Here is a 144,179-nt window from a genome sequence, read left to right as displayed (position 1 = left end):
ACCTATACTGTCAACTATTTAAATTATGGTTGCATGGTTTTATTTTGGTCTTTACACTAAATTTAACTGAGAGGGAACCATTGATGTTGAAAATTCAGCTCAGTATATAACAGTATGATATTCTTCACTGCCTCATGTAAGTTGCCATGAATGTTCTGACTTTTTAGGAAAGTTTTGTGTTTCAGCTGGATTCAAATTGAGGGTTTTGAACAGGTTAGTTAGGATCTCACAATGTCTTCTTTGCTGATGACAGAGTTTCCCTAAGCTTTTGGAATAGGAATTTCCTATTAGTTTTGGGCTATTAGTGGAAACTCAATTCTTGCTGTATTCTTTTTAAGTATTATTAATAAGACTAAAATATTAAGTTTGTCTTTTAACCTTTTATATGTTCTTGTAAATCCAAAATTCAGTTCACTTACTGTATATTCAGTTTCTTTTTCATGTAATACCATTTATAGTAGATTTTTCTAACAGTATTGTACAGAATGTCAAGTATAAGGCCAAAAAAGCACTAGTATTAAAGAAAGAATAACTAAATTAGCTTCATGAAATAATTGGCCTCATCTATTTTTATTACTTGGGAGCTCCGCCCCCTGCTTGCTTCACTCACCAACCCCCAGGTTTGGTTAACCGGATATACAATTTAAAGAGATTGTTATTTTCATGGGAATTGTTACATATGCATTATTTTCACTTTTACTTTAAAACTTCAGTAAAAACAATATTTGGAATTAACTTTTCTTCAAGATCGCATTGAATTTTGATCCCGTGTTTGGACTTACATCATGACAACGCAATGTATAACTGCCCGTGAGTGAATATCGTTTCTTTCTCTCTAATAAATAAACCTACTTTTTGTAATGTTTGCCCCTGTGATTTGTTAATTGTCATAGCAAAAGCTATTCTCACGGGAAATTATTAACGTTTTAATACAAATGGCATATCAAGATCTCCTTGCTTTTGGATATACATGAATATCAAATTTGTCTTTGATATCTCCGTCTTTCGAAACTATTATCGCTGACAATTCGTCATATGTTGGTGTATGGTAAATGCGACCGTGATCTTTCATATAGAAATCCAAGAAAATTTCTTTCTCTGTGTTTTGCAGATAAATTTTGTGTAAAGTGCGATACTTTTTGACGTATGGATTTGTATCCATTATTGGCTGTATAATTTCTAATACGTCCAATTGTTGAACTCTTTCAATTCTATGTTGCATTGCTTCTCCGTGATCATAAATATACACCTGACCGAATTGTGGTTTCTTCGAAATTAAACTTGTCATAGCTTTAATTGTTGCATGACCACAGATTCTCATAGCATATGGTCCATTATTGTGTAAATCTACGTTTTGAGCATTGAATGATGTGAATGCAAACAGATTATTGTAGATTTGGATATTTTGCCAGTAGTGTTTGTGGATTTCACTTTCACCAAACAACAAATCTTTTAATTCCCACAGATACGCCACTTCATTGGGAAGAAACACTACTTTTCCCTGATGGCAGCACGAATTAGACGATCTACAAGTCTCTGACTTAAACTTTAAAGCCTTAGGCCTACAATATCTACATACTTCTGACATATCACCTATGTCCATATATTCGATCTCTTTTTGCTGTTCTGTTATTTCACCTTATAATAATTTCCATTTGTTAGCACTAATGCGATCTTTACTATCAGTTTTTTGATACTTTCTAATTTTACTACTTGCATTATCTCTGACCTGCTCTGCATGTGTATCGCACCAACATTTTTGAACCTCTTTACGACGTTCTACTTTGTCTTCTACTCTTTGTCTTTTATTTCTGACCCCGCTTGGACCCGCTAGGTTTTCAATTACACCTGGTCCGGAATGATTATTACTTTCCCTTATTTCACCGAGTAATAATTTCCGTTTATTATCGCAAATGTGATCTTTACTATCATTTTTTTGATACTTTCGAATTTTGCTACTTTTATAATCTTTAACTTGCTCTGCATGTGTATCTTGCCAATGTTTTTTTTTTGAGCCTTTCGAATTCCACTGCTTTCATAATCTCTTTTACTCTTGTCTTTTACTCTTTGTCTTTTATTTCTGACCCCGATTGAACATATAAAATTAGATTAGAATGTATAAAATTCTTGTCCTGATAAAATTGATGAGAGCTGAAAGTGCGGGAAGTGTGTCTGCCAAAAGCATTCACACAACTGAAAGGTTAGATGACTGTGGTCTTTTTTGAAAATTGTTGTAAGTAGGGCATGACTTGAAAGAATCTCATGTTAACAGTCTCCGTCTCGCGGGACTTCATTCCAAAAAAGTCTCTTCAAAAAGACTTGTCCCATGATTTTTTTATTATAATAGAGAGAAATATTTGTTGATATTTTATTATAAAAGCATTTTTAAAAGTCAGTGTATTGCTGAAGGATGTCCATTGTCATTCCACTTCTTAAATTTACTGTGTGTCATGGCTAAATGGAATAACTTATCTAAAAATGAATTGGACACCTATGAAGCCAGGATACAGGTAAAAAATGGAAAGATAAGCAATTAGTAGTATTCATTTGCTGTAAGTGAAACATGTACTTTTAATTTGTTTTTGTTATTAACTTTCTTCTTTAAGTTGATGCTTTTTGTCAAGAGTGACATAATATCTTCAAGTGTTTGACAACAAATGTGGCCATGTTTCTTAATTGTAAACTTTATGAAGCACCCTTCTTTTTGCAATACTTTTTGCTTAGGCACCTATGCAACTGTATAATTTATTGGGAAAACGAGACAAATAGTGTTTGAATAAGTTTATGAAAGGGATTGACACTCCACACAGTCTGAGTGTTTTTTCCTGCACCATTTGTTTTAAGGTGCATGCATTTGTTGCTCCGTTAGAATTAGGCTTTGGAAAAAAGAACTTACTTTTTAGTGAACAATTATCCCTTACAAAATGGTGGTTCAGTAACTTACTTAATACAGTACATTAAGTCAGTTGTGGTAATGCAACCCTTGGCCTGTACAGAACATTTCCAGAATATATGACCTAGCGACCAAACAATGCAGACACTTGATAGCATCACTCACAGGTTGGATCTTGCCCTGGGTGTATTTCAGACAATGTTTGTCAAGATATGTCTGAACAATTAACAATATTTATAGTTTAATTAGGTTGTGTTTGGCACCTGTTTACCTAGAGTGTATTGTATGAACGGCACAAAGCACTCCTTTTTGAAAATTTAATTGGGAGATCTCTTTTCCAGGCTGAGCACTTAAGATCATTCAGAGTAAGGGTAGGGGAATGTGATTATATTACAGTGTGTTATATTTCTTGTGTGGTAAAGTGTTAAGAAAGATTATAAACATTTTTTATGGTAAAACTATACTAAAATAGTAAGTTCTTTTCCTTTCTTTGAACCTTTAAACTCTGAAAAAGAAACAACTTTTAAACACAGAAAGTGTTAGTTGTTACAGAAAGCAGTTTTACAGAGGGGGGATTTTTTTGTAGTCATAAATGATTACAGACACCTCTTGCAGGCAAGTAAGATTTAGAGAAAGGTCAAAACATTAAACAGCAAAAATTTTTTTCAAGAAGGGTCAAGTTCTAATAGTTATTTTTCTGAACTTTCCATATATGTAAATGTGAAGCCCTCTAACCATTGGTTATCTTTGTGCATGTTCACCTCATGAACAATTGCTAACATGGTCTTTTGAAATGACACTGGCCAGAGAGGGGCTAGGGGTGTTCATCTTGGCCATGACAAGCTTTAGAAATTCAGCATCTTAAGCTGAGGTAATTGGAGAGACAGAACCAGAAAGGAGCAGAAGAAGGAAGAATACAGCCACCAAGAAGATCTATGCAGTGAGATACAGCAATGTAACCTTAGGAGAATGAATGCCACACACATACTGGGTGTGTCAGCTAGCATGGTTTGTGACAGCTCCTTATATATCCAGGTTGTATCACTAATTTTGCCATTTTCATTTACCTTTTTATTTGCTTTCATTTTTGGCACATTAAGATTATTTAAGAACATTGAAGACTATAATGTCCGAATAGAAGTTTTTTGCCTACCCCTCTTGCTTGCCTTGCTGCTTCATCTTGCCATCTGGGGTATAGAGAAAAGATGAGACATTCTCTAATAGGAGAAGTGAAGCACAGTAGCAGTCAGTCTTAGGTGAAGTTGGAATCCGAAGTCCCAGCTGCAAGTGCATTTCATCTGTGGGCTGTGTCTCCTTCCAGGTCAGGTGAGTGCAAGGATAAGAGAACAAGAGTTGAAGTTGAGGACATATGTGTGGGTCTACATAACAAAAAATCTGGGCATGGGAATGAAAGAACCCAAGGGCTATCCCAAAACCTTTTCACAATAAAACTGTAAGGATCTTATAATCTTTTGATATGCTTTGGAGGTACTGTCTGAATCTTCATCCACACAGTACAGTATCACCACAGTGATAGATATAGAAGAAACATATGAGAAGTTGACCAGGTTGTTTTAAACAAAGTTTCCAATTGGTTGGTGAAACTACTGTATGTATAGTAAGAGTCACTACTGCAGGAATCATTAGCTATAAAACCATTCTTATATATTAGGCATGATCTCTCACTCTCTCCTATCCCGAAGTTATCTCATGGGAGAGGTTCTGAGAAAGTGTGGGCATAGTCACAAGCATCTGACTATGCACATGGTGTTTGTGTCATGGAGAAAAGAGTTGACTTATTGCAGTTTACATTGGCAGATACACAATTAAAGTTTGGCTATGTTTCTGTATGTGCATCTAAAAACTATTAAACTGCTCAACTTTCTTTCTATTGAAGCCCTTTTAAAAATATGTGCTTATGGCTCTAGAAATGGTAACATCTACAGATTTTATAGTCCTACTGTGAGATTTTAGTGCTACTCTGGGAAATGACAGAGACATCTGGATCAGAGCACTACAGGAGATAACTTGCCTGATTTTCACCCAGGGAATTTTTATTGGATCTTTTTGCTTGCAATGGATTTCCATATAATGTAATTATAAGTGTATCTCTTAACCAGCGCACCTATGAGAAAAATCAATGATGAGATTTGTACTGATTATAGTGTATGTTTAATTAACTGATATTCTAGGTAAAAAATAATGGTAAATTGTATCTGCTGATCTTAACTTATACTGATTGTTAAAAGGAATTTTAAGGAATTCACAAACATCAGTGCTTCTGAACTGCCTCCTTGTGCAATAAATGGTAGGATGCCAAAAAATTTCACATAGATATCCCAGCACTATCTAATAGGGTAGTAGAAATAGCATGACTTGCTTTATGGCTCAGTTTTCATCTACATTATGCTGTACACAAAACCCTGTCATGTTTGTAAGACATTGACTATGCAACATGAGACTGCCGCCTCTTAGCAGAAATTCTCTCTAAGCAGATGCCAAAGACTTTTCTTCCATGTCCTAAAACACACTAATGCAGTTTACCTGGTTCATGAATGTCTTTGGTTCAGGCCACCAACCTTCTCTGGTCTAAGACATACTCACTGCTCTGATGGCACTCCTAGTTCCAGGCCAGTTATGCTCCTTTTAGTTTTCCAGGCTGAATATGCTTCTTTGTTTTGGAGATATAAGCTTCTTCTTCATCATTAATAAATATCTACATAGTAGGTTCTGGTGATGCACATTATATAGTCTATCTTGTGACAATACACTCATGCAGTTTTTAATTCATCTCTACACTAGATGAATTACAGTAAAGAAGACAACCAAGATACTTGTCTTTAATGTGGCTGACCACAGGCAAATTCTATTGACATTGTGTTTTATGAACAATGGTTGTTCACCAAGAATCTTCTAAAATGTCTCTTTCAGCACCGCAAATAATTTGCTTTCCCATTTCTGGTATTTTTGCCACACCCCTTTCCCACCGTAAATTATTATTTCGATACACCTCCCCACTGTACCGTACTATATTAAAAATAGCTGTATAGGATAATGCTTTTCATTTTATGAATGGTATTATGAGTGATATTATGGCTTTTACCCATTGTTATCCCAACCACTCCACAACAGAAAACATCCATCCATCCATTATCTGACCCGCTATATCCTAACTACAGGGTCATGGGGGTCTGCTGGAGCAAATCCCAGCCAACACAAGGCAGGAAACAAACCCCGGGCAGGGCGCCAGCCCACTGCACACACACCAAGCACACACTAGGGACAATTTAGAATCGCCAATGCACCTAACCTGCATGTCTTTGGACTGTGGGAGGAAACCGGAGGAAACCCAGACGAAACCCACGCAGAAACGGGGAGTACATGCAAACTCCACGCAGGGAGAACCCGGGAAGCGAACCCGGGTCTTCTAACTGCGAGGGAGCAGCGCTACCCACTGTGCCACCGTGCCGCTCAATAGAAAACATAAAGTTTCAAATTTCCAGTGGCATCCCAGTGAATAACCCCCCATTATCACACAGTAAAAAGTGTGGCTATTTCGATGAGCTGCCAATTATTTAACCCTTAAAGAACTTTGAGAAGCATAGACTAGTGCAGGGGTCGCCAACTCCAATCCTCGAGGACCACAGTGGCTGCAGGTTTTCATTTTAACCCTTTTTTTAATGAGTGCCCTGTTTGTGCTGCTAATTACCTTCTTGTGAATTAATTTTAATTGACTTCTCTTTTAAGATTTGTTTCCCTTGATTTCTTCATCGTTCCTCTGAATTGCTTCATTTCTTTCCTTAAATGGCACCCAAAGAGAAATGAAATGTGAAGTGAGTGAGCCAATAGTAGATCAACTAAGTCAGGGCCTCAAACTCCAACCAACTTCACTCCAACCAGCTGCTTAATGAGGTGCCGATTCTTGTTGTTAATTAAACTCGTTCTTTAATTTCGTGGCTTTGTTGCTGCTCTCGTGGTGCATTAGCAGACATTTACGAAACTGTTGATTTTCTCTTTTCTAGTACTGATAAAATGTTTTGTGGACCTGAGCAGATCGACATTCCTGAGACCTTCACCTTTCTTTATTTCCAGATATTGTGTGATGGACACAGTTGTTTTGGCGCATTTTGTATCTCATTATTGTTTGGCTGCTAATTAAGGAAAAGGAAACAATTAAGGGGTCTGAGTCTTCAAGAGCAAGTCAATTAAAATTAGTTCAAAAGAAGTGAATTACCAGGAATGGAGTTGGCGACCCCTGGACTAGTGCATGGTTTGTCTCAGTACATCTCATTAATATTAAATTGAACTGTTTTATTCTGGTTTTAAATTACATCTTACAATGATGTTGAATCAAAACAACTCAAACTAAACAGATAAAATTATTAAGTTATACCTAAAATACAAAGTTAATTTATCTGTATGAGATTAACAACAACATTTAAATGTACTAACGTATAAAAATCATCAACAGTTATATTACTCATTGGATATGTCCATTGTTATAAAAAATGCAATTCATCCAGTGGAGAACGAAACATTGCTATTGTAATATTGTGCTACAGTTACACCAGTATATTGAAAATAATTCAATATAAATCAGTTTACATAACCACAAAAAACATTCAGAACATACTGGAAAATTGTTTTGCTAGCCATCATTAAATTTTTGTTTCTCACAGTAGAAAAATATGTGAGTTATGAGGAAGAATCTGAAGGGGTGTTCCTTATAACAAATGTATTAACTTTAAGTAAATTAAGAATTCTTCACCATGAAGAGTTTATGGCAATGCAACAATTATTCATAAAATAGCCTTGCACATTAAAATAATTGATTGATATTGAAAGATGAACCACTGCTTAAGTGTAAATTTACCAAATTTATCTGTTTAATATGATTATTTTAAATATTCATTACAGTAAAGTTTTATACAGAGAAAATATATGGTTAATATAATGTATTTTACTGGATTTTTTTTTACAGTGGTAGGTGTTTTTGCTGTGCCTATAAGGAAGAAGAAGAAACAATAGGCTGGCAGCAAATTTAATCCAATGGTCTAAGTGTGTCTACTATGTGGAATACTGGCATGATAGACCTACAATCACCCTGTTGTTAAAATAACTGGGATTTAATCACCTTGCCTTAATATGACCTGTCTTTACATAGAATATAGGCTACCCCTCTTTTGCCTTCTGCCATCTGTGAGATATGTAACTTACATTATAAGAGATCTTCATATACATGTCAGTAGGTAAGCATTTGACATTGCATCCCTTGAAAAAGTACTTCTCTGGACGTGTTTCCCCACTACAGAATGCAAGAAGTTATCTAACTAGAGGCCAAAGAGAAGGTTTTAATAAGGTAACCATTTCTTGAATACAAGAAAGGAGGTACTTGGGATTTCATTGTGTCTTCTGAATTTCAATCTTAATTATTATTATTATCATTTTGTTCATTTAGCCCCTTGTAGACAAAGAAACTACTTTCAAACACATACAATTAACTGCCTATATGATTCCTGATTTATCTATTTAAAATGGTGGCTGTGCTTTGGAATCTGCAAATGGGATCATATGAGAATGTTATCGAAGAATATAAGACACTGAGCATTGTCCTTTAGATATAAACCCCTCATGTTCTAGCTGACACAAATGAACCTTTTACATTGTAGCCATCCATGCTGGATGTATAGCCAGGTTTACTCCGTTGAAGGCAATTACTGGCATTGCTTGAGTAGTAAAATCATTAATTTCATCAATCAACGCAACACTCATACAACATCAATGAGCTTCAGACTGGATGTTCAACACAATAGCAAAGATGTGGTGCCAAGCCACTGATGTAACCTTTTGTGGCTCAGGATGGAAGCCTATTATATCTTTGAATTTTTAATTTAAGTCAAGTTAAACCAGCTTGATAAATTTTAAGGTAAAATATGTCCCTCATTCTCTTTCCTTTATACTGGCCATCAGACTACTATTTCTGCAAAAGAAATTGATAACTTTTAGGAAACTGTCAGATGTCAGTGTTTGATGCTAGTAAATGGGTGAAATGTCAGAATTCACAAGTTATTTCATTTAAACACATGCTGGTACGTAGTTCTCCTTCCTTTGCATTCCTGATCTCTACATACAATAACTTCAAATAATTTGGTAGCCCAGAAAACTTCGGAGTGGCCTATACTACAAATGTCATGCAGGACCTTGGTACCTCTTCTCAAAACTTTCAAGCTGCAAACCAGAAAGAGTACAGTTAAGTCCTGGAAAGACAGTTCTGCCTATGCCATCACACCTCTTTGTGTTGAATCCTCCTAGATAAAGATGTTTGTGAAGCCCTTTTTCTTTTTTGATGCAGGTTCAGCCCTTTCAGGCTCTCTTGTAACTTTGCATTCCTCTGTTAACCCTCTCCTAGCGTTTTATGCAGCATCTAATCAGGCTACCAGTTAATAATGGATTACCACAATTTAGCTCTTATGCATGCAAACCTTTCCTTTATCTGTCTCAACGCACATCATGAAGAAAGACAGTTGTGTGCCTTCTGGTGACTCCTCAGATCCTATGTCAGATACTAGCCTGAGTACAAATTAACATCATGCTGCTGCTTTCACTCTTGCTCTTATTGTAAACAGAGACCCCTGTCACTGGAATAGTATACCCTATGGCACTAAAATAAAGTAAAATGAAATTCTAATAAGCTTGTGTATACAAAACAAAGAAGGAAGGAAATGTGGCCTAGTGAGTAAGATATTGAACTATAAGATCCAGAGCTCCCACCTCTTACTTCCTTTGTGACACCTAGCAAACCACTTAACTTTACACAGCTCCAATAATTACAAATAAGTAAGTAAGTAAGTAAGTAAGTAAGTAAGTAAGTAAGTAAGTAAGTAAGTAAACAAAAAAAAAAAAAAAAAAAAAAAAATATAAACAAATGTACTGCTGTATTATTGTGCTATTGTACTTTTTTGAACTTATAAAGCACTTATAATTATATTTACTATAGAAAGACACTCTATAAAACACATATTTTTGTTTCTTTTTTAATATGACTGTCTAATGAAAGCTCTTCTACCGTTTGTTATTAGCTATGGGATGGGATAATATTTTCACACTTACCACATTAAACGATATGTTGATCTCTTTCCACTTTACTATCTTAAGCTTTATGTATTTATAGAGAAAAAGTGATAGGCTGAAACTCTTTATGAAATATACCTCTTATAAATATAATTGTTGTATATTTTATGCTGTCTTCTACTATACATGAACATTCTAAAATATTGCAAACACATTATATTATAGCATAAATTAATTGTTGACTCAATTTTTTCTGAGAACCACGGATGAGATCTGATATCATAAATCTTAATGATGCAAGAAAATACAAAGACATTAAGTGATATATTTAAGATTATGAAGTCTACCACTAACTTTCTCTGAAATATGAGAATCAGATGTAGAAGACAGAGGAAAAAGTAAAACAAAGCAACTTATTTAAACTTTTTTGCCAAATAATGACAACTAAAATTATACACTCTTTAGTAAATATTCATCCGTTTATATATGGATTATGATAAATGACCTGTTCTTGCTACTACTGTGCAATACTGTAAAATGAATTTCCAAAAAGTATATTTATCTGCTCTTCATTTTTAAAAATAATGTATTTTTGATATATTATTTATTAATGCTCAATGAAAAGGAAATATAACAGCTTAATGCTGTATTCAGAAATGAAAGATCTCTCCCAAAGAAAGTTATTCAGTCCATCAGAGATCATCAATGTCCTGTTTATTAAAAGACAAACTTGAAATCTGAGATATTCCATCATGTCAGCTCTTTTCACTTATATATTGGTTCAGTTCCATTCCATTTAACATAATTTCTCAAAATACACTGTAGTTCCATGACTGTTTTACTTTAGGAAGATATGTGAAATCAACTATGATTATTTTTCAGAGATCTCTTTTCGGTTCTTTCATCAGTCTCTATTAATGTACCTTCATGTTTAATGTAATGACCATTGAATATCCTTGATTCTGTGAAACATTCTTTTAAAGAGAAACAGTGATTTAAGTTAGCGTTCTGGCCAACCAGGAAATGAATGCATAGTCAAATAAATAGGCAGGGCTTAAGCTTGAACATCATTAATACCAAAATATCAAAGAACAATAAGTAATTGAAATCATAGCCAAAGTTTAGTAAAGCAATAGTCAAAAAAAACAAAAAAACAAAACAGGTATTTACACGTCCATAGGAATGAAAACTCAAACAGAGTTCTCCTTAAAATCTTTTTGGTTTCTCCTTGACAACAATGAGGTCAGAAAGGAATCAAATGGAGACAGTGTCTTTTGTCTCATGCTTCTCATATTGTTCTCCTAAGAAAAAAATACCCCAGTATTCTCACAAGGGTCTCCTCTTGAGTTTCAGTGGAGATCTCAGCAATGTCACACAATGGGCTCAGATCTTCTAAGTAATGTCTTGTAATTTCAAAGTATTTGCATTGTTTGTTCAGTAATATATGGTGAACTGTTTGAATGGTAGCAATAAAACAATACTATGATTACAAAGCTGTAGTCCTTACTTCTGAAACATACCATTAGTTGCTCTAATTTAAATTGATGTGCTCCAATTAGATTAGACTCATTCTGGAAGAGCAGGCAAGCAGTGTGGTATAGTGGTTAAGACTTTGGGCTTCAAATCCCACTACTGACAACACTGTGCAACCATGAACAAGTCACTTCACCTATCTGTGCTCCAATTAGCAAACTAAATGTAATCAGTCATATCTGAAATATTATAAGTCACCTGGATAAAGGCATCAGTTCAGTAATAAATAAAAATATGAATTCCTGACAGAGATTAAAACAAGACTAGAAAGAGATCTCACAAAACATGCTTTTCAAACTAAATTCTCAATTTTGACTCCTTTTACCTCAGTTGTACCTCATGTCTCCTTTTTGTCTAAAGCGAAGGAAATTTAGGAGACACATCTGCAACAAAGTTGATTCTTAAATGAAACATAATTGAGAATCTCTTTTAAGTTTCATGAGCAATCAAAGATCAACCTTTGAGCATAAAAAATATCCTATGGGCCCTAACTGAGTTGAAATGTATTTTGAGATTTTGTAAGTGGCCAAAGATTAGCTCTTGTTTCCTAAAATATGTAGATTACAAATTCCTAGCATTTGCCTTTTTTAGTATGTGTTTTTTTTTTTGTATTCCAAAAACCAGAATACCAAGTATCATGCCATCATTGAATGTCTGATGTTAGAAAATCAAAGCTTATTATGTCCAGCCCTGTTCATACAATACAACTAAAAAATAGGTTGCAGAATTCCTTTGAGGCAAAACATCTCTCAAAGATAACAAAACATCTGGCGCAAAGAGCGATGGTGCATGAGACAGGAGACACTGAAAGGATTAGTTAAATGGTGAATCCATCCTTAATAGACAATTAAATATGAACAACCTCTGTGCACATTGGGTGCCTAGAATGTCATCACTAGAAATGGAAGGCTGGAAGAAATTTACTTCGTATTTCCTTAACATGGGTAGAAACCTGAGAACATCACTATGACCCAGTGTCCAAACAATATTTGAAACAATGGTGGCATTGCAATATTCCAACACCAAACAAACGAAAAGTCCAAGCCAGTGCCAACAAGATTAGGTGCACAATATTGGATAATGCAGAGTGTGTATTAGGTTTGGATTACATGACACAAAAGCCCCATATAACAAGTCAGTATTATGCTGATTTACTTTAACAATGTTCCGGTTTTTAGTGCTTGAATTGGATTGCAAAAATGAATTCAAATACTGTAGATGCCACTTGCTCCCTATTTTCCAGACCTGGCCTGTGTGACAGCCATCTTTTCCCCAATCTGAAAAGCCACCTTTACAGGATACACTATGTTAACAATGAGACATCCATCCATCCATCCATCCATCCATTATCCAACCCGCTGAATCCGAACACAGGGTCACAGGGGTCTGCTGGAGCCAATCCCAGCCAACACAGGACACAAGGCAGGAACCAATCCCGGGCAGGGTGCCAACCCACCGCAGGACACACACAAACACACCCACACACCAATCACACACTAGGGCCAATTTAGAATCGCCAATCCACCTAATCTGCATGTCTTTGGACTGTGGGAGGAAACTGGAGCGCCCGGAGGAAACCCACGCAGACACAGGGAGAACATGCAAACTCCACGCAGGGAGGACCCGGGAAGCGAACCCAGGTCTCCTAACTGCGAGGCAGCAGCGCTACCACTGCGCCACCGTGCCGCCCACAATGAAGACATGAAGTTGTTATTGAACAGTGGTTGCAGAAACAAAACAGAACATCTCATTTGAGTGACATTTTAGTATTCATAAGGATTATGGTGAAAAACAAACTTTATTGGGCTTTACTAGCATTTCTATTAATATTTCAGATTCAATGCTATATTATTACCCCTTGTTGATATTATGGTACAGTACACACAATCAATGCTATATCCCACAAGACCTTTGAACATAGCTGGATTGATCAAATGAGATTAGAAGAGGCACATGACAACTCCAAATACTTCAGTGTTGGGTTGGAAATTATTCACCTTGCCTTGGAGTTTCTCACATTTTTGTGGAGTTTTGCTTCTCTTAGATGGAGATTTGTAACTGAATGGCAACTTCCTGGCTCTATGTGCTCTTAAATATCAAATTAAGTGGAAGAGGTAGGACTTCTGAACCTGAGGAGAAAGTGACATCAGAGGTTTTCTGGACTATTGCCTTCTGTTCGACAAGTTAATAACCACACCACATCATGCTCTGGAGTCTGTGTCTCTGACCTGTATATATAAATATATATATATATCTTGTGGAATATGGCTGGCCGTTCATCCCGGCCAATACCCCCAAGCCGCCAGGTAGAGCCCTGCCTGCAACATAGAGGTGCCCCGAGTTCCAGCAGGGCATCATGGACAGTGGAGTTTTTCATCACAGCCCTGCTGGATACCATGGGAACCTCCAGGGGACGTTGCAGGAAGGCCCAGAGACTTTTGTTTCACCTATAACCCGGAAGTGCGTCTTAGTCACGGCGACAGAGCGAATGACACACTTCCGGGTTGAAGAAAAGGAGAAGTTTTTACCTGACCCGGAAGTGATAGAAAGTCACATGGACTAAGGGACAAAACCACTTCCGGGTCAAGGACTATAAAAGGATTGTGGGAAATCCCAGACGTTGAGCTGAGCTGGGTGGAAGGGTGGCAATGCATCTGGGAGTGGAGGATTGATTATTGTATTGGTTATTATAGGATTTATTGTGTAGTGATTGTGTATTATATGAGTATAGTGGAGTGTAGAGTGGTTGGTGCACATTATTATTTTAAAATAAAGTCATATTGGACTTTTACCTGGGGTCTGACGTCTGGTCTGAGGGTTCAAGGGGTCGACAGTGCCTCTACCTGTTACAATATATATATATATATATATATATATATATATATATATATATATATATAGTGATGGAAACCAGGGCATCAGTGAGGCCCAAACCCCCAAACATGAACACACAGTGAGTCCCGGGTTCAAATAAAGGTTGGCTTATTCACCTTAATTCTTCCAACAAGTAACAAAACCACAAAAACAGGTTTTCTTTGTCCACAATTCACACCACTACAATTTCTCTCACCACTGCACTGTCCTCCTCCAGTCAAGTGTTGCCTCTGTACCTCCCAGCTCTGAATCGCCTATATAAGGGAGTGCAGTCCCTTTTATTATAGACCCGGGAGTACTTCTGGTGCCAGGGTGATTGTCCGATGGAAGCACTTCCAGGTCACATGGAAGTCCATTATAACAGGGAGCATGTCTTGCTGCAGCACCCTCTCGCAGCACCCAGTGACCCCAGCAGGATAGCCCTGCTAGAATACATTTCCCGGCATGCCCTGCTGGCTTCTCACTGGGCATGTCCGTCCATCTCTTCCGTTCCTTCCTTCTGAGTCTGATCCCTTTCTCCTTCCCTGCCAAGATGCCCTTCTACCTGTTAGGTTCCTCCTGTCCAGGTAAGGAACCATCCCTTCTTCTGGCAGGCATGCCTGTCCAGCCCCTGTGGCATCTACTATATATATATATATATATTTATATATATATATATATATATATATATATATATATGGAAGCGAAGGTTTGTGATACTATCCATCCATCCATTATCCAACCTGCTATATCCTAACTACAGGGTCACTTTGCATATTTGTAGTTGGAGATCCACAAAGGAAGAGAATAAATCACATATCATAAAGTAGTTTTTATTCCTGAGTTTTCAGCTCCTGCCAGGAGCCATCATCAGAGGATAATGATTAGACGTACAAGAATCAAAGGCAATATATAGAAAAATTAGGTAGTGGGGGGGGCGGCACGGTGGCGCAGTGGTAGCGCTGCTGCCTCGCAGTTAGGAGACCCGGGTTCGCTTCCCGGGTCCACCCTGCGTGGAGTTTGCATGTTCTCCCCGTGTCTGCGTGGGTTTCCTCCGGGCACTCCGGTTTCCTCCCACAGTCCAAAGACATGCTGGTTAGGTGGATTGGTGATTCTAAATTGGCCCTAGTGTGTGCTTGGTGTGTGGGTGTGTTTGTGTGTGTCCTGCGGTGGGTTGGCACCCTGCCCGGGATTGGTTCCCTGCCTTGTGCCCTGTGTTGGCTGGGATTGGCTCCAGCAGACCCCCGTGACCCTGTGTTCGGATTCAGCGGGTTGGAAAATGGATGGATGGATGGAGGTAGTGGGGGGGGGGTCATTAGGAGGGTGTTGGTACAGTTTTATTTGTTATAAGGATGTTCTTCTTCTTAAGTTTGCATATGCTGGGTTCATGTCCAAATGTCTGTTAATGGTGTTTTCGTTTGATAGCCAAGATTCAGCCAGCTCTCTGGCACATTTAGTAAGATTTAAGGCCAGTACAGTCCTCCTCTGTCTCTGGGATGACATGACGGTTTGGGTCTCCCTATATATCCTGTCCCGTCTGCGTCCCTGTAGAGCGACGTAAGACAGAAGCTGGCTCAGTGCATGGGGCCCTTGGACACCCGGCACACATCAGCTGGTGCCCTGACTGTCCTCTCGCTCTTTCCATCTTCACCACGCACTTGGCTCTCAAGCCGCATCAACTATCAGATCCCCCACTATTTGAATCCGATCGCCTATGTCATGGTTCTTATCACTGGGGCCTCCCTTTTCCTTTACGGTGCTGGTGTTACTCACCCACACTGCTGTGCTGCTCCGGCCGAAGATTCCAGCGTTGCACCATTCCACCCACTGTCTCAGCGTCTTCACAAATGCGACCGCTTTCCCCTCCAGCTTCTTCAATCCATTACGGAGAGTGTGAATCCTGGACCTTGAATCCATATTGCATTCAGTTAAACAGAAAGAAGTTACAGCCAAAATGACGCAGCCCTGGAGAGCAGTTGTGTTTAAAAATGACAAGTTTATGAAAACTCAGTATGGTTTATTAAAGATGAAGTATATCATTCACAAATTAAAGCCCATTTTAACATACAGCCTGTGTTCATAACAGAAACAATATTCTTACTAAATTGAAATCGAAAAGAAAATCAGCAAGATATGCTTTAGACAGCAAAAATCATGTTTTTTTTTTATAAATAAAATATTGTCCTGGCACCACGGAGTCAGCAGGTAGACCTTTTCTCTGAGAGCTGTCTCTTCAGTGTTGTTGATTAAACCTATGACATTGGTGTCATCAGCAGATTTAATGATGGGAGTTGAGGCTGTGTGTGTGTGTGTGTGTGTGTGGACAGTGTATAGGACTGGCTATTTTGTCTCATCTCTAACCAGAAATTGGACCTCAACATCAACCTAATAAGGCCAAAAAGGAAACAGAATGCAACTTTGCTTGATTATTAGATATTCTACCCAAAGCAAGGAAAGAGCAGGGAAAATAATGCCTCCCCATTCATGATTACATGTCTGAAAGGATGTGCAATACTATCCTATTGGTGCCCAGTTATTTAACATACCAGAGCAACTGGAGGAACTCCATATGTAACCATTTCCTTTGCAATATAGACAGCTTTTACATAGCCTCATAGTTAGTTCATTTGCAAAAAAGGTATCTGTCAGTAGACAATGTTATTATCAAGAGACATGGCCCACATTTACTGGAGAAGCCCCAAAGGCTCCACCTGTTTGATTTCCATGTTCATTTTATAATATACAATACCAAAAGGGATGGATCTTTCATGCTCCATTAACATGTATAATTTTACACAGCCAAGGTTTATTTCAGCAAGATGACAGAAAGTGTCTGAATTGTAATTAGAGTGACCAATGAACTATTGTAAACCATTTCGGAGGAATTTGTGGTTCAAACATGAAATGCCAAGGTCCCCTCAACCGGCAACATCTATGAATAAAGAAAAGTGGCTGACTACTTTTTCTCATGCACTTTATCAAAGCAGAAGTGATATTCATACATTGATCTCTGCTTATTCAAAAGAAAGGTGTTATAATGAAAGGACACTGGAAAGATTCCTGCTTAACCTGTATGTATGATTGTGACTAAAAGAATACGAAACAATCATATTGATTCGTTGTCAATGAAACCTATGATAAGAAGGATAGATCACTTTTCTAAGGTCTAACAAGAATGGACATGAACAATTATTTAATTCAAACAAAATCTTGCCATTGTTTCTACCCTGCAGTCTGCATCACCTGTATGTAATGCAGAATCTCTTACTCCCTTGAAGTAAATTCTAAAGATAGCAGCCTGGCAATGGATATTTAATTAACTGAGGTTGCTCAGGAGGGTTATAAGCTACTGGAAGGACTCATATTGGCAGTGGAGTATTGACAGGATCAACATGGAAGCAGTACTCTATGGAAACTTAAAATTTTTAGAAAGTCTTTTAACCAAAAATTTGTTTTCATGCATATGATCTACCCTAGGAACTAAAGGTAGCACATTATTGGTTGTACAGTAAAGAGATGAGTTGGAGTAGTGACTGGAACAAGACATTATCACCTGGAAAGGCAGGAAACCTGTAAACTATGCAGAAAGACATAGATTATCTCCGTTGCCTAACTTGTTCATTTTATAAAGTGTCTGCTTAGTTAAACTTGTTAGACTCTGCGTTTGTGTGTGCATGCAGTTATAATTCATGTGTATATAACCTGAAAGAATTCTGCATAATATATAGAACTCACTACATATGTACAGCTAAGTTTAAAAGGAAAACATGTTCAAGAAATGAAATGCATTCATTACATAACACACGCCTACACATAAACAAAATGCACTTGCGTAAAACTGAGGCACATTATTTCAGCTTTAATGCATCAGTTTGTCAAAACTATGTTGGCTTTAACTGTATTCTGCTTCTAAGGAATCTCAGCATCTTAGGATTTTAGCTATTTGAGGGTTCATTTTTAAAATGTAGTACACACAAACACACACACACATTCTAGTGTTCAAAAGTTTTGTATCACCTGAAAAGGTTAATAATTTTGATACTATCTTATTAAGGTATTATTATGTTCATTTAAAAATACAGCAAAGATATTTGTTGCAAAGGACTGATTTACAATTTATAATAATTATATCATTTCACATATGACAGCAAAGCCCCCAATTCAGCAGCCATTACTCTAGTGTCCCAATGGTAAATTCTCTTAGCTCATCCTTATTTAATAAAATGAAATGTTTAAATGCTAATATGTAATAGAGAATTCTTTGTAAGTTTGATAGTGCAGCAGAAACATGTTATTCTGTTCAATAAAGCAAAAATTTCCTTGTTGGCAAGGTACTGGCATTTGTAAAGTTCAATGACTACAGAAAATGGGGATTTTTCGGTCATGTGAATAATAAATAAAAACCAGTCATTTCAAGCAGCATTTAAAATTTGTAACATTAGTAATGTCTATATTTTATATTATTCTAAATGGCAATATTTTAAATAATTTTAATGATACCTTAACAAAAAAAGTATTAATTTCTATCACAAACAATAAAATGCCTGAGTAATTTGAAACTTTTAAACACTGGTCTCTGTGTATGTGCGTGTGTGTAAATATACAGTACATTGTACTGTGCAGACTAGCCATGATTTGATCAAGATAGATAGATAGATAGATAGATAGATAGATAGATAGATAGATAGATAGATAGATAGATAGAAATTAATGTATTCAGGTCACACTGTTGTTTCTAAAGTCTCATCATGGAATTTATTTTCAAATTACTTTTAATACTACTATTCAATACATATAATAAATAGTGATTATAAAATTGCATGAAGCCATATTCAACTTCAATTTATTTGCGTATAGCCCCAAATCAATTAGCTTTAATATTCCCTATTTAAATGACAGCTCCCCACCCTAGACTCTAAGAAGACAAGCTATTTTACAAACCCATGAGCAATTAATTATACTGTAGATCCCCACGATAAAACCGAGCCATTATGGATTGTCTGAATTATATGAATCCACTGAAAAAGCTATTAATGCTTTTTGAAAAGTACATTGTTTTAATTTGACTCGCACGGAAGATATTTTAGATATTTTTGCATGTTACATTAGAGGGTGAATGACAAATTAGTGTAAATCAATCCTACTAGAGCGTATAGACTGCTTCATCAAATGTATTAAAATCGCTACCAATGAAACATGAACACAATTATCACTACAGAAATGTAAAGTCATTCTTCAGTATGTGTTGCTCATTATGAAACACGCAAAGATTCTAAACTATCTCTATAAAACAGACACTCAATTAGGTGCGATTTTCCTTAATGCGATTGAACAGTACCTCGCAAATGTCTTAAGATTATTATTAATGACGTTTTCTTTTTTCTCTTTTTTCAATAACGAATCACGCCCATAACAAAGGAGCATAGAACTGTTGTATACAATGGCTTAATTAATATTGAAATAAACTTTATTGACTTAGATGAAAGCATTAAGAGTGATTATTATCATTAACTGTGGACAAATCATATGCAGGAGCAGCATACACATTGCGTTAAACGTAGAGAGAGGAAACCGCGTCTTTGTCTCCCATCGCAATGCTGTTTGGGGGTATCAGCGCTGAGCATCATAATCCTTCTGCCTCTAACAAAAAAGCTCTCGTAAAGAGAGGCAACGGCGGAGAGATAGCGACGCCTCTGCCCCGTTCTACGGCTGCAGCTCAATGGGATTATTTCGTCTCTTTATACGTTAATACACCGGGCACAGAAATCGCCGACATTACATCACTGGGTTTCCGTTCCAGGCGTGCAAGGAGACGCGGTTTAATATTTAACAAGCGAGATCAAAACAGCCAGGCAGAGGGCAGCGCAAGGAAGATCATGGGATCCAGCACAGGAGACCGTACATAAACAACCATAAAGAAACTGTGATTGTATGCGAATCGCAAGGTCTTTTTCCGAGGACCAAAACATGTCATGGCAGGGGCGAACACCAGCACTGTGGAAGCTGCGGAAGCAGCCCCTTACGAGGAATACGAATGCAAGATTTGCTACAATTACTTTGACCTGGATCGCCGCGCTCCAAAGATCCTGGAGTGTCTGCACACCTTCTGCGAGGAGTGCCTGACCACCCTGCACCACCGGGAGGAGCGGCCATGGCGCATCGGCTGTCCGATCTGCCGACACCGAACCCCCGTTCCTGAATACCGGATCCACAATCTGCCCAACAACACTAAGGTGACTGAGGCTTTCCCTTCGTACATAGAAGCGGACCCATTACCCCAAGACCCTCCCCACCCGCGCCACCCGGCTTCCCCAGCGTTGCCAGAGGAGGCGTCGGCGGCCACCCCAGCGCACATCAGCGGGGGAGGTGGCAACAACAGTACTGGAGGAGGTGGCGGCGGTGGCAGCGGCAACAGTAGCAGCAGGGCACATTCGACGCGCTACGAGAGCTGCCAGAACTGCAAGCGAGCCGCTCTGACAGCGGCCTGCGTCTGCGTCATTTTCTCCTTCCTCTCCATGATCGTGTTGCTCTTCACTGGCCTGATCTTTGTGCACAACTACAACAACCCCCCGTCACCCGTGGGACCAGTCTGCTTGTCTGTAGCCAGCATTTTAGCCATGTTTTCCGTGGTCGTCACGTGGGTCATTTGCTGGCTCAAGTACCGACCGGACGGCGGCAGAGCGGCCGCGTCCGCAAACAGGAGGGGCACTTGAGCTTAATATGGAATGACTGACAGACAGACCGAGCGGGGCATTCTATCTACCCGCCTTGCCTCTGCAGGGTTCATTTCTTTTTTCCTGATTTTACCAATCCCGTTGTTTAAATTGTTTACAATCTTTACACAGTTTTAAATATCAATAGTGTTAGGTTTGCTTAGGTGGTATTTGCTTAAAAACGAAGAAGGCATATGAACGCAGAGTGCCACTAAAATTAGGGTAACCTATTGTTACCAACAACCTAGGCGAAAGCAATCACTTTGGACTGCTGACATGCGTCATTTTAACTCAGTTATTTACAGCACGTCAAAGCGCTTGGGGACAAAAACAATTTTCAGAGATCGGTTTAACATTGCCGCAGTTTATTGGAAAAGCGAGAATCGTTCTGTTAGACATTTTCACGGCATTTGGCGTCTTATGAGATTTCCTGCATGCGAATCTGCATTTTACCTTTAAAAACTGCATTCAACAGAATCACACTATAGGCACAGTCGATGTCCATATATTGTGTGTACATAAAAGAAGTCAATGGCATTTTGTGCCTGCGAGTAACATTACGTTTTTTACTTGAAAACATACGTTGTGATGGCGACTGCATTCACTTTGGACTCTTTTCAGTACTTAATATGTTTGCACTTAAAAGAGCTCTTGGTCGATTTTTTTCCAAGATGTGAATACAAACATTTATTATTGCAACTATTATATATTGGTTTTGATGGTGACTGTCGATGCGGCAGTTTCTATAAGACGCCTGAAAAGATTTTTGCTGACATGTTTTTTTTACCATTTACTGCATATCTTATGTATAGACAATTGTTTTTTTTTCTCCGATTGAATACTAGTAAAGCGTCTACAGAATGAGCCATATGTTGCGCTTGGTGTAACCGATTCAATAGCCCGTACTCCCATATGACGTCATTTACACATTTATGCAAAGCACCTGCGCGTTTCACAATGAAAGACTGAAGGAAAAGTAACTGAGCACCTCTGTCTAGTATCGCTGCGCTTTTGAAATCTTCCCCTCAATGGTTTGGCGTGTAAACAGTGATGTGTAACTGCTGTCTTACTGTAGTTGTGTTACATGACAAAGAGTAGAAACAGTCAGGCACAAATGTGAAATGTATAGTGCTAGTATTTTGAGATTAACTACAAAAATCATGTGAAATTGTGGAAAGCGCCCTTATTACTCCGTGTTATTTTATGTCTCTATGGCAACCTGCTACCATAAACAGAGAGGACCCATCAAAATTTCTCTAACGTGTCTTCCCTGCATATGCAAACTATCCATCAATATTTGAGTTTGATTTTCTAGAAAAATGACTGTAGAATATGACACCAGGCAATGCTGCATCTCAAGAAAACTTTGCAGCTGTTCACCTCACATTGTTGGGTGCAATGCAGTCAGCTCAGAGCTATGCTGGTGCTTTGTCTTTTACAAAGACTTAAATGCTCACCATTTCTTCAACTCCTCCACACTGTCAAGGATTTGGAATTATGCAGCTACTGAAAAGGCAGATTTAAATTTCATGATCTCCTGGCTAAAATTTCTCATATGAAAAAGCCTTAAAGTGTCCCATATGGATTACAAAAAAAAAAGGGCTCAAAATGGTAAAGTAGTCATTTTAAATTCAAGCCTGGCCATAGACTCACCGCTTGACCTTAAATGAGCAAATCACTTTGCGTCTTGTGCTCTCCTCCTCCACATGGGATTGAAAGCCCAGGTTCTGATGTACTAAAGGTGAAAATAGTAGCAGGATTCAACATAAATTTCAACCCCATGCCTCTGCACTTGCATAAATGTGAATATTTTTTTAATCATACATTCTTCAGTTCTCACATTTTCTGTATTTGCAGTTGTGAATGTGGTTTTCTTGCCTGTGATCCTGTTCTGTGTTAGGTAAACTGCACCCTGCACATTTTCACTAATAAAACATTCATTTTTATAATGGTAAAATGCTTAAGCCTTAGATTACCTGCAGGTCCTTAGACTACCAGTAAGATTCAGTTTTAAAGTTGTTTGATATTTTTAGGTTTTGTTTTTTAATATGTAGAGTAAATTGATGACTGCATATAATAAAGATAAAAGAGGACAGAGAATCAGATTCTGCCCATTTTCTCCCTCTGTATTATTTTAAGAGTGCTGCTGATTTTTCAAATGTTAGTAATCAATAACTTTTTGATTATGAAATGATTTCACTTTTTGGGACCTTTTGGCTTATTTATTTATTTATTTATTTATTTAACGATGTTTGTATGTAATAATTTATTTGTTTATACAGTTATAAAACTCTTTTTATCATTAGTTTAGTCTCTGATTCTTATCCCAATGTCGTTTTTTTATTATTATACAGAGTAAGTGAATGCTGATGTTAAGATTCAGTGCTTGGAAATCAAAAAAAGGAGAAAAATGCCTATCCTGTGCCCAATCATTAAATAACATGACATTATCAAATCGACTTGATCCAAGTCAAGGTTGTTTTGGGGGGGTTGGGGGGCAGAGCCTATCGCAGTACCACTGCCTGCAAAACAGGGAACATCCCTAGACAAGGCGCCACCCCATCATACGCACCCAATCTCACACAGAGCTAATGCCGAACAGCCAGTCACTCTAACCAGTATGTCTCTGGGAATGTCGGAGGACCACCAGAGGACCTGGAGACAAACAACACAGACACATTTTACATTAACAATGACTGGGTGCTGGATTCAGACTCTGGAGATTGAGTCTGTGAGGCCACTCTGCAGCAAGAAATGGCTGGGATACAATATTCAGTTAATGTATTGTGGATCAGTGGTTCTCAATCTAACCTCATTGCAAACAATGGGGTGCACTCGCAGAGGTTAACTCTGCTATCCCATGGTTTCAGTAAAACTGGGTTTAGGTTTCCAGACTGGTAAACTGTCTGTGTGGAGTTTGCATATTCTTACCATACCTGCTTGGTCCTCCTCTGTTCTCTAGTTTCTCCCAGAGATGCACATGTTAGCTTTATTGACAACTTCAATTGGCTCAGAGTGAATAAGCATGCCTGTTGCCTTGAAGCTGCTGCTTCCAGCTGTGGTGTTTCAGGAATCTGTGCATGAAAAAGTAGGTCCGGAAAATAGACATTCAGACAAAAAAAAAAGCAATCTGTCCAGTGTAATTCAATTTCTTATTTTATTTTCATAGCTTAATGGAAATTTTCACTAACTGTAATTCAATTTCTTATTTTACTTTCATAGCTTAATGGAAACTTTCACTAACAGCTTGCTCATTTTTTATTTATTGTTGTTTGTTGTGAGGTAATTCAATACATTTATAGCCGCAGGATTGGCATATGGGTTCTTTCAGGATAAGACAAGCTCAGTTTTCTCTGAGTGCAGCTCCCAATGGTGAAACAAATATATTAGGTCTGCTGTTTTTATTTCACTTGTGAATCTGAGCATTTTGGTTTTCTGCATGGGATTTTCAAATTTTTAAAAATTTTGCTTAAATGTATTTTTATTATTCTGAAACAGTCAACAGTTTTGGGATACCATGTAATGTGAAAAAAATGAAGAAATGCTTGTGTTTAGCCAACTGGTCTTTGTAATTCCTTTTGCACAATATTCTGCATTAAATGGCAGAGGCATGTTGCACAGAGTGCAAAGTCTTTTCTGGGTGGTTTACCCTGAGCGTTTGTTTTGAGAGTTCATCATGTTCAACACAGATTTTATCACAAAACACACTGAACCTTTCCACACATGGACAAAAAACAGCAATAACAACAAAAACATCTGATGAAGTTGGTCACTCTGTTCTTTCCGTTAACATCCCAAAAGTATTAAAGTTAAGTTTATCACAAGCTAAATAAAAAAAAGCTCTCAAAAGTATTATCATTTTACAAATGGCCATAGTGGTATTGTCCGATAAGAGTTTTGTGCTAAGGAAAATGTAACTGGACTATTACATTTGTGAAGCACATACTGTCGAATGCCAAGACTTATTTAAAAGAATTAACAGCAACATTTTTGTAAAGCTTCTTCTTCAAATACAATGTTTTAACATTGTCATTCGTATTTAAACCCACTTCTTTCTTATGCTGATATTGTTATGATTATGGTGGAATGGTGGTGCAGCATATAACACTGCTATCTCTGATCACATGAACTGTGCTTCAGTTCCTATCTGATGTGCATTCTATGTGGAGTCTGCATGTTCTCCAGGTCAGTTACAGTTAGTGCCACCTCTTTTATTATTAAACTTCTAAACTTAAGGTGTTCATCTATTGAATCCCAAAGTGTCCAAAAACTGTTCACTGTATATCGTGTGCCATTTGATGTTGGGACACATCATAACTCCAGGCAACAATAAACATGGTATAATATGCATAGAAAATTAATTAATTAATATAATAATACTATTTATGGAAAGCTGATAATGTTCAGGAAAAAAATGGTTTCCCTTAGCATTATGTTGTTGTTCACATATATCACAGAGAGCAGTTCATTATACATGGGCCCCTCAAAATGAATGTCTGCAATATTTTATGAAAATCTATGTATTGTTTTGCATTGCTTCTAGTATAGTTAGTATACCCAAAAAAGTATTTTCTTCAAATTAACTTTCACTATCAGTTTACCACAGGGCAAAAGATCCCTCTCAGCCTGAACTTACATTGAGATGGGAAGATACTGTCAAGTCCTAGTGTATATAGATCCCATCACAATAAATTCCATCATAATCAACTTTACAAATCAAGTATGTAAACTATGTTATATTATATAAATTCTGTCTATTTCCTAACCCACTTTTTCTTGAGAGGGGTTGCAGGATCCTATCCCAGCCAGCAGAAGCCACAAGGCAGGAGCAATCCCTGGACAGGGCAGTAGTCCATTGTAGGGTGAACACATAGAAACCAAGGCCAATGTAACAATGCCAGTCTATCTAACCTGCTTGTCTGTGGACTGTGGAAGGAAACCCGGAGGAAACCCAAGTAGACATGGGGAGAACATGCAAGCTTCACACTGGGAGTGTCTCAGCCAACTCCAGCCAACTTGTTGTGAGGCAGCAGCACTACTACTGTGTTAGCTTATATTATATTATCCATCCATCCATCCATTATCCAACACGCTATATCCTAACTACAGGATCACGGGGGGTCTGCTGGAGCCAATCCCAGCCAGCACAGGGCGCAAGGCAGGAAACAAACCCTGGGCAGGGCGCCAGCCCACTGCAGGGCACACACACACACCAAGCACACACTAGGGACAATTTAGAATCGGCAATGCATCTAACCTGCATGTCTTTAGACTGTGGGAGGAAACCCACGCAGACATGGGGAGAACATGCAAACTCTATGCAGGGAGGACCCGGGAAGCAAACCCGGGTCTCCTAATTGCGAGGCAGCAGTGCTACCCACTGCGCCACCATGCCGCCCTATATTATATTATATTATATTATATTATATTATATTATATTATATTATATTATATTATATTATATTATACGGTTACCTGTCGAAGGCAAGTAATGGAATAATTTAAAAATATTTACAAATATTTGTCATTTGTTGTCCTACATGTACTTTCCGCACCCTTCCTCTGTATTCACATGTGTCTGCAGCTCAGTCTGCTGGCACTCCCTTTCTTGAGCACGTTCCAGTGAAGCCTGTTTCTTAGACTCCGCCATTATTTTCAAGGTGCCTTTTTCACGTCCTATCCAGTTTTATACTTTCCATCTTTGAAGGCGACTCTCTCAGTGTGTGGCTTTACTCTTCCTCGTGCTTCTCCCACTTGCATTTCCTCTTTCATTGCATCACCAAAACCAAACTGACCAATCAGATTGCTCTGAAGGACTTAGCATTTTGTGATAAATGATAGAATACACATTTTTAATTTTAATGAGCAATTATACATTCTCTGTGTTCTGCTCTGTAATGCTTTATTGTCGTGAACCTTTCTGACAAGCTTCTGGACTTACTGACTTGAGTGAAATTTTGAAGTAATAGTGCATGCAAAAGCCGGTATGCTAATACAGTGCTACTACATTAGAGTCATGCTAGCATGACTAATGAGAGGGGCTATCAACTTTGCTACAGGGCATGAATCAAAGATGAACTGAGTGCTGCTCACAGAAAAACGCAGAGCAACAGTGTGAACAACTTTCACATTTTTTAAGTGTTTACATCCATATCCTTTATGGCCTCTTCTATTTGTCACAGATGGACATAAAGCAACAACAAAATGAAACAGAGGTTTATTAGTTGTGAGTACAATAGAGAACACTGTCATCATTAACATTTTAATGATATGTTCATGTGTTTGAAAGAGAAAAGAGAAATCATTGACTAACAGAAAAGAAAAAGAGAACTTTATAAGAGATACTATGCTACATATAATGATGTCAGCAGGTGAATGATGTAGTGCTGACATGTAGGTTTTCACAAAGGCAAAGAATGAGATGTAGTAAAAGTTTATACACATTATACTGTAATTAAAGCTAAATGGTACTAAATAACACACATCTGTGCATAAGTAGCTCTAACAGGTATTTGCATTGCTAGCACTCTGTTTCGTATGCCAGTACAGGTGGCTCCTGAACGACTTTACTTAAATTTAAAGTTCAATGGACCATTAAAGAGATAATTATTTTACAGATGAACAGGACTGTTTTCAGGTTAAACCGTCACGTAGTAAATAGGCAATCTGATCATGAGCTGCCCTAAACTGGATTTTGTCACTACTGCATTCTAAGTACAATCTAACATTCTCAAACCCATTTAATTCAATTCTGGGCAGCACCAAGTGTAGTAAATTAACATTTACTCCAATATAAAATCAATACCTTGTTAGCACTATTTTCATCAGACATTCCATTCAGGAAATGGATAGTTGGATGGATGGCAACTTTAATTTAGTCCCGTTTGTAAGTATTGCTGCATGCCTTGCAAGAGATTAGGATCATCTTCAGGTCTGACTAATCCATACTTTGTGTCTACTGCTGTCTGGACAGTCTCAAGCACATCAGGCTCCTATAATGAAAAGAGTAATTAATTTCCTGATATGGCTGAAATGGACTTCAGATGAATCTAAAATACCAATCCATTGATACAACTGCAAAGTTTAAACTGTAATGGTCATTACACATTGTGTTTTTAACAGCCTTGAATTAATTGTAATTCACGGACCAGTTCACGACATTTGGATCTTGTTTCCTGACCAAAGATCTTTTTGAGCACAAGTTGCATTTATTTGCTCGTCGTGTTCACATTATTTTACTTCAAGGATTATAATTTCTGTTCCTATGCCAAAGACGCATTGTTCGGCTCATAAATGGTTCTTTGCGTATCTGTGCCCAGAGTTACAGTGGCTTCCCTTCTCGGGTTGGTCCCAAACCATAATTTGTGAAATCAGAATGTGTTACGTATAATACACCAAAACTACTCCAGCAGTTGTCTCAACTTTTGTTTATTTAGTATATAAATGGTCAGGGATCTGTCGTTTTCAAATCAGTTTCATACTGTTCAGATTTGCTGGAATTTGTCACCTAATGTGCGGTTCCCGTTGAAGCATTCTTGATTTTTAGTTGTATTGTCTATTACTACGATTTTGTTCACAACATTGAAATAACAATGATTTAAAATACTGGATTTCAGAGCAACAGAGTGGCGTAGTGACTAGCACAGCTGCTTCATTGCAGAGACTACCGTCGAATTACGACCCTGATAACTTGCGCAATGCTTTCTTATCACAAGACGAGGATGACGAGCGTGACTGTTAGGGTCATTTGAGTCCCAGATGTGTGGGCGTGAGGACCTTACTAAGAACAGACGCACTCCGCCTTGACTCCAGGGGCGTCCACGATGCAGCTGGTAGAATGGTTTACGTAGGGTTCGGTAAATTACTGGGTTAACGGTACTTACAGATTTGGGTCTGAGTTGACGGTCCTTGCAGATCTGGGGCGATCGCTCAGCTGGAGTCATATAACGCCAATACCTCTATGGCAATCAGTGTTTATATAAAAAAAGGTAAATCGGTTATAATTGATTAAAGCATCAGCACCGGACAACACCTTCTGCGATCTCCAAACACACGCATAAGTACCATATTACAGTTTGAGTGTGTAATTCATTTGCCCGTGCGTTTCAGTCTGGAGTGAGGGGGTTCAAACTGATGGAAGGGCAGCAAAAAATGCGTGCAGTTTAACCCGGGAACAAGTATTTGTTTCTTTCTAAACAGCATAGAATCATGGGCGTTACACTAGTCAAACAGAAAAAAAGCCGCCAGACCCCGAATCGCAGTGCTACCCCTACTTTGAGACCGTCAGCAGGAGGTGAGTAGCGCTTAGGGCACAACTCAAATATGTGACCATCAAGCTAAGATTATTGCATCTGGCGCTGAAAAAGGCTGCAACAACCGTAGCAACGACATGAACGGCTTCCTCCCGAAAAACAGAGTGAAACAGCGGGAGGTTGCCACGAATGTGCCTTTTAGTCACATCTAACGGTATGCCAGTTCAAGTATGTACTCAATTCATTTCCGTACACGTACTCATAATGCAATAAACAGGATTGTTGTAAACAAAGAAAATCGGTAAATACAATTATATGCACGATGTCTTCAGTCGTTTTGACGATGTCAAATTACGTCATCGCTCGTTAAGCAGAGAATGTAGTACTCGTGCTGCCATCACCCATCCACTTTCATTGGGAACACAAAGTGCCATAGAGGAGATGAATCTGATATCCTCGAGAATATAGTGTATGTGTTAAGAAATCTTTCCGTCCATTAAACTTTAAACAGGACTTCAGTAACAAATTGGTTTAGCAGTATGAAATACTTTAAATTGCATAATAATAAATCTATTTTGATATCGGTAACATTATCTAACAGCTTTATAAAATATTTCGTAGTACAAGGAGAAGAAATGTATTATCTGCAGATAAACCCTTGAATGTAAAACGTTTTACGACATGAACTTTCGGCAATTTAAAAACCAACTCTTTGTGGTGCTACAAAATGAGGTGTATCATTGTTAGTTATTCATCCATCCATCCATTTTTCAACCCGCTGAATCCGAACACAGGGTCACGGGGGTCTTCTGGAGCCAATCCCAGCCAACACAGGGCACAAGGCAGGGAACCAATCCCGGGCAGGGTGCCAACCCAGCGCAGGACACACACAAACACACCCACACACCAAGCATTTTTTATTATTTTTTTTCAGGACCTGCTGTTTCTGTACAGAACTGTACGGAGTTGGAAACACTATTCAGGATACTAAAGATTTAGCATTATCATGCAAGATGGATGGACTGTTTTTAATGAGAACCTTTTAAGAGAACTTGACTATACTGTATACAGTATAAAGAACTAATCTAGTTTGTATATATCAGTGAATTTATCTATTTTATTTACTCCGCTTCGTAGTGAGAACTTTCAGAAAGTGCTTCATAGAAGAATTAATATACTGTATCAGGAAAAAAATAAAGATTGCATGTTCATAATAGCCTATAAACCACACAATGTTTTTATTAGACTCTACAATAATTCATATTCAAGAAAAAGGTTATTTTTAGCTACACTAGCGTTCCAGTTTTAATATTTAACTTAATGACACTGGTTTCCAAAATAAAAAAATTGAGATATTTTTTGGGGGAAAGATGAATTGTAGGGTAGTCACAATATAATAGATGTGTGCAAATCCAAAGTAAGCCAAGAGTCTTCAAAAGAAACTGAATCAGGCATTGTTCAGGTCGTCAGATACAGTAATGTCATTTAGTCCCAAATGTTTTGGGATTTTTCCTCAGGGCCAGACATTCTAAAAATTTTAAAACAAATACTATACTAATATATAAAGGGATATTTACAATGTATATTCATAATATTTTACTTACAAAAAATGTAATGTTTGAAAAACCAAAGACAAGTGATTTAAATTGTTTTAACAGGGTCATTCATGGAGAGCCTAAAAAGTTTATAAGCTTACATTTTTTGAGAAAGAACATGCCTCAACAATTTTTTAGAATCAGATATACAGTGTCTTATGTGTATTTTAAGTAGGTGATTGTGAAAAAATGTTGTAAACATGCTTTTGTTGTAGATTCAATATCATTATTTTGTAATATCATTTGATTGATTCATAATATATCTACTTCAGGCATTTTTGTACGATAGATAGATAGATAGATAGATAGATAGATAGATAGATAGATAGATAGATAGATAGATAGATAGATAGATAGGATCTGAACACACACCATAATGACTGAAGGAGGCATTTTGCAGGCATATTGCTGTTTGTATAAAGGAGCCCCTTGTAGCTTTTCCTGATACAGTTCTGCTGAATAATTTGATGTCCGAAAGTCCTCAGTATTAGTGTGTCAGTGAGAGGATGTCCAACATTCTTCATAATGGCACTCGATTTTATTTCAATTCTAGCTTGTTTTAGGAATATTGAATGTTTCATGAGTTCTGAGAGAAAACCACTTCCAAATGTAGGCATTCGAGAGAAACTTTAAAACAAGCTATTGCAGGAGGCCAAGCACAAAATCTTCTACACAACAAATAATTTGCATTATTATTCAGGTTATATATATGGAATATAATATATATTCAGGTTCAGGAGTATATATGGAAATGTACCTTTAATTGCATTATTGTGAATAATATTCATGTTCTATGAATAAGATGACAATAAAGCACAGTTGTCTCACCCATCTGCTTCCTTGCTTGCTTGGTTGTTAGTTGTGTGCCTATTACACCTGAGAGGTGTCTTGTTCCGATTTATCAAGTCATCCAGCAGAATCATCCATTCTGCTTATGGGCTGCTGTGCATTTTTAGCTGTTTGTTTTAAGAACAGCATTAAAAGTCAAGCTAAGCTCTATTTTTCTTTAATGTTCAAGTATTTTAATAAGATAATTTGTGTGTTTTTTAATGCTAGTAGGAGCTGGTGAGATAAAAAGATGGGTTCTGTGTAAAATACAGAAGGCATATTCAAAAGGTATGATAGTCATGGTCTTCATTGAGTACAAGCTTGAGGAGCATGCTCAGATTTAGTTATTATATGATAGCAACAAAAGTACATAGCTATGGAGTATTTAGATATGTAAGCAGATGTCAGTTTAAGTAAAGAAAAAGATAGACATCAGTATTGTTAGTTAAACTTTAAACCTGCTCATGCCAACATAAGTTCCAGTTAACAAAAAACATGGCCAGTTGAGGAGGAGAGGAAAAGAAATACTCCATTTAATAGCATATCAAGAGAAAAACAGGCAAGGTCATAATTCTGGTGAACTAGGCCAGCTTGCTGCCATACCCCTTCTGGGAGTCATCCAGTATAAGACAAGGTGAAGTTGTACAAGCTATAAGATATGGTGTTTTGGTCCTGTGTCAGTAACCACTGCTGCCTAAGGTCACTGTGGACAGGAACAGCAGCTTAGTTTTAATTAGCGGACTAACAACATCAAACAGCAGGAAGTCAAGACTAAGAAGAATGGAATATAAATGTGTCAGCAACAGCAATGATTAGAAAACTTATATTTTTCTTATATTATAAAATATTTGTTGAAATTGTTACTTCTTTGTATCCTTTCATTTCTTGATAACCTTGCTTACCTTCCAGGCGATGCTACTGCTGACATCCCACAAAACAGTGCATATTGATCTGCAATTCATTTTATCACCAGGGTTAACTTTAAAGTATCCTTATAATTTTAGAAGACCTGCATTCAGAGATTGTTGTGTATGATGTAAAATATATGCGTTAATAAGATCTGTTAAGTAAATGGAGCTGAAACTGTTTAAAGCTACTTTCCATATACCAAAGACATTCAGGTTAGTTTAATTGGCAGCTCTAAATTGTCTCTGTATGACTTATAACAAAATATATTTGTTCTTGTACCTTGTGATGGATTGGAGTCATGTCCAGGGATGGTTTCCAATTTGCCCCTAAACTGCATAGGATAGTTACTAAGTGAATGCAAGGAAACTTGAAGATTAGAAGGAGGACTTTGAAATTGCCCCAAGATTTCTCAGGAAATCAGTATTGAGACTTAATAACATGAGCTGTATAGTTATGCTTATTTCTATTTCTGTAGATAGTTGTGGCAGCATTTAGAATTAACTAAGGCATTAGAAATAAAATAAACTTAAGCAGAGTGTGAATAAAGCATTTCAATAGTCAATTATACTTAAATTAAATGTGTGATTCAACTTTCCTGTATCCTCCATGTGACAAAACACCATATACTTCAATATGTATTAATTGCATGAGTGGTTCTTCATCTTGTATGAGGCAGTAGTCCACCCATCTCATAAACCAGTTCGGGACTGGAGAAGGCAGAGCCTATCCTGGAAAAACAGAACAGGATCAACCTTAAAATGAAGAAAGAGCAGTCCAGTTTTGGGCACATTCCTGCATACATTTACACTGGGCTAATTTAGTACGCTCATTTACATATCACACATATCTTTGCGATGTGGAAGCCAAACTGGGGTATCTGAAGAAAAATCCACACAGATGTGGGAAGAACATGCAAACACCACAAACACAATGTTACAAGCCTGGTTCAAATTTGGCGTCCTGAAACTGTGAAGCAGAAGTGCAACCAATAGTGAATTTAAGTTAGTGCTAAGGCGGAGATTAATGGCAGAGAAAATGCCTGATTCAGAGGAGCTAATATTCTGGGCTACACCCATACACTTTAGTAAAACGTTTTGGGGAGCAACATTTACAAAGCTAAATGAACATAACCTTTAAATGTACTATAGAAATTGACTATGGCTACAGAAACACCTCAGTAAAGGAACCTACTATTCTACAAGTGTTTTAACACATACAGCATTTAAAACGTGCCAGGCTTTTCCTGCCGTCTCAATTGTAATCTTTTAACTGTGAGATACAGAAGGTGTGCTTTCATTAAGCGCCCTCTACTGGCCAAAGCTGCGGCGTTTAGTTGCTTCAGTTTCTTCTGCCGCTTTCTGCTTGCTGATTTGTATTTTGAACATTCTAATCATACGTAGTCAGTTTCAAGTGCAGAGGATGTCACGGCATGTCTTAAACGAATAAAAAAGTTTTATTAATCAGTTAATTTTATTTGCTAACTTCATTTGCTTATAGTAACTTTTTTCAGTTTTGAGGTATTCATTTCCTGAACGAACAATTCAGTGTATTAAAAAGGTTAAGAGAACAAAATTAAAAAAAAAAGAATATACAAGTTGCATCACTGGGAAAATACACTGGGAGGAGAGCCTAGTAAAGTGTAAACGATCATTTAAATAAAATCATTGGAATATAATTACATTAAGGATCAAAATATTAGGTAAAATAGGAAAAATATATTGAATATAGACAGAGTCCTTTTAAAATGCAAGAAAGAAAGGATGGGTTTTCTAGTACAGTTTGAAAGTTAATTTTATTGAAACCTGACAGGGACTCTAGGGAAGAATTTGAGACAACAGAAGTCACAAAGCTAAATGCCGATTTTTGAGCATTGCACAACGGGGCTTTGGAATAGGGAAAAGGCCAGTAATAAAAAAAAGTCATTCCTCAGCTTGACAGGTTGACTTGAGAAACGTGTCGATGACAAGGAGTTTGAGACATTGTCATCTACAGTGTGTATCAGAAATCGAAGGATAATATGATACTGATCTAGAAGGCCAGTATACTCAAACTGAGCCAGGTGATCAATGTGTTTATTTTTTCTGAATTAGAACCTAGGAAATATAATTTTAAATTGTTGTAATCTTTTAAAACTAGGCCGGAAAAAACATTAAAAAAAGAATTCCAATAATATGAAGAGGTAATGATGCTATGGCTATTTTTTCTGAATTGGTGAGGAAGCATATGATGATATTTGACAAGTGATCTAACAACTATACTGTAAAGAGGTGACATTTCAAGTGTAGTGTGCTGTTAGCTACAACAACAGAGAACAACTGGAAATATTTGCAGAACAGAGCTATACAGAGAGGCAGCAATACTTGCTCAGGAAAGCTGGAAGTGCCACAAGAAGTGTACTGCTGTAGGAGGTTGGAAGATATCTAGTGATGTGACTGAGATGGGCAGTGACCTACTTTATGGCCAGTGTGCCTTCAGTAGTGATCTTCATATAGAACTATGTATCATCAACATAAAACTGGAACATGAAGTCATGCTGATGAATCAAACATTTCAGTAGCAATACATACATAGATGCTAGACATACTGTAAGTATGCTGTTTTTTCTAAGACACCATAGGAGAGAGGGCATAGAGGTTTTCCACTGAAGACAATGGACTCCATGTGACTAAAATGGTAATCATCAGTGCCAGGAAGGTCAGAAGAAGGTTTGTTTTTCCCCTCATCTATATCGATAGCCGACATCAATGTGTTTGTGAATGACCATTCACCGTGTGCATCATCATTAAGTTTATATGCATATTTTATTTACATATTACTCATTACTGAAATTTTATGTTTTATTTCATCATGGTGTGTGTGCTTTACTCTAATTATAAATTTATATGCATGGCACTTTGAGTTTGTAAATTTCTAATAGACACTATAGGAATGTGAATAATTAAGAATAAACTAAGCAATGCAGAGGGACATTAAGGGTTATTTTTTAGTGCAAGAGTACCTATCCAAAGTGGCATGCAGCATTAAGAGAGCCCTAGCAAAAAATTCTAATTATGAGAATGGTGAACAAAGTACAGTAAGACATGAAAAGGTTATTAGGTCCTGGAAAAGCAAAAGACGGGTGAGAGGCAAGGCAGGTTTGGAAGGGATGAGCCATGGAAAAGAATGGAGCTGTAGTGCTGAAGACAGAAAAACCAGATGTCTTTTTGAACAGAGTTTTTGTTCCAGTTCTGCAACCATAAGTCTTGAGCTTTCACAATTCATCTTTGTAATATGAGCAATAACAATTCCACAGACATAGTCTAGTCATGACTTGTACAATCAAATTTGTGATATATCAGAGCATAGTTGTAAAGGTGGACAATACCCTATGACCTATTTGGAAAAGACACAAAGAGTAAAGTAAAAACATCATTTGAAAATCTAAAGTGTGACCAGCAGTGGATGTAGGAGAGTGAACTGAATATGAAGACCTAAAACAGTGCTAAAAGTGTTAAATTTTGTAGTTAGATTAGTGGATCGGCAATGTACCTGCCTGTTGTTTGGTGCTTTGCAGAATGCTGGATGTGGAACTTGACTGTCACCTTCATTGTCATTTGCATGCTTTCTCTACCAAGTTAAAATGAAAGTATTTATACATATGCACATATGCACCAAGCAAAGGTATATACGCTCACTCACAAACACATACACACACGCACACTTATACAGTATACCTATGTATACTATATATACTACATACTGTACATATTATACAAACACAGCATACCTTCAGTGCTACATATACTATATATATATATATATATATATATATATATATATATATATATATATATAGTATATAAACTGTATATAGAATGTGCAGTGTTTGTGTGTGTATACACCTGTGTATACACCTGTGCTTGGGGCATGGCATACACATTTTGCTTTCAATATTATGTTTTTAGTGCCTTTGTTGTGTGTTATTTTGTGTTTTACTTTACTTACAGTGGGTGCAACAGTAGTAGTAGTAGGAGTAGTAATGGTAGAGTGAAAATCATACTCCAATATCTAAACAACATACAACAGTGCTGCTCCCTCCCCGTTACAGGAGACTGCATTTTGAACTCTAGGCTGGTTGTTGTCTGTGTAGAGTCTGCATATTGTACTTATTTCTGTAAAATATATTTTTTTCTGCATCCAGTAATTTTATTTTCATATCCCAAAGATAGCTCTAAACTGACACAAAGTGAGCAAGTGTGGATATCTGTATTATTGCATCTGGGAATGGATAGGCACACTGTTTAGTAATGGTTCCTCTCTATTGCCCAGTGCTGATGGGTAAATCCCCACAGCATAGAATTGGACAAAACAGATACACAGATACACAAAATGGATCCATGGATGAGACGATTCTCAGACTTATGCATGCAGACAGTAACTGTAAAATGAGTACAACATACTTCCATGAGACATTTATTCCATAAGTGGAAGATTTATCAATACCATATGTAAAAAATCCTAATCAAAGAAAATATTACAGCACTCCACATAACACATACTTAGTATATGAAATTTCTTCTTAGGCTAAATCACCCAATGAAATACTAACTGAAGTTATTATATTTAAGTGTTCATGGGATAAGTAAAGACTTAAAGGATTTTATGATCATATTTGAACATTACTTTTTTCCAATGATTTCTTGGAAATAAAGTACAGCTTAAGTATATTTACAGTAAATGACTGCACTTTGGGGGACAAAATTCAATGCACCCTGGGAGGTGTAACTTTTATCTGAAACTAATGAGTCCCACCAACTATATCAAAAAGGTAACTTTCTTTCTTTCTTTCTTTCTTTCTTTCTTTCTTTCTTTCTTTCTTTCTTTCTTTCTTTCTTTCTTTCTTTCTTTCTTTCTTTCTTTCTTTCTTTCTTTCTTACCACCGTTGAATCTGATTTGACTATTTTCCCAAATCACACTTGTATTAAATTGATGTAACTTAAACTGAATAATATTTCACCCCAGATGTACACTTGAGGAAAAATGAGATTTGTGTGGGTTGCCATTTGTAGGATTATGCAATTTTGTTAGGTCTTTTTCTATACTATCTGGTGTATCTTGTGTATACTTTCATAAAGATGGAAATACCCCTTTGAGTAAAAGTGCAGGTTTGATCTGTGGAAAAGAAATTTAAAGATAGTTTACAAACTTATTTTTTCCCAGAGTGCTACAGTTTTTGTGTGGCTATATGTTGAGTTGTTCTTGATAAAATGGCAACTCTTTCTCACACTCTACACCCAACTTCTCTACAAGTGAATAAATAAATGACTGTACTCTTGTTGTAAAATAAGCTTACAATGTATTTTTATATTAATATACAATATATGTATATATTTATATATAGCAAAAACTGATTTTTGCTGATGCATTATCAATGTCATAATTAGAAGAGAGCTGGATGCAACATACAGCATGACAGAAATCTGGAGGTAATCAGGGACAGATCTCTATTCAGCCTTTTAAGACAATGCAAAGGTTTTAAAGTGATGCCACCACTTTGACTAGTAGGGGAGGGAAGGAATGGTCTAACTTGTTAGTCTAGCCAGCTTCTGCATTTTATGCAATCTAAAATGACATGTAGACACAACCTGGAGGTGCGTCCTGAAAAAATAGCAATAGTCTGATAAAAAAACATGATTAGCTTGTGGAATTTGAGCTTCTTCGTGAATAGGGTCATGTATGAGTAAACCCTCTGGATATTACAGAGGAAGAAATCTTATTAGGTTGCTGATGCTGTATATTTAGAAGAAGAAAGGCTTTTTTTTCTGTAGGAGAGCCCCCAGATTTTTTACAGTCTTCAATGAGAAGTAAAGCAAAATGACATCTTCTATTGGCTAACTGAACAGATTACACCCTGCAAGCTTTCGAGGCAGCTAAGGCCCCTTCTTGATTAGACTGGAGAGGTCTGTTAATTTTTGACACTGAAGATGACCCACAAAGGTTTTGTTTCTTTCCTATTGTATATATAAAACACAGGGAACTCCAGTTTCTCTACGAAATGTTGCCTAAAAAAGAGGCCTGAGCTGCCTCGAAAGCTTGCATATTGTAATCAGTTAGCCAATAAAAGGTGTCATTTTGCTTCACTTCTCATCGGTACAGCAACCTATTACAGTCTTAGTAACTCACTGGCATATTTTGGATGGAATTTGGAGCATCTCTGTCTTGGAGATAACAAACTGCAAGTTATTTTCAAACATACATGAAAAGACGACTGTCAGATATCCAAGAGGAGATCTGTGGAACTGGGACAGAGAAAGGTCTGGACAGAACACTCATAAAAGGGTAAGAATGATGTGGACAGAATCAGTACTGAAGAAGGTCTACCCAAATTTCAGGCCTTCAGCAATGAGCAGAAGAAGAGTATTGAAATAATGTATGGGTTTGAATCTGAAATGGTTAACATTTAGGACCCCAATCTGCAACACAAAAGAATAGATCTTTATGAATAGCATGTCTAGAGTTTTAGTGTTGAAAGGAAAGGGTGAAACAGGGGTATAATTGCAGAGCAAAGAACTCCATAAGGAAGTCTTTGAATAGAGCAATGGCTTAGGCCTTCATGTGAGAGGATGAGACGAAATCAGGATAGCAATGGACAAAGGGAAACTGGAGATGGACAAAAGAGTTGGAAGGGAGGAAAATAAATGCAATTAAGAATACATCAGCTGTACAGTGATAGATGGAGGCTTTTAGATATCAGCCTCAAAAGGAAGACAGTATTAATACAGTATATTGAAAGTCTTTGGAAGACTTGGGCAGAAGTAGTAGAAATTATGTTATTTCTAGTCTTAATAGGATATAAGAAATTAAAAGCAATGTTAAAATGCAATATGACAACCTGATGATTTGTCCTCTTGCTAATGCTTATATACCATTTATGTTGTTTTACATTTTATGTATGTATAGATTTTCATTCATTCATTCATTTTCCAACCCACTTAGTCCAGAACAGGGTCATGTTCTGCTTGCATAGGGCACAAGGAAGGAACAAACATTGGGCAGGGCGCCAGTTGCAGGGCAAACACAAACACACACACATCTCAGCTACACAATAAGGCCAATTTAGTATTGCCAGTCCACCTAACCTGCATGTCTTTGGACTGTGGGAGAAAACCAGAGCACCTGGAGAAAAACCACACAGACATGGGGAGAACATACAAACTTCATGCGGGGAGGACCTGAACCCTGGTCTCCTTACTGTGAGGGAGCAGCACTACCACTGTGCCCCAGTGCTGCCCCTGTAAAAATTTTTATACATCAAAATATATTTTGTGTCCTGTTTGTTTAAGGTAACTGATCCATTTTTAACAACCTAGATATGGTGTGACTTTAATTGGTGCCAGGATTCTCTTAAACAATGTTTTTTTCTACTTTTTCCATAACCATTGGGTGTAGTTGTACAAAGTACACTGGGTAGTGTACCACCGGTAATCTGGTTCCCTCAACTCAAATGAGACATATGAAAAAAGAAAACATCACTTAAATGAAGTATATGTTATTATTACATTGTGGCCTAGTGGCTAAAATGTTAGGCTATAATGTGCAAGCTTCCCATTAGAGTTCTCCCTTCTGATATTGACCCTGAGCAAGTAGCTTAACCTGCCAGTGCTCCAAAATATAAATTAAGGAACCAAGTGTACTTCTTACCAATACTTTGGTTTGGCTAAAAAAAGAATCAGCTAAATAATACTGACAGCCTTCAAGCAATCAGTAGTTTTACTTTAGCATTGTCAAAGTTGAGACTGTGCTTAAAGCATACAATTCAGCAACCAGTCAGTGGTCAACTGATTTTGACCAATCAAAAGGCATTAATTGCATTCTACTGATTTATTAACTTGTATTATCTTCATTATAATAACAAGCAAAGCAACATAAAATGATACAATGATATTGTATTGCAATCTTTATATGTATTAATATGTTTCTTTTTAAAAATAGTGATAAATAATTAAAGATTATACTGTACATTTTCTACCTAAACCTTAATGTAATCATTATCTGCTTTTATTAACTCATCATATTTAATTATTTCAGGTTTCTGATAAAACTGAAATCTGTGTTCTTATTTATTGAATATTTTCCATTAATCACTAATCTAATTTGTGGTATTTAATCCTGAGGCATTCTTCTGTGCTCTTGTTGAGTGAGGTGGATATTCTTTTACTAGCACTTGACTAGTTAATGTATGTCTTTAGCCCTTAAATAAAATGACAGCTTCTAGGGTCCTCAAATGTATTCTTTCACTACTCACACACATGCCTATCAAAGGTTATTGCGTGCTTCCAGGCTGTCCTAATGGGAGGATAATGTGAAACTAACAAAACAAACTGAAGCACTTGTGTTAAAAAAAGCTCCTTGTGATAGTATGCAACATGAAAGGTGCTATATAACTTAAAGGCTGATTCATTGATTGGAAGTGTCACTAAATTTGTTGTAGCTTTATCATTTCCGCAGTTAATTTTTTGGAAATTCTGCCTTTGAAAACGCCAATGAGGAAGTGAGTGAAAGAGGGCAGGTCACATGGCAAATTATAAACACATGGCACAGTTAGCCAGAGGAGATTATAACATCTGAAACCTCACAAGGCCTTTAAAATGCCTTTGGATGCTGTTTCAGACAGCAGTGTTGAAAAAGAGCAGCTGCAGGTGTTGTGAGGGGGATGGGGTTGTGAGTTTAAACTGAAGTAGCGAGCTTCATTGACTTCTGTCTGTGTGGAACCCCTGGTTGTCTCAAAAGATATGAAAGTTCTATTCACTATCTACATTCTTCTGGTTTTACAATGTAGGATATATGTTGTTGGCTTATTTTGAGATTTTGACAAGATGTATATAACAAGTACTTGACCTGATGAGATAAACGTTTGTATAGATCATTTTGATGATAAAGTGTCCCTGATGGGAAGTCCACTTTTTTTTATAGGGAGATTGCAAGCATAATGCAGTATGATTAAACAATCTGTTGCATAAAAGCAATTTCCTGGCATTCAGTTTCTAAAATGGCTTGCCTCAATGCCTTTCACGAGACAGTCCTATGCTTGTAATATTATTGCTTACCTTTTTAAATCCTTTATATATACATCCACAGATCTGCTTCAACACTAATTTGCATTGCACTAATATTAGACTAAGTGTGTTAAGAGTCACTATGCTGATTTTGCATTGTCTTTCTAATGTTTGTGAGCATAGTTGCCTGGCAAGCTAAAAAGGTGCTGTAGAACTTGATTCTGTCGCTACCGTTGTTCTTTCAGTTAAACAGAGTAAGTTAAAACATCAAATGATTATCACATGGTAAAAGGGGCACACACATCTTGTATCCTGTATGCCGGTAAAGAAACGAACCTAACAGTACTCCTTTTTGGTTTTGTTTAATATGTTTTTAGAATGCTGGATTGATCTGAGACAAAAAGGAGTTATTTTTTCAAACATTTCTTCCATGAGATGAGGCAAAACAGAAATGTATATATTATGAGATTCTGAAAAAAATATGCTTAAAGAAGAAAAGGAAGCTGTAATATTCAAAATAAAACAAGAATCTGAGATCTAAAAATGTTTTACAAAGTAAAAAGAAAATGATTGTCTAAATATGTATAGCTTGTCTTATATTAGTGGTTTTTGGAGCATCACTTTCAATTACTCTACAATGGGTGTATGCAACAGATTAATGGAGGCGTCTTAATGCTGTTGTTTGAAATGTCACTTTCTTTGCATTCTTGGATATCTTCCAAAAGAAAGTTGGAGGTAGAACAAAGAAATCCAAGTTAAGGATCATTTTTGACTGCAGCACCGAGGCACTTCTTTTAAGATGTTGCAAGAACAGTGGAATAAATAACCTTACTCAGTGCAGGTCATCAAATAGTCAACATAATACCAGAGCATATGTAAAGTAGAATGATCACTTTAATAGATTTCTGATCTGAACAGTTGCAAAACTTACAGGTGTGTTAACTGTATTGTTTCAAAGAATGGTGATTTAATGCGCAGGCTTACTTACAATGCTAATTTCTACCAAATCAACATTTTATGCAATTAGTGTCTGCTTATTAGACCTCCCTCTTAAGAAGTCTGGTATCTGTCACACTATCAAAAAAAAAGAGTTGGTATTATTGAAAGTTTAATTAATCACAGACAATCAGAATTACTTAATTCCTGTGACTCCATATACTGCACACTAGATGCAGTAGACATGTACAGAGTTCAAATATTCATCACTGGACCATCTCTCTCTTTCTTGTCTCTTTAGTTGACCCAAGCATTAACTCCAATGCATTCCTGGTGCTGCCGGAAGTAAGCACACTAGGTATTAAGTGGCAAGACATACCAAACAAGACTAGATTCTTTTCTGTTTAAGATAAAAACAAAATGGAAATAAAGAGCTCTTTTCAACAATTTATTAACTCATTCCAGTCCAGCTGAGATTCAGCCTCTATCCTGGAGAAGCCCTTTTGCTTTACTTCACAGCTGGGAGATGCCTGCGTCAAATGAATTTGCCCAAGGCTTCACACTAGGGAGTCAATAGCCATGCTGAGATTTGAACCCATGAATCTTCATGTACTTATATTTCCAAGGCTAATATAACAGTGAGAAATGTTTTTAAAAAGAGGAACTTAATAACAATTAAAATATAATAAAATTAATTTTGACTGAAGTACCAAGTGTTTCAGCTGGCATAAGACTCTTGTTAATACAGGCATTAATAAACAGTATACAAAAATATGTCTGTACTGTTTACATTAACATAGATTCAAAAATTCACTGTCAGAAGAATAAAAATATGTATATAGTCTTATTGTATTTATGAAGTGCTTATGTGCCAAAAATTTCAATGATGTAAAGTTTTTTCTGTATAAAGCAAATTTTTTGCAATAGCATATGTTGCAACCCTGGAAGTTTGTTGAATTTTGCCAGCAAGCAAAACACAAACAGGCACACTTGGCTTGTGAATACGCAGTTGCATCAGGGAAATCTGTTTTTCAGCTATGTGTATACGTCCAGAGTCCAATAACGTCATCTCTTTCTGTAAGAAATGCACAGAGTACAGCATTATAAAATGCCAAGAATATGCAGTACATCTTCTGGATACAGAACATTTGATTTTTGTGTATAAAATCAGTTTGTCTCTTTAATAATAAACCCGTATCATTTTTCCAAAGAAGCTTTTTCCATTTCAGTGTTGCACAGAACCAGGTACTGCTCATCAGGTGTAAGACATGATTCATCCTTGAATAGGATAACAGTCCTTCAATGTGCTTCAGTGTGCCACAAAATCTTTTGTCTGTTTACAGCAATGTTACTTCTTATGTTATTTAGGCAACAACATAAAACATTGAAAATTTACAGTATCCCTTGCCTTTGCATTGGTAGGAACCGGTAGGGAGAAAACATATTTGAATCCTTTTGGCAACGTATAAATTGGAAAATGACCTTTCATTCATTCATTCATTATCCATCCCACTATATCCTAACACAGGTTCACGGGGGTCTGCTGGAGCCAATCCCAGCCAACAGAGGGCGCAAGGCAGGAATAAACCCCGGACAGGGCACCAGCCCACTGCAGGGAAAATGACCTTGCTTAATAAAATAATACATACATGGAACCTAAATATTCACCAAATTCAATCGTCCCGTAGACAATTAGTTAAAACTCTTAGAGAGAAAATTAAATATGAAAAAGGTAAAAAATGAAATGCATCTTTTGCACGTTTTGTTACACCAGGCACTCTTTAAAATGATAGTTATGGACATTAATCACCCAAGTATTATTTCACTTAAAAAGTATTTTATATATTCTAACAGTGTAAATACTCTTCAAAAGTGAGAAAATCTGTTATTGCTTGAGAAGTGCAAAATTAAGTAAAAAAAACTTGCAGATTGGTATAAATAGACAACAGCATAACTTCATTCTAGAGAGGTGGAACACCACAACCTAAAAAATATAGAAAAATAATCGTAATTCTAAGTAATTGAATAGGGAATGCAGAAATACTATATTGGATGTTGTAATATTGTGAATAAAGAGATAAACATAGCAGAATGTAATTCTGATATTCAGAGTAGGAAGCTGTGAAAAATCAAACTATAAATTCTATGTCTGTACATAAACTTCCTCTTCTGCCCCTCCACTCATCAGAATCACCTTTGCACTTTACATGAAAAAATAATGAAAATGAAATTCTCACCAAGAACTCATGGCATCTTGAGTGTGTTTATGCAGGCTTGTATACAAAGCAGGGACAGCAGTTAAGACTGACTTCAGACTTGGCTTGAGTATTCAATTCAGTGCTAACCAAAGCAACCTTGGAAATCTTTCAGATGAGGCCTTGTTGTACAGTTATATTTTAATGCCATTCTCCCATTATTCTATTGATTATCAAACCAATTTTTCCATAGTGGGTCCATTTTGATGCTAATTAAAAAAACGATAGTGGTAAATTTCTTGTATATTATTTTTTAATATATAATCTGCTAATATTTTTAAAACCTTTACAAGGAAAAAAATGTTTTGAATTTAATATTAAGATTGTCTGTAAAATCAAGAATCTCTATGGATAATCAATAAGTTCTGCTGAAAGGCACTTTACATTACCCAAATGTAAATGCATAAACCCATAGAAAATATTCTTTTCACTGGCATCTGTCTTTCTCTTTTTACTCTCTTTGTCTTGGTGTATGTGTATGTAAACGAAGAGGAAATGCAAGATTTTCTCAAGTAGAAAATCAAACCAAATAAATGTGAGCAACTGTTCATTTTACACAAGTTTATTAGCTTGCTGCAACACTTTATATTTTTCTTTTTTGTACATATAAATATGGTATATAATGTCATAATCACAGGCGCCCTCTCCAGGTCTGGTCTTTGCCTTGAGCCCATTGCTGCCAGGATTGGCCCCGACCCCACCTTCAACCACACCCCAGCCCCCCCAAACCCCCAGATTTGCATTAAGCTTGATTGAGAATGTTTTGTTATCTTGCATCATTAACACTATGAAAGGACTTATGAAGCAATTAATAAAGTTCGCATTAAGGTTCACGTGACAGGCTAAGTAAAAGTGAAAAAAGCTTAGTCTGCAAATAATAACATAATGTATTGACTTTAACAGTAAAAAATACATCATATCTGCTCCAAGGCGTGGATGCATACACTTGTGGCTACGATGTTTAAGTTTAATATTTTGGAATGAAAAAGTGAAAACTTGAAGATGAATTTGGCAAGATAAACGTTACGTGTGGCGGTTATACTAGATAGATGTTCACTTTATTTTAAGCAATTAAAATACTCAACAGTATAAACGAACACAACCTGAGATAAATCAAAGCTCACATTTTAGGTTAAATATACTGCAATTTGTTTCTTTACAACATTTTTTTTTATTTTTTTATTTAAGTTTAGAAGTTGGAAAAGTATTTAAGAACCTTAAAGCGATGTCGGTCAGAACTTTTCTGATTTCCAAAACTCCAAAACCTGCTAAACTCTCACCAAATAGATTCCGTTGGGAAAAATACACACAATACAATAGAGCAATATATTCCCCAATTGAACGTAAAATAAGAATAGGTTATTAATTCTGTAACTTGTCATAATATTGTTAATATATATTTATTTTACTCGCATAGTTTTGTAAGTTGAGTTTTGCTGCTGCTCTCGATAAAGATTCATTTTAAGTGTCAATTTAACTCATCAGACGTCACACAAATGTATTTTGTTTTTAGACTGTTTAAATTTGAGGTATATTTTATCTTATTTTTTTTTAACTTGAAGAAGCATTCTTGTATTTAACTCATTATTTGTTTCAAATTAAAAATGGGTATTTTAACGAAATATATATAAGCAATGGATGTATCCTTTAATGGCTCATGATTCTTATTTGACGAGAAAATTGGCTTCTTTTTGAATTTTAATAATACAAGTTTTTTGTAATCCATTAAATACCTGCACACACACACACACACACGCACACGCACACGCACGCACACACACACACACAAAGAGGAAATAGAATAGATATTAAATCAAGTGTGTCGTAGTTTCCATATGATATGAGACTAATTTTCGGCTGTGAAATTCGAAATTGACGATTGTAGTTACTATTATAAGCAAGCTTTTTCTTTTCTTTTTTTTTTTGTATTTAAGAAATTGTTTACCCAAACACTGCAGAGTAAAAGTCCTGATCATTTTTGTATGAGCAACAGGTTCACTTTCAGAATTTACATAATGCCAATAATGTTTGGAAAAATCCAGGCGCTGCGTGCGTCTCTTGTTTGTTTGATAACGGGGGTCCTTCACAGATTATTAACGATTGTACCATGAAATCTCTTGTTTTAGCAGTACCAGCGGCATTTCATCTTTTTTAAAGATGAAGTGTTTGCGGCGAGGCAGTAAAATGATCAGCAAACCTGAAATGTTTGCATCGGCAAGAAATGTGATAATCTCAAAAGTTATACCAGTTGGAAAATCGCTATTCCTATTCTTATTCTTCTTATTCTTCGGTCAGAAACTACATACCGTTAAATCCATTGGCTATGCTGATCGGGTGTCACTTTTAAAATGGGAAGGCAGTGTGATAGGATTTTCAGACGTTTTTTATAAGGAGTCTAACGTTTCATGATGTGCTTTCTAAAATAATTAATCTTTCATCTATCGCCCTAGATCTCTAGATAGAAAATAAACGAGAGGTCCGTTATGACCCTTGGTTGTAGCTATTTTGAAATAACGTTCATGAATACAATTTCTTTGAAGATGGTTCTTGCATTGATACATAGCGAAGTCCTATAGTCGCGACTGGAATGGGTGAAAGTAATTTAGATACATTTTATAAAAAAAAACAAAACATTCGCGTGAAATGGTGTTTGATTTCAACAGTATACTCTTGCCACTGGAAAACACTTTGACATGGACTATAAGGAGAAAACATTACCACCATTACAGGTATTTTATTAATCTACTGACTTCTCATTGTGGAACAGGTGTGACATGATTGCTTTAGGACAGAGTAATTTCGATTCATATAAGTAATATACATATAAAATGGATAATAAAGAAGCTACTAATGATAATCTCTTAAACAGGCTATTGCAATCTAATTATGTTTTGCACTGATTATTTTGAAAAAGTTTCTAACAATCAAAACGTAACGTTTAAAGAGTCTTTTATTTTGCTGACAACTTTGCTTTCCCTTGTAAGATACCTATGAAAATGTAACATGCAGGAGTAGTGGAGTGGCCCGTCCATGCCTTCATTTCCCCATCCGTGGGGCATTATTGAATTATACGCTTATAAAACGAAAGCAAATGTTTGTACTTTTCCGTTTGTTCTACGAAGGACTTTTTTTATTATTATTTCAAAACGCACCTTCAAATCTATAAAGATGTTTTTGCACGAGCGTGCAAACGAGCACAGCGTGATAACATTTATCACAAATAATACAGATGAATCAACGTTAATCGTGTCCTTTTATGGAGACAACCTGTAGTGATAAAATATATTATAAAACGTATACGAGCAACATACCGTTCAAACTTACAAATAGGAAGAAACCTAATAGAAGTTATTATTCTTTAAATAGCTTAATTCCAGCTCAAGCTAAATAGAAGAGAACTTCATTTCTTGCTGAAAAGGCAAACTTCTCGTTTACAAGTTAAAGAACCCCTGTTATTCGAGCAGATTGTGGAGGTTTCTTTCCGACATTGTTTTTAAACACACAAAAAAAATCATTTGAAGTATTTTTTTTCTCAAATCTTCAAAAGGTAAAGTGTTAATTGATGTGTATTAAGTGTTCCTTTAAATTGTCTTAATGAAGGTGTTTGGTTGTCTTTACTCCTTTCCATCCCCGCTGTGTTTTTCTAATACGATACTAACTCAGAGAAGCTTGTATGTAAAGATTTTTGCAACCCTTAGAAGCGTTGTGTTTAACATTTCAATAAATCGTTGATATGTAGTAAATCAGCATTCTATTAGTTATGTAAACCTTAATGTGTATTAATGAGAAAATATTCGTTGAGATCGGGCTTAAATTTGAATATATTTACTTTTAAAAATTTAAATGCAATTGATAGAATATCCATCTCACGAGTAAATAATTTCAACAAACTGACGGCAGAAAAAATAGGAAATTACGCTAAAAAAACCCTGAATGATTTGTTTGATTCTATTTACTTTCTGGTAGTTACGTATTATTGCGTGATGGCTTGCTTGTGAAATATTTCTAATCCTGTTAATTCTGCACCTGATCACCGCGATTTGGATAATTAGTGAAGACTGAAGTCATTTCCAGTGGAGACCGTGAAATGCATTTTGCTCAGAGGACAATTGTTTCCTTGTGTTTATCGGGATGCCAAATTTCAAGCTACTGGATTGGTAACCGAATAATTATGAAATTGCTATTTTTTTTAGTTATTTATATATATATATATATATATATATATATATATATATATATATATATATATATATATATATATATATATATATAAATATATACTTATTTTCCTGCATTATATTTAAGTTGCATTTTGTCCGCATCTGTTTAGGACAGAAAAGACAAGAAGACCTATTGAGTTTAAAAAAAAAAAAAAAAAAAAGTACGCTTAAGGGAAAGACGCAGGCTGGAAAAGTCATTGTTTTGTTGATTTCAAAGGGGATATAGTGAGCAAACTTCATTGCTTTGATTGATTATGGTTACGAATAATTCCAACTCTCCCTTGAGTGACAGAGTTTTTGAATGGGGGGTTTCTAAATAAAGAGTGTGGTGGAAGACGAGTCTGGGATGAGTTTGCTGGCACTTACGAGGTTATAAATAACGATGCCTCACAAAGGTAGCTTCTTTTGGGACAGACAGCCTTTACAGCATTCCCGGCGTCATATCCTGCTGAGGCACTTTTCTGCAGTCTGACAGTTTGCGTCTTTTATTTTAACTTTGTATAACTTTCAGTCCAATATAAATTCCTGGGGGAGGCAAATGCATTCAGATAAATCTAGATTACAAACATGCATTTACTAAATATTATATAGAAACCTTGCTAACGCGTTAACAGTTTCGCAATTATTAAATGAAACGTGTAACTACAATAATTCTTAGAGAGCTTTCGCGTATTATTTACAATCAGTATGACTTTAGTATTTACAAGCACTCTAAACCTGACGCTGTAGCTAAAAGTGGCAAGTACTTATTACTTTTTAATATATCCTGCACGCACTTACTTTGTTCAAGTCAAGTATCTTGCGTACAGTGATGAGAGAAGAAAGTTTGTCTGACAGCCAATCGGGTTGAGCTTTCTCTAACCGGGACAATTCTTCTTCTCGCCAATCAGAGAACAGGAAGACCTGATGAAGGTCTGAGTGCAACAGCTAATAAATGTTCCACTATAGGCAAACACCCATTCACTCTCTTTAAGTGTGTCAACAACAACAGCAATTGCGTAAGAACTTTTTTTCTTCGTTGCAGATCTAACTCTGTTAGATCAACTGCAACAAAAAAACAACGTTTTTGCTTTTAAAAGGGGTCGTTTTCAATTTTTTGGTTATTCTTATTTTGCGTTTTGGGGATACTACATCATTGGGCAAAGCAAGTGAAGTGATTTTTACTTCGTAGAGGAATCGTTACAGTTTGGACTAAATTCTGATTTGACAGGAAATAAGTATATACCAGGGTTTGCATTTTAAAATGACAGCACTGGCTGGAGCAGTCCCTAGAATGATGAGACCGACTCCAGGTCAAAATTATCCTCGAAACGGATTTCCACTAGAAGGTAAACATCACATTGTTATTTATTTATTTATTTATTTATTTGTTTCTTTCTTTCTTTGTGTATTTATTTTAAAGTACATATGGATTGTTATACATTTATTCTGTATAGTTGTTTATGTGTTAATGTTTTAATGTCGTAAAATAGTTAAATATCCACTTGTGGCATTTTTGTACAAACTTGGCTGTGTTTACAATCCTTATAAAAAGTGAGACAGAAATAATAAATTGCAATAAATGTGGGCCTACGTTAAATCAATCAGTAATAACGTGCTTATATATTATATCATAAAATAACATTAACTCTTGCACACGCCTGTTAATAATGACACACTTTTATATTTAATTTATTTTTTTGTTTGTTTTTTTAAATATACCAAACAAGATTAATAAGTTCACAATTGGTACAAATAACCTATTTGTTACAGTAGCAGTATTGTTTCATTCACTTACAAGTAAAAAACCTTCATGATATGGCTCTTTATATGAATAAACATTCAAATGTGAAATAATCACACTGTAAAAGATAATGTATTTGCTAGTATTTAATACAGTTGTTGCATTGTTGTTGCAGAATATACAAATACAATATACAATACACAATGTAAGAGATGGGAAGTAAATAATATACAGTTGTAAAAAAAGTATCAGATAATTTTAATATTCAGTGAAGTTATTTGTTGGTGCGACAATAAAGCACATTTTGGAGGAATTTGGTTAAACTAAGCGTTTTGCCCATTTTTTTTAGGTTACAGTTTATAAAAGTGACTCGCTGCTTAGTTTTTAATGCATTGGTTCTCATAATTTATTTAGAGGTTTCAAAGTTTCATTTGTATTTTAAAATGTATTTTGTTTTATCACTTATAAGCAGGCAGCCTGGGTCACATGTGAATTACTGTTTGAATAAAAAATGCTCGGGACAGTCAAGCGATATTAATTTCCTGTAACTTCCTGTTAACTTTCAGTCTTTTTTTTGTAAAGTTTCTACCCCCTTAGGCCAGGGAAGGGTCAATCAGCTCGGCGGAGTTTTCATTAATGGCCGTCCTTTACCAAATCACATCAGACACAAAATTGTAGAAATGGCCCATCATGGCATCAGGCCCTGCGTGATCTCTCGCCAGCTCAGGGTGTCTCACGGTTGTGTGTCGAAGATACTGTGCAGGTACCAGGAGACGGGGTCTATCAGACCCGGAGCTATCGGAGGAAGCAAGCCCAAGGTGAGAGCTCTTAAATTTAGCTCCTGTTATCATTGCTGTTCCGTTACACACTGTAAGCCTATTCCTATAATTGCACACTTAGGATATAAAACGTGTTAGTTTGATTTTGATTCTTTTTTTAAATAAAGCTGGCAATTAACGATCAGACATATTTTTAAATCATGTGTTTTTTTGTCATGCAGCTCGTTCACATTTTTAAATGATAAATTCCACCAGGTAAAAAGAAATCTATCTTACTACTATCCTTATAACAAACATTATCTTTGACACTGTGTTCTGTAAAGCTTTGAAGTTTTAGAAATGCCTAGGTTTTATTTCACTCTTTGCACAGAAGTGAAGTTTTACATTTTGGTAAAAGTTTGTGATACATTTTATAATTATAAAATATATCATCTGGAATGGTTTATTAATTTGTGTCGTGTGTCGTGTTTGTGTGTTTGGGGAATGGTTTGTTTGGTTTGGTTAACTGTGTTTTACAGTTCGACCACATTTTTCTTAATTATTACTATAATTGGGTCAAATCGGTAATTGGAACTTTTTTATTGTATAGTTGGTACCTTAATTATAACTATTCTACTATTTTTAAAATCATTACATTTACACTTTAATAATCTTTATACAAAGTCTTCTTTTGGAGGTTGAGAACCATGACAGTTTGTCTTATTAATTTAAAGGACTTTAAAGTACAGAGTTGCATTCTCCGTTAATAGCTTCTTAAGAATACTTACTATTGGATAGTTTTCAGTTTGCTTAAATTTCAGCAATTACTTTCAAGAGGTATCTAATTTTATAAGATGGCACTTGTGATTTTTACATATAAAACATGTCCTTTTTAGAATATTCTTTTTTGTTAAAAGACTCTCTGGAACAAGCGTGTATTTGTATGAACTGCTTACATGTAACGTGGATTGTACGTCGTTAAAATTGTCTTTTGTGTATCACCATAACTGTCTATTAAAGCAGGTGACAACACCAGACGTAGAAAAGAAAATCGAGGAGTATAAACGGGATAATCCTGGAATGTTTAGCTGGGAAATCAGGGATAAATTATTGAAAGACGGAATATGTGATCGGAATTCCGTACCCTCAGGTATTTAATTACTGTTAATATTGTTCTAATTGCTGTTTGAAGATAGTTTTGGTGGAAAGCCTCTGGAATGTTATTCAATATTTAATGCTATTTAACTGTTGATTCTTATTGAAATGTATATGAATAGATGAATGTTTAAAAACTATTATCGTACAACTGGCATTTTAACGTTTTTTCGAAAAAGATCCCCCAGTATAAATTTTGTTTTCACTCTTTAAAAGGGGAAAGATTAAAACATTCAGTCACTTTCACTTTATTTTTAGATGTTTTGTTGTGGCTTGGTTATGATAATCTGATATAAACTTCACATGAACTTTGAAAGTGATTTTCGAATATTCGCAAAATCATTCTTTTTTATGATAGCAGCCAAACAAACGGAGACATTCTTGATTCTTTAAAAGAGAAAATGAAGGTTTTTCATGTGTTTGGACACAGGGCGCACTTGTATTTAAGCGCCATTTGCGACTTTATTATTTTTTTTTCTCTCTCCCTTTTGTTTAAGTGAGTTCTATTAGTCGTATTATGAGAAGTAAATTTGGAGGCAGAGGAGAGGATGAGGAGGACGATGAAGACATTGAAAGAAAAGAATTTGAAGAAAGTGAAAAAAAAGCCAAACACAGCATCGATGGGATTCTCGGAGACAGATGTGAGTTTCAAAAGAGCTTGAACTGACTTACTTTAATATGCATTTATGCTATTTGTTGTAATGTTTTTTGAAAAGCAAACGTTAGAATACAGAATAACTCATAATATTTGCAACGTAATTTATGCATGTTAAACGTTGTGTAGTTGTTCAGACTATTGGGAACAGATGCTTCTCATAATGTTACATTATTCATTCACCGGGTCGGGGGATTGACCATTTTGTTAAAGGAAGGTATTTTAATACATGACGACTTTACAGGTAAGCTATGATCGGTTAAACTGAACGTAGGGCTGCTGCATCTGAAGTCGTGAGTTCGCAGTTTACCCTCTTCGTAAAGCTTTCCTTAACTTCCATCTAGTAAGTGACGTTTACTGAACAGAACTAGTGTCGCAAAGGGTGATGTTGCTTTGTTTTGGCGGCCTCTTGGGCTTATCAGCCGGTAAAAGTTTACAGAGGTGTGAGGACAATTACCGCAATTGGAAACATATCTAGGATCAAAGAGGGCGTCTGAGAGCGCACGGCCGCTGTCTTTTCTCAACCTGTTGATAGTAAGGGATTTGGTTGCTGACAACAGTGACACACCTGGACAGAAAACTGCTTTCTACCTTAAGTTGTCTCTAAACCGTTATGATATTAAAGAGATCAGCACAGTGTTTCCTGGTTGTCAAGCGGTTACTTGCTGATATCTGAAGAGTTAATCGTCGTTACTTACTTAAATTGTAAACACATGATATATCTGTAAATGTTAACAACCTAAAGTGAAACTTTCACTTTATTTGTGTTTTTCGAGTCAAATGAAGTGTTAAACTTGAAGCTAATTACCTTTTAACTGCTCAGAAACTGCAATAGGAAGATGGCGCTGTTTCCCTTTAGCTTTTATTCGCTTTCTTTAAGTGCAGGAGTTCAGAAACTGAACGGATTTACCGTACTGACTTATTCTTGTCCTTTCATGTAACCGTTCTGTAAATTAAATTTATATATATAAGTATATTTATACTTATATATTTAAGTATATTTTATATATTTTAAGTATATTTACACATTTATGTCGCTTTGTATATTTAAGTTCATTGTGTATTTTTTAAACGGTACTTTTTTCTGTTTATTGTAAACGCTGAGAATTTAAAACACGTGAAATTAAGTATATATAAGCATTCATAAAAAAGGAAAAAAAGAAAATGTACATGCCAATATGATTGTCCTTACTTCATCAAATGTAGGAGATTTCGGTGTTGTGATTATTTTAAACTTACGTTCTTGGCACCGTTTTAGAGTTTTTATGTTAAGAAAGTTTAATGTATTTATTTTTTAAATGGGCAGTGGCCTTTAAGTACTTTGTCTGTGTAGTGCTAAGTTTTTCACATATAAAATTGTAACTGCAATAATCTAAGTAGGTGTGTTAACATAAATGATCGAAATAAAAATGTTAGATGTGTTATGTATCCAAATATTTAATGCACGTTTGTACTATACTTGCATATGTATGTGTGTAACTATGTATAGTCCAAAATGAACAATAAGAGCATTTGAGATAAAGTGTAGAATCTAATTTTTTAAGAGCGGCAGAATACTTTTAAATATATATAGTGCTCGCGTTTAGTCATTTTTGTCCGTCTTTTATGCTCGGAATGTAAATATCCATAAGCTCCTTCTTAGCTTATTTTAACTATTTCATAAGACCCACATTTTCGAATTGTGTTATTTACAACAGTGTATAAGTTTTTTTTTCTAATTCAAGGTATTACAATATAGGTCATTACTAATACATTTTAATAACGCATTTGTAAACATGATTATAAACACAATTAACTTAAGAAAATAATATTTACGGTCAAATAATAGAGTGTATAAAGGTTCGTGTTGACGTGCTTACTGTTTGCAGAAACGGTTTTCATGTGTGTACTGTAATTTCTCTCCATACGGGCCTGTATGTAGACAAAAAAGGGGGAAAAAAAACCCAAATGAGTTGGTCAAACATTTGTACAACTTTTCCATCTTTTACAAAGCCTGCCTTCAGTGCACAATCCACAACACTTGGAGATGAACTTGGAAAACAAAGGGGGGAGAGTCCATTGAAACTCACACTTCAGCTTTGCGGAGACAAAAGCCGAGCTAGCAGCAGCTTGGCCAGAACAAAAGAAGGCAACCTTTTTATAATTCGGAGAGAAAAGAAGAGAAAGCAACCTAACAAAAGACTGAGGAAAGACATTATGAGGTTTCAATGAGGGATGAATTATTCAGTGATCCCCAATAGCTGCAGCTCCTAGCAGTTTTATGGACTCTCTACCGTGGAAAAGCGGCCGTTTTCACCTACAAAATGTTTCTTTTTGAGTCTTTAGGTCGTCTAAAGATGCCGACTACCATTCAAAAGCCACAATTGAAACGGCCCTTTAAAGGCAGAAGGAGCTTCTTTTTCTTAAAACTGGACATATTGTTATTTTACTAAAATTCATATCTGCTACTGGCCCAAATCGTTTTTTTTTTATCAATGTAGTCAAGTATAAGCGGGGATTTTGGCGAATAGCATAGAAAATCCATAAATGAACAGCTTCTCGCTCGAAGAAGTTCATATTATTACTGGAAAGCATCCAAGTGACAGCAGTAAGCATGCATCCTCAGACCTGATCCAGTTTAGAGTATTTTTAATATTCGATCTTTTGATACAATGTAGTGAGCCTGGACGAAATTCACTCCAAAGTTCAATTTCCAAGTAATTATGACCGTATAAATGTTACCAGTTCAATTTGTTGTCTAGAATAATGAAACAAGCCCCGTATTCCATAACCAGAAGAGAACCAATATTAGCAAAATAACCCAGGAACTTGTCCCCTTCTCGGATTAACTCTTGTTAATTCTGTAATACCCCCTTCTGACCCTCTTTAACATTAATTGGGTCTTCTAAATGTTTCTGTTGCTGAGCTGGGTGACATTTAATGATTTGGAGAGTGTATTAAACAGTCCCCGGTTGAATAGCGCCCAGTGTTCCCCTGGAGAGTGGAATTGGCCCCGAGGAGCGGTCACAATGGAAGCGCCCAAGTCATGCGCACTGCTACAATATTCACCCATCAAACTCTCTCCCCAACTGAAAATCTCTTCAAGCAGATTAAATCGAGCCCTTTATTTATTCTCACTTTCATCTCAACCCAAACCCGCCCCTTTAGCCTGAGGCCATTACATTCGTGAAATTTCTGCACCCAGTTTAGCAACCCTAACAAAGGCGGGCAGTTCATAGCGCTATCTGCAGAAGGGGGTGATGGCTTTTCCTGTTTGTGATTTTTTAAAACATTTTTTCTTCATGCTGTAATGGTATTAAGGACAGCTGATTACTGTATTTAAGACACGCGACTCTCGAGTCCTTGCTTAAATATTTAGATGTAAAGAGTTAGTCATAGGGAGATGCTTGGAAAGGAGGTGGGGGTGGGGGTACATGGGGATTGTCATCCTCCAATATTTAAGGATATAATCCAAAAAAAAAAAAAGTTACTACCCAATAAACATTCCACCTAATTCTCAGCACTATTAAAACTTTATATGCCAAAGTACATATTGTTTGACAGTTTTCAAACGATATCTTAACGATGCAGATATTAAACAGAACTGTAACATTGAACAGTAGTTAGAAACAGCTGGCAGTCATGAAGAAAGTAGTAAAGAAGCGAAGGAAACGAGGCATAACTACAAACGGGTCTCCTGTTAATTTGGGAACAAATTGTGCATAACAGGCGTCCATAAATCAAGACCTACTGCACGTGAAGACGTTTGTTGGGTGTAACTGCTGAAGTCCCTGTTTCATAATGTTATTTTAACTAGCTGGTTATTGGTTGATTTTTAAGGCCTGTCCCTTTAATGTAAAGCTAAACAATTACACAAGAATAGATGACTTACATATCTCCCTTTCTTTAGATCAAAAGAGTAGGATAGCTACAGGTTGCCCTTAAGTTAAACATTCTACTTTACAGCAAGTCCATTCCTCCGAGATAACTCATTAAAGACTACATAGCTTTGAATTATATGACTGGCAGGATAGTAGAAGGCTGATTCCTATTGAGTTTAGAGTTTTATGTCACTAGATGCTCTACAGTTGTTTTACAACTCGGAATTAAAATCTGAAAAGGGAGTTTTCAGTATCGTTGGCCAAATATTGATTAAGTAGTTGTTTGCCAATGCTATTGTTGTGCATTGAGGGGCCAGTAGTCCTGCCCCTTGTTGTTCAGCATCTTTTGTCAAGGTCCCTTAAGTACTGAGATCAAAGCTGGATCATTTAGATTTATTTGTCTGGGAAAATCCTCCTAGTTTGGATACTTCTGAGTAGCACTGACTGTGAAACATTTAAAAGGCGTTGGGCAATTCATTTGGATAGCTGTTTTAACTCTAATTTTAATTTAATGAGCACAGCAGATACCTTTGTCTATGGTAATATATGTCAAATGTGATTTCTAATGAAATAAATAACATCAAATGAAATAAAATTAACATAGTGTCTTCAGTCCTGTTGGGTATGTGTATCACCTGGACGTTCAACAGAGTCTTGTTTTGGCTATGGATCATGTTGTGGAACACTTTTTGATTCCACATAATGCACCTAATAGCTAACAATTTAAACAAACCCCCCTGTTTTCAGTCTGGGAGAAAGTAAAGCAAATATCATTTTAAAGTATGCATAATTTATTTTTAATTGGTGAGACAAGCTTTTCAGTGTATTATTTGTATAGAGATCTTGTAAAATGTAAATGCTAATGGAATTATGAGTAACATTTTTTTTGAGAAAGCACACAGAAAAAATATTGACCCTCTTCAAATAATTAACGTTATTGAGAGTAACAGAAGAAGCAGTCTAGTCTTGGGGATTTACATTTAAACTGAACAAAAATACCTTTCAGAAATACAAACAGTCAAAGGGATAACTTTATTTTTGAAAGGAATCCTGGAAAGGCTAATTGAATAAGCCTGGATCCTTCAAATATGTCATGGTGAGCGCAGTCAACATGTCATAATTAGGTTTATTGAGGACCATTCCAACAATCTGCTTCTATTCTTACTGCTTCATTGTCCACAGCCAGGCAAATAGCCAGAGGACAAAAGGAATCAAATGCTGACAAAACATGAAAGAGGAAAAGATTTAGCTTCTTTTATCAAAGAAACTAAGAAGGACTTTGTTTGTGTAAATAAGTAAAGAACTGGCTCTGCAGCATTTAGCTGGTACCATCCTGCATAGAATTTTGTCTTAATAAACTGAACTGATGCTAGCATGCAAACACAAGCTTTTACTTTTCAACCTCTTATAAATTTGTAAATGAAAAACACGACTGAGGGAATCATTCATATTATGTTTGTTGTTTTAAGAAGTGAGGTAAACAGATGTAATGCATGATCAGCAAAGACGTCCTAATAATTTGCTTCTTTTGCTGCTCAGGAAAGTCAGACATATGACACGAAAGTCACGGAGGTCTCTCTATTTTCTAGGACAATCAGGTGAGATTATCAACATTTACCAGGCCACAAATCTATCTATCTATCTATCTATCTATCTATCTATCTATCTATCTATCTATCTATCTATCTATCTATCTATCTATCTATCTATCTATCTATCTATCTATCTATCTATCTATCTATCTATCTATCTATCTATCTATCTATCTATCTATCTATCTATCTATCACATTTTTGATTGTATATCATTTAGAATAAAAGACCGCTTTGCTTCTAAAAAAGAGAAAAGAGCTCTTAGAAAACTTGCAGCTAAAGTAACAAACACACATAACCCCATCCCAGTTGCCCAATCATCACTCTCATGTTCACATTTACAAATTGAAAATGTCTTGACTACAAAGATCAGTAGACCTACATGTTTTAAATTTTTAATAGTTCGTAGTGTCTGGTGTTTGTAGCAATTTGTAGAGCAAAGTATAATATTCAATTCTGATTGCAGTTCAAAAACTAAATTTAAGTTTTATGAGTAGAATATCTATCTATCTATCTATCTATCTATCTATCTATCTATCTATCTATCTATCTATCTATCTATCTATCTATCTATCTATCTATCTATCTATCTATCTATCTATCTATCTATCTATCTATCTATCTATCTATTCCCTCACATGACAATGCATCTCCAATAATGTGTATATAAACAATAGTTATAATATACAATTTCAATTTTGAATAGTCTGGTCTACATTTTTTGTCACTCCTCATCCTTCCTCCTCTCTTCCTCTTCCTCCTCTTTTTTTATCATGAAGCCTTCACCATGATGATCATTCAAGCATAAAAATGTGCTTATCTGCAAATGAATGGTTGCTCTATGCTTCATTAAAGCCTCTTTCTCTTCTGGCACTCGCATTGTGACCCTCTGATATTAATTCAAAGGGCAATTAATGAATGCGGTCCATCTTTGAAGTGAGGTATTCAGGGCATGGAAGGGGATGAACCTGGAGCTGTGATGGACTCTGTACATTCAACAGAGCTTCTTTAAGACAGTTTGAAGTGATTGAAAGAAAATGGGCAACTGAAGGTCAAGGAGAATGGGTTCTTTAGAAACACTCCCTATTTGTTGAAAGTATTAGCCAAGCAAAACTGCAAAAAGCAACAAAATGAAATAGTTAATTGAGCAGCCAGACAGAGGCTTGTCAATCACTTAACGTGAACAGCAGTAGACTAACAATCTGCTGTGTTATCTAATTACCCTGGGAAAACCTACCATAGAACGTAGTGGAATTTGGTTCCTGTTCGAAAAGAAAAAATAAAAAAATAAAACATAACATATGAGCCAGTTCATGTAAACTATTAAGCAGAATGTCTTCCACATCTTTTCATCTTAAACACTGATATCATGCTGCTAACAACATACCAAAACATCAAGTCCGTGACAAATTTTACAGCAGGCTGGAATTCTGTGAACAGTTACAGAAAGTTCAGTAGTTGGCACTTGAGCTGCAGTTTTAAATGGCTGTTGACATTCCTAAAGTACACTTGAATGAAAGATTATTGACTTTACAGGACATATACCTTAATGGAAACGATTCTGAAAAATTGACACACTGTATTATTAGCGAGGCCTTACATGTTGGACCCATTGATATGTTACAGTATTTATAACAACATTGAAAACTCAATGTGATCATGTTAATATGTTTTTGTGCAGCTAGAACCAAATAATAGACGTCATTGAAATGCTACAATGTGATTTTCACACCAGTTTATTGTTCTTCAACAGCATGATTAATGGAAAATAAATGTAAGTAAGTGTACAGTAGTTTACAAATACCCTTTACATAATAATTTACAAGTGAAGAGTGATTAGGGCAGTGAAACCTATGTGTGCATGTTTGAACTGACTGAGGTCAAGGAGAAGCCCTTGCAAGTAACAAGCAGGCTTTAGTGGATGTGTTAATGCCAAGCTTTCCCACAGGTCAAAGTTTATCACTGGGTCACTGTTTTGTCAAGTGATTTGACTTAAAACAAGTTTGGAGGTTAAAATTATATTTATGTTAAATAACAGTCAGTACAGATAAGTATGTAAGATAGAAATTAGGACTAACATGAGTCCATAGAATGTGTATACGTATTTGGTGGCATACCTGAGTCTTAACTGTACTAATAAGTAAACTAAGAAAGATAAAAGATATCATTTAGAAATCTGTACATTCCTTAAATCTCTAATCCCCATTCATTCAAAACTTGTGCAGTTTTTCAATACTTGTATTAGAACTTAAAAATCTTAATTTTAGAGATAAATTACTTTTAGTAGAAAACACAACAGTATCTATCTATCTGTTGGTCCTTTTATCTATTATGCAAATTTTAAGGTTAGGTAATATGTTTTGCCTAATACCTATTAATGTACTGGTAGGTTTTTAAGTACTTGCATTTTTTGTATTTCAAAATAATTAAGAGCAGTGAGATCATTTTAACTTAAGCTTTATACATTAATACTTACCAATGTTTTGCTCATTTTAGGTGGTGCTGTGGTTAGTGCTGCTGTATCACAGTTTCAGGACACTGGGTTTAAATCCCAGCCTGGTCTCTGTCTTTGTGGAGTTTACGCATTCTCCTTAGCAAAGATGAGTTAGATTACTAGGTAATTGAAAATTGGCCCCATATACACACAAGTGAGTATTATGATGGACTGACGCCTCAACAAGTGTTGATTCCTTGAACTCAAGACTGGTAATATAGACTCCAGTTCCATGCATCCCCAAATTGGATTATGCTTGGCTGAAAATTGAATGGATAATTAATTTTATTAACTCTGTTGCATTACAGACACAAAGGTAAAAGAGCAAGAAATAGACAATTTATTTGTTTTTTATTTTAAAATGAGGGAACAAGCTGTTATATTTTTCAAAAAACCTAGCTTCAGAACCCCTTCTTCAAGAAGTTACACTAAGAACTGTTGCCTGTCTTGCCTAATAGTAAAAATGTTCTCACAGTCCGTGATGATTATTTAGGAACTCTGGTAATGAATATATAATAACCATACTTGATTATCTATATGTAATTTCATATTTTAATCATTTTATTTGTTTTTAATTTAAGCTTGTATAAAAAGTAATTTTGACAGCTGAATTTATTTTAAGGCTATAAATAAGTAGATCTGACAGATATATAATACAGATTGTTCTCTTTAAACTATTAACACTGGTAATTTTGTCTGACAGATATAATCTTTATGTTTTTAAATATGTTTTATGTGTTTGGTAAAAATATGATTCAGATAGTTCATTCAAAAGCAGAAAACAATTACAGAAAACAAGTACAATTTAGTATGAGCACCCAGTGGCTTTCATTTATAATCCTGAAGTCTTGAAGCCAGGTGGATATTGAAAAGGTCAAACATATGCAGCATTTGAGTACAGTTCATGAGTTGAAGTCAGATTCTTTGTAATTAAGGGGTAGAAGCCAGTAAACATATCAGCAGTTATTTTACAGATATTTATAGTACAAACAAAAAGTATTGTAGCCAAATCTATGATGCATTAATTTCTTCTACATGTTGACTGTAGAATTGCCAGTCTTTGTCACTGGCCTTGAGGTGGTGCATTCCACTGAATGAAACGAACTGTCACTTCCACAATATGAATGAATAATAACTGTGTCAAGCTGTGCCGACATAATGTGTCAGTGTAAATGTTTATGGCTCTTTGTCATCCCAAGTATGAACTAGATTAGTTAATGATTTATTCCTTTTACACAGTATACGCAGACAGCTGTACGAGATGGCTCCTTAGCAAGTCAAGTGAGACCCTTTTAACAGAATGTTAAGCACAGATGGGCCATACGCTGTCAGTTAACTATTATTCTACTTGCATCTGCTTTGCTTCAATGTACTGTTTTATGTATTCAGGCAGTCACTTAGTCCCCTACACCCTGAAAAGCCGAACTGCTCCTTTTTCAAATAAATTGTTCATTTGTCTCTTCTTCCTTTTGTTTTGTTTTGGTAACACATGTCAGCATCTCAATTACCCAGTTCATTAACAGCTCCCAGTGGCCTGCCCCTGATAAGGACCATAATTGGAGGACATATGGTCAATAATGGACCTTCTATGAGTGGCTGTGTATAAGTCCTTGAATAAATTTTAACTTGTATTCTGGCTTGATTTCGGTCCAGTGAGCCAAATGTTTCTAATCATGAACTACCAGAAATGACCAGAACTGCAGAGAATGTTACTGTAATATTTTTAGCAGTGGAAAACATTCTGATTGCATTTAATACAAAGCGAATAAGTATTTATTCTAAATACAGGTCATATAGTTTTATAACTGATTAATTTAAAAAATGATGTTGTGTCCATATCTATCTATCTATCTATCTATCTATCTATCTATCTATCTATCTATCTATCTATCTATCTATCTATCTATCTATCTATCTATCTATCTATCTATCTATCTATCTATCTATCTATCTATCTATCTATCTCATATTTGCAGAAGTAGAAAGGCTTATACAATAAATTCATATTCTTTTTGACTTGATTTAGGTGAAATATATTGCTGAGGAAAGGATAACTTGTTAAGCCTTTTTGCAAATGTGTATACTATTTTTTTTTTTACCAGTTGGATCTCTTGAAATGACCTGAGGTTGCTGTATTACAAAAAATAATGGAAAGAAATAAGTAGTCATTGGATTTAATTTCTATTATCATTTTCAGAACAAAAGTGCAAATTAGAGTAAAACATTTTCAACTTTAAAAGTCAGCCTGTCACTGGAAAGACACATTTTTGCCATCTTAGCATACATTTGTTTTGAGAATATTCAATCATCAAAAAGAAAATATATAATTGAAAAGTACAGACTTGCAGTGTTTTACAAAAAAATTTAAACATTTTAAAATTTTAGCAAAATGTAAAGATTGTAGGTTTAACTACCTGAGACTGTTTTATGAGTGTACTGAGAGCACATGCCTCAGCCACTTGGCTCTGAAAGTCTGTTTCTTGGTATAAGCTGTCTTTGTATATAATCAGTATTCCTCGCCCACAGTAGAGAGCGCACTGGGAGTTGTATAGTGTCAGAAATTATTTATACCATTTTGGAGGCTGCAAAACTGTCAAGAGCTTATTTTCGTACCTGGTGCTTCTTGCAGAGAGGCAAAGATAAATTGGTCAAGTAGCATATTGCTATAAAAGAAGTTACAGAAATTTCTGAAGGAGATGTGAATGGATTTTGTTGTATTGTCCTAACCCAGGTATGCATGCATACATACAGTGGTTTCCAGCAACCCCTACCCTTTCAAAGTCTTTCATGTAGGAAGACTCAACTTTCACACATCTTAAATCACATATAGAGATTGTTAAATTGTCAGTAAAGGTTTACAACAAAGAACAAAAAGCAGATCTGGAAAGGGAAATGCAGCATTGGCAAGTTTTAGTTTATTTGTGGTATTCATCTGAAAATAAAGCTTACATCCTCTTAAAAATACTTTATTGCTGATTTTAAATGTATATGTAGTCTTCAAATAATATTCCTTTGGTAGGTTTCTGTCAAACATTTTCTTTCTTTCTTTGTTTCTTTCTTTCTTTGGGGCTAGCTAAAGTTCCTTTACGAAAAATAAAGTGGGGGAGTAGACAGCAAGAAGGGGGCTCTTCAGGTACTCCCAAGCTACACATCCAGGGAAGACTGGATTACCCCCTGCTGTGCTCGCATCCCCAGCCCCCAGTTCCTTAGCTCCAGCCTCCTTTGTGTCTCTTGCACCCTGCCAGGCAGGTGTCAGAGCCCTGAATACGGGCAAAGGCCTCGTTGATGGATACCACAGATGGAGCGTGGAAATTGGCAGAATAGACTCCAGCCACAGGCTGCCTCTCAGAGTGCAACAAAGACAGCCAAATAAGTCAACAAAAAAAGAAAAAATCCTAAAGATCACAAAAGTAAAGTGTCGTTTGTCATTAACTCTGTTTCCATGATGGAATATCAGAGATGCTAAACTCCTTGGCTTTCCACTGAGCAAACATGATACTGTGGTTTTATTTTTTTAATGAGTGTTAAAAAAACAAGTTACATATTTGTGACTCTGAATTATCTCAATAATTAGCATTTCACCTAGGTAGTTTGATTAATATGAAAGGGACTATGTGAAATATTTTAGATAGATAGATTTCATTAATCTATAATGTTTTATATGGTATATTTCATATCTATCTATCTATCTATCTATCTATCTATCTATCTATCTATCTATCTATCTATCTATCTATCTATCTATCTATCTATCTATCTATCTATCTATCTATCTATCTATCTATTATGGTATACAACTAATGTGTGTTTTATTTTGACTATTATGGAATGTTTTCAGAACTTATTGTAATTTAAGTGTGATGGGTAGTATATGCTGCTAGTATGGCAACTACATTTTTTCCTTGCTTGAATATCTATGAGACTGAGCCAAAGTGGAAGAACAGTACTGTACAAAAAATAAAACTGGAAAATCAACAGAAGAACTTGCACTTTTTTTTCTTAAAAGAAGGTTCATATTTTCAAACATATTTTTGCAAAATTGAAAAAAAGCAGATTTTTTAAATTTTTTTTTCTCTTTTCATGGATTCATGTATTCACTTTACTAAGCCTGCTTTGTTCAATACATGGTCATGGGAGTCTCTCCTCACACTATGCCATCAGGCACAAGTCAGGAGTGATTCCTGGATGGAGTACCAGTTTCTTTTCAGGGCATAGTTATACAGAAATGTACTGTACAATGCCTCATTCATTTACAGCAAACAATTAACTTAATCTTCATGTCTTTTATGTAATGGAAAAGTACAATACTTTGAAAATCAATCACAGAAACAGTGAAAACATTTTTTTATCATAAGTGCTTGTAAGGAGATTTGAATGTAGGACTCTGGAACAGTGAGAAAGTCATACTAATCACTGTTCCCTGTGTTCACCTTGATAGGCCTTGTAAATCTCATCTAAATTATTTTATTTATTTATTTATACAAACATACATACATACATACATACATACATACATACATACATACATACATACATACATAATGCATGCACACAGTTATAAGATAAATAAAGTATATATTACACCTCTGCCATTTGTCCATCCATTTTGTGCATCGAATTAGCCCTATTTTGGGTACTAATCTTATACTCGGCTCCAGCAGACCCCCGTGACCCTGTGTTCGGATTCAGCGGGTTGGAAAATGGATGGATGGATGGATCTTATACTCATCTACAGTCACTTACATTGAGTCAATCAACCCAATCTGTCATTCAACAATTATTACATTTCCTCTTTGAAATAGATTGCCCATATACTTATTGAAATGAAAAAATGCATATCTATATATACAAAATATACTTTATGTACTATTTTTATAATCCCTGAAAACTGGTATTTTTCATAACCTTCTTTTCTTCCAGATACAATGCAGAATTTTTTTTTATTAAATACTATTTCCATTTAACTAAAATAATAAGTTTATTTTTAAAGGGCATTTTTGATTAAAGAGATAGTTAAACATGTATATATATTTTAGTAAAGAGTTTTTAGGTAGGCAGTGTAATAGTGGCCATTAAAGCATGGACTTTTAAACCTTGAGTTTAGCAGTTCTGTTCCTGCGTGTGGCTAAACTTGCCTGAGCTCTTACTGTAAAAAATGACTGTAAACATTTGTCATGTATCCTGATTGTGTAAGTTAAATTAGAGAGACGTGTCCGCAGTATGTATAATTACAAATATATTTAAGTATATGTATAAAAATGAAAAGAGAGTTAAAGAAACATTTCTGTTTTCTTTTTCGGTACTTGCATAAGTTACCATTCATTGTGAAAAACTTTAGCAGCAAGTTTTGGAGATAAATTTTTTTTTAGCATTGTTGTGTACTCACAGAAAGCAGTGCATCCCATGATTGTTTTTAGATGCTTTTTGCCGCTTCTCAGCCCTTTAATAAGGGATTCTCAGTTAGTCCGTTTTTTAATATGTGTTTTTCCTTGTTGTAAAAATGAACTGTTGTCCTTGAGATAAGATAAAACTTAACATAAAGTTCTGAAACTTTGTAGAAGTCTTGAAGTACAGTCACACATACATACATACACACACATACACTCTTGAATTTACAGGGTGAATATGCAGGCTTTAGGGCACACACAATGAGTGCCAGTCATGTAGACTGCTGGTCTCTAATCATTTTTTAATAGACCACAGGACCCTTGCTTGAGTACCAGTTTTGAGTTCAGAGATTAGGGAGCCCAATTCATGAGCTCTTCTGCCGAATTACCTCCAAAAAGGCCTTGTTTTCTCTCCCACGTAAATCTGAGCAAACAGATTAGTATGCACCTGCGAAGAGGCTTTTTTAAGTTCACTCAGCTTGAGTGAAATTGAATTTGTAGGACGGATACAATTGTATAAAACAGTCTTTCCAGCCTGGATCGAAATTAGGCTTTTGTGCTTTCTTTGTGCTCTCGATCACATGTGAATGCCTCAGATTCATGTTCTGGGGATTATTTGAAAACAAGGAATATTCAATTACATTTCTGCTTTGTTTGCACATATGATACTTCGTATTACACCTCACAGAAGCACAAACAATGCCAGAGATGAAAATATCTTTTGTCTGATTAAAAGTGTTTATAATAGTCACAATAATGCCAGCTTCATGTAGATCTTTGTTTACATATTGGTGTATTTTTTACTGAGAATTATGAATATAACGCTGAAACAAAGAGCTTTGTAGGTAATGCAGAAAGAACAAATATTGCACTTAGCATATGATGTAACAAAAGAAATCAACTGCAATGAAAACTGTCTTGAAATATCATATTGAACTGTAAAGCCACTGAGTCGTATGTTATTTATATAGGAATTTTAGAGAAACTTTCAAGTTAACTTTTGGCTTTCAAAATGATTTTGTAGTTAAGTGTGAATTATCTGTAAAAAAAAGTAATATTAAATGTCCTGCAAGAAATATCTTTTTTGAAGATAAAATAATTTAAACAAGAAAAACTCTGGTCAATCAAGCGTAAGTGTTTTTCATTGTTACTAAAATGATTTTAAAGTGCAGTGAGCCTGAAGTATAAACTAATCCTATTATTCCATATGTTTAACTTATCTAGAATAGTCCTGAGCATTATTGAAGTTTTTAATGGGCCATAATGAATCAAAATGTATTCTAGTTTGTTCAGACAGCGTTCATTGGCTCACCCACTCTCTCACACCAGTGTCAGATAAACTGAGTAACATGTATTTGAACTGCAGTAGGAAATGAGAGTCCTGAGGGGAGGCTTATGTGAACATGGTGGAAACATGTCAGCTCTTCACAGAGAGCACCCCTGTCAATGCTAACTACTGTACTTCTGTGTTTTCTTGGTAGAGTAGCCAAGTAATAGAGTGATTATTGTCATCTCACACTCAGTCTGTATTTTTTATATACTGAATATTCTTTTATACTTATATAACAAGTTAATTTGTTAGTACAGTAGTAGTAAAATTTGGCAATTATTAATGAAAAATGGTAACCATTCAATTGATCGATTATTACTTTACATTTTCTTTTCTTTCACAGTTTCTAAACACATTCCTTATGTGCAGTAATTATGAAAAATATTTATTACTTATAACATATTTATTACATGTAAGTTAATTTTAAAGTGTTGTGTCATGTAACTGAATTATGAAGTTAAAAAAAGCAAAACAAAAAACAAGTGTTCAGTGTTAGTACTGCTAGCTCACAGCTCCAGAGTCCCGAGGTGGAATCCTGAACTGGACACTGTCTGTGTGGAGTTATCTCCCTTGTTCGTATTGTTTTTTTTTCCTGTATACCACATTTGAAACACATGTCTTTAATTACTTAGAAACTCAAAGTTGGTTTGTTATGAGAGTGTGTACCTTGTGATGAACTGGGCGCACTGATCAAGGTTGATTTAATGGTTTTGATAATAAATGAATGGATGGATAGATCTGTATTTTATAGGATGCTTTTCAAAACTTAAACAGAAGTATACATTTCAGAGCATTGTTGATACATCTTTTTCATATATTGTGCATTTATAATATTTTACTTTGCAATTAACTTTACAATTGGAAAAGATCAAGATTTTGGAGTTCTCCTTAAGCAAAGATGTTTTCAAAAAGGGGATAATAACAAATTCCTGATCAACAAACAAACACATTTCCATCATAAACCAACTGAAATCAACTGAAATGTTCATATTTTAAAACATTTTTTGGGTTCTACAGCTAGTCACTCTGATGAGGGGTCGGAGGTAGAGTCAGAGCCCGATTTACCGCTGAAGAGAAAACAACGACGCAGCCGCACAACTTTTACTGCAGAGCAACTTGAGGAGCTGGAGAGGGCTTTCGAGAGGACCCATTACCCTGATATTTACACTCGAGAAGAGTTGGCACAAAGAGCCAAGCTTACAGAAGCCCGTGTGCAGGTATGGTTAGTCAAAAGAATGCATGTATCTATAATATCATAGCAGCAGTTTACTACAGTGGTGGTTGGGGGATTAAACTGTGAAACATTGCGATATCTAAACTTTCCAGGCTTGCATAATTCATATTCAATGATGTTTATCCTTTCATTTTCTGAACAATAATATATATTTGCACTGTTGTTTGGGGCAGAATTGTAGCTGGATAGAGCAATGCAGAGTGGTGTATTAAAGGGAATAAAACAGAGGATGCTCACACAAACTTGGAGGAAACAAAGAACCACATGGGCATATCCTAAATGTTATTGATATCTAGATCTTTGCTTTGTGTAAGGACTCAATGTTACTGTTTCATTAAAGCAGAAATACAACTAAAGAAACGTGACAGAAAAAAGCACTGTAACTTATTTAAACTGAAACCAGAGATGGCACTATCACAAAAACTGTAGGTAACTGGAAGATTTTGTACATCTTAATTTTTTACACTGCACTAGCCCTTTCTAATTCCACTAGAGATTGACTTTTAGTGCAAACATTTTTTTTTTATTTCAGAATGTAGAGTTTTCCTGGCACATCTTTTAGGAGTTGAAAATATGTTAGCTAACAAAAAAGTAGCAACTTAAAATATTCAAATGCTTTGTTTTTGACAGGTCATTAGTACATTTCAGAATCTTTGTCCTGTTGATTCTTCATCAGTATCTTTCTGTAAGAAGATGGCTGTTGTTCCAGTCTTCATTTAGATTGTAACAATCGACAGGTTTCAGAAAATGTTTATGTGCTAATAAGGTGCTAATAAGGTACATAAGGTGCTAATAAGGTACATACTATATATATATATTTATATATAATAAGTGTGCTTTTTAAATAGCACCCTAATTGATTCATTCATGTGACTGCACTTAAGCCCAGCACAGGAGGAGCACAGGAGACAAGCAGCATAAAAAGTCACAATTATTATTTCCAAATTTTAAAAATTTATTATATATTTTTTATTCTGTTAGTTATACATTTTTATCATTTGTCTTTCCAGGTATTCACATATGTACCATAATCAATCATTATTTATTTAATATAGTGCTGTTCAAAGTTCCATCTGTAGTTGCTTAACAAATCTAAGAAGAACAGCACACAATAAAATATCTAGAAGGGCCAAATGAAACAATCATTTTTCATAATGTTGAATCTGCAAGAAGAGTTATCTCCCAAATTAAGAGACTAAACTTTCCAATATCCTGGTCCCAGTTAATCTTTCCCAGATAAAGCACAACACCAATTGGAAACCCTGCGGGCCATTCAATGAACATGGTTGACTGGTGATTTGAAGAGGCAAGCAGTTTCCAACTTTGCATACATGGTGCCTTACATAAAAGCATTAAGTGGTCTAGTATATTAGCTACAGTCCACTTGCAAATAAAAGTATGAAATTGAATAGCTGGAAATATTGTTTTTTCATTACCCAGATTTCCTGGTCCTTGGGCTGACCTATTTTATGCAGCTCTCCCCACCATTTAATGTCTTGACTTTTGCATAAATGACATATAATAAATACTTTTCATTAACCAAGAAATGAAATATATATATTATAAGTGTCCTAAATTGTCCCTAGTGTGTGCTTGGTGTGTGGGTGTGTGGGCTGGTGGCCTGCCTGGGGTTTGTTTCCTACCTTGCGCCCTGTGTTGGCTGGGATTGGCTCCAGCAGACCCCCGTGACCCTGTAGTTAGGCTTTAGCGGGTTGGAAAATGGATGGATGGATATTATAAGTGTCATTAGGAAAACAATTAGGTATAAAGATTTATTTGCATCAAAATTCAAAGATATAATAATTGCACACTTTCATACATTGGATATATTAAAACATAAAAATGCAATGCAGTAATTTAGATTACTATTAATTGAAGGTTATCGTAGGCAGGTAGGTAGGCATTTAGTGTCTGCACATGCTACCCAACTAGCAAGGATAAGAACCATTATTCCTTTTTTCAGACCTCACATTATTTAAGCCCTTGTCACTTCCATTGTTGCAAAGATGCATAGCATGAGGGACCATGATTGTACATGAGTGTATGCTGTGATTCCATCAAGAACTTGTTCCTGGTTTGAGTCTGGTTATCACTGGGATAATATCTGGCTAGTTGCAGTGTTGTCCAGCCAAGCCTGAAAATTTATGTGACAGGTACTTGATTTTAGATACCTATTTTTTTTTTTTGCCTCACATTGTACGTTAGTTATTTTGCATTATATTGTTAATTTAAAATGTAGTAAAAACCATATTGCCAAAAACTGATATGTTAGTAGCATGAAATGTACGTAAGTCCCCCTTGTAACACTGATTGATATTTTCAAAGAAGAATTTGTTGAGCTATGTAGTTAGTGGTCATTTCGCAAATTGTCACAGCTTCTTTACTGGCTTCTCTTTTGGAACCAGTGGTCTATTCATTTTAAAACATGACTAGAATATTGTATATTACTCTGAATTAATTTTTTACAGGATTTAGCTAATTTGATCCAAATAAAGTTATAGATCAAAGTATACTTCCATTGTACATTTCTACATTGAGCACGCTGACAGATTAAGCTGAACTGGAAACCCTTTGGTTTAGTTTAAGCCTTTGTCTTAGATAACGGGTTCCTCTATTGTATTGTCTTTAATTTCTCCTGGACTTGAGTGGATTTCATTACAGGTACACTGGCTTTTTCTAACAGCTGGGATGAGAACTGATTCAGAAACCAAGTGCTGTGAGATGACAAAATGTACCATCTTTTCAAAACTAAATTTAATAGTCAGCAAATATTCAAACTGTAATCAACAATTCCTTAAAAGTCTAATAACACCAAACTCCACAACAGTCAAATCCTTTTTTTATACAACTTAAACCTTGATTATGCATCTCTTTTCTGAAATCTCTGACCCACACAGTCAGTATAAGGAAGGCAGACCCATTAACAAAACAGCTGCTGTAATGTGGCTTTAACCCTGCGACTTGCACACATTCCTCACAGCTTCATCTGCTCCCTAGAGTCTTATCATCTCCACCAGACATCACTCTGATCTACAGCCTAGCAAATTCCCCAGAACAACTAACATATGGATATTTTACTTAGCCCAGCATGAAGCAGAGGATACCAGTCAATCAGTTGCTAAAACAGAAAGCCAGAGACTGGGAATTTAAAAGGACTGAAGAGCAGACATAATCAAGCATTTTTGTGTTTTCCCAAAAAGTGTCCATATGTGTGTACATTTTTAAGAGTTAAATTTAAAATGCGGCACTTTTTCCAGTGCAACCTCTTATTCACCCCATTTCATTTTCAAAATAAAACACAATGACTGTAAATAATGACATAATTAGGCTTATTTGAAATACTTGGATCCCAAACTTTCTAAATCAATGAAATCAGCTGAAAAGTTTCTGATATATGTCAAATTGTGTTTGGTATTCTTAATTGCAATTTTTAAAATGTGAGGAAACTATTTCAACCAAAATTTATAGTGTTTGCTTTAAGCTGTGTGAATACACCTATAGTTATTTGTTTAGTGAGTTCATTAAATTGAAGAAAGAACCGATTTATTTATTTATTATTTCCACACATTGTACATTATTTCTACATAAAGATAAATAAATGGAACCCATCCAAGCAGTTAATCATACAGTAATTATTCTACCAAGTCAGCATGCATCTAGTAATATAATTTTATTTCTCATTTTTATTTTTTATTTTACTTTCTTGATTATTTGTATGCAAGATCAGTTTTCATTTTGGCAGCAGCTGTATTGATCTCAAAGGTTTTCATTAAAGACAACTTGTTCAAATTAATTAGTCAAGTTTGGCTAAGATCAATCATTAGTTATTTTACATAGAGACTTTATAAATAAAACATAATAAATATCAGAGATTCCACATGACATTATTTTTTTGCTGGCTTATTATGAAAAGCAATATATAGTATAGAAATACTCCAAAGAGCAAAGAGTCAGGCACCTTGTAAGGACTGCCTGCTGATCCAAAGGTGACATCTCATCAATTGAACATTCATAACAGATTTCATACTAAGAGATTTTACAAAACAAAACAAAAAATAATTTAATGTAAGTTCAAATGTAAAAGACCAGTGACTACTGTCAAATGATTTAGTAGGTTACAAATACAGCAGGGTAAGAAGCCTTCTTCCTGAAGGGCTGACCAGTTTGTTGGCATATTAACTGATTGCTCAGTGATGATTGCTCACTTATGCAAATAATTTCCTTTTGTTCACTTGCAGAAGTACTCTACAATGTGAAAAAATGTTTCCTTAGGAAATATTTGCACAGATGTGTATTGTTAACTTTTTATATCACTAAGTTGTATTGTACCTTTCCCCATTTTGAAGCTGATGTTAGTATCTTTATTAAACAGAAGTAACTTGGAATTTTTCAAATTTAGTCCTGGAGAGCTACAATGGCTGCACCCTTTTGTTCCAACCCAATTTCTTAACCAGAAGCCAGTCCTTGCTGATTACAGAACTTGTTATTTAATTGTATGGCTTTCATTCTGTGCTATTCCTACATATTGTAGATATTGTATATACACACAGTATTGTATTGTATTGTATTATACATACATATTATACATATTGTATTTCATTAACGTAGCTTACATACAAAGCATTTTTTGGATGGAGAATATGGAGAAGATTAGTAATTCCCAGCTTTACGGTATTCCCCACCATTTCATTCCAAGTATTTTATTAAGACAGATACCTTATGATTAACACACCAAGACATAAATGAGACCAAGTTAGATGGCTCCATTGTCATTTGTGTCTTATTGTTAATTGGCAGCTGCTGAGGATAACAAGAAGCCATTTAAAAAATCTGTTTAAGAATACAATAAGCAATTAAGTGTTCTAAATCTTAACAAATGTGTTATCTAAAATGAAGTACAAAAATGTTGTTTGAGCAATAAATGCTCTAAATAAGAAGTTGAGTCAAAAAAACAAAAACATTCTGCCACTTTGATCCTGCAAGACTGAACTTGGAAACCCCGAAAGTTGGTCATCAGTTTCTAATGATGGGACACTGAAGCTGACATTCTGTGCACTGTTTTTCCCTTTTCTTTTTTTACAATGGCACATAAGTCCATTACAAATGTCATCATCCATATAACTTTAGCTAATATTGGAGTTTCAAATATTTGGAATATAGAAGATGAAACTGCAGACCCAGATGAAAACGTGTGTTGCTCCGGTGCTAACCACTAGATCACTTTGAGCTGCAATACTAGAATTTGGTCTTCTATGTTTAATTCTAAACTCGAAGAACTAATGCCTTGGCATTCTGATATCACATTAAAAAAATATTTTCTCCATCTATCCATTTTCCAACCTGCTGAATCCGAACACAGGGTTCTGCTGGAGCCAGTCCCAGCCAACACAGGGCACAAGGCAGGAACCAATCCCAGGCAGGGTGCCAACCCACCACAGGACACACACAAACACACCAAGCACACACTAGGGCCAATTTAGAATCGCCAATCCACCTAAATAGCATGTCTTTGGACTGTGGGAGGAAACCGGAGCGCCTGGAGGAAACCCACACAGACACGGGGAGAACATGCAAACACTACACAGGGAGGACCCGGGAAGCGAACCCAGGTCTCCCAACTGCGAGGCAGCAGCGCTACCCACTGCGCCACCGTGCCACCAAACTTTCTCTTAAGTTTAAAAGAGGAATTTTACTGTTTTCTTACATATTGATAAATTACAATGAATTTTGATGACTTTAATTGAGGGAAAAAGGACAATTAGAAAGTTGTTTTCTATCACCCATCTCAGCATTATGCAATGGATCCCAAAAATCTATATACTCTTAAAATTTTAAAAGAAAAAAAAAAGAATGATTTCTTTGGAAAGAAATAAGAAAATAAAAAACAGTCTTAGTGCCATTTTAAAAGCAAATGCCTTTGTGCATGTTTTGGAAAGTAATTGATTGAAGTTGAATGCAAATTACAAAGTCTGTTATAAAGGTGTACAGAATTATGTAAACAAAACAATGAAAGTTTGTTGTGTTTAGTTATTATTCCTAAAAATTATTTTTTTTAATTAAGTAATTTTTTAAATAAGTAATTTTGGTTACATGATCTTATTTAATTAAAGAAATGTCACACAAGATTTGTCTTGATTTCAACTTTATATCAATCTGGATGTTTCAACTATTGATTCTTTAATTTATAGGCTTTATACAGCTAAACTCTTACTATAATAACAATAATAACCAAGTTAAACCCACATTTATTCATATAAAGGAACTGTTTAAGTTTTATATCCAAAGATGAAAATGAATAAAAAGGTGGCAAAACCAGTATGCAATAATAGCTGTCAATAAACCACAAGATGCATCAAAAACTGTTTTATCTACCTGGGGTTTAGCTCTGTTTATTGTCTTCAGGCAAGATGAGAAAAAAAAAAGAATGTAGTTAGTGCGCTGGGAAACAATAGTTCTTACTGAGTATACACATTTCATGAGTTCATGTTGGTCGTGGCACTGTTTATAAGAGGTGAAGGTAAAGGGGGTTCATGGGTTGTGCCCTAGATCTGGAAGAGACTAACAGGTAAGGTGCAGTGTAAAGTTGAAATTCTTCCTTTGTGTTCACCTTAAATTGGCCCCCATAAGGACTGCACAGTAAACCTCCATCCATCCATTATCCAACCCGCTATATCCTAACTACAGGGTCACGGGGGTCTGCTGGAGCCAATCCCAGCCAACACAGGGCGCAAGGCAGGAAACAAACCCCGGGCAGGGTGCCAACCCACCACAGGGCACACACACCCACACACCAAACACACACTAGGGACAATTTAGAATCGCCATTGCACCTAACCTGCATGTCTTTGGACTGTGAGAGGAAAACCGGAGTACCCGGAGGAAACCCACGCAGACACGGGGAGAACATGCAAACGCCACGCAGGGAGGACCTGGGAAGCAACCCGGATTTCCTAACTGCGAGGCAGCAGCGCTACCCACTGCGCCACCGTGTCACCTGCGCAGTAAACAATGAAACAATATAACAGAAAAACATTTATTGAATAAACAATTACTGTGAGTAATTTTATATCAAAAGCTTAAAATATCCATTTGTCTTTTAAAAGATTCATTTCAAGGTTGCTAGGACTATAGTCAATTGCAAAAACATTATACAAAAGGCAGGACTGACACATGCACATTTACAAGTGCAAAATTTACAGTCACCACTTAGCATAAATTGCACATCTTTGGCATGGAAATTAGAGTCTGTAGATAAGAAATTATTAATAAGAACTAAACCTTGCACCCCTCTGAAGAGTCTAGAAAAGGAGAATCATGTAGCGGGTTGGATAATGGATGGATGGATGGATGTTTGAAGGATGTTCTTTTTTCTTGGTGACCACAAAAAGGCTAATATGCATTTTCACACAAAGTATTTTGGCTTTATGGAGTGATATGACAAATAATAGACATGATGAATTATACAAAGACATATTCATTGTAGATGTACTGAGGAAATACTTGCTAAAACATGTTTGTGCGTTCAGATTTCTTAGGTGGTAACTTATTTAAAATGACTGAACTGGACTGTTGACTGACACCTCTTCTAGGGTTTATTATTGTGCCTAATTCTGCAAGAACACGCTATGCCCTCCACCTACTTGACTCTGACATGGATTAACTGAGAATGAGAATGCTTTTTTATTGAATGTATTCTAAAAGTAAAAGCAATATGATTAATGTTGTAAGTACAAGTGACCTGTTTAAAAAGCTCACGAGTGTTTGAAAAGGAGAGATAAAAATGTGCTTCGTCACAGAGAGATGCATGATGAGAAAACCTGCTGTGCAGCAATAACATTGCTGTACTGAGGCCAGACGGACTTCATTTACCAGAAGTACCTGCAAAAAGCGGTTCCTGTGTTTCTTCTTAAAAATACATTTTAAGGTCTTCACTTTAGAGTATTTGCATACTGAGTTTTCTGAGAGTGTGATAAAAGTATGTTATGTTTACACCATATGTGTGATTTGAACATTAAGAAAGGAATAGGAAACACAATGAAGGACTAAACAGAATGATTTACATGATTATACTTGTTTTGTGGCTTTAATTAAATGGTGATTTTGAAGGCTATAGCTTTAATTACCTTGATGGAGTTAGCTTTGAAAGATGATGTATATGTAAAAACAGAAAACCAACAGAAGCCCAAATGATGCCTGCTTGACTGCTACATTAAAATGAGAAATCATTTAAGTTGAAGTCCAAGTGATTTTATTTCCAGTATATTTAAAAAAAAAATTGTTGTTGCTCGTCAGTTATTAGGCATAATACACCACTGAAAGAAATAACAGGAAAACATTGTAAGAGCAGCTAAAACACAATAAAAAAAGGCTTTGATAAAGCAAATAAAGTTTTGTTTCAAATAAAAATCAACATTTTTTTCAGACGTATAATTTCTAATCCATTATGAATACACTAGCGACTAGATAGAATTTTGTTTAAGAGTTATGGCTCTGTAATTAAGTAATTATTCTTTAATGGATGTCCAGTATCACGTTGAAAAGGGGTTACAGTCCTGTAATGCATATGAATGCTAATGAAACCTCACTTTGTTAAGCAGTCATCATTAAGATAGCAAGGAAGTCCCAAGTGCCTGCCACTTGAATGCTGAATTGATTGTTTTTCCTGTTAAATCAAACAAGACTTGTTGAGCAGTTAACTTTGTTTGCAGAACAGACCTATTAGTTTAGTGTGTTTACATAACAGGCAACGGGCATCCTATCTGAGAAATGCTCTCATGATCTGTGATGACCCTTAGAGTGGAGTGGGAGAAAGAAGGAGGGCAGCATGAGCTTTGTGAACATAACCTGCAAAGGTATTTTCAAACCAGATGCTCATTGATGCTTTTGGTGGTGTTGTCTGTTTTTCTTTTTAAAAGTAAAATGTGGAACAGGTGCTGAATTGTGCTGTTACACTGTTGAAGTTATCCACCTGTCCTCAGAAGTCAACTTTTGTTTTGCTTCTGAAGGAATGACAGATTAAATATATGAGAAGATGCAAAGCGAGATGTTCACTCTTTGGCTCATGCTTGGTTTAGCATGTAGGACGTACAGTATATATTTTCAGTCAGGTTTAACAACGATTTCTATGCATTGAACCAGTGAGTGCCAAGAAAATACTTTGCAAATAGTTCAATGAAATGAGGTAGACATATACTGTACAGGATAAAAATAGATACAGATAGATAAATACAAGAAACATCTATCAAGATGCAATTGGGGGCCAAGTTTAGATTTGTGCTCCTTTTTAGGCTCAGTCTCTCAAATAGGAAATTTTACTGTGGGTGTATGCTGGCAAAATAACCATACGGCACTTTTGCTAGTGCAGATTGTATATGTCTAAAGTCGAAATCCAAAGACACGGCTTAGACTGGCCTACTTCTGTTTAGGCTCCATTAAAATGTATATAAATAGCATAATTAGATTTGAAATAAATTGTAAAGTAACCTTGTGCCCAAAATGTCCTCATGTGGTCGTCAACCTCACGTAGAGATTTTAAACACAATCAGATGGTCAAAAATTTATGGATACTAAAAGCTCAAATAAATCTGCTATAGGTCTCCAATGACAGCCTACAGAAGGGCTTAAGTAAAATCCGTAATGTTTTCCAATAATGTGAAAACTCATAGAATTCAAGGGAGCTAAGAAAAACCCTAAGGAACTATTATTACCTCCAAAATGATTATTTTAAATCCTGTTTCATTTAAAGACAGTCGTATAACAGGCCAAAAAAATCTCAGAGATTCAAAAAGTCCTGTAATAACTCAAGAAACAGTACAAAATAAACATCTGAAAGAAAGAAAACATGAGCCCGATGCCCCGTCTGGAATATTCATTAAACGTGAAGGATTACAGAAAATATTTAGTAACAATAGCCCAAGAGCATGCCAAGACAATTTTTATGATTTTTTTTTTTTTTTTGCTAACATGAAGTATTGCCTGTTGACTGCTTAATTGATTGGTTCTTTTAGGACAGAATGCCCAGTCTTTTCTTAATAAAACTAAAGTGTGGTGAGCGCTAGAGATAAAATAGTAGATTCCTTTATATTCAGACTGCCCTTTTCTTTATTTTCTAATATGCCCACAACAGCTACAACAAAATAACGTATCTGTTTTGTTTATTTTTAGGTCTGGTTTAGTAATAGAAGAGCAAGATGGAGGAAACAAGCAGGAGCCAATCAGCTAATGGCCTTTAATCATCTGATCCCAGGAGGTTTTCCAGCATCTGCTATGCCAACGCTACCACCGTACCAACTTTCAGAAAGCCCTTATCCCCCAACATCTATACCACAAGGTACCTTTTTTGGCATTTATATTCCTAAGGTTAGCAGTATCACTATTGCATGTCCAATTAACAAAAGCAATATAAACCATTTTAACACAAGCAAAGTCCTTCCATAGTCGTAACTGTGTTTTCTTTAAAAACATAAATCAGTGTCATCTTATTTTGTTCAAATTATAGATTATCAGAAAACTAACCATTACTTCTTACAGGGCATTGTTTTACACTAACACTGTTAAAGTCCCTGCATTTTGTATAGGATGCCAGCCTTTGCTAATTACTTTATCAAGGTACAATATTCTGAGAAAATCTACTTCGATTAGAGCTAAATAAATTGAATTTAACAAAAGCACGTCTAAATAGTAATCAAGGCAGAGTTTAATTAACTTAATTACTACTATATGAATCAAGTCACCCAAAAATTACAGATCAAAACTCTAAATAGTGCTTTTATTGAAATGAAAACACTTTAGAAACATAAACCAATGATTGGCTACTATTATTTGCAAACCTCTTCAAAAACTGGAGAACTGGAAAGTTAAATGACTCACTTAAAATCATAGCAGACATTATTGCCCCTTTCCAACCGTTAGACATTTGTTTGATTCCTGCCTGGAGTTCCAGTTTTCTCCCTTCATGCCCTTAAGCTGATTTGTGATACAAAATTGGTATATTGTGAGTGAATGGGCTCTGTGATGAACTGGCATTTTTTTCCAGCCCGGTTTCTGCCTACTACTTGATATTGTCGGGAAGGTCTTTGCCTGTTCTCTATACCAATAAAAATATTCTCAAAAAATTGACCAAAAACATACACAAAAAAAAACTTAGAGAAAATGCTATGTGAATAAATAGTGCTTTTAAAATATCGAAAAGGTTTTCTGTCATTGCGTAATATTGCCAAATTGCTAAAACTGTTAGTAATCATTCTTTATATGTGCTGTAACCAGTTCATTAATCTTTTAATGATGGAAAGAACACATGTTCATACTGTAATTGTGGATAATAATTATACTACTAGTCCAAAGAAGATCTCCATTTTACATAGAAAAATAAGCTCTTACAGGTCAATCGGGTCTTACTGCATACACCATGCAAGAAAATTGATGTTTAATAAATGATGAAGAATATTAATTCCTTTGAGTGGATAGTCATGTTCAGTAGAACTTCATTATGAATGTACAGTAGACTAGATTGAAAGTGAGTTATTTTCTTGTTGATTCTAAAGCATCAGGCAGCCTTTGATGTGTTGCTTTCTGCTTTCATTGAGAGTTAGTGAGTTTGAAAACTGCTTTGTTCCTGTGGAGAGCCAGATGTGTCCTTAGATATGATTAAAACGTAGCTCTGACAAATGCTGGCATTTAGGCTTCCTCTGACTGTAGGGATATGTATAACAAATGATTGTTCAAAATGGAGTAAATTCTGTTCTGTTCCTGGGATTTAGCAGTATCAGACCAGAGTGGCACAGTACACAGGCCTCAACCGCTGCCTCCAACATCCGTTCACCAGACCAGCCTCAACTCAGGAGCAGAGAGTGGTTCAGCCTACTGCCTGCCTTCTAGTCGGCACAGCTTCTCAGGCTACACGGACAGCTTTGTGACTCCATCAGGACCTTCAAATCCTATGAACCCCACTATCAGCAATGGCCTTTCACCTCAGGTTAGTCAGTCTTGTTACTCTTGACAAGGTGATTCTTCTCTGAAAGCGAGAAATGCCACACTTTCCCTGTAGCAACTCACTGGGTGTATATCGCATAATGTGTTCTAAGGACATGGACTTAGCCTTTCTTTTAATCTTATTAAGCATCATATCTCCCAAAATTTAATTAAACATTTGATTCCAGGATATAATTTAAAACTGCCAGATAAATTCAGTGATTGTTACATTGACAGGGCAGTTTTTTCATAGAAAACCTAATAAGCCTAATAAACAAAGTGTTGAGTAGCGTATTACAAGCTTTTTATTTAACTAGAATAATGAAGACTCTTCTTCGTTGCAGCTATTCAGTGTATTAAAATATGAATAATGTACTTGAAGTGTCTTATTGCAATGCCAATCTTTAACTTCTTATAATTTATATTCTGCGAACATTTTTGTGCTGGTAAAACTCACTGCAGAAATGAAACAGTAAGCCGTGTTTGCATTTTTGTGTTCTAAAAAGTCTTTATTATTATGGTGCTTAGAGTTAGCTTATCACTAGTGCACCCTCCAAGATGGATGCCTACTCTATTTCTGTTGGTGTCCATCAGGATCTGTCTTCCAATTATTCTGAACAGGAAAAGATGCCAAAGAAAACTGATTTATGAACAAATTATATTCTTCAGCGCTGCCTTTTAAAATACCAAAGATCAATTTAATTTTTTGAGTAAGGAAATTAATAACATGTCTTTTCTTTTCCATAGTTTGTTATTATACAGTAGCAAATTACAGTAGCATATGGAATTACTGTATGTGTGTATATCAAATCTATGTGTGTATTTCAATGTGTGTTTGTTCATATGATATTTGTGTGTATACTGCATAGTATTTTCACGTATATAGAGAAACTAAATCCACAAATACCGAAAAAGCCTTTTCTTCTACATACTTGTTATTTTAATTAACAGTGAGTAATCAATATGATATGTATGAACAAGCTAACCTTTAGAAGCTCACTTTGACAATTAGTATCATATTTTCTTTTTTAAGTCAGTATGAGCCCTGCACAGGTGTTTTTAGAGACATCTTCAGTTTGTTTGGTGTTATGTCAAAAGGGAGCAACATCTATAATTAAAATCACAAGTAATTTTATGGTTAAGGCTAATAATACTAAGAGCTTCACTCCTTTAAAGATCTTTTTCTAGTTGAGCATACTGAAGAAGGCAGCAAATGATATAAATGAAATCTGAAAACACAATTATACTCAATTACACACTTATAATCGACTATTGCAGCTGCCTAAACAGCAAGAGGTATTTTAATAAGCAGAAAATGAGATTTTAATGGCACAAAGGGTGGCCAATATAAATGCTCATATCAGTGGACTTTTTTTTCTCACCTTCAGTTTATTTACTGCCTGTTTTATTCTTATCCCAAAGGCAATGCTTCCAGTTTCCATGCCTAAAAACCTTTTTATGTTGGTGGTGAGATAAACATGTTACTATGGGAGGTCGAAATACTATGAAACGTTAAGGAAAAAAAAAGGTTGAAAAATAATCTTTATATGAATTTCTCATGCTTATGGAAATAACTTTACTTTTTTATTTCATAAAATTACAAACTGTGTTTCAAAAAAGCAATTCACCAAACAAACACAAGCCTTTTGTGGTAATAAAAAATAAGAAAAAAAAAGGCCTATCTGAAGTGATGTAAATCACATAGAACATTTACTTTGCATTTGATTGAAAAGAAATGATTTAAATGTATGCATAATTTTTTTTGGGTGGTACATGAGGACTCACAATAAATTGTGGAATTTGGGGGGATTAAACACTGAAAAACATTCTGAGGAAATGCAGTCTGTTCATCTCATTACTGGGAAGATAACCTGTGTTTACCATTAACATGTTGACAAGGCAAAACGAATGCTTGGTAAAGTGCTGTTGCTTTTGAAGCGAGATGAAACTTATCCAAATAAACAAGCCAGAGTTAAAAAGAACAGATTTTGTATCTGATTTGTATTTATGTAATCAAGAAAGCCTCAACAGACAGCTGACATTCTTAAAAATGTATGATAATGTTGTGTGTAATTTATGCAAATGACTTATTTTTCTTCATGAATAACAGTATTGTATGTTTAATATTGGTGACTGTATATATAATATAATATAATATAATATAATATAATATAAAAAATTTGCATGGAGTTTTCCAGTGGTTTTCATGGTTTTTCTCCCATCTCACTAAAGACATATGCTTTCGATAAATGGTCCCATCTAGTTTAGGATTCCATTATAAATGTGGTATTAGCAGCATATAAACATTATATTAACAATGAAATTTTTAATTATACATTAAAAATTGAAATTTAAAATATGATACTGTCACTTTTTATTGTTTTATATCATAATCAAAAAGGATATTTTTTTGACAAGCGTAACAGTTAATAACTGCTTACAATGGACATTCAAGTGTTACCAGATTAATTGGTGTTTCTAAGTTAGCCATTTGCCAGTGTGATTGTGGATGTGTTAAACTGCCCTGCTACTGTATGTTTAGATAGCCTCTCCAAAGATCATATCTGTTTTGTGAGGAATGCTGCTGAGGTGAGCTTTGCACGTCATCAGATATGAATTAGCTTAAGCAAATCTGAGAAAATGTTAACTATATTATAATTACAAAATAGTTTTGAAGAAATATATTAACCTATTTTCCATCAAGAAAACAATACGTTTAGATCATGCACATACATGCATTTCAAATGTATAAATCAAATATTTGGTTCTACTATGATTCAAATACTAAAAAGACAAGGACAAAATTCACTTCTGTGCATAGCACAGACAGCAAAATCAAGTAATATCAAAACAATTTTCTATAACAATGTTAATTTTCATTATCTGTTCTTTACATTTTCTAGCATTAGGCAGACATGCAAAGTAGGTTTTGTTTTGTATATTGCTAGTGATTGGCTCACATGTTTGTTCTGGTTTGCATATGTTCTAGTGGATTCAACTTAATTCAAAGCACTTCATTTTTTTGTTATACAATTTACAACAATAAAATATTAAGCTAGTGTGCTTCCTGAGTAGGTAATCCTTAGACATTATTTGAAGGAGTCAGGTTCCCATATTAAGACACTTGCTATTGTCTCATATTAAAACAGTTTATATCTTTGAGATCCTTACTTTTATAATTAAACCATGGTGCCTTACACTTATTCTCCTTCCCTCTGGCTATTCCCTTATCCAGGTTCACCACAGTGGTTCTGCCTCCCTCTTTACAGGATCACATTCTGTTTCTGCCCTTCTCCTTTTTCCACCCAATCTCCTGCATATCCTTTACTACCACATCTTTTGATCTGCTTTTTAGTCACCCTTGCCTTCTTTTTCCTGGCAGCTCCGTCTCTAAATCTGCTTAATGGTTCTAATCTGCATAAATAGATGTTGAACTTATAAAATGATATATAGCAACGTATATGATGTCTACAGTAGGCCCCTTTTTATTTCGTTAATCTGTTTCACTGTAAGTAGTCTAAACATATACAGTAAAGAAAGCATATCTCATTTTTAATTTATTTTTTGCCCCTTTATTTTCAGTTCAAAAATAGATAACATTTTTGGAGATTTTAATTTAGGAAGTTATTAACTCTACTGAACCAAGCAGGGTGATACCCTGTATTTTTTAAAAGCAGAGTCTATATACTGTATAGATGGTTTTTTTTTTAATTCATATATATATGTAGAGTATGTTTTAATTTAAAATAACTAGTCCAGTGTCCATATTTTACTTCATTTTCTCTTTGTCTCTCTTATACATGCTTTAGAGCATGTTGTTGGCACTCTTATCCCGTCTCATGCTTAGGGAGTTGTAAGTAGTATATGCTCATGTTCTTCATTTTTTAAGATTAAATCATTCCCTCAACTGTGTGTTGTTCACATATATGTGTATAAAGATAGTTTTGATGAAAAAAAGAAATTATACTGTCCTTCAGAATACAATATGTATAATATACATATATTAAGCTTTCATATTGTGTTGTGCAGGTTTTTGAAGGTTTTCTATAAAGTATAGTCAAATGTTATGAAGCAAAACAAATCAGGAGCTGCTTTAACAAGCACTGTAAAAAATAAGATTGTGATAACAAACATTTTAACAAAATAGTATTCACATTTTTTTAGCCATTTGAAAATTTTAAGTACTGCTAAAGGATATTTAACCAATATATGATTGCCTTTTAGCAGACACTATATTACTTAACAACCTTTTCCGAGACTTTCACTTCCTGATGAATGAGATCAGTGACCTCCATCTGTCTCACATTTATGTGGAACATAGCTTTGCCTTCTTCATACACATTTGTCAAGTTTCAACTGACAAAGCTTCTGTAAATTATCCACAGTAACTGAGGTGAGGCTTGTTGGGAGTCCATTATATGCTATAGCAGCTGTCAGTGAAACTACACATTTGACTAAGAAATCCTCCTCTGACAGTTTTATCACTGCCCTGTGCAACAGATTGGTAAATGTTTATGTTTTATGGGTTACAATTAATCTAAGTGAATACATTTTTAATGTTCTTTGATGAATTTTAAACCTTAGACTTTATTAAAATCTAAGGGTGAAGCTATTAAAATTTTGTGAAAATATTGTTTTACTGTGATGGACTGGCACCCTGTCCAGGGTTTGTCCCTGCTTGTGCCCTATGTTAGCTGGGATAGGCTCCAGCACCCCTGCGACCCTGTTCAGGACAAAGCGGTTTGGAAAATGACTGACTGACTGACTATTGTGTTTTATATATAATTGTGCAACACTGAAATGGATTCAGCAGGTTTGAGAATGTGTATAATGTCCTATGCAGTTACTGTATTTCCATTTCTGAAATTATTGTCAATGAGAATTATAACTACTGCATATCATTATAATCATAACCATGTACAATAAGTGAACCAACAGTCTTGATGTTTGATAACTTTGAAAAGGAATTTAATAAACCATCAAACTGCAAAAAATGTAAAACATCATCAGATGTATGCACATAGTATGAAAAACAAATCTCCAATGTTGTGGTCTGCAGCTGAACATGCATGTGAATTTTATTGATACATCTCTTTGTACACATATATGAATGTATATATGTAAACTTTACATGCATAATATGTATATAAAAATAGCAAGCACTGTTGAGCTTCAATGACTTGTTCACTTAACCTACCAAGCTCTAGTTAAAAACTTCACATTAGTACACACCATTCAGTCCATCGGAGCGTATCAGTTTCTAACTACTATACAGTATGAACAGAATTATGATCTGAGATACAAAATACCCATAAATCTGCTTTCGGCAACATTGCTAGTTAGCAAGTTCAACATTGCTGCAGTTCATTCTTTAAAAACATATGGTTATTGTACTTAAAATTGATGTTTGCATTATGCACTTGTGATAGATGGAAACACACCCATGTAAATGCAGTTTATCTGTGTTCTTGTCTATATATGTACTGTACACATATAGGTGATGAACTTGTACAACATTCAGGGATAGTTCTTGCCTCACTCCAGTTGGTCATGAGTTGGCCTCTGTGTTGTGCCTGAATGGGAAAACATCTATACGACTGAATATCTGTATTTGCGAAACATTAAGAAAATAGTTTACTATTGCTTGCAGGTTAGTAACATTTACAAATGAACTCAAAACAATGCTTGATACAAAGATAAAGGGTTAACAAACATTTGAATGGATAACAGAGCTGAGTTCACCCATTTCCCTAATATGTAAGATTAACCTTTCAGTAAACTAATTACCCACAGGACTGTGTAATCTAGAAATGAACACAAACATTTATTTTACGTTGGACATACACTTTTATTATAATTCAATTTATCCATCCTTGTAATTCTTTGCGCATACTGATTCCACTTCAGAGCAGTTAGAGAGCTGGATTGTATCCTGGGCACAATATGAAGCATTTTTCAATAGTTTTTATGTCCAAATTTAAGTACTATTAAAACTACTGTACTAACAAATGTGTGATATTCTTCCTATACTGCTGACTATGGTAATGTATTATATATAATATTATTGTAGGAAAAAACCTAATATTGTTAGAACCAGTTAATCTAGTTCAGGGTTGAGTAAGTATAAATTTCTATACCTCCACTAGCAGAGTATATAAACACAGGCTGTTCATTTTTTTTTATTAATCTATCTTCATAATTCAGTGAATCAGAGAATTACAATGCTGCCTACCTGCACTTGTACTTTAGTTGAATTCCTGTCTGTTGTTTCTTCTCTTTGGATCTTGCACATACTCCATGTGTTCATCTGTTCTATCAAGAACTCTGGTGGTTAATTGACGACTCCAAAGCCCTTTGATAAGTGAAAGTGCTTTGTGACAGACTGGTGATTGGTTCCTGCCCTATGCCAGGTGCTGCTGGGATAGACTTCAACTCCTCATGATCCAGGCCAGGAAAAAGCAGGTCAAAAATTTGGCAGATGAATAAGTTTTGTCTATTGGTCTTTAATCTTTGGTAATTTTAAATGTTCACAAATCATTTGCACTGTCTGCATATAATGAGAGTGGAAAATATTGAATAATATAGTGACTAGAAAGAAACATTTTAATTCAGGCCTGTTTTGGACAATTTCTATGTGTATACTGCAAAAAAAGTATATGGAAAAACTAGGCAAAAAAATCTGCCAATGGGGTAAGCAAAACTTACTTTAAAAGATTTTTTAAAGTTAGCTAAATAATCATAAATACTATTTCTTTTGATAAGTCAATAATTCCTAAAATAAGGAAAAGGAGATTTAATGTCATGATATCAATAGTTTTCACTTGCTTAGATTTCATTTTTTGCAGTGATATAGTGGTCACACTTGCTTTAGTAGTAGTGCAAATGTTAATTAAACCAGAAAAAAAGTCTTATTCATAAATTCTAGTGGAAAAAATGATTTAAAATTAATATATAAATTTAAATTTAAACCTGTTTTATGACTGACTAAATGAAGTGCAGTATCTGTGAATCTCAATTAGGACATTTAAAATATTTTTGAGAAGAGATGACAAATTATACATTCACATTTGTAATGCCCAATTTTACTCCAGTCCTAGGTTTTATATACTGATTATTTTCTTCCATCCATTTTACAAACCTGCTATTCTCAGTACAAGTTTCAGGAAATAGCAGTATTTTTAAAATTAATATAAAAGGTATGCCAAGGTGACAGTAAATCCTGGAGGGCCAATGGTGATGATGATGGCGAAGGGATGGTTTGGCATGTATAAAAATAAACCTAACACTATGGAAATCTCAGATTATTGGTATGAAAATGTTAGTGCACCACCAAAGTTCAGCTCCTTCTTAAATCAACATAAGCCACTGTGTCCTTAGGTTGGGAAATTATTTAAGTAAAGCCATGTGTGAGTAGAAACATAGAATAATATGGCACTTATAAGTAAAAAGCAAGAGAGTTGCAAGTTCTTTGCACCTGCTTTTCATTAAGTATTAAAAGGTTAGGGTTTGCTTGGGGATTTTTATGTTTTAGAATTTTCTACTTCAACTTTTCTTTTCTAAAATAATTTGATTTTTTTAGGAAACATTACTTACAGACTGCATATACATTATCTATCCATTATTAGTCTCTCCCTATCTATCTATCTATCTATCTATCTATCTATCTATCTATCTATCTATCTATCTATCTATCTATCTATCTATCTATCTATCTATCTATCTATCTATCTATCTATCTATCTATCTATCTATCTATCTATCTGCACATCTTTTTACTTGAATATTAATTTCCCGTTTTTTTTTTCTGACTTGTATTTTTGAAAAACAGAGTCAACTTGCATTTGTTTTCAGTATGCTATGTGCCTGCAGGCTACTTTCCTGTTCCAAGTTCCGAAGAAAAATTACCCAAATTTAATTATCTTTGTACTAATCAAGTGCAGGTTGATTTTAAAATATGCATTATCAGTAGACATCCATCATAAAAAATCTGTCTATTATTTCCCAATTTACTGTGATTTTCATTGGGATTTTCTTTAATGTGATTAAACTTTAAGCAACCAGCGTGTAACTTGCCCGTCAGGTTTCACACAGTCAGTTAAGATGTATTTAGTTGTTTGAATGCTAATAGTAACATGAATTCAAACAAACACATCATTACTCAGCCGTATCATAACTTTACTACAGATCCTCTAGCTTTATAAATTACCTTTCTAGACTAATTCCAATCCAATGATCATCACATGAACAACTTATCTTATTTGTTTTCTTGACTCATTCATACCTTCCATTTGCTTGCATATTGATAATAAATTCTTCATTATTATAATTTTTTATGATTGAATGTGAAACTTTATGAAGAGAACTACTGACAATTTTGTACTATTTTTGTCTTTTGGTATCCTCATTAATTCTGACCTTTGTCAGCATTCAGGTTTTCCAATAGCTAAGGGCTTTGGCATCTTTTGCAGTATATTTTCTAAACAGGACTGATTGCTTGTTCTTGACACACAATAAACATTACCTTCATTCAAGTATCCACCTAATTATTCATCTGTTTGTTCGAGAAAGCTGCCTGGCTTAGCACAGGTTTTCAGAGCCAGATCCTAGGGAGACAGGGCAAGAACTATCCTGAACATACACTGAATGTACATTGAAGGTCTTTCTCATATAATCAAACTGAGTGCAAATTGAGTGCAGCTATCCTAACTGTATAACATCATCTCATAAACTCATAATCCAAAGGAAACACACATGGAGAGTGGAAGAAAATTTAAACTCCATACAATAGGCACCCTAACTGGAAGTCAAATTGGCCGCTATGTGCTGTGTGGTAGTAATGCTACCTACTGCACCACCTCGTCTTTGTCTTTTTATTGAGAGTGAATACTGTTAAGGGCCCCATGAAACTATAATGTCTTTATACTTGCTTGATTGCTTTTTTATATTTTGTAATATACTATTCAGACTTGATTCTCTGATGTATTCGATTCATTCACTCTTTTTACTTTCTCGTAAACAAAGTATAGGGAAAGTATTGGAATCCTTCGAAAATTCCATTTTGAGATGTTGATGAATCTCAACATTTTAGATGTCCCTGAGCCCGATAAAAAACATTTTTGGAATTATGTGTGTGTGTCTGTGTGTGTGTGTGTGTGTTTGAATGTAAACATGATAACCTGAGTATGCTTTCACTTAGGTCAACCAAATTTTGCATACAAGTATTAGGTACAAAACGTAGATTTCTATCAACCTTTGGGCATTTCTGTTAACTGGAATTGGTACTTTAACTTTTATTCAACATTACTTTTATAATAATTGTTCAATATATTATTAATTTGATTTGATTTGTTGTTGATGATTATTTAATGTACATAATATAAAAATATAATTATTGTCTTGTGGTATACTCCTCAAATATCCATCCCCATATCTGAGTACACGAGAAAGTCTATGGGAGATCACTCCCGATTTTTTAACTTATGTTAAAGGTGAAATACTCTTATATGCAATGATCTCAATCTGTTACACCTAACCATAAAAATCCTTTACGAAATCCATCCATCCATCCGTCCATTTTACGAAATCCATCCAACTTATTTTTTAAATAGTGGAAATGAATTTCAAGTGTCTCTGCATTCTGTACATTGAGACAAGGAATACTCAGTTTCAGTACATATGATTCAGCGTCCTTGTGTGATCAGTTCTTGTTTTTGTAGTAGGGCAGTGAAACAACATTTGTCATTAGAAAATTAATTATTTTAAATATTTTTGGAAGTGCAGAATTTTTGCTTCTGCCTAATTCAAAGAACCTGAACGGGATTAGACAGGTTTGAGTGTGTTGTTATGCAAAATATTGTTTTAATAATATATGTTTAATATATTCTTGGGACTATATATAAGTGCATTGCCATGAGGTAGATACAGTATATAAGGCATTCTGCAATTTTTTACATATGAGTGATTCACAAGGCAAGAAGGAACAAAAAAATCCTGATATTTGTCTTCTGTGTATTAATGATATATTATGATGAATAATGCTGCAAATCACAGATATAACCTTAATAAAACTAGGTCAGACATAACAAGACAGTACCCCTTACATGAAGAAAGCAGCATTTGGAAGAATGGTCTTGCAATAATGTTCTCAGACAGAGAGCTGAAAGCCACTCTCCAAAAAATGTAATTGGTACAAGGCGGAGATTAACATAATTTTAAATGGTAGTACTTTTTCCATTTCATGCTGTAATGCTGCTAGGATATTTATAAGATGAAATCCAAACTGGGAGAGATGCAATATGGCTTTAGTCTACTTTAGTTCCAAGTTTTTACTTTGCCTCTATCAGACATATTTTTGCTTTGCTGTCAAATGCTTTTGATGTTTCAACAGATTCCCACCAACCTGTAGTCATCTTTTAAGTTATGCCACATGTTCAGTTTTACATAGAAACAATTATTATAGCATTAGATTAGCAACTTGTTTTGTAAAACTGGATGAATCTTTCATTTGCTTCTACTTTGCAATTACGTATTTAAAAAACTGGAAAAAAATACTGTTTGCTGGAGTCAGCTTTACCAAACATGGCAACCTTTCTGGGACACAACTGTTCACTTTCAACCTGTACAACACTTAAATATGCTTATCATTTGCTCTGTATTTTCTAATATATTATTTTTAAGTACAAGGTGGAATAAATAATTACTCAGGTTGAGGAACAGCTATGCATGGAACCATTTGACATACTGTATATAATAAAAACAAAATAAAGTGTATTGTATTTTCTTTCCCCAAAATTACAAATGATAGCAACAACAAATTCTGTATATTTCTACTGGATTTGTTACATGATATTATATAGATCTTTATGTTTATTGAACTTGATATGCGTGCTTATGGATATACAGTACATGTATGGTTTTCTGTAGCTGTATTATATTTGTTAATGTGTGCATACAGTATACTCTGAAACTCCTTTCTGTGAAGAACATTATAGGTCTGAGCTAAATTTAACTGTAAATAGTACAGTTAACAAGTTGGAAATTTTATAAACAAAAGAAAACAGACAAGGCCTTCATGGTTATGGAAATGTCATTAATTGTGGATATGCCTGAAATTCTGCGTGAAGAAGTGCTTCCTGATTTTTACATTGAGCATACTTCACCTACATTTTTACTGGACTCCTTGAATATGCAGTTCACCATTTATCTGGAAGACTTTTGATGATAATCTTTTTTAGAACTTTTTAGAGGATAGTGGGCTAGGAATATCATGTAGGATCATCTGTTACAGACCAAAAAGGTTAAGTTCTTTATTCTGGTATGTGATTGTGTGAATATATGAATGAGATGGCACTTTTTAGTCTATAGCTATTGAATTTTGAATTCATTGAATTACATCGTAAGATCTATTTTGCTTTATTATTCCTTAGCCACTATTTAAGGACTATATGACTATGTTTGATTTAACAATAAGAATGTCTACAATACTCACTTGTAAAACATCTATAAAACCATTTCGTACTTCTCTTCTTCTTTCTCCTTCTGTAGGTAATGGGCCTGCTGAACCCAGGAGGTGTGCCTCACCAACCTCATAGTGACTATGCCATTTCTCCTCTAACTGGAGGACTTGAACCCAGCACTGCTGTATCTGCCAGCTGCAGTCAGAGACTGGATCACATGAAATCACTAGACAGCTTGCCCAGTTCCCAGTCCTACTGTCCACCAACTTACAGCACCTCAGGCTATAGCATGGACCCAGTGGCAAGTTACCAGTATGGACAATACGGTCAAAGTAAGTTAACAGTAATTGTACAGTGACATCATTTCATCCCTGCTTATAGGATTAAATCTGCATTTCAGTAGCACATCTGCTAAGATATCCACGGCTGGTTTAAATTTATTTTAAGTGACTTTTAAACTTTCATTGAGCATTGCATTGCAATGAGTTTCCTTAGATTTTGAATGCTTAGGCGGCTGTTGTTCCTTAATAGTACCTATGAGTGGGTTACATGGGTACCAGCACAATCACTGGCCCCTAAAGTTCAGAACGTAATGGATATACTATATTCCTTGATGGAAAAAAGCTTGTTCATTCCAGGGAGCACTCAAAAGTCCAGGATACATAATCATTGTCTAATGCACTGTCAACAACATCTTGGTTTTATTAATTGTTGAGACTTGATATTCACTTGCCATTGCTGTAGGAATGAACGTTTGTCAGAAATGAAATAGCCTCTGGCATGTCCCTATTGAAAACACGTGTTTTAACTGAAGGTCAACTCGAGAATCAGTATTGATTGTAATCCCAGATCAGAATGGTTTTGTCAAACTTGTCCTAATATTGTAAACATTAGCTTTAAATCTTTGATTTGCCACTATTAGATACGACAATATTGTAAATGTAAGATGAACGACATGACCCCTTGCTGGGAAGCTGTCAAAGCCTTACTTTTTAAGATTTTTTTTTTTTCCCCCCACAGGTGCCTTTCATTATTTGAAGCCTGATATTGCATGAAATGAAGTGTCCCAACAAGTTCACCCTCAGTTGTCTCAGGCTGACGTCCTCAAAAAGACATTTTGCTTCTCCCGATTGGTAGCCTCACCTCTCTTTGGAAATCAAAGACCAAATATCCCTGCATCTAAGTAACCTCTGATTCCCCACAATGGATCTAAAAAATAGAAAAAAAGATACAGACACATTTGAATCGAATTGTCATGGTGGGTTTGATGACAATTAGGAACAGACTTTAATATTTAAGAGACAAATATGGGGTTGATTAAAAGAGAAGAAATGAATGAAAATTTTGCTATTACAAAAAAAGCAGCCGTTCATAGAGTAATGCCAGTAGACCACCAGAACAAAGCAGCAGCTCCTTATATTTTATTATACTTGGCTGCAAACACTATTTGCATTATGTCTGAACTGGTTTTCTCAATAAAAGACCAATATGTTGCATTCCTTATCATTTCAGAGACCAATGGCAGTTGATCTTGGAAGTCTCTGCCTCACCAAATTGCAAAAAATGTCTGCTTATCCTGTAGAGCTTAAATTCATGGAAATCAAGGAAATACCCGTTATTGCAATAATTGGGACCAGTTATGGATACTTCAAAATGTATTGGGATCAAGCAGCAGTGTTGGTTGTTTCCTGGAAGCTGCCTATGTGCAATATTACGTACCTCACGATTAAAGGCAAAATCAAGATCTCTTGTGGACTAAGGTTGTTACTTTATAACAACCAAACCTGTGTAAAGATACTCACTACATGGATTGTGTTTGCTTAAACATTTACTTGAGTCAAGGATTTGGCCATGTGAGGTGACAATGGTGTGTCTCAGCTCTGTGGAACTTTAGTTTTAATCAAGCCCACAGCGGCAGAACCACAAGCAATTCCTATTTGGCAGCAAAATGTCCCAACAGTACTTTTTATACTATTAAACATGACAGTGGTTTCAGGACTGTGTTATTATTTATTCCAGCATATTCTCGAAGGATGGTAGTGCTGAGCTTGCTTGTCCTTGTTTAGCCAACTTAGATAATGTCTGTAGAAGTAGCACTCTACTGTAGAAATGTACATTTTGTCTTAATGGTGAAGGAAAATTGATTTTGTAGAGTTTTACCAATTCATTCTCTTTGTTATATGACTGCACAGAATGATTGTGATGTAAATGTATTGTGTACAAATGCAGTAATATTTACTATTTATAATAAAAGACTTAAAAGTTAAAAAAATCCTTTAACTGACAGAGACAAAACATTGTGTTTTTATTTCTTTAAGATAGTTGGCTGTAGAACACTATGCTTATCTTCCTACATTCATGATCTTTGCGGGGCAGTATTATTTGACATTTGCTAGTCTTGTTTTTTACATTTTAAGATTGTGACTAGTACTTTCTGAACTATTTGAAAATGTATACATTTTATAGGTGATTTAATCAAATTGCCTATTTTCTGAACCTACCTAGCCTATTTTATGGTTGGAGGGTTTAGAGCACTATTTGGCAGTACATTATGACAATATGCCTCATTTCCCAGTTAAGGAGATCATGAATTTTCTGTATTCATTTACTTCTGAATGATTTGCGCATTCAGTACCGTATGTGCCGATGGCTCAGAAGGGTTACAGTGACTGCTGGGTTTCATTGCAAGCAGCTGTGTAAAATGAGGCAAATGCCGATTTTAAAAGGAATTCCAAGGGAATGAACTGGCAGAAGTGTGCATCACTGTAGTGACCTTTGATACCAATTCATGAATTCAGTAAATCATTTATTTGTTTGGCTCATTGGTACTAGTGCTGAGTATGCTCAAGAGTCAGTAACAATCAACATCTACTCATCTTAATGAATCAAATAACACAAAGTTTTGTATAATTCTAAAATAATAAAACATATGTGCACAGAAATAGCCAGAAATAAAAAGAGGCTTTCTTTACATTTGCATGTTCACATCAGATGTGAATATCATGAATACAGGAGAGCCACTCATATGGTGTCAGATAGGTGTCAATAGCAGTTTTTTTATTCTTTCCTTGCTCTTGCCAACATGTGTGATATTTAAGAATAGGATCATTTTTAGTAATCTGTGTCCTCTTCACTGTATACAATATGTAATAAGTGGAGTTTTAAAATGAAGGAGCTGATTAATATAATAACTGGGATGGACTACCTACCTGTCCATGATTAGCTCATGACTTGTGCCTGTGGCTGCTGGGACAGGCTCTGAATCCCATGACCCCAAATTGAATTAAGCTTGTTTAACAACTTCATGTTACGTTGTGTTATGTTAGAATATATCCAGTTCTGATTCTTGCCTTGCACCTGGTGCTGCTGGGAGTGGCTATAAACCCCATGACCCTGAGACTCAATTGTGTGGGTTCGGAAAATAAATAGGAAGATAATATAATACATTAAGAGACTAATCCAATTCAGGGACCCAGGAAAATAAAAAAAAAATACAATACAAAATCTTTCACATCTGATTTACCAAAGAAACTGTGGTATTTAACCTCTGTTTTTTTTAATCCTGGTTATATCTGGTTAAGTATTGAATATTCTTTCTATTTCACATTAAGGTATACAATTTAAAAGTGATATGAGGGGTATGTTGGTAAGTGGATTTTTTAAAAAATTTAAGACAAGATATTTATGTAATTGGAGAAAATAAAATCATAAATATTGCTTATTATATTGGTAAATGATTTAAATTCTTTTTGATAAATGTGAAAGAAAAATTAACTCGTTTTAGAGGTTTTACACTCTATGCTGACTATATGCTTTATATGCTGTATTTTTGATTAAAAACTGTAAAGAGTTCTCCAACAACTACAGCCTAAATGCATGACTTTACAAATACAAAGTTAAAAAGTGAAACTGTTAGAAGAAATAAAGGAAGTCATATTTAAAGAATACCAAGTAACAAGGTAGCAAGAAGAGTCAGTTGACAGAAATGGTGGTAACTGAATACTTTGAAAAAGGACATGATCAGCAGTGGCTTGCATTGCTCCCTCACATTTTTTTTTCGTGGGGTATTATTGTACACCTCCAAAGATGTGTGGTACTTTAACAGATGACTCTAAATTGGTGGAGTGTATGTTCGCGTGCCCGATCATCTAGAGTGCATTTCTGCCTTCCACCCAGATCTCCTGAGTTTTCAATCCTGTGTGGAATAAGCAGATTTGTGAAAAAGGATGGATGGAGTAGAAGAAAGTTAAATCTGAAACCCACAGAATATAATAAGATCACACCTAAGTTTTCATTTATTTGAACCCAAATATTAGATTGCTCTGTCTCTTTATCCATTTTCTGATGAATGTAATTTTTTTATATGGTCATGGGAGGATGGAGCCTACCCTGACAGCACTAAAGCATAGGGCAGGTAACAGATCCTGGATGGGATGCTGGTACACCCTTACCAGGCCAGTTCAAAATGAGCAACTAATCTAAAAGGCACATGTTTGGAATGTCGAAGGAAACCCAATATATGCAAACTCCACACATACTGTGATCTCTAAAAAACATGAACCCAGGTAGTGCAAGGGAGAAACACTAAGCACTGTGCCATTTTGTGGGACTGGTAATGGGACAAGATATTTTGTGATTTCTATGAACACACTGGGTAGATATAAGCATTTACTAAACACATCCTAAAGACAGTACATCTAAGTATGATGAGAAATGCAGCTTTTGATTTTCAGAGTGTTTTTTTTAAACAAAGTGAGCACATTTAGGTGTAAAACACATTTTAAAATGCTTCATCTCTAAAGACATTCATTCAATTAAAGGCTTTATTTGAAGTTTATATGTTACCTTGTTTAAAACATAGCAACATTATATATTTTAGAAACACTATGTTCAAGAATAATATGCTGAGTGTTTCGGTAGTTTCTGACTTTTAACCTATGGAAAAAAAGAAAATCTAATAGCTATGATGGTGTAGAGGAAACCAACAACATTTAATCAAAACCAAGCCAGTTGCAGAACGTAATACAAAATCAGATAGAAACCTGAACGTTCCCATGTGTGGCTGCCACTGTGAAAAGGGGTAACCCAGAGGTGCTCCATACTTGAGGTTCCAAATTTCACGTCGGGTGAACTGAGAGACCTATTCATCAGTCAGTTTGCCGCACTGCCTCTCTAGTACTGGTTTGAAAATCAGACCCTGCAACTAAACCACATGGCTGAACGCCGTCATTCATCATTATCTTTGATTCAATTTTAACAAAAATGCTTTTCTTCAACCAAGTGTCTGACCTGCAGACAGGAAAACATGACTGTTATATATTAAGTGAAAGGGAAAAAAGTCACATTGTTGATAACTAGAATGACTACTGTAGCATTACTGAGTACATTTGAACAGATATTTTAGTAACTCAGTCAACAAGCTGTATGCTGAACCATTGCACCATGCAGCCTCAACACATTTAATATTAAAACTGTTGAAAGTGAAAACAAATCGAGAACAGACCTCACTCTTAAAATGCACTAAGAACAAATACATAATGCCATGTCTGTGCTGAGATACACTGTTGAGTCAGCAAATATGAAATTCCAACATAACTGTGAAGAGCTCTGTATCAATAACGCTTTTTAAATTATACATCTGATCCTGGGACAGAACTGTTGCTTGTTCTTTAGCTCTCATGCAGGCATAGTGCATTGGTGTCTGAGCTTCAGTAATGAGATATTCTCATCTGATTCACTTTTTTACTTTTTGGTCATATTTGTAGTTAAAGCCTAACTATTCAATCAATCTGGAAAGTCTAGTTACTATACCAGAAATAAAGAACACATAAATTTGCTCATCCACCCTTCTTCTGGATTCATTGTCCATTATGGGATTTTTAAAAGCTGTAGACCATTCCGGTAACATCAGCTGCAAAGCAGGCCTAGGGGGAACATCAGGGCAAACCTGGGCACACGCCTGGATGTACCCACATGGAGCCAGTTTAAGGTCACAAAAAAACAACACCCATGGCTAATATATAGCACCCGGAAAGGAAATCTAATCTACAGCATATGGAAAACATACACATGGACATTAACCAGGTTAGGATTCAAACCCGGGGCACTGAAACAAATAAAATACAATATTATTAATAAATGCATATGAACATAATAAATAAGTCACAAAAGGCTTATAAAAAGGTAGTGAATGTATCAGCTTAATCTGAAATAGATTTGCAAACTTTGTTAAGGACATGCAGAATCACATGAAAGGCACTATATGATAGATAGATAGATAGATAGATAGATAGATAGATAGATAGATAGATAGATAGATAGATAATAATTATAAAAGATAAAAGCATTCATCTAGATAGATAGATAGATAGATAGATAGATAGATAGATAGATAGATAGATAGATAATTATAAAAGATAAAAGCATTCATCTAGATAGATAGATAGATAGATAGATAGATAGATAGATAGATAGATAGATAGATAGATAGATAGATAGATAGATAGATAATAGTACAGTAATAATAATAATTATAAAAGATAAAAAGCATTCATCTAGATAGATAGATAGATAGATAGATAGATAGATAGATAGATAGATAGATAGATAGATAATACTAATAATTATAAAAGATAAAAGCATTCATCTAGATAGATAGATAGATAGATAGATAGATAGATAGATAGATAGATAGATAGATAGATAATAGTACAGTAATAATAATAATTATAAAAGATAAAAGCATTCATCTAGATAGATAGATAGATAGATAATAGTACAGTAATAATAATAATTATAAAAGATAAAAAGCATTCATCTAGATAGATAGATAGATAGATAGATAGATAGATAGATAGATAGATAGATAGATAGATAGATAGATAATACTAATAATTATAAAAGATAAAAGCATTCATCTAGATAGATAGATAGATAGATAGATAGATAGATAGATAGATAGATAGATAGATAGATAGATAGATAGATAGATAATTATAAAAGATAAAAGCATTCATCTAGATAGATAGATAGATAGATAGATAGATAGATAGATAGATAGATAGATAGATAGATATGCATGTGTGTCAGAGGATCAGCCTCTCCCAGGTATGTACTTCCACCATGGACCAAGAGGGGCACTGTCACTAACTAGGTTGGCTAGGTTACCCAACAGTACTGAAAAAGCATGCAGTGATGGTAACTGACTCCACTCTTTCTGGTCCTTGTGCCATAAGAGCACAATCATCTAGAAGGAGGCATCACTGCATCACTGAGCAGCCGACAAGACAGAGCTCCTCTACCAACTGAGAGAACCACATTGCCCAGGATTTAAGGAAGTAATCTTTTGTTATAATTTTGACGCCATTGTGCACTTGTTTATTTTGATTATTTGGAAGTAAACAATGATAGTCGGGTTGGTGCCCCAACATTTATTTTTTTTACTAGCTGTCATTCCCTTGGATTACAACAATAGATACTGTAGATATATAGATAGACAGACAAGAAAAATATTCCAAAAATAATATGGCAGCAGTAATATTTATTTACAATGTGTAGCATTATTTTAAATCTTTTCTGATTGGATAGATGCATTTAGTGAAATTGGGCGACATGTATAACCCCAGTGCATAACCTTTTGAAAAGTGGAATGGCTTCATCTTACTTATTAATTACACTGCTACCAACATTTTTGGAAATTCTCAAAAAAAAAACCAAAAACACTGCTCATAATACAAAGGTCAATAAACAATCTTTAAAGGTCAGACCATATCTACAGCTAATTCCTGGTCCAGGCTTTGGTCCTATCACTTCTGGACTATCTCAGCTCTCTGTTGGCAGGATTACGGACATGTGTTACCAAGCCACTGCAGATGATTCAAAATGTAGCATGTCTGGTGTTTAACTAGCTGAGGTGGGCACATGTCATTCTTCTTTTCAGATCAAAACATTGGCTTCTTGTAGCAGCATGCTTTAAGTTCAAATCCTTGATGCTCACCTACAGGGTAGTCCCTATATATGGAGACACTTGTGAGGTCCTATGCTCCTTCTCGACCTCTCAGGTCTTCTGACAAATAGTGTCTGGTGGTAATAGATCTCAGTCCAGGCTCTTTTCATGTGTAGCTCCCTGCTGGTGGAATATGCTGCCCACCTCCATTCGGAATTCTGAGTTCCACAATATGTTCAAGAAGTGTCTGAAGACTCTCTCGTTCAGTGAGTTTCCGTCTTACTGAGCTGTTAAGTTTTGTAATCATGGATGTAATTGTTTTTCTGCTCTGAACTCAGTAACATAAACAGCAACCCCTGACTGATGTTTACTCATTTATGCTGAATACTTTCATAAACTGCTTTGGATAAAAGCTTCTGCTAAGTAAATAAATGAAAATGTATATTTGCTGCAACACTGGAGAAAGCAGAGCTACTCCCCTTTAAAAGTTTGTGTTGAGATCTTGAGAAAACCCAATGGATGGTCACACTATGGAGTGCTCTACAATTTTGCATATTCACTATTTTTAATTGGAGTTACGCAAACACTTTGGAAACTTTTTCTACTATTGACCTCACTGTGACTCAAGCAGCCTTTGCTGTTATCATGCAGGTAAAAAGTACCAAGGCCGTCTATTCACAGAGTGTTCTACAAGCAAGATTGAAATGTTTCTGCCTGAGCACCATGTCTTGTTTGCCACTGCTTTGTATTTTGTGCTCCATTATTCCTAAGAATTTCTCCTACCACAACTCTTTCTGTGGTGCAGCTCTGAATTTTCCTTCGAACAAGATGAAGCAGATATGATTCATTACAAAATAATGGGTTTAACGCAATGCAGGATGGCTGGCTTTGTGGATGTGCCATATTTGTGTCGATCACTCGGTAAAGCTAAATACAGAAGACAGCATTTCTAGTTTAATTGTATGTAACTCTCAAAAATGCTAAAGTGGCTTTGATGGGGCACCAAACCTTCAAAGTTTTGAGATTTTTAAAAGACGCACACAATGTGCACAGTGCGTTTCTTCCACAACGATACCTATTGCACAGTGAGACAAATGTTTTCCACAAGCAGATGGCTCTAAATACTTACAGACATAACAATGCTAACTCCTCAAATGAAACCTCCTTTTGTACTGACTGATCTTTAAAATTGTGTATGCAGATGTCTGGCAGGCAGCAGTGGCTGAGCGCTGGACTGTAAACCACAAGGTTTGCTCCCTGCTGTGTGACCCAGAGCAAGTCACTTAACCTGCCTGTGCTCCAGTTGTAAAACGTTTGTGCAAACATTTGTTCTCTAGCTCTGAGTGAAGGAAACTGCTCAGAATGATGTTTACTTTTGAAAGGCACTATATAAAGTAATCATTGTGCAGGACCCCTTACACCCCTCACATGGACTTTTCACACTTCTGCAATCCAAGAGAAGATACTGCAGCATCAAAGCCAGATCTGCCAGGATGCAGGATAGTTTTTACCCCCAAGCTGTCAGACTCCTTAACACCAGGCTGCCACCTGGGATCTTCCACACGGCCTCAACCACCTCTAAAAACAGAACTTTTATACATGCAAGCCACTTTCCTGCAAAGACGAGTGTGCATGTAGAGAACAACTGAAAATCTCCTACTGACCTTTAAGTATTTTGACACTCTTGATATCCTTCTGCTGTGAAACATTCTGACCTGTCATTATTTACACGTCTTATACAACTATTATTATACACTGATAATTTCTGTATTATCTATATCTATTATTTATTTATTATATTACATATCTATTAACTATATTTATGTATCTAGATGGCAAATACCATACATTACATCAATGTTCATATTGCTAACTACACGTCAATTTTGCTGCTACTTCTTTGTCTTGTCTTTGCACAATGTCTTGTCTTGTTTGTATTTTCATTTTTAATTTAAATCTTAATTTTAATTTTATTTTTAATTTATTATTTGCACTTCATGTTGTTACACTGTGGACCCTGAGCTTCACAATTTCATCTATCTGTATACTTGTATATGGTTGAGATGACAAAAAAGTTCACTTTGACTTGACTTTGACTAATCATTGCTTGTATTGTGCCAGTTAGAGTCATGTGGTATCAGTATGAACCTAGCAAAAGAGAAAAAAATCATATAAGTGAAAGCTACTAACTTAGAAACAACTTGATGTCTACACGGCTTTCCTCCGGTCACTGCATTTCCAGAAGACAGGGAGGGAGGTGAAAGAAGGGAGGGGAAGAGAAAACAAATTATGGAGGCAAATGGATGAGCAAAGGGCAAGCAAGAGGAAATCTCATCAGCAGAAAGGTGGAGAGCTCGACTCAGATTAAACAGAGACATGGTACACTGCTGTGAGACTGGGGGGGGCAACTCCCAACTTCCCCCCCCCAAACATGAGTATCAATTCTAGACCCGTTTTAAGTTACTCTGCTTCAATCCACCGCTCATCCTTACCATAATAGATTTGATCTCATTACTGTTAGCCTTCTACATTTCAAAACAACTTTCACAACTACAAAAAAAAAAATCTTTCATCTGCCAGCCATAACGACAAAAGCAGGCACGTTTCTGTGATATAAATACACCACAATTAATACCTGTGTATTAGTCACCACTGAATCAGTTCAGGGGTCATGTTAATAAAACAGTGCCAAGCTGAAAAGATATCATCTCCTTCAAGGCCCTCCACTTCAAAGTCGTATTGTTTTCTTTCGCTCACTTACGATCACGGAAAACAGCTGCTTCAGTCATTTTGCCTTGCAGCTCGAGTCCGACCAAGATAAAGTTTCACTTCTTGGTACCAGCTACTCCCTTACAAGTATGTAACCTGTACACCCCCCTCCCCCCACCAAATAAAGAGTCTTCCACTGCTGCCATAGTAACCACTTTAACATTGGGGAGATGCTGAACTCAGATCTGGTGTGACATGGAGAGTAGACAACTTAACCTTTGATCCCAGCTCTTTGAATCAGTGAGTGGCTGGGAATGACTTTGCTGTGAGCCAATCCTCCAGGTGCTTTTAAGTACAGCAGTACAAATATGGAACTTCACTCATTTGGATCACAACATCTTTTAGTCCATCCATCCATCCGTTTAGGGAACTGACTAATCTATGCCATGGTTGGGGATTAGTAGATCAACTAAATTTACCTTTCTTGAAAAAAATAAACTTAGTGAAGAGGATGCATTGCTAAAAACATTCATCAATCCATTCTGTAAAATAGCTTAATCCAATTTTAGGCATGCAGGGAGGTGCAGTCGTTCCTGGCGGGATCAAATGTAAAGACAGGTCGAGCCCTGGACTGTACTCTTAAAAATAAAAATGCTAAACTGGATCTTCAGAGTAATGCCATGTGTTTTCTCAAGAAAACCATCCATCCATCCATCCATTTTCCAACCCGCTGAATCCGAACACAGGGTCGCGGGGGTCTGCTGGAGCCAATCCCAGCCAACACAGGGCACAAGGCAGGAACCAATCCCGGGCAGGGTGCCAACCCACCGCAGGGCACACACAAACACACCCACACACCAAGCACACACTAGGGCCAATTTAGAATCGCCAATCCACCTAACCTGCATGTCTTTGGACTGTGGGAGGAAACCGGAGCGCCCGGAGGAAACCCACGCAGACACGGGGAGAACATGCAAACTCCACACAGGGAGGATCCGGGAAGCAAACCCGGGTCCCCAGGTCTCCCAACTGCGAGGCAGCAGCGCTACCCACTGCGCCACTGTGCCGCCCCAAGAAAACCATCCACATGAAAGTTCCAGAAAGGACCTTTTATTTAGGTCTGTAATGGGCTCCATAAAAAGCCATGAGCAGATGATAACAGATTTGTGAAATACCAATGGGTTTACTCATTTTAATGAACTTTGCTGTATACAACAGCACAGACTTAATACTCCTTGCAATATAAATTGAGCAAAACATTTTTGACATGTTTTAGTTCTGTCATGTTTTTAAAATGATTAGTTCACATATACAATAGAAAATAGTGTTTGTTAGGCTATGTCCTCCCACTTTCTTCACTAAAACTGTCTGACTCATACACAGGTAAGACATGAAAATGAATGGTCACCTTGTGATTTGCAGCCAGATAATTTAGTTGGTCTTTAAAGCTTCTTATTACATGGGGTCTCAAGTCTCATTCAAAAATGTGTGATTGATGTACACTTCTTCTCCATCATGGTCCAATGCTTACAAAAAGGCCTATCCAGTTTGATACTACCCTTAATCTTTGACTCTCATTGAACTTGTCATTTTTCTTTGAATGGAGCATTCTGCTACAGGATTGCTCCAAGTAAGAAATCATCACACCAACTTCTTTTTGACCTTTTTCAAATCATTGTGGCATTCTGCACTCCACATTGGTAGCACTGCTCCCTCACAATTAAGGTTCCTGTCTGCATGGAGTTTGCATGTTCTCCCCATGTCTGTGTGGGTTTCCTCCCACACTCCAAAGATGTGCAGGTTAGATGAATTACTGACATTAAACTGGTTCTAGTATGTGTGTTCACCCTGTAATGGTTGACACCCTGTTCACAGTTTGTGAGGGCCTTGCACCCTATGCTAGCTGGGATAGGTTCCAGCCCACTCACACCAGCATGTTAGAAAATGACATAATGAGTGTCTTCAAAAATACTAGCTCTTTAAGGGCATTTTACTGGGATGTGTGTTTTTTCATACAACCATTGCTTGAGAAAGAACCATGTCATTCGGAGAAGGGGTCTTTGAGAAGGTTCCTAATATGTGGACAAAACAGAAATCTTTAACGTATAGTAGACTACCTGACATGATGCTGACAGATCAAGAAAACCCGAACTCAGATGACAGCTAGAGATTCTTCACAGCGTTACCAGATCACACATAATCTTTATGCGGGACTATTTATTGGATTATTAAAATCAGACAGCCTTCCTAAACTCCGATTCCCTCTGTTCATAGAAGTAGCAAACATGGTATCTAGATAGATAGATAGATAGATAGATGAAGAGTTGCATAGTTTGGGGGAGGAATGATCTACTCAGTCTATCAGTGGAGCAGGACATTGACAGCAGTCTGTCGCTGAAGCTGCTCCTCTGTCTGGAGATGACACTGTTTAGTGGATGCAGTGGATTCTCCATGATTGACAGGAGTCTGCTCAGCGCCCGTCTGGACTTTCACTCTATGCACACCAATGTTTGTTTGATTTCTCTAGGTTCAAGACCGCCTGAGTCCTCACCTGGTCTTTCTTCTTCATTACATGAGCTATTTCTTCAGTTGCTGCTTACTCCCTCCACATTCCTGGGGCTTCATTTATGCAACTCCATCCATCCATTTTCCAACCCGCTGAATCCGAACACAGGGTCACGGGGGTCTGCTGGAGCCAATCCCAGCCAACACAGGGCACAAGGCAGGGAACCAATCGTGGGCAGGGTGCCAACCCACCGCAGCATTTATGCAACTTTGCAAGGATTCAAGCGTGAAAATATTTACACCAAAAAAAAAATCAGATTTATAAAACCAGCTTTCACACATTTCTACACAATTTACCTTTGTAAATTACAATAATCTTGTAAATAAGTGTACGTAAACACCGCCCTGAAGCATCCAAATATGGAGCATGCTAATAAATAGATTAGATAGACAGTAGATACTTTACTCATTCCCGCAGGGAAGTTCAGGTGTCCATCAGTAAAAACTGCTACAAATTATTAAAAAAAGCAAGGAGAACAAAACATAAATAAATAAATAGTAAAAAGCACAAATGGTCAATTGATACAGTGTCGGAAGGTAGAGAGGTGACCAGGTCATGAATGACTTGTTTTGACAACAGAGTTATAAAATCTCACAGCAGTAGGAACAGATGATCTTCTAATACATTTTGTTCTACAGTGCAGAGTGAGAAGACAACTGCTATGTTTACTTCTCTGACCTGCCAAAACGTTGTGGAGAGGATTACTGCTATTGTCAAGGATGGTCTGTACCTTCTTCCCCATACACCTTTCCACCACGATTACCACTAAGTCACCAGTCTTATACAGCACTGAGCTGGCCTGCCCAACACACAGTGGTAAAGAAGAGAGCATTGGCAACAGATGTCTTATAGAACGAAGACAACATTTCACTACATATACTGAAATGATCTGAGTCTTCTGCTCTGCACTTTACTGTAGAGGACATAAGTATTCACAGACCAGTCCAATCTGTCATCAAGGTGGCTGTCTAGATATTTATAAGTCTGTATCACCTCAATGTCTTCCTTTGGGATATTAACAGGTTGAAGGAGAAGCTTAGACCTTCAGAAATCCATAGTCATCTCCTTTGTCTTTGTTATGTTCAGAACAAGACAGTTCTTATTGCTTCATTTACTGAAAAATCCAATCAGGTCCCTACATTCCCCTTCCGCCCCATTCGTTATACATGCCACAATAGCTAGATCATTAAAGCACGTCTGAATAATGCAAAAGTCTGACTTATATTTAAAGTCTGCGATGTGTAATGTGAACAGGAATGGGTCCAGAACAGTCCCTCGTGGGGTCCCAAGGTTGCTTGGTGCCATCCCGGAAACACAATTCCCCAATTTGACAAACTGTAGTCGGTCAGTCAGGTAGTTATGAATTCAGGAGGTGAAGGTGGAATCCACACCCATCCTCTCCAATTTATCTTTAAGAATGAAGGGTTGGGTGGTGTTGAATGCACTTGAAAAATCAAAAAACATAATCCTCACATAACCACCCGGTTTATCCATAAAGGACTGAGTCTAGTGTAGCATGTAGAAGACTGCATCCTCAACAGAAATGTGCTCCTGGTATGCAAACTGTAGTCGATGTAGTGCATGCTGGACTTGTGGTCTGAGGCGATGCAGCTCCAGTGTCTTCATGATGTATGATGTGAGGGCCACCAGTCTGTAATTATTTATTTCAGTCATTCGACCAACTTTGGGAACCAGCACAAGACACAAACCTCATACTACTGTATATGCAATCATGATGCTGCAGATCTTCATTGGCCAATAGATGCGTCAAGACTCCACAAATTCCATTCATGAGAATCTGGCCTTGCTCTACAACTGACAGCACACAATCACACTGTATAGTGCCTCTCCTCTGTGCTCTGGGGGTTTAGGAAAGGTGTAAGACCCCATCATCTGAGCGTGTAGCCACTATCACCTGGCGTATGTAATTATGTGATTGCTGTTACATTGAACAGCACAGGTCATATGAAAAACAGAGGGTTCACCCATTTACCTTACCAACAAGCAAGCTACCAGACACCATTATGTCTGCCAAAGTAATTTTGCCTCAGAATGAATTAATCACGGTGTAGCTGTACACCAATGCTGTTAACGCAGTGCCATCTTAATGTATGGGCACTGGCCGGAAGCTGCTGGAGAAGAAGGACCCACAATGTTTCTGATGCTTATATATGATTCAGTTTTGCTATTAAAACAGGGGCGCCAGCTTTCATGTGGGTGGATCTTTTGGCAATCAAAAATGGTTCCTCTATAGCAGCACTTTGAAGAACCACTCTGGCACCTGTATTTTATATGAGCGTGCACCTAAGTGCTTGTCTCTTTTGCTACGCTGATGCTATTTTATGCGAAGGACATCAATGTTTTATTATGTTATCAGATCACTTGTGTCATGCTCCTAACGCAAAAGGTGTCAACTAACCATTCAGGTTCTTTTCTGAATGGGGATTTGGAAGAAATGTCTCACCTGTCCCACTGTCTGCGATGTACCTCATGTCTTCAACTTGGCGGGGTGCTTGCTGATTAGGACTGTCTTTTACTTTCAATCCTTTACTTCAGCCCAGTTTCGTATCAATAAAGGTGCATCCTTTTGAGTCAGTGAGGAAAAGGTCAACCGTAACTTCCTGGCTCACCTTTAGCAAGTGACAGAACCACTGATTTAAACTTTCACTTAAAAATGATATTTATTTGTATCAAATATAAGCAATACAAGGAATTATACAACCTGGGTGGGTTTATGTAGTCTCCATTTCATCCAAGATGACAATTCCCATATGGTCCAGCTGCTTAGTTCCAGATTACATTATACATCCTTGATCGAAAAATAACAAGAAAATGATTTCTTGCCAGAGACTGATTTTCTTTCCAAAAGTCCATTTTTAGTTGTATAACAGATAGAGAAAGGCTTATTTTAAAATCCACTGCTCTAGGCAATGTTGTCACTAAAACCATTTCTTTGTTGTCACTCTTGACAATAGAGTAAACAGAAATTGTACTTTGTATAAATCAAAGTTTGTCACATTTACTTGCAAAATTAATAATAATAACAATTGCCAGGTACAAGTAGATACGAAAAGAAGGTAAGAGGCGAGTAGCTTTACAGCTGTGTCAACTATAGTGAATTTCAAGTTATATAGATTTTGTTTTCATTCACAACTTTACAGTATGAAATACATTTTAAGGCTTTTAAAAATAACTAAACAGATGCAATGTGGGTCATTACACTAGTATGATCTCAAGCAATGTCCTTATCAGTTACCACAGTTATCAGTGGGCTGAATTCCTTTCTAAATGTAGCTGCCCACTATCAACACACATTGCTCTTCTTGTGCAGTGCCACACTGTGATCAAAAGGCCACCAAAGCAAGATGAATCAGACATTATTAGAAGCTGTGCTGGAAAAATGCAGCAGAAAGCTACTAAAAGAATTGGAGTATGTCAATGAAGGGAAAGACCTGGAAATGGGCAATGAAAACAGGACTTTAGCAGGGAAGAAGACCACCAACCCATATGACAATGCTCATTTTTTCATTTTGTTTGTTATGTTCTTCTATTCATTTCTTGCCCTGACAGTGTTTTTTGGGTATGTTCGCACCAAGAATGAGAAATCCAAAAAGGATCCTTATGAGGAATTCATGGAGGCAGGGCCGTCATGTAAAAAATTGAATCCAGCCTGTGGTGCAGTCAAGTTTGACTTTGAAGAAGAAAGCATTTTGTGATGTTTTGACATTCATGGAGTCAAAGGGAAAACTGCCAAATACAGGTGAAAAAGAAACTCCACCAAGACCTGCAGCTTCAGATGTGTAGTATTTAACCTGCTTGGAATTACAAATCAATACATGGGAAATAAAAATAAATTGTACAACTGAAATGGACAAACTGTAAGGATTCCAAAGAAAATGGAATGCTGTGAGTTTGATATAATTAAATCCTTTAAAATCAAAACCTGAACAAGCAAAAAATTTCAGAGATGTGCAGAGACATGGAAACACAGGATTCGTCCTTCTGATGTCCACCAGGTTTACTCACCAGCTTCAGTGAGGAGACATTTTCTTTTATATTATTGTTCTCTGAGCTTACAAATGCATAATTGCACCATATTATACTGACATTTAATATCTGTTGTAAGTTCTACAAAAGTATCTGTAGTGCACTACATGGCAAATTCTGAGCATCCACAATGATAAAGTAAGTAGCTTATGGGGGCAACACATGGAGAAAGATAATAATGATATCTACTCTGAAAGTGACACGTCTTCTTAGTGTTTACATGGAATTCAGTAATTTAATGATGTAAATGTGACACGATGTGGCATTTACATACATACAAATATACAGTAATCCACTGCAAAACAAGGGTGTCAAGGTCAAAATATTGGAAAGTGGGTGTCCTTTTTGACATTCACCTTGACTGCCTGAAAAGTGGAAGTGCAACAGGGACATGAATTGGTTATAACATTTATCATGGTGCTGCAGAGTGATGACATCTTGTATGTTGGCAGAAGATTCAAGTAAGAACTTCAGAGTACTCGGTGGTAGTAGTTGGACAATCACAAAAAGCACCTCTCCTGCTAGTGCACAGTTAGCTTTTCTTTGAAGAGATAACGGAAACTCTGTTCAAACCCTGGCTTATGGCAATGAAATCAGAGTACGTGTTGTTCATGCATTTATATGTTATTTTTGAAAACTTTATTTTTAATTAACTATATGTTTTTGTGATTCTGCATTGTATAATTGTTAAATATCAAAGGCCACAAACAATTAAAAACATTTGTTCAGAGAAACTATGGGCATGCACCTAAATGGGCCAGCATTATTATTGATATCTGAATAGACATTTCCATGTGAACAAAAAGAATATTGGATTTCAAATACTTATGAATTAATTCAATTGTGAAAATTACCTTTGCTTTTCAAATCTAAATCATTTTAAGTGAGTGTGTGTGTGAGTAGCTTGTGATGGTAACTGACCTTTCACTCTGGACTAAATGGTGCCTTGCACCACATAATGGGGCCTAGGTTTCTTCACCTAGTTTCCCTGTAAACATATGTATCTGTCTATCCATTGTCCAACTCACCTAATCCAGAACATAACAAAACCAGAGGCAACCCTGTACATCCTTACAAGGTCAGCCATGAAATAAATGAGACTGATATATTAAGGAAAAGTCTATGGCAAAATAATTACATGTAATTGCATATTGGTCCCTTGACTCCTGGATATTGTTCATCAGTACATCATGTATCTTTCAATCAGTCTCATGAATTTTATGACAGAGCATACATATTACATAGAAAATAAATAGATAAGATACACAAGATAGAGAGATAGCAGCACAAGTGTAAAACTAACATCTTTACAGACAATGTAGTAGTAATAATAATAATAATAATAATAATAATAATAATAATAATAATAATAATAATATAATGAAAGCCTGTGTTTTGTGTAATTTACAATATTTTACTTTACTATCATTAAGAGTTTATTATGAGTTTGGTAAGGAATGAAATCTAATCTAATGAAATATTAAGAAAAAGTAAAATAAGTGATTCATTTACTGCATAATCTTCCTATTTCTGTATTAGAAAATCAGGTAACACTTTACATTGTGTCCATAATTATACTGTAACTACTATGTAATTACCTGTACAAGTACAGTGTAACTAAGAGTTATTACTCCGTACTTACTGTGTAATACAAAGTAACGCTATAGTTAATTACTCAGTTGTCATTGTTATTCCACAGTTTATATAATTACAATGTAACAAATTATCACTGATCCAAAAACAAGTGTACTTACATAGATACACTGTAACCGTACTTTCAAAATGTAATAAAAACATCAAGGTATGTAACTACAACTATGTAACAGATGTTCCATGGTCTGGGCAATTGTAATGGAGAATTGCAGTGATAACTGTATAGGTTTTTGATGATATTTGAAGATCTTTTTTAAATGGTGAAAACATCTTTGCAAAATGGTTAAAGCTTTTGCCTCATGGATCCATTATCCTGAGATGGAATTCTGTCTGGAGATATGTGTATAAAATTTGTATGTTCTACCCATGTCTCTCTATATCTTCTTCATGGGATTTACTGCCACATCCCATGGACATGTAGGTTGGGTTACATGGCCATATGTGTGAGAGCGTGAATGCTGGTATGTTTGTCAGTGGGCCCTGCAATGGGATGGCTCCCCATCCTGGGCTATTTCCTGCCTTGTGCCCATTGATGCTTGGAATGGCTCTGCGATGCTGTGTACCTTGATTGAATGATGCAAGTTTGGCAGTATTATGTTAGGGATGGGTATAATAATTCAATTCAATTCTCCATTACAACTGCCTAGACCATGGAACATCTGTTACATAGTTGTAGTTACATACCCTGATGTTGAAAGTATAGATACAATGTAACTATGTAAGTACACTTGTTTTTGGATCAGTGATAAATTGTTACATTGTAATTATATAAATGGTGGCATAACAATGACAACTGAGTAATTAATTATAGCGTTACTTTGTATTACACAGTAAGTACGGAGTAATAACTCGTAGTTACACTGTACTTATACAGGTAATTACATAGTAGTTACAGTGTAATTATGGACACTGGATGTAAAGTGTTACCGAAAATCATGCTTAGAAAGAATTGTATTTCATTAAACACAAATTATAACAGTCACAGATTCAAAGTTAACAATTAAACAAAAGTTTGTAAAAATATGTACAAATATATACTGTACATTAAAACAATAGTACATGTATTTGACACTTAAATGTTCAAAAATAGCATACCAATAAAGTAATATACAGAAACGTTCTTGACAGTTGTGTTTAATTTTGTGCTGAATAAAAGAGTTTAAATAAAAGAGTCAGTTGTGACTGCTTAATAAGTGACAATGTAAATGGTGTGAGTGGATTGGTAGGCATCAATGGATTGTATGTATGTACCAGGTAGGTGAAGAGTGACACAGAGAGCTATTTATTTGGCTTGAATATACTTGGATATTGGAGACCCAGCAGTACCAGCAAGAGTCTGCCAGCAACAGCAATATAGGTTTGCTGTTGTTTTCATTAGAATTTCTTTTTCGAACTCTTTAAAAACTCTTCAGGTTTTCTTTTGTCTGTGCCTCCTGAGTCACTGGTAGGAGAAAATCCTCAAATATGACATACTGTTTGACTCATCTTGCTGTCTAGTTATGAAAGACATCAAGCTTTTTGGAATCCCACATCACTATTTTTGGCCCTCTGGGCCTTAGGTTCTTAAACTATGGGTTGCAACCTATATTGCATCTAACATTGGCTGAATTTGGTCGCACAGAGTCTTGATTTACAATTGTACTCAACAGGAAAGGGTCGCTTGCTTATTGTAGAGTGAGTCACCATGGGCAGTTTAAGAAAATGATATTGCTTATTTGCTTAAACTGTGGACCTCTGTCAGAGGGTAAAAAATGACAAAATTCTATTGTAATCCTGAATATTTAGACTTCAAACTTTTAAATTGAAGTGCACATTTGAATATTTTAAAATATTAAACTGTTCTTGTTTATTGCATATTACTACCTCATGAAGTAAATCATTAACATTTATTATGAATACCCCAAATTAGGGTGGCTTACATTAATTCAGACTTTTTACGTTTATAAACTTTGTTTTTTTTTTTTTTTTGCTTTGAAAAGCACCTTGTAGTGGCAACAGGTTTAGAAGTTGTTGTGTAAAGTACATTTTGATAGATAGGGAAGTTCATTCAAAGAAATTTAACCAATAAATATGAATAATCAGATTTTTGAGAAATTGCAAGGGAAGGGCTGAACAAAAAATATTTATGCAGATGAAATTTTACTTTACATTACAGATACATACCTCATCACTTCCATATGCACTAAATGCATTGGAGGAGTTCTATAAGATTAATTTGTGTAACGGTATGTATTTCCAGTGACTTGTCTTTCACATCAGCATAAGTCTGAATAACTTAAATCTGTCTCATAATTACACAATATTACTTAATGTGCCAAAATTTCCAGCCAGAATTTTATTCTTGCAGCTCACTTATTTACAGTTATCACATTTCTTTTGAAAGTAAAATATGTGTTAAACAATTACTGCTGGTTTACAGTATTTCTATATTTATTACACATTACTAAAAATGCAAAAATATATTCCAAATCATTCAGATTATTATTCAGATTGAGGTAACACAGTGATTAGTTGCTGCTACCCAAACAGCTCAAATAAATTGGGTTCAGATCCATGGCCATTTCCTGTGAGGAGTTTACATGTTCTTCTTTAATCCTCCCCTCATACCATAAATATACAGATTCAGCTAACTGGTGCCTCTTAATTCACAATATGTGACTGTGTGTGTGAATGTATGAATAAATGTGCCCCTTGAAGGACTTCATTATACCCTGTGCTGTTGGGGCACACTTTAAGTTCAAACTTCATCCTGTCATATAAAGCTAAAGTATGTTCTGAAATGAGGATAGTGAAGAAGAGGACCATCTGAACCATCTTGTTATGTGATATCTTTCAAGATGACCATTTAATATTGTTTTTGTATCAGTATGCTGCTGCTGGAATATGTGAATTTTATCTACTGTATCTATAAATGTATTAATTGATGCTCTCTGGACTTTACAGAATATCTGCTACTGGTCTGAGATCTTGACTCTTAAAATATATGAGAGGAGCTCTCTCTCTTTTTGTATACATTCCGTGGTTAATACTGATTTTAGAAGTATAAGTAAGCAATTTCAAGTTAAATAGTTGATATAATTTATTGGTGTAGAGTTTAAGAGGAATGTAAACCAACAAATAATAGCGTTACATTGGAGTGATAGCTGAAAAGCATTATTCATCATTTTTAAGATATGCATAGCAAAATGACGTCTTCTTCAACCAAAAAAAAAAAATCAAAATAATTAATTGAAAAGTAAATGGGACATCTGCCCAAAAAGTAATACAAACAGACATGGTAACTTGAAAGATATGTGTGTAGAAAAGCAAAAAGTGTGTTGAATTCTCTCCAGTTTCATGATATCCATTACTTCTTCCAGCCTTAGAGTGTGGTGGGGGTTGGTTACATTCCAGTTAAATAGTATGCATCGCCTTGCCAACAGTAAGAGGGAGAAAAGTGTGAAGAATCTGCCATCTGCTGAGGCATACAAGACGTGCCAGAGTTAAGAAAAGGATTGCAAGAGTTCAGTCGGTCACTGTGGCAAATTGAAGAACAATTTCAATTGCAGAGATACAAAAACAGGCCAGTTTGGGATAATAGTGATATTTTCATAATTTAAGGTGGAACACACCTATCCCCACCCCCCCTGTGATAGTCAGCCTAACGCAAACAATTCCTGGCACAAGTACAGGAAGAATGTACCCTGGAGAATATCTTCCCAAGTGCTTATGCCTGGGTTCTGTCTCATGTGTACAGCAATGTGGAACGAGAAAATCTGTGATGATAAGATGGTATTGACTGTAAGCACACAGTGGCAATGTGGCAATGTACTGTATTTGATTAGGATATTGGACAAATGCATATTGAAGGAAAAAAACACAATCATATGGAACTGTAACAATCACATGGAGAAGTGTCTGCTAAGAAATGAAAGTAAATCGGTTCATGACCTCTGTTTGTCCTACATAGCAATGTGGCTAGCAACAATACATAAACGTCCATAAAGTTCAAAATCGTGTTGTGGAAAGATGTTAAAATATTTCATATATTAAAATAGTCAGCATCCTTTAAAACCTTTAAATGTAACAAAATGACCAGGATAAAATGCTAAAGAAATAAAATCATAACAATTTGTGCTGAAGGACAAAGTAGCCTCTGGAGGAAAAAAAAAATCTTGCTAAAAAATCAACATCCACCAGAGCCAGCTCTTGCAATTTTCCTGCCCTAGGCAAAGCTGTAAATGTCGCCTCACCATTCCCATTGTTTTGAGTGTAATCACCATTGCTGGATCTGAACATAGAAACCATGGAAACAAAAGAGAAGAGCCAGGCGTGAGGAGAGTGAAATATGGAGGATCTGGATACTAAACAATGGATTTACAATTTCACAATGTCGAGGGGGACATTTGATTACTTATAGCAACATCTGCTCACAAAACTGTCTTAGAAATATACACACTTCGAGGGTTGATGTTTCAGACAACAAGCAGTAATTGGGCTTGTGAAGAAGTACAAGACTCGCATAAAGGTTTGGGGTTTCCGGCCCCGTATACTGTCAAAAACTGTAACAAAACAATGCACTGTCAAAGACATGCGTTCAACCAAAAGACATTCATCCCTTCGCAGAGGGGAACTTAAATAAGGGGGGACCGGAAACTGGTGACTGGAATGCTGGGAGGGACCGAGGAGCGTTGTGGGTAATGACGTCATCAGATCAGGCCAGAGGAAGGGACGGAAACACGGAAGTGATTACGGGTGGATCAAATGGCATCTTGAGCACCTTTATGGGGTTGTTGCATCTGGTTTTCTGCGGGAATAAAAGAAGAAAAGGTTAGTGCCCCGTCTCCAACCCCTGGCAGGCTGTACGCTGCTCATCGGGTCTTTCCGCAGCCCCCTAAGCGCGCGTGCGTGACATGACCCCCCCCTCCAGCCCAGACCCGCTGGGTCGGGCGGCCCGAACCGAGAGGTCGTGGACCCGAGAGAGAGCATCAGCATTGGCTTGCAGGTTACCCCGACGATAGGTGATGGCAAACTTGTACGGCTGTAGGTCCAAAAACCACCTGGTGACCCGGGGGTTCGTCTCCCTGTGAACAGCCATCCACTGGAGGGCGGCATGGTCCGTCACAAGGGTGAACTCCCGGCCCAACAGGTAATACCTCAGGTGCGTTACCGCCCACTTGATCGCCAGGGCTTCCCATTCCACCGCAGCGTATCTCGTCTCCCGGTCCAGCAGTTTCCGGCTCAGGTACACAATAGGGTGTTCGACACCGTCGATGCTTTGGCTCAGCACGGCGCCAAGACCTGTGTCCGAAGCATCGGTCTGGAGGACAAAAGGGAGAGAAAAGTCAGGAGTCCGCAATATTGGTGCCGAGGTTAGGGCCAACTTTAGGTCACTAAAGGCTCGGTCAGTAAGGTGGTCCCATACCACATGTAAAGGGGCCCTCTTCTTTGTCAAATTAATCAAGGGTGCGGCCCTCTCGGAGAAACGAGGCACAAACCGGCGGTAGTAGCTCGCTAACCCCAGGAAAGCTTGCACCTGCTTCTTGACTGTCGGACGGGGCCATTCAAGGATGGTCTTAATTTTGGAACATTGCGGTTTTACCAGTCCCCCGCCCACCAGGTAGCCCAAATATTTGGCCTCAGTTAACCCGAAATAACATTTGCGCGGATTAATATGGAGGCCGGCCTTCGCTAGCGTTAAGAGGACGGCGTAAACCTGCAGGATATGGTCCTCCCAGGTGCCGGAATAGATGACAATGTCATCCAGGTAGGCAGCACAATCAGGCTGATGGACTCTTAGCAGTCTGTCCACCAGACGTTGGAAGGTCGCTGGCGCACCATGCAGCCCAAATGGGAGAACCTTATACTGCCAATGCCCACTAGGGGTACTGAAGGCTGTCTTTTCTTTGGCGGATGCCGTTAAGGGAATCTGCCAGTACCCTTTTGTCATGTCAAGGGTAGTCAAATATTGAGTCGTACCCAGGCGCTCGATGAGTTCATCTACGCGAGGCATGGGGTAGGCATCAAACTTGGAGACCTGGTTCAGACGTCTAAAGTCGTTGCAGAACCTCCAGGAGCCATCGGGCTTAGAAACGAGGACGATGGGACTGGACCAAGGGCTGTGGCTTTCTTCAATCACATCCAATGCCAGCATTTTTTTAATTTCCAGCTCCACCTCAGCTCGTTTTGCTTCCGGGAGTCTATAGGGGCGTTCCCGCACTACCTTTCCCGGGTCAGTCACGATGTCGTGCTCAATCAACGAGGTGCGTCCTGGCGTCTCACTGACCACTTCCGGAATGGACAGGATAACTGATTCCAGTTCCTGTCTTTGGGGGGCAGTCAAATTGGGTCCGAGGTTGAGGTCTATCTTTTGCGAGAAAAGGGAGAGGGCGTTCCCTGGGGGGGAATTGTCCTCCCTGTCTCTCCAGGGTTTCAACAAGTTGACATGGTATACCCTCTTGCTCGATCGACGATTTGGTTGTTTCACCAGATAGTCGACGAGCCCTTTTCTCTCTTTCACCTCGTACGGGCCTAGCCAATGAGCCAATAATTTAGAATGGGAAGTGGGCACGAGCACCATTACACGATCCCCCGGCTGGAATTCCCAGAGGGTGGTGTTTCGATTATACAGACGCGCCTGCACTGCCTGAGCCTTTGACACGTTATCTTTTAATAGTGGCCGAACTTTTGCCAAACGTTCGCGCATTTGCACGACGTATTCCAAAATATTGGGGGATGAAAGTGCCTCTCCTTCCCAACCTTCTTTGAGTAAATCCAATAAACCCCGGGGTTGGCGGCCATACAATAATTCAAAAGGGGAAAACCCTGTGGAGGCTTGTGGCACCACCCGGTAAGCAAACAGAACCAGGGGTAAAAGTTGATCCCAGTCCCTACCGTCCGCGTCGACTACCTTGCGGAGCATCTGTTTCAGGGTCTGGTTAAAACATTCCACTAACCCATCCGTCTGAGGGTGATACACAGACGTTTTTAGATGCTTAATACGGAGTAACTTAGCAACCTCCCTGAACGTATCCGAAGTGAATGGTGTACCCTGGTCCGTAAGGACTTCTATGGGTATACCTACTCGGGAAAAAAGGATAACTAGTTCCCGTGCGACATTTTTTGTAGTAGCAGAGCGCAACGGAACTGCCTCCGGGTATCGGGTTGCGTAATCTACCATAACTAGTATGTATTTAAAGCCACGGCTTGAAGGCAGCAGGGGGCCAACAAGATCGACTCCGATCCTTTCAAACGGGACATCGATAAGGGGAATCGGAATGAGTGGAGCACGGTCCCTTCGGGGTATCTGCCGTAACTGACACTCGGGGCAAGACTGACAGAAATGGCAGACCTCCACATTGATTCCGGGCCAATAAAACCGGAGCTTAATTCTCCCTAGTGTTTTCTCGGCGCCGAGATGGCCGCCAAGGAGGTGGGCGTGTGCTAGCTCACAAACCTCCCGCCGGTAGGTTCGTGGCACTAACAACAGCTTCCGTACCTCGCCTTCATGATCCACCACTCGATACAACAGATCATTTTCCAAGACAAAGTAGGGCCCCGAAGGTATGGGACCACGCGGCGTGTTGCTGTTAACTGACACAATATCATTTCGGGCAACCTTTAGAGAGTCATCATTCCATTGCTCTCGTTTGAATGAGGCTGGGGTGGATTTAAACTGACTATCCACCCAGCACAACGGATCCAGGGGACTGACGCTGACCGGCTGTGCCTGAACTTCCTGTTCAGGGTCCGTCACCAAAACATTTCCCCCCCTGGAATCTACGTCATCAATGGTTGCCGTAGAGCACGGCGTGAGGGCCGCGGGGACGGCAGCCTGCCCGTCCATAATAAGACCAAATCCGGCGGTGGGAGTGACGACGGTCTTACCGCAATTGCTATCAGACCAGTCTTGTCCTAATATAACTGGAAAGGGGGGATCGGGGAGCACGGCAACCTGGAGCCGTCTTGGTTCGCCCTTCCAGGTTATATAGCAGTTGGCGGACCTATACGACTTAGTCTTGCCATGCACACACGTAACTTTCACCCACCGGGTCATCCACTGTCGCGGTAAGACAAAACGGCGAGCAACAATAGTAATGTTACTCCCGGAATCGAATAATGCCACCACCGAGTGTCCATTAATTAACACCACTCCCGTGTTAGGAACAGCCAAGGGATTAGACAGAGCACAGTACCTTTCTCCTTTAACCCAGGTGCAATCCATCGGCTCCACATTTTGAGGACAGGCAGGCAGGGTATGCCCGACTTCACCACACTTGAAACAGCGGGGCAAAGCCGGGGTTCTCTCTTTGAGCTTACCTGGAGGTTCCGCACTGCGTCGGAAAGGCTCAGGGTTGGCGACACGTCCCTGTCGGGTACCACGAGCAGACCTCTCAGCTGCCCCGCCTCGGTCCACCGCCAGCTGATGCTCCAAGACATCTAGGAGACTTTTCATGTCTGTAAACGGGTGTCGCCGGACCTGCTGGGCGAGATATTCTGGCATGCCATTAATAAAGCCCTCACAGGCTACTTGCTCGACTATATGTCGGCCTTGGTTGACGTCTGGCCGTAGCCAGTGTCCCATTTTGCTCCAGAACTCAAAGCCCTGGGCACGGCCGGGGCGATCGGGGTCATACCTCCATTGCCTCCACTCACTCGCCTGCTGGTCCGACGTAATGCCATATCGGCTTAGTATCTCGGCTTTTAGGAGGTCATACTGGGCGGCTTCCTCAATGGGTAGGTCATGATAGGCCTTCTACGCGATCCCCTTCAGATACGGCGCCAGTATGGATGCCCATTCCGCGCGCAGCCACTGGTTGCGAGTGGCAGTCCTCTCGAACGTAGAAAGGTATGCCTCGATGTCATCGGCATCTGTCAGAGGCACAATAGGAGGAGGAGGAGGCCGCGCGGGCTCCGGTCTAGCTGCTTCGGCTGCTGTGAGCCGAGATTGTGCTTCCATCAGTTCCTGCTTGGTGGTGGCTTGTTTCTGCTGCAGGGTGTGCAGCTGGGTCGCCAGGTTGGTTAGCACAGTATTCAGGTCCTGTCCTTCATTCATTTTTCGGACTTCTGTATCCTGCCGACTACGCCAGTTGTGAAGAAGTACAAGACTCGCATAAAGGTTTGGGGTTTCCGGCCCCGTATACTGTCAAAAACTGTAACAAAACAATGCACTGTCAAAGACATGCGTCCAACCAAAAGACATTCATCCCTTTGCAGAGGGGAACTTAAATAAGGGGGGACCGGAAACTGGTGACTGGAATGCTGGGAGGGACCGAGGAGCGTTGTGGGTAATGACGTCATCAGATCAGGCCAGAGGAAGGGACGGAAACACGGAAGTGATTACGGGTGGATCAAATGGCATCTTGAGCACGTTTACGGGGTTGTTGCATCTGGTTTTCTGCGGGAATAAAAGAAGAAAAGGTTAGTGCCCCGTCTCCAACCCCTGGCAGGCTGTACGCTGCTCATCGGGTCTTTCCGCGGCCCCCTAAGCGTGCGTGCGTGACAGCTATATTAGTAGCATTTATTTATTTATTGCATTTAATGTTTTTCCAAAGAAAAAAATGTTTTGCATAATTACTTGGTCACTTACGCTAAATATGTCACGTTTAGGTTTTTATTTAAACTGCCAGCCAAACATGTACCTTACAAGGATGATGGCAATCTAATTATAATCTTGCCAAGGCATCTCTATAACATATCCATTTTATTAAAATGAATAAAATACTGTAAACTGAAAAAATGGTGACATTTTATTTTAAGTACTGCAAAAACGCCTCTATTACACAGTTTTAGTTTTATGTAACACAATCATAATAATGGGTTCTTTTGGTCTTCATAACACTTATACAACATCAGTAGATAGGCTATTCATCTCTGTGTTGTGTTAAATTTTGGCATGAAGGTAAAATGACTTGTTAATAAAAGGGATTCTATAATAACCTGATAACAGGTCTAAAACTTAATATATAATATCAAGAGACATGTGTCTCTGCTAAACCACCTCAGACCACACCACAGTAACATTTTATTAGTTGGACATATTGCAGAGATGAGTGAATACTTTACTGAAGCTTTTCAAGTGTTATGAAGACCAGAAGAAATGTAGGTTAAGGACTTGTTACATAATGGTAGATGAGTAACAGATGCATTTTTACACTACATAAAACTGAAGTGTTACTGAAGTCTAATGATTATATTTAAATGTTTAATTGCCCATCCATTTTACTGTATTCTAATGTATTCAAATATTGTAGAATAACTATCCAATCAATGTACAACTTCAAGCGATTTTTTTTTCCCAGTCATATGGACTATGGAGAACTTTTTTAGCATGCCAAGAGTGATGGTGGTGAACAATGGAGAAAGATATTTACCAAGTTTTAACTCCTGTTTTAATGTATAGGTAAGCCCATTTGGGAGATGCTTATAGTTAAATCAATCTTTAGCAGAGTATTCAAGAGATGCAGTCCTGTTGCCATTTTGATTGTTCATTCTTATTTTGCCGTGTCTGTGTCGTTTATGCTGTTGTTTGAGGATTATTATCCTTATCCTTATTATAATCATCTTTGTTATTATTGTTGTTCTTCTTCTTGTTGTTGGATTGTGCAGGTCATAAGATGTTAAGACTAAACATCACTATTACGCAAAAATAATATAAAACAATATAATAAGTTGTATTATGTAAGAGTGTTTGTAATTCAGAGACTGTATTGTTTAAAAAAATGTCGCTCCCTGCATAAATTTTGCCTTCCTAGTCAGCCACCTAGTTCACCTAAACAGTAGAGCTGGCTCTGACTGCTACTGTAGTTCTTTGGAAAACTCAGGCAGTCTCTAAATTCAAAAGAGAATGCTGTCAAGCTGAGCACAAAGGGGAAAAACTAAATTAACAGAACACTCACATAATTAAATACAATGTAACAGTCCGACCTTAGAGTCTAATATTTCCAAAATTATTAATGACAATGTATGAAATCCAAGAGTGCTGTTTTCAGTTGTTGACCTTGTGCTACATTCAGCTCTACTTAGGGAGTGGATTAAGAAAGAGCTGATGCATAACTATGAGGGTTTTGCAGCATAATATAATATAAAATCTCATATAATACAGATGTCAAGAACGGAGTTAGTTAATACTCCTTTCATTCTGTGTGCTGTATTGAACTACTTTAGTGACATAATTGTGCTTGAACTTTGCACAATAATTACTTAACTCAGATAGTCTACCTGCATTTTTGATCCAGTTCCTTTAGACATTTTCATTAAAGTCTCTGATGGCTTAATTGACAGTGTAATAAACATAATCAATTGCTCAATAGAGTCTAGTATTTTTCTTGATACTTAAAAACTACAGTAGCCAAATCTCTGCTTAAGAAAAATGACCTTGACTGTTCTGTTTCAGACAATTCTAGACCAAGTGTATGTGTAACCTACCTTTTCAAGTAAAACCCTAGAGAAAGTGATGTTTTATTAGCCAAAATGATTACTTGAATAAAGATTCTGTTCTTGCAAATTACTAGTGAGGTTTTTGATGTAAACATAGCAAAGAGCAGCTTCGGTCAAAGTAATTGTTGACTTATGGCTAAATATGGATGCACAAAAACACATTGGGCCTCGCACACATAGATGCGAGGGCTACTTTTGAAATCACAGATGACGGCATTTTCACAGTTTGCCTCTAGACACTGGGATTTACTTCCTGTCACTGCACTAAACATTTCAAATATTCATAATAGCAAAAAAATATTAATTATTATTAATAATTCTAGGCAATTTATTTTTCTCTTTTTACACAATTGTATTACGCCAAATCATTTCCATACCTAAGTTAAAACACCATAGCTATGATAACAACACAGTGCTATTCAATTCCACAAGAGGAATTAGTGGAATTAAGTTAATTCCACAAGAGGAATTATAGTGCTAATCAATTCCACAGGATAAGTACAAGGCTCCCAAAACCCTAATTAATTGTCTTACTAAAGTTACAGAATGTATGAGCAGTGATTTAGTCGGATCTATTATGGATTTAAAGCTAAATTTGAAATAGCACATTAAACATATTACTAAGACTATGTTTCATTTAGGCAACATAGCATGAATTTAATCTTTAAGCTGGTGTTGTGTGAGGATGTGATGATTTATAAAAGAAGAGTATGAATGTTTGAATTAAATTTTGAGAAGAAATATATTAATCAATATAGCTATATCTGTCTCACCCCCCTTATCAATACACCCCATCAGTGCAGAATCATCTGAATATTTTTGCAAGTGACATGACCTGGTGTTATAGTTATAGTCAGAAGTGAACAGAGTGAAGAGAAAAGGAGACAGAACTGTTCCTTTTGGTGTTCCAGTGTTGCTCACATCCATATCAGAAACACAGACCTTGAGTCTCTTAAACTGGGGTGTGCCTGACAGGCGGTCCATTATTTAGGACACCATAGGCTTATTCACCTGCATATCTCTGAGTTTACCAGAATGGCTGGATGGTATTGAAGGTACTGGAGAAATCAAAAAACATAATCTTTACAGTGCTGCCAGCTTTGTCCAAGTGAGACAACACTTCATGGTGCAGATAAATAATGGAATCCTCTACTCCAGTCCTTTACCCCAAACTTGAAAATAGTTCAGAAAATTTCAAGCTTTTAGAAACCCAAACAAGGAAGAACAAAAAGGATCAAAAGTAAATGAAACAGAAACCAGTTTTGATCTTTGTGATGTGGAGTGGCTTCCCTGCTTTCTAACAATAAAGCCATCTCCTACTCCCCTTTTTTCCCTTTTTCTCTCTCATTCAGATTCCAATCTCTTATCCCCCACACAGTGAGTCTTTGCTCAGTTCCTGGCTATTTGCTCATTTTGGCACTAGAGCGAACAGCTCTTAAACTCTGAGCCAGAAATTACTGCACTGGTGGTTCTCTAAATCTGCAGGGCCAACAGATCATAGCACTCATTGTAAGTCCTGTGGTTCCCTGCACTCCTCAGCCCCGTTCTATTCTTAACAGAGTGGTCTTCCAAGGCAGCCAATGGCCTACCTGCTATCTCTTTTGGGCAGCTGGGTCCCAACTATTTCAGATGCTGTTCCTCTGCTACCAATTGCCAGAATGGAGGAATTTGTTTAATTTTGTGCTTGTCCACACTCTCTCGCTCTTCTTTGACCTTGCTCCTATAGCACCAACCCCAAGCAAATTTTCTCTGTCCACACTGTGGTACAGGGGAGTCTTCTTTCTGCCAATATAGGGCTATTTCTCTGCCAGACCCTTGATATACCCATTCCATACTGTTTAAACACATTTTCCCTGACAATCTTTTGGTGCCAGGGTTCCAAAAACCCATCTGTTTGATGTCTCATGACAGAATCGAAAAAAAGAAAGAAACGGTCAAGATTGTGGCTACACTCACCATAGCTGTTAACCCTTCACACAACAACAAGATCAGTAACCACAGTCAGCAAGTGTGACATGCTGCATGGCGTTTAATGTGACATTGGTTAGTTGCCAGTCAGATTAACCACATGTCACAGAGCACTGAGAAGGGGAGGAAATGAAGAAAACACAACATGGTCACTGAGAGAAAAATGTGAGGTGACAATGCTTCAGAGTGTGTGTCTCATATGAGTGACAGTCATGAGCCCTTTGATTAGATGTAGTGTAAAATTTGCATTACACCTTTAAACTAATTTAATTTGCGAATAATAGAATAATACTTAACTGCTCACAGTTTTAAAAGGAGGAAGCTGCTTACGATGAGGCTAGAATTTGGGCTCCTCTGCTAATGAATAACATGTCTTAATGTATCTTGTTTTGACATTTGATATTTTCCAAGATAACAGGAGCTTTGTGAGAGTTCCAGGCTCAGCAACGAATGGGCCAAACAAAACAGGCCAGAATGCGTTAGGATCTTCAGTGAAGTCCTTAGTGGTTTAGAATTAGCCACACTGGCAATATTACACAGGGTCGGCTCTTCCTCCGGTTAAAAGTTTTTCATTATCGAGTTACTTCCAATGGCAAGTGTGAGCCAAGTAAGGAAAGCCGTCAACAAAGCCACAGAGCGAAGATTCAAGAGAAATTCCAGAGGCGGCTCCAAGAAAGACTAATAGACTTGGCATCTCTAGGACAGGCCTTCTCCTAAGTCATGTTTGTGTAGCCACACAAAGCCGTTAGTCAGGCATTGTGATCTGCTGAAATTAATAGCATTCTTGCTAGGTGCCCATAATGATTCTCAATTTAAAAGGATGAAGAAGAGGGCCTTAAGTGTTTTATGACACTGCCATGATGTCATTTAAAGAATATATGCCTCAATAACCCAAACGTCCAACAGTATATTTTAGTGATCAATAATTTTATAAAAGCCCACAAACAAAAGCAGTTTTTGACTGTATACTAAAATGCTCTAATGCATAATATGACCTGCTAGAAAATGCTGTGCTTGGTAAGTGGACTTTTTTGATCTAACCTAGATATCGACATATTGCAATGTGAGAGGACAGAATGCTCTCCTGTCATTGAACTAGCAGAGAAGAAAGTTATTCAAATTCAGCCTGATTTATGTGCATTTCTGACCTCTGCTAAATTAACTTCCCTTATTCAGTAACTGACTGCTCCAGGGGAAACAAATCAAAAAAAAAGAAAGAAACAAGGGGAGGTAAGAAAAAAAAAATGATTAGGACTGAATGTGGATTACTCAGTTTTTGTTGATTCCAGGTTCTTTTTTTTTTTGTTCAGAGCTCTAATCTCCATCTGTTTATTTGCCAATTTTAGGATGTAGTTTGCCTTTTGGATAATTTTTGCATCAGATATGCAATGGCAGCTAAAGACTGAATAAAAACAAAAGATTAAAACAATACGAACAACTTGGAGGGTGAATTAGGTTATCATAAGCATTTGTTCAATAAAATGTAATTTCTTATCTAAATATGTACTAGCCCATAAATATAATTTACTTTTTAAAACAAACAATTAATATACAGTACATTTGTTTACCTTACAGATTCAGTGTCTTTGGTTGTTGTCCATGTGGAGTTTGCATGTTCTTCCCTGTTTGCTCTTACATTTCCAAATTTGTGTTAGTCTGTGTGACTGGTGACTCCAGACTGTCAACTTTTCATATGTGTACTGTACCAGAGGTGCTATATAGGCGCCTGACCCGACACAGATGGACACAGAGGCACGTATAAACTAAACCCAAGTTTTATTTTTTTCACCCATGGGCGCACATCTTCCCCGTGACCCACAGGCAATACACAGTCCATAAAGCACTTAAACACACCAATAATCCTTTCTCCTTTACCACCACTCCTCCTCAGGCGTAGTCCTCCTCCTCCCGACTCTGGCTCTCGAGTGGTAGTGGCTGGCCCCTTTTATAGCCCACCCGGAAGTGTTCCAGGTGTTTGACCACCTAGTCCCAATTGCACCTCCAGGTGGTGCTGAAGACTCATCCAGCCCGGCTGTTGAATCCAGACAGTCCCCCCTAGCAGCCACCCCAGGCCCCAACCAGGCTGTGGAGGACTCCATCTCCCATGGAGCTCTAAGGGAGGTTGTGGAATCACTGTCGGCCAGGGAGGCTGCCACCAAGCATCCCGGGGGAGGTATTGAGCTGCCCATGATCGCTCCCCCCGGAATATAAGCAGCAGGAGCGTCCCGTCTGGGCATGGAACCCGGCCGCTCGTCACAGTACGTAAGTGGTCTGCTAGGATGAACTATATAGACCTACCATAATTCTGAACTGGATTCAGTGGGTTTGGGGATGTTATTACACTGCTTCACAGGCTATACATAGCTAATACAACTAATATAACCAAAAATAATAGATCAGAGAGTACTAAAATTACCCTTGAAGTGTTTGTGTGTCATCACATTAGGGGATCCAGTACAGACTACAGTAAAATGCCCAGGACGGGGTGAGCGACCAGTTGGTCAAGGTCTCTGGGACTGTCACTGTGTCTGACTTTGTCTTTTGACTTTGCATTATAATCAATTACGGACCTCATAAAGGTTTATTCCAGTGATGCTCCTGAGTAGAGGTTTTGTCTTTCTGCCCTCTGTTGTCAGCTGGCCACTTCTCAGTTATAATGTTAATGGACAGATATTTTTAAGTTTCATTCATATTGCTCAGTTTGGAAGTGTTAGTCAGTCAGACTATGTTAGTCAGTCAGTCAATTTCCAATCCGTTATGTCCTAACTACAGGGTCACGGGGGTCTGCTGGAGCCAATCCCAACCAACACAGGGCGCAAGGCAGGAACAAATCCCGGGCAGGGCACCAGCCCACCACAGGGCACACACACACCCACACACCAAGCACACACGAGGGACAATTCACCAATGCACCTAACCTGCATGTCTTTGGACAGTGGGAGGAAGCTGGAGCACCCGGAGGATGTTGTACTATGTGTTTAAACAAAACTGTATTTGTATGTTTATGCATTATGGAGTCAATAAAGTTTATAACTACATTTTACTGGAATATCTAAAAGCAGCAGCACTGCTAACTGGGTATGCAGCTCAGATATGTTGAGTCCTGTTGTTTCATTTGTGAAAGGGCCAGCTGTGCTAAAGAGTTTCATTACATTAAAAAGCATTGGCCACACTGTAAGTCTAAAAAAACGAAGCACATAAACCACTTGTTGACCCAAAAAAGATATTTTTGCTTCCTCTTCATATAAAACTTGGACTGATTATAATTTTCATGAAAAAGATAAACAAGGAAACCGAAGGATTTTGATATTTAGGAAAGATGTTTCCATGAATAAACGTTTAAAAACTCAACTGAGCTAATGCAATGTTTCAGTATCATTGAGGGATAAAATGCGCTAAATTCAAGAAAAGTTAATTTCAGGTTATTCAGAATTCCAATCTGTTATTGTCAATCTGAAATTACAGTTGTGCTCAGCTTGAATCTGTCTATCAAACCACCAAAAACTTTCAAAAAGCAAAACGTATGAAAAAATTGTTGCCTAGTGTTACCTCATATTTTATCTGTTCTGTTTCTATTGTGTCTTGCTGAATGGATGTAGGGTTATCTAAATCTAATTGTGAGATAGACTTCCTCTTATTATTGTTTTATTTTTTATTATTGTAAAGTAACACTGCATTGATTTACAATATATACACTGTAGCAAGTTACTGAAAGCAATAAATATTACAAAACAATTTTCATTCATCCATTCATTTTTAGAACTTTTTTCCCTTTCCCAAGTAAAGCTATAGCCTCTTCCCATGAGACGGACAAAGTTCAGGTTCTAGCCATGGATGGGAGAACAATCCATCACAGGGCATGCTAACACATATTCACCCACACTTACTTTTTATTCATTCCAAGGTGCTGTGTAACCTGCTATGCTGTTCTTTGGTATGCAAGAGAAAACCAAAAGGACATGGGGGAGAATGTGTAAACTCAGCATATGTAATTCTTACTCTTGGAATCAAACACTGCCCTGTGGAGTTGTGAGGCAGCAGTGCTCGCCACTGTAACACCATTACCATTCACCTTTTCTATAGCCAGCCATCTGTCCATTTACTTATGGACTTAATCCAGCTTTAGGGTAGCAGGCTGCTGAAGCTTTTACTGAACTGGTTACAATGCTGGAACAAGTCCCAGACAAGGTGCCAAACACTCATTCATATTTAAAATTGCAAATCCAAGTAACACTCACTCTGACATCAATTTCAGTTTTGCTCTGTGTCATAAATCCATACGGAGGTGAGGGTGCCTATAGATTCCTGGATGTTATTTTAAGGCTCTTTGTGACCTTTTGGAAATATTTATACCTTACACTGGGAGAGATTTTGGCAGGACGGCCACTTCAGAGTACACTAATTATTGTCCCATACTTTCTTTATTTGGAAAATGCAGCTCTGCCTGTGGGTCAGTGAAACATCAGTGTCTTATAGCTGGTTTTGTTACCCTTTCCTGACTGAATGGCATGATTTTTCTTTCCTGGTGTTTTGATTATGACATGATATGTCTCTAGAACCTGCAGGCTGAAAAAGTCACTCTAATGGTCAGGGCCAAAATAAGCAAGATTTACATGAGGCCAGGCTGGTCCAATCAGACGTGATTAATGACAAACATACTGTCTTCAGATTTTCACAACTGAAGACTGCTGGTTAGATTACCATATGCGCCAAAGAAATGAAAGAAGCATGAAAATTTGATGTCGCCGTCATTCTTTCAGACTCATGTATTTACATAACCCCTAAAAAGATCTGATGAAATTTATGGTGAAAATATGCAATAATGCATAAAATCAGGAAGGGGCAAATACATTTTGATGAAACTTAATACTGAAACAGAGTTGATGTTAGAATATTTTGAAAAGGTGCACTGAGTTCTTTGTCACACACTAAACAGCAGCCTTGGCAAGTAGCCGGAGATATCAGTGGATGAGCCACTTTTGAGTAACCTTATGTCCTGTCCATGAATTTCACATGCAGTCAATCCCTTTGGGGATGGGCATGTGTGTTGGGGAGGGGGGATTATACCATGAATGAGCTACTACCTGAAATGCCTTTTTTTCCCTCATGTGCTCATGACACAGCGACATAAGAATCATGATACAGTGACATCCAAACAAATGGGAGGTCTTCACATGAAACTTTGAGAGGCACAAGTACAGCATAATACTGTTTCAGGTACTCTAAGAAACATCAACTGTTGAAATTGAAAGAGCACTGCTCAGTAAACTAACATAGGGAGAATGAAGCAACAGACAGCATACGAGTATAGTAATTGAACCCATAATGCTTGAAGTGCACACCATGTCGCTTTTAAAGTTATACTAAAAGCAGTACTTACAAATCAAGTGTAGCATCAAGTTCTTCACCAGTTGTGTCATTCTCAATAGAGTCAAAATTGTTATCAGAATTTGTGTGTAGTGATGTGTAAAGATGAGCTGTTGCAGGAGCCAATTATTTCCTGTCTTTTATACACAACTGTGACAAGTAATATGAATGGCCAGTCACAGACAATCATACATCACTAGCATGGGCCGAAACTCAGCTCTCCAATGGTATTGAGCCTTTTGCTGTATTTGAAATGAAGTAAGTGAGATCTTTGATAAAAGCAGATTCTATCATTTGTGACATGCTGCTTGCCTTAGGGTATATATTGTCATACATGTGCACATGGGAGGCAGCTAAAAGGCTCAAAAGATGGCAATTCCTCGCCAAACCAGGGGATGGCAGAGTGCACCAATCCTTGCACTTTTCCTTTGACAGACCAATCACGGGAAATTCCACTTGGGTCCGATGACATCACTTCCGGTTTCTGTCTGATGACATCATTTCTTGTTTTCTACAATATAACCACCATGTTTGCCTGTCTGCTTTGTTCTTGTTCTGGACTGAAATCTGTAACATTGAACAACAACCTTCACTTATTTTGGCAGCCAAATTTAAGTATATAGGCGGCTGCCCCCAAACCTCTTTCCTTGTGTGGAACTTATTACAGTGGCGTAGTCAGCAGGATGAACGAGTCCATGAAGAATCAGGAGCCGAACCTGAAAACAGAACTCCAACTGTTCAGGGCCCAAGTAGGAGAATACTGAACCAGAGTGGCCGAGTATGGGGTGTGGGTTGCGGGTCGAGAGGACCAGGTGCAAGCTCCAGCCCAGGGGTCAGTATATAGTATAATACAGTCCACAGCGAGAGTAGGAGGGGGACCCACAGAATAGAGCATTGTTGGTTGGAGGAAGTCCTGGAGACTTGGAGGAGGATTTTGCCCCTTCCAGATGAACAAAGGCCAAGGCTTTTGAAAATTTTGAAAAAGCCCTGGGCCAGCAGACAAGGAAAGTATTATTATTGAGATCTGACCCTGAGCGGTCAACCCGTTGTCAGGCATATGACCTATGGGTGAGACTCAGTTGCTGGCTAAAGGGAAATAATGCCCGGCAGGTGGTTGAACAATTCACCTGTTTCTTTCTTTTGAACTCCCGGCCGGAATATCTTGCCCAGCTAGCTTGGGGACGATTGATTAACTCTTTTAGGGCGGATGTCGACTTTTGTCGACAGGAGGGGTTGAAGGCGAATGTCGACAAAAGTCGACATCCAGGGATAGGGGGCGACAATCAGCTGTTAATGGCGACAAATCTCACTGTCACGTCACAGGCATTCCCTCTGTGCTTGGAGGAATGCTAGATTCGTTGACTCGGCAACTAAACCTTGCGTGTGCGTGAGTTGCGAAATGTAAACAATGGCAAGATGGCACCGACATGTGAAAAGGGAGCGAAGCAAGTGCAGAAAAGAAAACACTCGGCAGACGATGTTTTGCGCATTATCGCGGAGTCGGACTCTTGATTTTTCAGAATCGGATTTTATTGGCAGTGATCAGGAGATCGAGCAATAGAGTGAGAAGCAGGCATCAGCTGATCAGACACCAGCCGATGCCGCGCCAGCGGAACTGCTGCCAGTTGAGTGCCTTCGCGCAGCCGATGCATGTACGGCAAGGTTCGCATGGGATAAATACACAGACATTGATCCGTTGAGAGCCGATCTGGCTACCGGAGTTTACAAGACGGCATGGCTTGCTGTTGGACATGACAGATCACCAGCTGCTGTACTTCAGGCTGCTCTCTCCTGATGCTGCTTTTCAGCTACTGTCAGATGAGACAAACAGGTAGGCAGAGATTTTTTTTGAATCGCGGGCTGCATTTGCATCGCATTGTCATTTTTCAAAGTGGAAACCCACAACGAAAGACGAGGTGAAGCGCGCTGTGGCATTACAAATAGAGATGGGACAGAACTGGTGATATAACTTCAGGGAGCATTGGTCCAAACGTGTTTTGTCCCCTGGTGGCTTAGGTACGTGCTGCTGCAAAGTTTTATTCACTTCTGTAATAAACAGAAGCAAATCCCATGGGGTGAGCCAGGCTATAATGCCATACATAAAGTTCATAAAGTTTCAGAAGATGAAAAGAGGTGACAATACGGTTTTCATGCAGGCAGAAAACTTGGTGGCAGTGGCATGGCACGATGGCAAATGGGTGACTTGTCTCTCTACAGTACACACTAACAATATATGTGAGAAAGTGCAGCAACAGACAATTGAAAAATAGGCACCAAAGCAACACATATTGTAAGGAGTGCAATGTGGCAATGACTGAAATTGGCTGCTTTGAGAGAGATCAGACTTTGCTGTGTAAAATGTATGTGATATGTATGTGAAATCATAGAGTATGCAGGCTCATTCAACATGCAAGACAGTAACATTTGTCAAAAGTAAATATTTTTTGTTGATTTGATATGTTAAACAATTGCTTTGTGTTCTTTTTTAAAAAATGTTAGTTTTTGGAAAAATATTCAGCCCTGGGAGAAAAGAAACAAAAAAAAAATTAGCCCTAAAAGAGTTAAAAACCTCAAACAAATGCTCCGTAAGGTGGTCAATGAGGATGGGAGGGACTGGGATTAGCTCCTCCCCCTTGTCCTTTTTGCCTATAGGGAAGTCCCACAAGCCTCCACAAGGTTCTCTCCATTTGAATTATTATACGGTTGACAACCCTGGGGAATTTTGGATATTCTAAAAGAAGGCTGGGAAGAAGAGGCATTTCCCTCCACAAACATTCTAGAATATATTGCGTTGAAAAATTAGACCTATATTAAAAACACAAATGGAAAAGGCTCAAGCAGCACAGGTCCATCAGTGTGATTGTGGCACGTCTCTAAGGGAATTTCGCCCTGGAGATCGGGTTATGGTTCTCATTCCCACCCCCCACTCTAAATTATTGGCCCATTGGCATGGGCCTTATGAAATTAAACAAAGGAGGGGGCTCGTTGAATATTTGGTGAAGCAATCTAATCATCAACTGAGCAAACGGGTTTACCACGTGAATTTGCCGTGAAAGGATAGGGAACCTGAAACCTCCTCTGGCCAGCCCCGTAACCTCTTTGCTTACAAAGCAAATCTTAACTTTTGACCTAATTTGACTACCCAACAGAGATGGGAGCTGGAAGCAGCTATTCCCGTCAGTTCCAGAGGTGGTAAGTAAGAAGCCAGGATGAACCACGCTGATTGAACATGACATTGTGACTGAGCCAGGGGTGGTTGTACGAGAACACCCGTATTGACTACCAAAGGCAAAAAGAGCTGAAGTGGAACTAGAGATCAAGCGTATGCTAGTACTAGGTGTGACAGAGGGGAGCTATAGTCCCTGGTCCAGTCCTATTGTCTTGGTCATTAAGCCTGACAGAAGTTGAAAGATTTGCGATGACATCAGGTGGCCCAATCAAGTTTCACAGTTTGACTCTTAATCAATGCCGCAAGTGACTGGGACAGGCTGAATTTCTGACCACACTTGACATGACAAAGATTGCGTTTAGCACCCCTAGAAATCACTGGCAGTATTGTGTCCTTCCATTTGGATTGTATGGGGCACCTGCAACCTTCCAGCGTCTGGTGGACAAAGTGCTCCGTCCCCATAACTCCTATAGTGTTGCCTATCTGGATGATGTTGTCATCTATACAAGCACATGGAAGGAACAGATACAGCAGGTCAAAGCAGTATTACGAATGCTAGGAGAAGTCGGACTTTGTATCAACCCAAGGAAATATTTCTTTGAGATGAATGAAGGCAAATATTTAGGCTATCTAGTGGGTTGGGGTACTGTAAATTAAATGCCATTTTGAGTTGGCCCCGTCTGAAGACCAAGAGGCAGGTCCAAGCCTTTCACGGTTCAGTGGGTTATTACCGCCAGTTTGTACCAAGTTTTTCGGAGAGAAAGGCACCCTTGACTAATCTCACAAAGAAGAGGGCCCCTAATAATATGGTATGGGATAATAAATGCAGAAACTGCATTTTGTGACTTGAAACAGGCCCCATTTTAAAGGCCCCTAACTTTTCTTTGCCTTTTATCCTCCAGACGGATGCTTCGGACACAGACTTAGGGGATGAGTTGAGCCAAAGAGTCGATGGTGTGGAACACCCCGTCATGTTCCTGAGCTGGGAACTGCTGGAACGGGAAACCAGGTATGAGGCGGTGGAGTGGGAAGCCCTGGTGATCAAATGGGCAATTACACAGCTGCACTACTACCTATTTACAGTGGATGGCCTTGCACAAAGAGTTAAACCATCGAATCACAAGGTGGTTTTTAGACCTGCAGCCTTATTAGTTTTTGCTAATTCACCGACAGCTCTTGTCACGCCAATGCTGATGCTGTTTCTCGGGTTCATGACCTCTTGGTCAGGAACTCCCAACCCGATGGGTTTGGGGATGGGGGGGCCATGTCACACACTTGTGCATGGGAGGCAGCTAAAAGGCTCAAAAGACAGCAATTTCTCGTCAAACCAGGGGATGGCAGAGTGCATTAATCCTTTGTCTTTTCCATTGACAGACCAATAACAGGAAATTCTTCTTGGGTCCGATGATGTCACTTCCAGTTCTGACCACTTTACTTCTGGTTCCTGTCTGATGACATCATTTCCTGTTTTCCACAATGTAACCACCATGTTTGCCTGTTTGCTTTGTTCTTGTTCTGGACTGAAATCTGTAAAATTGAACCACAACCTTCATTTATTTTGGCAGCCAAATTCAAGTATACAGGCGGCTACCCCTTTTTTTGTGTTGTGTGGAACTTATTACAATGTGTACAAATTGCATATTTTACTAATGAAAGAGAGCAGAAAAAATGGAAATGTATGATTTATTTAAAAGAAGACATCCTTTGGTATCTAAACATATCATTATTGGCTTTGAGTGACTTGTGGGTTTACTGCAACATACACAAACAACTTTGAAATATGGTAGTATACTGCTCGAAGGACATTTCATGCATAAATAGTTAAGCAATACAAAGCAACCTAGCATATAAAAAAAATTAAAAATTATATGCATGGTGTAACAGTCAGGTGTGTTTGGGCACTTAGTTAGTGGTTTTGAACGTTGGAGACAGATAGCACATTTTTGCTTAATATACTGTTTATCCGACTAACAATGAGTCATATACAAAAATAATGATAACAGCATGCAATCATATTGATTGCATTAATGCACAAATAGCTTTTTACAGCATTATGTTGTTAAAATCCAAGCCCAAAAAAGTTTAGTTTGTACTTCATGAAACTGTCTGCCTTTCACAGTAAAGGTATATGGAAACCTAATCTGGGATGTTCAAAACAAATGTAATGATTTACTTGAATAACTAGGAGAACAAAATAATCAAGAATAGTCGTGTCAATGATTAGAAATATTAAAATGTGTACTTCAATTTAAAATTTGAAAATCTAAATTTGTTTTTCTTGATTATAACAGAACCTTGTCAGTTTTCACCCTCTGATGGAGGTCTATAGTGGGCTATATACCTAGTAAAGGATTAAACATATAAAGTAATATTCATAATCACTGACCTTGAAATAGTCTAACATGACTCCCAACATGTTTATGTTTGAAATTTGTCATTTATAATGTTCTCTGAGTGGCTCTTAGAGGATAAGGACCACCATTAAAGAATCAAATATCTAAAATATTATCACATTTGTGATCAGCAACCTCAAGATAGCTATAAACCAACACTCCACTCCAACAGTAACTTGGACTCCTCAGATCCCATTAGTGGATGAACCCCCAGGGTTGGTTGAAGTGTCACACATAACTATCCGATTATTTTTGCCAGAGACACATTTTGGGTTACTCTTTATCTTCTTCTTCTTAATTCGACTGCTCCCATTAGGGGTTGCCACAGTGGATCATCTTCTTCCACATCTTTCTGTCCTCTGCATCTTGTTCTGTTACACCCATCACCTGCATGTCCTCTCTCACCACATCCATAAACCTTTGCTTAGGCCTTCCTCTTTTCCTCTTCCCTGGCAGCTCTATCCTTAGCATCCTTCTCCCAATATACCCAGCATCTCTCCTCTGCACATGTCCAAACCAACGCAATCTCGCCTCTCTGATTTTGTCTCTCAACCGTCCAACCTGAGCTGACCCTCTAATGTACTTATTTCTAAACCCAGCCACAGGGCATGCACAAACCAGTGTGTTTCTTCATGCTGGTCCCAAGCCCAGATAAATGGGGAGTGTTATATCAGGAAGGGCATCCGGTGTAAAATTTTGCAAAATCAATATGCGGACAACAATGCAAAAATTGGGTTACTCTTTATCATAAGGGTGTAATTATAAAAATAGGGGGGAACCCCAAAAAGCTTGATATCTTGTGTAACTAGACATCAAGACAAGTTGAATGGTATATGATATGTGGGGGTTTACTCATACCAGTGAGTCAGGAGGAGCCAGACAACAAAAAGTTAAATGCAGTGATTTCAAAAGGTTCATAAGAAATGTTGTCATTACTTGTTGGTTGTGGGTGGTCTTAATAAAAGCACAAGTGCTGCGTATATTTGCGTATCTGTGTCTCTGTGTGGTTGTCTCAATCATTACAACAAATGGCACATCACAAACATTTGTAGTAATGCATTTTATTACTGCAAATGTTTGTGACGCACCATCTATTGGAATGTCTAATGCAATGCATTTTCACTGGAAACGTCATCCCGGAGTTCTGCATTGATTAATTAGATTGCATCCTATCTTAGATGGGCAGCACCGCTAGTAAGTTCATATTTCTTAAACATAAAATATTTTGGGAGAATGTCAAAATGGAGGGGTAAAATTTGTGTTGAAACCTCAAGCTAATATGGTTTCGTACAGGTCAATTTGGCACTTTGCCTCATAGCGCCTGAGAAATATTGAATCATTACAATCTCCTTAATGTACCTGCCAATTCACTTTATGATTGATGGTTTTCAGAATCATGCTTTCACAGCTGCTTTACTCCTTCATCCATTTCTAGCTGAAGTAATTGGCTGTTTGTTTTCTTTGCTTGCATTTTTATTTATGGTTTCAAAGATTATTCAACTGTACTGTGCTGGCTCGATTTCAAGAAGCAGGAAAAGTAAGTTGGAGTTGCAAAAGTTTGTGAAAGCTGCCTATGTGAGAGTGGGTTCCCTGCTGGCAACAGAGGAAAATAATCTGTTTTAAGGAAAATTTAGAACAGTAAATTTATTCAGTAATTGAAGTTGCACAGAATATTTTTCTGTTTTAAGATGGTTGATTTTGAAAATTGGACAATGCTTTTTAATTGGAGTTGTTTAGTTTTTGAAAATGTGTACAGTGTCCTTTATTTGCAACATTTAAATGAAAATCAAACTTTCTTTGCATATTTCTCTGTGAAGAATAACTGTACTAAATTCAATTAAAATCAAACCTCTGGGAGTCAAGACCGACAGATAGGCAGGAAAACGATAGTAGGGACTTTTCATTTTAATGCAACTGCACCTGAAAAGGTAAAAAGTTGCCACTGACTTATAAACAATAGCATCGTGCATTATTGCTGCATGTTTCTTTTGACAACTTGTCCTTATCATGTGTCACTTCTACACTCTAGTTTATTTCATTCACCTTATTGCTCTTCCGCCTCTGCAGATGGTGGTACAGCCCGTAAACACATTTTCCCAAATGGACACAGGACTGAATTGGGTAGTGTTGGTTTCCCTTCTGACTTTACACGCTTCTAAATGCAGTCATATTTGTGATTATGTTGCCATATGTAGTATGTATACTATGTCTGTACATAGAAATACTGCAAAAGATGGAAATACTGTGCATACTTTGCACAAAATTTGATCTCCACAGCCAAAAACAAATAATATGTTTTCATCCTAAAATGGCAAATCCTTATGACCACTAAAAGTGAAAGTATGCTCTGAGAAATATGTTCTTATGATTTTGCAAGTTTTGTTAACAATTTTAACATTGAAATTAAAGTGAAGTATATTTGAGAAGGAAGCCAAAAAGCATCTCTTCACACAAAGGGCTGAAGTCATGAATTTGAGGCAGAAACCTTGACAACTTAAAAAAATATCTGGATGAACTATTGGGATTAATTTAGCTATTAGCTAACCAAACAAACTTGATGAAATGAATAGTCTCCTCATTTGTCAAACTTCTGATGTTCTTACATTCTTCATAGCATACCATTTGGTTTAATTTTGAAATGAAAGCACGAATGATCTTGGAATCAGTGTACAAACCTCAAGGATCATTCTCCTCATTCTCGACCGAGTCAATAACCCTCTCTTCTGACTTAACTTTTAATTGTAAATTAATTTTCCTGGCTAACTTTAGCCTTCATATAGATAAGGAAATGGACACATTTACTAGATGTTTTCTATCTTTTTAACTTGTTATGGGGTCAGTTCATCTTGTGGCTGCTCTCCACGCCAATGTGTTTGTTGCTAAGTTAAAGTCTAAATTTTCCTCTTCTGTTCTGTGCACAATGTCTGCTAAAGTCTCTGATAATCCTTACTTTTTCCACTTGTCTGAGTACTTCATTAACGCTTATGTCTACAAGGTTAACTACTCATATTGCTCTTAAGAACTTCATCTCAACATTCTCTAGTTTTCATTTCATTTTTTCTTTCACCACCAATGTTTATGCACCATACATTAGAGTTTTTCATCTTCTCTTTTGATCTTTTGTTCTGCATTGTCTACTTCTTGCACCCTTGCTTGAATTTCTTCTTCAATACAATTTTCTAGATATTTAAAAGTTCCATTCACCTTAATTTTTTCTACTCTTGCTTTTTAAGGCTTGTCATCAGCAGTTGCCACCAAAATCTCTTCCATAATAGCTTGTTAGATGATATTTTAAACACAGACATTTCAGCCGAGAAGAGCTGTGGCACACTAGTTAGCTCTGCTGCCTGATGGACCAAGCATCCTGGGTTTGAACTGCTTAGTTGTTGTATGTGTGGAGTTCGTGTATTCTTCCCATTTGCATCCCTAAAGACGCACAGGTGTGGTTAATTAGTGACTCCATGTCAGCACTGTATGAATGTGCTTTGTGATGGAAGGCACTCAGAACTGCTGGTTTGGATTAAGCGCATCTGTGTAAAAAATGCTACCACTTTTCCATTAAATAAGCCATTTTATATCATCACTTTCTGACATTTGAACTTGAACACTTGATTAGGCACCTAAAATAACAGTAATTCAGAAAAAAACAAAGAATAAATAGGATCATGGGTCATAGCCAATGACTCAGATATATACATTGAGGGCACTGTGCAATTAGCTAGTATGGTGTGGAGTAAATAAATTCACAGGAGACTTCGTTTAAACTTTGTCAGCAGGAATGTCGCTACATATACCAGTGTGGCAGCAGAGGGGCCGTTAAAGAGCAGTATGCCCGGCATTTACACTGTGTTCCCCGGATGAACAAAGCTCAGGGGCACCAGTAAGAGCATGAGATGGCATTACACTCCCTTGGCTCCGGACAGCAGGTGACCCAGAAGTTGACTGGGATGTCTGGTCTTCTGGCTGGTGCTGAAGAGAATGTGATGGAAGGAGGAAAATGCAAGACATGGCAGCTTCTAGAGGGCACACAGTACTAAAAGTATATGTATAGAATTCTGCTGTCCCTCTAAAAGAGTAGGCAAGTAAGAAGCTGATATGCTTACCCAGTGCATTAAGGGTAATTGATAACTCAGGAACACAGGGGCACCAGGAGCTGCTAGAGGATGTTCTAGTCTTGTGAACTTGCAGCAATTATATGCTGTGCTCCTGATCTCCAAAATGATTTCCGGGGGTAGATGGGGTTTGAAACAACCTTTGAGCCAAAAGTTCATTGAGTGCAGAAGTGGCAGTAAATTCTCAGGTATTTTGTGCTGGGAGGAAGTGAAGCCAGGGTGAAACAAGGTGTACTCAGAGTAATACTGTGGTGGGCCAAGAGTGTGAGCCACCCCAGCTAATACATACTACATATGGTCTATTTAGTTTGTACTTCATGGAACTGCCTTCCCTGCGCAGTGAAGGTGATGTTCGTGTTCATATTTTGCTTCATACTTGAACAGGCAAACTAATTTTGCCAGATCCTTTTAATTCAATCCCTTTGCTATGACTCATCCAAAGAGACTCTGGTGCAAAGAATTCTTTTTTAGAATTCTCACAATTAATTAAATGGGGGACACATGTGTTCAATTAAGAGGTTTCCCATGAGTTCAGGTTAAATAGAACTATCTCTGGGAAATCCCACAGTTTCCCAAAAGCAAAAAAAACAGTCTAGCATGGCTAAAAAGGGAAAACCCATATCAAATTCAGGGCAGGTTAATGAAATTATCAGTCAGAAAAGAATATAGAAGGTTAGATTTTTAAGTTGTTCCTGTTTTCTTTTCTTACTACTCATGTGACAAATTAAGATTAATTGCAAATTACATGGTAGCTAACAGTTTACCTGCTAACTTGGTGCCATTTCCACCTACATGTCTTCGTCATCAAGGGGCTCTTTCAATTAAGTATTAAAGTATTATGTAAGAATTTTTTTTAAAATCAAAAACAGTGAGGTATTAATATGTTTTAACCACTTCTAGTCAACAAATAACTGATTTTTGCTTCTCTCAGAAAAGTCATTATCCAGTACTAGAAAAAATCAATGGCAATAGATGTTTCATCCCTGTGTTATGACTCAGAGCAGTCAGAAACAGCAAAGGTGTGGAGCTTCCAAACTAAAGCTGAAAATAGACCAGTAGCCTACCTAGCCTGCCCAGAAAAGACTCCCTTCCCTGCAGCCTGAGGGATTACTCAAAAGCCTGGATTTGGCCTTAATTTGTGAAGTGAGAACACCACCAGTTCTTTTTAAGAGCCTGCAGACTGCAAGATGGCTGCTGAGGCATCGACTCTAGCTAATGCTGTTTGCCTCTCCTTGCTGTGTTTGGATATTTAGATTCTGACCCTCTTTTGAAAATTGTAAGTACATTTTTTGCAATCTACCAGTTTTTGAAATCTGTTAATGAAATGGAAATCCACATAAAACAACACAATTGGTTGAAGTGAACATCATGCACCCACTGCAGGCTTACTGTAACTGGAGACTGGACATCTCTGTTCTAGAGGAAGTACCGACTACTAAGAAAGTCAAAACTGTGCATGAAACCATAGTTTGTTGGTGCTTAACACAAGTGTCAACTGTGGAGAGCCTGGACAGGAAGATTAGTTTTTACCTCTGTTGGGTGGCTGGGTCTCCCACTCAGTTTAACCACTGCAGCATTGTATGGGAAGAGCAATAAGCTCCAGCTTCTGATAAGCAGTCTTGAAGAAGAATTTAAAGTGTCACATAGAAGAGAGACACTACTCTATTGGGACTCCAGAGACTTTAGAGTGGTATCAACAGGGATCTTGGTACAGATAGGTAGGAAGTAAAGAGCCCAGGATAGTCTGGAGCTAGCAGAGTCTTGGCTGAAACACAAGTCTGTGATGGGTGTTTTGGGATCATTTGGGAGCAATCCCACAACCACTGTACGACAAGGCCCATGGCAAGGACAGACGGCATCTAGTCCTGGAGAAAGTGCGTGCAGGTGTGGAGAAGAAACAAATCAGCAGGATGGTGGGCATGCAGCAGCAGGGAGCATGGACAAGGTGGGAGGGAGTGCTGGAGAGGAAACTATCTTGGGGTGACATCTAGCAGGCTGAACCACAGCATATCAAGTTCATCGTTCAATCTGTGTATGATGTCCTACCCATCCCAGCAAATCTACATATCTGGGGCAAGGCTGAGCCTCCAGTATGTCCCCTCTTCACTGGAAAGGGCTTACTGGAGTACATCCTCAGTAGCTGCACAGTAGCCCTCAGTGAGGGCCGCTACTGCTGGCACTATGACCCGGTGCTCAAGTCAGTGGCAGAGGCTATCTCTAGAGCTGTGGCTAATAACAGTATTATCCACAGCCAAAGGGGCATCACCTTTGTCAGGGCAGGAGTGCAGCCTCAGCCACAGCCCTCAGTAGTAGTTGGCCTGCTCACCTCAGTGTTGAACTGGGAACTGCGAGTAGACTTTGGTAGACAACTCAAGTTCCTGGACTACGTTAAACCAACTTCTCTGAGGCCAGACATGGTGTTAACATCTGCCTCTTCAAAGTAGGTCTTTATAGACAGTCCCTTGGGATTGAAGAAGCTAACAAATGAAAGCGGTCCAAGTACCACGAAATGGTGGAGCAGTGTCGAAGGAGTGGCTGGAATGCTTGTTGTTGGACAATTGAGGTGGGGTGTAGAAGCCTTGCTGGACGCTGTTTATGCAAGGTCTACACCCTGCTTGGCATCACAAGAGCTGCAAAAAGGAGAGCCATGAGGTCCACCATAGAGGCTGCAGAGGGTCTCCAGGTGGCTTTGGATCAGGAGGTCTGAATCATGGACTGTTACTGCTGGGACACAAGCCAGGGCCTGATTAACCCTGGCTGGGTCACCTGAGCGAGGGTGTCTGATGTTGTGAGACCTGAAACACCCAATATCCTCAGGAAACATCACTGATGATGTGTCCCAGCACATCCTTGGATGTACAGTATCTTTAAACTATGGTTTATGGGAGTGTAGCAAAATGAAATCTATCACTGAAAAAGGCCACATTAAATCATCATTTCAGTTCTCTGTTTCTCACAGAGGACTTACAGACCAAGTGAAGATTCAATAATCTGCTAAGCCTGAAACAGATATTTTTGACTTGAACACTAAACATTCTCTACTTTTTCACCGAAGGGAAAAGGAAGTGGTTCTTAGACTTAGAAAAATGTATGATGGAGTACCTAGGAAGGTGGTCTACTGGGGTAAGAGGAAAAAGGTGGCCACGGAAAAGATTCTTAGAACAATCCAAGACTTGCAAATCAGAGCATATGCGGGGAGACTTTTGAAACAAAAGTAGACTAAACACAAACATCAGAAATGAAAACATGTGGGAATTACTCTTAAGAGTATTCAGCCATAGTATATTCTGAAGAAACATTACAGAGAGCAGTATGGAAACAGCAAAAAATCAATAAAGAACTAATAAAATACTTCAGAAAGACAATGTTATGGTGTTCAGGTCAGGAGGGGAAGAAATAATAAGAGTCATATACAGATGAAATGAAGATCTAAAACAACAGAATCACTTCACAAATCTGGATTTGGTGTTCAGAAGGTGGTTGAGAAACAGCAATAAAGCATAATGTTATAGCAAGATGGATGAAATGGAAGAAAAGGTAGAGCAGTGATCAAAGATTGCCAATAAAATGCAAGTGTAAACTGTATGAAGGTTAATGTATGAGTGGGAAACTTGAGCCATCAGCAGGGAGGAGGAGGAGGATGTGCTGCTTAACAGAACAAATTTGTGCATGCTGAGAGTTGGGGGTCTTTTTCAGTGAAGGAAAAACAAGCACCACAAAATGGTAGAGTCAGGTGTATTGAGGAGAAAGTCAAGGACAGTGGTGGCTGGTCTATGGAGGCAATGGGGCAATGACCCACCGAAAATAAACATTAAAAAAAATAATTTCAAATAAATAAATGCACCAAACTTTCATAAATAAATATGCTATTTATTTCCATTCTAAGGACCACTTTATTTTGGTGACCTATCACTACTATACTCTTTCGTTCATTGTTGCCCAATCATAATTCGATTCCTCACTTAATCCCACATATTAAAGGGCAACATTGAATTCACCCCACAATTTTTCATAGACAACAATGCAGCAAGACCTAACAACAGAAAAAAAAATGCAATTCCAAACAAAACTATAGGGCTCACTGGGGTTAGCCCCTGAGCTACGTAATAATTATAGTATGTAATA

At 37.0% G+C, this 144,179-nt stretch overlaps 2 protein-coding genes across 4 annotated transcripts; both read left to right on the top strand.

Annotated features, from left to right (window-relative positions):
- Positions 1–19,913: 19,913 nt before the first annotated feature.
- LOC114646283 (E3 ubiquitin-protein ligase rnf152) lies at positions 19,914–23,368 on the top strand. The gene has a single exon (XM_028794404.2). It carries the CDS (start codon positions 20,323–20,325, stop codon positions 21,061–21,063), a length of 741 nt encoding a protein of 246 aa, XP_028650237.1. The 5' UTR covers positions 19,914–20,322; the 3' UTR covers positions 21,064–23,368.
- Positions 23,369–50,074: 26,706 nt separating this feature from the next.
- Positions 50,075–95,002, top strand: pax3b (paired box 3b). Of its 3 annotated transcripts, none has more exons than XM_051923782.1 (9): positions 50,075–50,421; positions 51,399–51,634; positions 52,598–52,724; positions 53,227–53,370; positions 69,065–69,264; positions 79,446–79,611; positions 81,041–81,255; positions 92,796–93,039; positions 93,728–95,002. In XM_051923782.1, exons 1-9 carry the CDS (start codon positions 50,337–50,339, stop codon positions 93,760–93,762), a joined length of 1,452 nt encoding a protein of 483 aa, XP_051779742.1. In that variant the 5' UTR covers positions 50,075–50,336; the 3' UTR covers positions 93,763–95,002. The 3 variants fall into 3 exon arrangements, with proteins under 3 accessions (XP_051779742.1, XP_028650236.1, XP_028650235.1); XM_028794403.2 differs by having other exon boundaries at positions 52,595–52,724; positions 81,044–81,255; XM_028794402.2 differs by having other exon boundaries at positions 52,595–52,724.
- Positions 95,003–144,179: the final 49,177 nt, after the last annotated feature.

This window comes from Erpetoichthys calabaricus, chromosome 2, assembly GCF_900747795.2.
Source record: "Erpetoichthys calabaricus chromosome 2, fErpCal1.3, whole genome shotgun sequence".
NCBI classification, from domain to species: Eukaryota; Metazoa; Chordata; class Cladistia; order Polypteriformes; family Polypteridae; genus Erpetoichthys; species Erpetoichthys calabaricus.
Note: the sequence above shows the minus strand (reverse complement) of the source record. Positions and strands in the feature narration are given on the sequence as shown.

What these genes read in the sequence shown, in the direction of transcription:
- LOC114646283 (XM_028794404.2), top strand. Translation starts at nt 20,323, where the DNA reads ATGGCAGGGGCGAACACCAGCACTGTGGAAGCTGCGGAAGCAGCCCCT.
- pax3b (XM_028794402.2), top strand. Translation starts at nt 50,337, where the DNA reads ATGACAGCACTGGCTGGAGCAGTCCCTAGAATGATGAGACCGACTCCA. An exon ending in TCGGAGGAAGCAAGCCCAAG is followed by an intron (nt 51,635 to 52,594) that starts GTGAGAGCTCTT and finishes TGTCTATTAAAG; the next exon opens with CAGGTGACAACACCAGACGT. An exon ending in TTACAGAAGCCCGTGTGCAG is followed by an intron (nt 69,265 to 79,445) that starts GTATGGTTAGTC and finishes GTTTATTTTTAG; the next exon opens with GTCTGGTTTAGTAATAGAAG.